At 40.7% G+C, this 129,108-nt stretch overlaps 1 protein-coding gene across 1 annotated transcript; it reads right to left on the bottom strand.

Moving 5' to 3' along the window:
• Nucleotides 1-29,913: 29,913 nt before the first annotated feature.
• LOC147627834 (uncharacterized) lies at nucleotides 29,914-82,269 on the bottom strand. Its single transcript, XM_086814808.1, has 21 exons — nucleotides 81,404-82,269; nucleotides 80,849-81,315; nucleotides 71,521-72,169; nucleotides 71,018-71,104; nucleotides 70,378-70,424; nucleotides 70,143-70,252; nucleotides 69,849-69,949; nucleotides 67,926-68,018; nucleotides 66,698-66,799; nucleotides 66,448-66,531; nucleotides 59,256-59,324; nucleotides 59,112-59,171; nucleotides 58,958-59,029; nucleotides 57,291-57,398; nucleotides 57,111-57,187; nucleotides 56,895-56,978; nucleotides 53,592-53,718; nucleotides 31,991-32,074; nucleotides 31,811-31,876; nucleotides 31,588-31,683; nucleotides 29,914-31,492 (listed from the first exon to the last, which is right to left on the bottom strand). Exons 1-21 carry the CDS (start codon nucleotides 81,788-81,790, stop codon nucleotides 30,818-30,820), a joined length of 3,645 nt encoding a protein of 1,214 aa, XP_086670934.1. The 5' UTR covers nucleotides 81,791-82,269; the 3' UTR covers nucleotides 29,914-30,817.
• Between the last annotated feature and the right edge of the window lie 46,839 nt (nucleotides 82,270-129,108).

The raw sequence follows: 129,108 nt of genomic DNA, 5'->3' as shown, positions 1-129,108 counted from the left end.
ATATCCGTGGGGGCGAGACCCTGAGTGTGGGACCCTGCCTCACGCAAGAAGTGCTACTTTCCCTGCTAGCACCCTTGAATTCGTTGCTGTGCGGTGGGGACAGGGATCTCATAGCTAGTATCATAGCAAATTTTGGCTAATGTGGATCAACCAAGAAGCCAAAAATGTCATAATTTTATGAAGAAACAACAAAAGGTTGTAATTGTGTGATAAAATTCATACAATTTGTTATTCATACTAAAATTCATAAATTGTTAATTGGGTCTTTAGATGGAAGTACTGCAATTATATGGAATCCCTGACTTGCTTGAGGCCTAGACATGATGGTATTTACCTTATAGTTCCAAGTACCATGACTACCCGTATATACCGAGGGTATAATTGCAGCTCTTTAATGGCAGTATGTACGAGTAAATCTAAGATCTTGAAATTATAAGCTAAAATGCTATCCAAATGATGAATTCAAATGTGGTTGATATGATTTTAAAATTTTGATTAAGAACTGATGAGTTGATTTGGATTCTGATTGAAAAATGATGATTCTTGAATTTTTGGTTGAAAAGCGATAAACTGAGCGAAACCACAATGAGGATGAATGGGACGGGTCCCTCTGTAACTAGAATGATGATAATGACTTCAACAAATCACTATGAGATTAGTGGATTGTTCTGACAGATTGTTACTGTTAACTCTTGACCTAGTGGATCAAGTTAAGGGATGACAAATTAAAAATCTATAAAATTGAAATCCCCCATGGAGTACTGTTCAGATGGAAATTTCGGTCTAATAGACCATTATTTTGTTAAAGATATGAATGATATGTTCTGAATGAATTGTTATTTGATAATGCCAATATCTTTATCCCATGATTCTGTGGGGAGCCGACCTATCTAAAGAACCCCAGAATCAAATAAATCAAAATTCAGATTTGAATCATAAATAAAGGGACTTAACAAGATTTTTCGTATTGATAGGAATATGGATCGAGGTCGTCTCGGGTAGAAATGATAACCCCCAACTCGATGAGGAAGAGCTCGACTTGGATATTCATAAAACTCTTCATAGTTCACAGCCTGGGCCTTTCAAGGGTGAAGGGAAAAACTTGGGCGAGGCTGTGGAGAAATGGATCGTAGCAAATGGAAGAGTACTTTGATGTCACCGGGTACAATGAGAAGAGCAAAATGGCTCTTACAAGGATGAAGATAGTAGAAACAGCCAGAGTGGCATAGAGAAACCACTACGAGACAAACCGTCTGGTTCGGAATACCTAGACATGGAATGATCTCAAAATTTACCTAAGGACGAGGTTCTATCCTCTCGGCTTTTTGGAAACAAAGATGAACGAATTCTTAGAGCTAACCCAGGGGAGCAGAACTATTGAAGTATATCACCAAGCGTTTGCTCTCCTCCTCAAATACTCGCCACCACTCAATGAAGAACAGCTGATGGCCAGGTTCATTCGGGGACTGAACGAACCTTTGAATATTTTGGTGAAGAACGCCAAGCAAGTTTCCATGGCTGAAGCACTGCGGATGGTGAAGGATTTCTCCAAGGCCTTTGATGTCAAGGTCCCACCAAAGCCAGCACCATCACCTTTCAAAAGGTTTTTAGTTCCAGAAGGTGATTCCAACAACCTTCCACCACCTACGAGATATCAGGGTCAAGCCCAGGATATGGGATGTTTCAGAAGAATTGAAGAAATGTCCTTTTCCCGAAACTCAATTCCCTTGATATCAACTTTATAAGTTTCACCCTTGAACAAGAGAGTGAAGTGCTATAACTATCAAGGATTTGGACATCGCAGTATGGATTGTCCAACTCCTGTTGGATCGAGGTTTTCAGGGCAGGAAAATCAGGGATCAAGATTCTAGATTCCAGCTCCTTCCTTCCAGAGTAATCAGGTTTCTATCCGCCAAAATGAGGGAAATCCTAGAGGTAGACCCTCTAACCAACCCGCAGTTTCAAACCAAAGTAATGCAAGACCTCTGTCTCAGAATAGGGGAAGTCAAAGAGAGTTGTTCCCAAATCGACCGTCCACTTCCAAGGCTGTAACGTTGGAAGTGATTGAAGAAAAAGAAGAAGATGAGAGAGATCATACTCCACCTGCGAGATGACGACATCTCGTGTTTTTTTAAGTGGGGTAGGATGTAAGATTCCTCCCCCAGCCCCTCAAGATGTCCAGTTTAATCCCCTTTTCAGAATATAACAGATCTTGTTTCTCTCTATTTTGGCCTAGAGAGAGAAAATATTCTAGAGAGAGATAATTCAATTTCTAGATATCTTTGGATGAAAAAATATCCCTTCTTATTAAAATGATTTTCCCTGAAATAGAAATTCAAAAAGAACTTTCCAGTGTACAATTGGAATAAATTGAAAATAGGTAAAAAGGACCTTAGCCGCCTGAGGGTCTTGATTTTTTAAAAATTTTGGATTAAGGTTCCTAAGGACCAATAAGCTTAATCCAAATGTAGGGAGGAGATATATTGAAGAATAAAAGAAAAATCCCCCAAAAATGAGTAAATACTCACATAAGATGAAGAGTTGACTAAGGACAAGGTTTATTAGTTAAAAAAGAAGAGATATTTAGAGGAAATTCAGATGCATTTTTGACACCTCAGTGTGGGAAATTTCCCTCATAGAGGAGGCACCTATTTCACATGTGTGGATGAGTTTTAAACTCACAAATAATGAGATATTTTCATCTCTCCTCTCTCCTATTTCAACTAGATCCAAAAAGTAAGCTAAACTGACCTAAAAAAGGTCAAAAACTGACCAAACTGATCTAGAAAATTCTAAAATCAATTTGCTCAGTTAGAGGCTCACTTTTTCCTATAAATAGAAGCCTTCCTGTTTGTAAAAGATCAATAGTGTTTGCACTGTTACTCTACTCCTCCCAGAGTCAAATACATTGAATTCACTTGATAATTCAATTATTTTTGACTAAATCGTCTCCAAAAAAACTGGTGGCCACTCTTGTTGCAAACAAGAGTAGAACCCTCAAACCCTCAATCCCTCAAGCCAAAGGAAAGCTTACAAACTCCATGTAAGCTTAATTCTTACTTATTGTCAATTTTAAATCTATGGTTTTCTTAAATTTTATGCTTTGAAAATGTTTGAATTAAAATCTGATGCTATGCCTTGATGGAAAGGCCACCCCCTTCTCTTCTTTACAATTCAGTCCTTCTTAATCCTAGAAAGTTTAATTAAATGATTGATTAAATAATTTTCATTGTTTACTCTCTTAATTTTTAGAAAATGGAGTAAATTAGAGATATTAGAATTCAAACTGGATTAATTCAAGTCATAAATTGAATGTTAAAATTGAGAAATAGTCAGCCATACAAAGGAGGTTATGGTAAAATTTTCTTAAATTTTGTGGAACTAAAGTTTATCATTAGGTTATTCTAAAAGAGTAATTCCTTCCGTTTGTGCATTCTAAAAGATTTATTTTTATTTCAAAAGTGTCATTCCCATTAAAATTGAATTTATGCATAGAAAGATGGATGAAAGAATTATTTTTATTTCAAAAGAGTTATTCTCATTTATTTTGATTTTATCCATACAAAGATGCATAAAGGAATTTATTTTTATATCAAAAGATTTATTCTCATTAAAATTAAATTTATGCATAAAAAGATGCATAAAGATTTACTTTTTTTTTTCAAAAGAGTTATTCTCATTAATTTTGATTTTATGCATATAAAAAGATGCATAAAGAAAATTATTTTTATTTCAAAAGAGTTATTCTCATTAATTTTGATTTTATGCATAGAAAGATGCATAAAGGAATTTATTTTTATTTTAAAAGAGTTATTCTCAATAATTTTGATTTTATGCATAGAAAGATGCATAAAGGAATTTATTTTTATATCAAAAGTTTTATTCTCATTAAAATTGAATTTATGCATAGAAACATGCATAAAAGATTTATTTTTATTCCAAAAGTGTTATTCTCATCAAATTTGATTTTATGCATAGAAAGATGCATAAAAGATTTACTTTTATTCCAAAAGTGTTATTTTCATTAAAATTGAATTTATGCATAGAAAGATGCATAAAAGAATTATTTTTATTTCAAAAGTGTTATTCCCATTAAAATTGAATTTATAAATAGAAAGATGCATAAAGGATTTTTTTAATTCCAAAAGTGTTAATTTCATTGAAATTGATTTTATGCATAGAAAGATGCATAAAGGATTTATTTTTATTTTAAAAGTGTTATTTTCCTTAAAATTGAATTTATGCATAAATAGATGCATAAAAGGATTTTGTTAAAAGTGTTATTCCCACTGAAATTGATTTTATGCATAAATAGATGCGTAAAGAATCTTTATATCAAAAATTAAAATTCTCTTAAATTCTATTTTTAAACGAATGTGATGAGAATAGATGTGATGAGATGTGATGAGAATCAAATAGATGTGAATGGATGGATGGATGGATGTGATATGAATAGAAGTGATGAGAATGTGATGTGGATAGATGTGATGTGAATCAAATAGATGGGAATGGATGGATGGATGGATGTGATGTGAATAGAGGTGATGAGAATGTGAGGTGGATAGATGTGATGAGATGCGATGTGAATCAAATAAATGTGAATGAATGGATGAGATGTGATGTCATGTGAATCAGAATATAAATGAATGATATGGGATGTGAGTGAATGTATGTGATGATAATGAATGTGAATGTGTATGTGAGGAATGGATGCGAATGAGTATGTGAAAGAATGGATAAGGATGTGTATGAGAAGAATAGATGTGGATGTATGTGAAAGAACGGATATAGATGTGTATGTGAAAGAATGTGATGTGATGTGACATGAATATATATGGATGTGAAGTGATAGATATAAATGTATGGATAGATATGAGTAATCGTACATGTGAACAATTGGATGGATGTGGATGAATGAGATGAGATGTGTATGAATGAGATATGATGTGTATGAATGAGATATGAATGTATGGATAGATATGAGTAGTCGTACATGTGAACAATTGGATGGATGTGGATGAATGAGATGAGATGTGTATGAATGAGATATGATGTGGATAGAAGTGATGTGATATAATGGTGATGAGAATGAATGTGATGGATATGAATGAATGTGAATGTGATGGATATGAATGAATGTGATGGATATGAATGAATGTGAATGTGATGGATATGAATGAATGTGATGTGATGGGATGTGAATCGGGATAGATGTGAATGAATGAATGTGATGGGATGTGAATCGGGATAGATGTGAATGAATGAGATGTGAGGTAATATGAATGGATGAGTTGTGAGTGAATATGATGTGGTATGAATGGATGAGATGTGAATGAATGTGACGTGATGAGATGTGGATATGGGTAGATGCGAGTGGATGAGATCTGATGAGGATAAATTGAGAAAAGATGCGATGAGATGAAAATGATGTGATTGGATGAGAATAGGAATACCTGTGAAATGGTTGTCGAATTAAATAATGTGGTTGATGTGGAACATTGTGGAAAGACGAGAGTTCATTATAGAAACTGTATTTATTATGACGACCTGTTTTTAAATGAATGTTTTATGTCAAGAATGCTAGGGAAGCATTTTGACCGTCTTGTGAATGAGGTCATGGAGACCTAATCAATTAAGTTGCAACAGCTGAGAGTCAATGGAGGACGTCTCGCTTCAATGGCTATGCCTCTTAATGAGGAAAAAAGTGTTGATCTCTATGATCCAAGTGCAATCTTTTCCCTGATCTGACTATGGGACTTACAGGTTCGGTCAAATCAGTTCTCTTAGTTAAGGCTTTTGACTATGTTAGAGAAAAGTTATCCTGGAGAAATCGCCCATGCTTTCCGAGCAAGGGAAGTTTTTTCGGGTTCGGTTTTGGAAGAACCGATGGATTACTCTCTGTCCGGATATCCATGGGCAAGCCCTCGAGTGTGGGACCCTGCTCCACGCAAGAAGTGCTACTTGCACTGCCAGAACCCCTGAATTCGTTGCGCATTGGGGATAGGGATTTCATAGCTGGTATTATCGGATAAAATTTTGGCTAATGTGGATCAACCAAGAAACCAAAAATGTCAAAAATTTATGAAGAATCAGTAAAAGGTTGTAATTGTGTGATAAAAAATTCACAAATTGTTAATTGGGTCTTCAGATGGAAGCGCTGCAATTATATGGAATCCCTGACTTGCTTGAGGCCTATACATGATGGTATTTACCTGTTCCAAGGACCGTGACTACCCGTATATACCGAGGGTATAAGTGCAGCTCTTTACTGGTAGTATATATATGAGTAAATCTAAGATCTTGAAATTATAAGCTAAAATGCTATCTAGATGATGAATTCGAATGTGGTTGATATGATTTTAAAATTCCGATTGAGAATTGATGAGTTGAATTGGATTCTGATTGAAAAATGATGATTCTTGAATTTTTGGTTGTTGAAAAGCGATAAACTGAGCAAAACCACAATGAGGATGAATGGAACGAGTCTCTGTGTTGATGTTCGTAACTATAATGACGATAATGACTTCAGCAAATCACTATGAGATTAGTGGATTGTGCTCACAGATTGCTACTGTGTTAACTCGACCTAGTGGATCAAGTTAAGGGATGACAAATTAAAAATCTATAAAATTGAAATCCCCCATGGAGTACTGTTCAGATGGAAATTTCGGTCTAATAGACCATTATTGTGTCAAAGATATGAATGATATGTTCTGAATGAATTGTTATCTGATAATGCAAGTATCTTTATCCCACGATTCTATGGGGAGCCGACCTATCTAAAGAACCCCAGAATCAGATGAATCAAAAATCGGATTTGAATCATAAATAAAGGGACTTAACAAGATTTTTCGTATTGATACGAATATGGATCGAGGTCGTCGTGGTAGAAATGATAACCCCCAACTTGATGAGGAAGAGCTCGACTTGGATGTTCGTAAAACTCTTCATAATTCACAGCCTGGGCCTTTCAAGGGTGAAGGGAAAAACTTGGGCGAGGCTGTGGAGAAATGGATCGAAGCAATGGAAGAGTACTTTGATGTCACCGGATACAATGGAAGAGTACTTTGATATCATCGGGTACAATGAGGAGCAAAATGGCTCTTGCAAGCTGAAGATAGTAGAAACAGCCAGAGTGGCATGGAGAAACCATTGCAAGACAAACCGTCTGGATTGGAATACCCAGACATGGAATGATCTTAAAATTTACCTAAGGACGAGGTTCTATCCTCCCGGATTTTTGGAAACAAAGATGAACGATTTCTTAGAGCTAACCCAGGGGAGCAAAACTATTGAAGTATATCACCGAGCGTTCGCTCTGCTCCTCAAATACTCGCCACCCCTGAATGAAGAATAGCTGATGGCCAGGTTCATTCGGGGACTGAACGAACCTTTGAATATTTTGGTGAAGAATGCCAAGCCAGTTTCCATGGCCGAAGGCAGTGGGGATGTCGAAGGATTTCTCCAAGGCCTTTGATGTCAAGGTCCCACCAAAGACAGAGCACCATCACCTTTCAAAAGGTTTTTAGTTCCAGAAGGTGATTCCAACCTTTCACTGCCAAAGAGATATCAGGGTCAAGCCCAGGATATGGGAAGTTTCAGAATGGAAGAAATGTCCTTTTTTTGAAACTCAATTCCCTGGAATTCAACTTCATAAGTTCCACCCTTGAACAAGAGAGTGAAGTGCTATAACTATCAAGGATTTGGACATCGCAGTATGGATTATCCAACTCCTATTGGATCAAGGTTTTTAGGGCAGGAAAATCAGGGATCAAGATTCCAGAGTCCAGCTCCTTCCTTCCAGAGTAATCAAGTTTCTATTCACCAAAATCAAGGAAATCCCAGAGGTAGACCCTCTAACCAACCCACAGTTTCAAACCAAAGTAATACAAGACCTCTGCCTCAGAATAGGGGAAGTCAAAGAGAGTTGTTCCCAAATCGACCGTCCACTTCCAAAGCAGTAACGTTGGAAGTGATTGAAGAAGAAAAGAAGAAGATGAGAGAAATCATACTCCACCTGCGAGATGGGGACATCTATAATCAAGATAATTAATAATTATGCTTATATTTATGATTATAATTATGTTATGTATGCATAATTTATGTTTAGACTAAAAGAAGAGTTCCTATCATATTTCCATGGCAAAATTTTCCAGAAAAAAGATAAATCTTATTTTTATGCATAATTTAAATAAAGCAAAAAGAAGAATTCCTATCATATTCTAGGTATAGATATTTTATGCTAAAAGAATAATTTTTATCATATTTATGGAAAATACTTTTATAGTATTTATGCATATTTATTTAATTAGAGAAAAGAGAAATTTTTGATATATTTATTTTCATGCATAAAAATTTAGATGCAAAAAGAGAAATTTCCATGATATTCGAGATTCAAACATTTAATTGTTAAAAGAGGAATTTTTTGTATATTCCAAGATATGGATATTTTTATTTATTTAAAAGAAGATTTTTCATTGTATTTTAAGTAGAAAAATGCATAAATTAATTTTGATGTTAAAAGAGAAGTTTTCTCCATAATTTCATGTAGGAAATTTTGGTATATTAAGGTTGAGGATCAAATTGATGAAAAGAATATTTTAGATATTTCTATGCAGATAAATGAATAAAATGATATATACTCACAATTGGATTATTGGAAGAAGAGTTATTTTTATAAAATTCTGGTATTCTTGAATAGAACTATTTTTTTAATTCTATTATGGCCAGGAAGGAATGAATTTTCATAAACTTGGAATTTTTCCTTACGGTTAGAAGTCACCCCGTTAATTTTTGTAAAACAATGGACTGGATATTTTGGAGAGTCCGGATGATATTTTTGTAAAATAGTGGACTAGATATTTTGGAGGATTATGATCATTAATACTATGGTTTCATTAAAAGATTTCTTTAAAGAGACAGCCGAATCTATGAAAAAAGGCAATTTCATATTGGGTGTGTAAGTGGTGTGACTACCTTGAATTTTGCCTTAAGTGCCGGCTAGGGGCTGGGAACTCTTTTCCTTCGTACTCGGGACAAAAAATAACCAAATTTTATATAAAGTGATCCCAAAAATACAGTGATTGGGCGGTTGGCTAACCCATGGGCCGCCGATTGGGGTTAGGCTGGATTGGTGGATTCCTACGATACAATTTAGATACATTCAAGTTTCGTTGGTTAGAATAAGTCCCAGAAAGATTCTTGTTCTATGGGGAAAGAATCAGTGGTGGCTGTGCCTCACTTAAGGGGGAAAAAATGATGATTTCTATGAACCAAGTGCAAGTCTCTTCCTTGATCTGGCCATGTGACCTACGGGTTTGGTCGGGTTAGAAAGGATAGTTAAGGACTTGACCCATTAGATAAATCTTCCCTTAGATAATTTTCCTGGTGGAATCACTCGTGCCTTTCGGGCGAGGAAAGTTTTTTCAATCTCAATTTCAGAGGAACCGTCAGATTAGTCTCTTGTCCGGACATTCATGGGTGAGGCCTCGAGTGGGAATCCCTGCCCTGCACGAGAGGCTGCTATTTCCGCTACCAGTGTCCCGGAGGAGGCATCACGGAGAGAGCGGGGGTCCCACAAATCATAGTATAGCAGCAAAATTTTGCTGTTAGGAGTGCTGCTCAGTAGCGAAATTTCGCTATTGGGCAGTGAAATTTCATTGCAGAGCAGCAAATGGAATCCCCGGCATCCCGATTAAAAAAAGCACTACTAAAATGCTGCTAGAAAAAGCTGTTGTGCCCCCGACGTGTTGTAGTGAATTTGGGATAAAGTGTCAGACATGATTACTGATGTAGTAACTTACCAAATGGTGCTTTCAAAAAAACTTCTACACTTGTAGTAAACATGTTATCTCAAACAATAATATTGTACACCTATTATATTGTAAATATATGTCAACCAATCACATAAACATACATTTACCAAAAATTGCAACGCTTAGATATTTTACATAGACTATCCTAAAACCAAATTTGTGCTATAACTTTACACCAAACCAAAAATTGAAAATACATAATCAAAATTGACACTTCATAAAGTGCCCAATGAAAAACTTATTGAGACATAATCAAAATCGACACTTCATAAAGTGCCCAATGAAAAACTTATTGAGATATAATCGACACTTCATAAAGTGCCCAATGAAAAACTTATTGAGCCAAAACGGGCTTGAAATGTACCTGAATCATACCGAAATGCATTAAACTTATATTATAAAGTTAACTACACACAAGGGGTCTTCTTACTTCACACCCAAGAGGATGTTTAATTTGAGACAATGACTTCCTTGTGCCTACCCATAGCTCACAGCTGTCAAAGAGGGAAAGAGATAGAAATACCCTTCCTTGTGTCTGCCTATAGCTCACATCTATCAAAGGTGTAGCTCTAAAATAAAATAGGGAAAGAGATGGAAATACCCTTACTTGTTTACCGCTTCCTTGCTTTCCTTGTCCTTGCCTCTTGTTTGACCTTTTCTTCAGTGCTTCTCTCAACCCATTCCAGCTTTCTGTCTCAGCATCTATGGCTTCATACTCAAACCACTCCATAGTTGTATCCTCTAGCAACAAACTCACCATCTTCATCTTGTAGGCATCATCATCCCTGTTATTCTTCAAAGTTACCAATTCAATGCTCCTCATAAACTCAGTGCCATCTTCTCCCTTCTCACCTCTGAACACCTCATATCCAAAACCAGACAATTGACCCTGAGTTGATCAACAAATGGATTCCAAACTGCTGAGATGAAAGCCCTTAGCAAAAACCTTCTGATCCTTAGTGAGGGCACCAAAGCATGTGTGATGACTAGGTGATGACCAACAAACACACAAGAAGAAAAGTATAAGGGATCAGAACTAGGGGGCACTAAAATCCCATCCCCAAGGGCACTAATCAAACCTGCAAGTTGTCCTCAGTCCTCAAGCTGACACCTTTGAACACCAAAACTCTCCTCAATCTCTCCAATATGATCTAGCTATCCTCCCAGTTCAGCACTGACCTCCAAAACCTTTGTTCTTCCACCAATATGACTCAATTGACTTTAGCTAACATCTAGCTACCAAAATAGCTCCTAGCTAACATAGAACTGACTGTAAAGTACCTCTAAATGGCTGATGCATACTCTGGTACAAAACAAGTCCTCCATACTCGTCTATTATGCTCCAACATTAGCTCACCTTAAAGCCACATCCACAAGACCTTCCTAGACACCTTGGTGACCTTCTTCTGGTTGACCCAGCTGGCTAACACAAAACCGGCTTATTCAATTACCTCAACTGAATCAGAATCTTCCTCCCATGAGTCCTCTTACTCTCTTAGGCCACAGGCAGTTCTACCCTTAAAGAGATATCACACTCTTAGCTCTTTGATGTGACTGCAAGTAGCTGACACGCAGCTGACTCCCATCTGACTGTCCTCTCCAAGAGATATCACACTCTTAGCTCTTTGATGTGACTGCAAGTAACTGACACACAGCTGGCTCCCATCTGACTGTCCTCTCCAAGCTTGCTAAACTGACTCAGTTGATAGAGGCTTCCTCTCCTTTTTGTCAGCTACCCCCACAAGGCACTCAAACCAAACATGGATCCAACCCTTTGGACAACTGCCACCAGAAACCATTCAAACCTCAAACCAATCTAACTGCTGATAGTAGCTAATAGTCTTATGACTATTAGACCTAAGTCAAAAAGTCTTCCTTTCAACTCAGAAAATACCAAACAAGGCCTCTACACCTACAGCTGATCATATTTGTAACCAACTAACACACAGCTGACTCTGTATCATCTCATCTGACACTGACTAAGTCAGCACTGACTCAGAAACACTCCACCAGGCATCCGACTGACACACACAGATATGATCTATCATTATGAACTCAATCAAACAGGGTTAATCATCACAACTATAACATCAAACTCCAAGATAAAACCCAAACTCTATGTCTAATTCAAATAGACAAACCACAACAAAGTCACAATAGCCCTAGGACCTGGGCACAAAGAAAAAAGATGAAACTCTACGTAGCTCAAAGATCCCCCTCAGGTAGACCTCAATGAAACAACTTCAAACTCTAAATCCACTGCCCACAAACGGCAAGTCTTTCGCATACAAATCCAGCCAGCACTCAACTGACAGAAAACAGCTACAATCGAGGAAGAATTGAACTGAATCAAGTCTCTAACAAAGGTACTGCACAGAGAACCTAAGGGAAACACCTCCTTGGAAAATTCTCCAATCTCTAGCTCTCTCTTTGCTCTGATCCAATCAAGTCTTCTCACACTGCACTATCCTCTTCTCATCTACAAACTTGAAAAGACTGTAAGAGTTGTAGCTTGGAAACTTCATCAAAGGAATGCCGACATGCATGAACTCTCTCTATTGTAGTCACCCTCACTGTATCTTCTCTCTAGTGGTCTTGGAGAGACTCTCTTGGCGAGAGACACACCCACCACCTCTCTCCGAGTGTCGAAGAACCACGCCCAATCAACCATAATTCTCCTTCTTCTACCTCATCTCTGCCTTACTTCCTTCCAGAACCTTACACCGCTCGTCTTCTTTGTTCCACCACGCCCTTTCTGTTTTCATTGCGTGCACTTTCTCTTATCCACTTGGCCATGCATTGATGCTTTTTTCGCCTTGGATCCTCCACACGCTTTCATATGTACATTATGTCTACCTACATATCATGCTTAGGATGGGCTCATGATGCCCCTCACAACGTCATCAAGCACCATGCTTTTATGTGGATGATGAGTGTGAGGAGGGTTAGATAGTGTGCTAAACATCCACCCTCTTGAATGAATACTCTTGCTCTCTCTGATGACATGTACACTTTGAATTCCATTTGGTTTTTATTTGGTTCATGGCTCTTGTATGTATTGATAAATTGTCAAGATGAATCAATGCTTCAAAACCACATGGTTTTAGGGTGAGGAAGCGTTGATTTTTTTGTCTATTTTTGTAATCATTTCAGTGCGATGAGTATGTTGCATGATTTGCCTTTTATGACTGCACGTTAATTTGAGAACTCTACAATGACAATATGTGTTAATATATTCAAAAGCTATTACAAAACCTAGTGGTTTGGATGAACGGATGGATCCATCACCTAGAGCACTATAGGGTTTTTGTAGTTGCTCAAGTTTGGGGCCTGCTTGGTTATGTTTTCTCGATGTCTTGTAACACTTGCTTTATAACTACTAGTGTGACTCATTTTAACTGCAATGTGACTACTTTGTGAGTTGAAAAGCAATCATAAAACGTAGTTAAAGTGGAGCCATAAGCACTAGTTAACTTTGTGACTACTTTGTGATTTCTTTTTTACTTCTTTAAAGTCACAAAGTAGGCAAGAAACCACCCAACCCAATGGTTACAAAGCCAACTAGTTCTTATGGCTACTTTGTGACAACTTTTCCAAACACAAAGTAGTCATAAAGCATTGACATACACTTCTTGGCTTTGTAACTAACTACTGGTGTGACTCCTTGTTTATTGCTTTTCTACATGAAAAGCATCACAAAGAAATCATATCAGTAGTTACAAAGCCAACTAGTTCTTGTGGATTGCTTTTCAACTCATAAATTAGTCACAAAAAGAACTCAAAAATCATTCACACGTAATTCCAAAAAATGATTATCAGTCCTTTTAGGACTTCTTTGTGTCTTAAAAAGACGTCATAAAGCATCCCACAAGCTCATTTGGGTTTTAAAGTATTGGTGTGAGTGCTTACAGTTCAAAGTATTCACACTAAAGTATTGGTGTGAATGCTTATAATTGGGCTTCAAAGTATTGGTGTGAGTGCTTACAGTTCAAAGTATTCACACTAAAGTATTGGTGTGAATGCTTATAGTTGGGCTTCAAAGTATTGGTGTGAGTGCTTATAGTTCAAAGTAGTCACACCAATAGTTTCAAAGCCACCTAGTTCTTTTAGCTACTTTGTGGCTTCATTATGACTACTTTTCAAGTCACAAAGCAGTAAAAAAGAAGTTTCAAAGAACTTTTTAGCTTTGTAACTACTAATGTGATCATTTGGCTTTATAACTAGTGGTACGAGCACTTTATGACTCTAAAAGAGTCACATTAGGAGTTATAAAGGCAACTAGTGCTTGTGATTTACGGTTGCCTTTGTTAGTCCTTTGTGGTTGGTTTTCAACTCATAAAGTAGTTAAAAAACACTCACACGAGTACGTATGGATGTTTTGAATCTGGTTTTCATTACCATTTGCTAGTTTGATTATGTAGATTAGTCATTGTGCTTATGTAGTGTTTATGGCTAATCCTTGTGTGGGTGTCTTTTACAATAGATGAACTAACTAAAATAAAAACTGGCTTCTCCATACGTGGGGACACCAATTACTTTAATGATGTATTGTTGGGTAATGTGTCATAGTCAAGGTGTACAAATACAAAACCTAATCTTGGTTTCATAAATTATCCAAGAAGACTTAATTTCTCAAGTTAGTCTCTCTCATAAGGCCACCTCACACTGCTAAAACTTAAGTCCTCGACTGAGTCTTGAGAGGATCCCTTTGAAGATTAAAGGAGATAAGAATGCCAGTGGATTGACCAGCAATGATCCTACCATAGATGGTAGTCATGTAGTGAGCATGCATCCCCCCAATGCCTCTAATTTGACAGCAAGTGCAACGATAGACATTGACATAGTGTTGTAGATGATAGTCGTGAGGACTACTCCTTCAATGCGATTTGCAAGATAGCAAACAAGAAGTGTAAGTTTAACAAGGATCTTAGTCATGAAAAGACTAGTATATAGTAGTAGAATCTCATGTTATGATGATATCGTATGCATACTTATGTATGAAGCTCTATGTTTGTTCCTTGGATGTGTAGGCATGCCACACACACTAGAAGCAAGGGGCCAATGCTTGAGGCTTTCTCCCCGAGTGTTGTGCAAAAACCTCTAATGAGGGTGCTACTGAGAATGTTAAGTAGGGTGGAATCCCTATAGCTTCAAGTTTGACAACAAAAGAAACATATCTGGATGAAAAAGAAGTCAGTAATCTTGATTGCATGCTAGATGTGTAGAGCAAAATGACACATAAGAAGTGTAAAAATAGAAGCCAAGAGGTCTCTGCTAATAACAAGGATATTGCTACGTAGATACTAGTATGCAACATTAAAATGATGATTATGTGTGTAATATTTTTCACATGTATCATTAGGTAACCAGTTATTGAATGCTAATTGTAGAAATGCATCCAAGAATAAAAAAGGGCCACTATTAACAAGGGTGCATACCTCATCTATGTTGCAGAGAAAGCTACAACTCCAAACCAAAATCATGGAAAATGACATCATGCATCGATCTAAATTCTCTTGTTCCTAATTCTAAGACTATGGCATGTAAAGTGTTGTGAACCCTATGTGCATTGGCATTGACAGTCAATCAAGTCTACTAATCCCATGAATACATGGATGATAATGATATATTATCATGTTGTGAGCACGAGGTCGATGCCCCTCATAGACCCTTGTAATTTTCACTAAATGGAATCAACTTTTATATTAAAATCCATTATTATTTGAGTCTTATACATGGTTGTGTTTTTAATTTAATAACTAACGTTTGTTGTGTCATGTTTACTTTTCATGTTTACATTTTGACCCTATCTCAATCAACTTTGACTTTTGACTTGTAATTAATTTCATGTGACAATCTCATTTCCATTAGGATAATGGTTGGTGTAGGTGTGGAAGAAGACAAGCAATGTGGTCATGATATGTCAAAGATCCATTCCAACTATGGCCAAAGAAATTATTCCCATACCACCCCTATTGTGAACATCTTCATTGTCGAAGGGAGTTGTCTAGATATGCCAATGCCAAGCACACAATGATTTGGCCTAGCAATGAGATTCCAATGTTGATGTTGAACAACAACAATCCCTCACACATGTTATCATGGCTTGAAGAGGACTACACCCTAGTTCCAAAGAGCCTTGTGTACTTATACTAGACATGAATGGCTCACTCATGCATACCTTGCTACACAAAGACATGTGCTTCTTCCCTCGGTGGTATGGTCCAATCCACCAAATTAAAGGGGCTATGTTACACTTCTTGTGTAGCCCAACATAGGGAGATTCTTAGTCTGGGCAAGCTACCATTTTAATGTCTACATTTAGAGTTCTACCCACATCGACAACTTGGAACATTACTTTGTCATTTGCTTTCTGGGGTTGCAGATTATAGGTTTCTTCGGGTAGGATCTATGAAACATGGTTAATTTCAAATTTCTTAGTGGGAAGCCAGTCTTCTTTAAATTTTCATTATGGATATAGGTTCTATATAAATTTTAATTACTTTCACAAGATGGGAGTATAAGAAAACTGAAGGGTCAATATCAAGTAAGATGTAATTTTCCTACTCTATCGTGGCATAGAAAAACCCTCCACAATATATGAGCCTATAGCAACAATGTTCCCCCACCCATCCTTGTGTGCTTTTGTGATAAGCTCCTTTGCCACATTTCACTTAACAATATAGAATTATGCACCCTCGTCATTGTCAACCTCAACATTCTCACTACAAAGTTATCCCCTACACAAAGAGCATTGCTCAATGCTTTGTCATGGCTTGCATAAGCAGGCTCATCAATGTTATCTTTGTCATTATCAATATCCACCAATGGGTGGAGAATATGGTCTGTCCACATGTCAACGTGTTCCTTACTTTTGCATCTTCTACATTTTTCCTACATACACCAAGAACAAAAGCATGATAACCTCCTAGAGATCTAAGTGGTTGATTATCTCACAAGGTGAATATCCATTCATGCAATGTATGAAACATGACTGGGGGGATAGCTTCACATTCCCATTTGTTAGTCATTCATCCCCTACTTGATCTCCTAAATGACTCTACTCACTTCCCTACTTGATCTCCTAAATGACTCTACTCACTTCCCTTTCCTTGAAAGGGTAACTAGAATTAGCACCATGGGAAAGCGTGGCCCTTAGAAATGTCACCCACATCTGTTGCACATTTTAGAGTTCCACCATTTGCCTTCATCTTGCATGTGCAGGTGCTCACTTAATAATAGCCCCTGTCAAGCCCCTGCCCCATCATGCTCTCCCTTTCGATGGTCCCAACCAAGGCCTGAACTAAAGAAGCTCTATGTCATCTATAAATATGTGCATGTTGTAAACCTTTCAATGTAGTAAAATGTTCTCTTGGATTTAAATTGTGATCTTGACCATACCCAATATTTCTCGAATGCAAACCCTTGATCTTTTAGCTACATCATCTTCCAAGAAATAAGAAAAAATGTTGAATAATAGTGTGAACAAATAGTGTATCACACACCTTATCAGTAGAAATATAAAATTGCATGGTCTTCTATACTCCACTAGGAACTTGGTAGCACATTGTGTGTACAAGAATCTTCATTAGGGGACATTTAGACATATTATGGGCCTTTTACTAATGAAAGTAATTAGCAACGGACCAATAGGAATAGAGGATTATGCACATTTGGTCTCCTTTGAATAGGGAGAGGGAGACAAGGCTATAAAGAGGGGGACTAGGCTTTCAATACTAATAATTACACTTGTCCCTTTAAAAAAGTAGGGGGTTTAGAGTAGGTATGGTCCCACCACTTTCATTACTCAAAAAATCCTTAAAATTTTGAAATTTTTGAGATCCCCCCAAAACTCACATTTCCCCCCAAAAAACCCATGTCAAATTTCATTGTAATCAAAAATTTCATTATTCAAAAAATATACTTGTCCCTTTAAAAAAGTATGGGGTTTAGGGTAGGTATGGTCCCACCATTTTCATTACTCAAAAAATCCTTAAAATTTTAAAATTTTTGAGATCCCCCAAAACTCACATTTCCCCCCAAAAACCCATCTCAAATTTCATTGTAATCAAAAATTTCATTTTCAAGTCCGCTTTCCCTCTTGAACGTCCAAATTACACTCTTCCTCCCTTTCTCTTCCATCTCTATCTCATTTGCCCAACCCTAATGAAACCATCAAAGCCCGAAACCCTAAACTTTCTCCTCCATCTTAATCTCCCTCCCTTCTCGAAGCTCCATCTCTTTCATCTTCAAGGCTCCCGTAAAACCCTAGTCTACACGTCTCTTTCCTTTTTACTCTAACCCTAGCCTTTCTACTCTAGCTTCCAAGAAGAGAAGAGAAGAGAACATGATCCAAGTTTGGCTATGGCTGAGGAAAAGCCTGGCATTTTAGATGCCGCCATGGAAGTTGTAGTAGTAGTGTTCATAGAAGGTAAAACAAGCACACAAAGAAGAAGCTGTGAAGAAGATGGCCACGTATATGTGGGTCCACGAGTACAACACAATCAGAGCCGAGTGCTGCCATATGGCGTGCAGGGCCTAAATTTGACGGTTGTTTTTCTTGTCAAGGGCCATTTTGCCTGTCAAAAAAGGTAGTTGAAAAAAATTCCTGCCAAACGACAAGCCCGAGAAAAGAATTTGCGTGTCACCTCGATAAGCTATTCCAAATACTGCCAGTCAATTGAAATTTGACATGCTTAGTAATTATTACTAAATTTCCAATGGCCATGTGTGGGCAGCTGAATGATGCATTTATGGCAATTAAGTTTGGTTGTTCCAGCAAGTACTGCCGCATGTGAGCGCGGATTTTCTCGCCAAAATTTCATCAAAAGTACCTCAAGATCTGGCTTACGACTAGACACTTTGGATGCTTTGATGTTTCTATCTATTGATGCACGTGGGAGTTCTTTGATTGACTGGGATGATGTGTTTGATATTTGGGGTAAAGCAAAAAAGAGGAGAGCTATGCCATTAGAGTGATTTTTGGATTGCACAACTTTGATGATTGTTCAAATTTTCAGTCTTTTGTCCGAGGTTTATTGTGATCTAGTGGTTTTTTATTTGATATCTTTTGATGATTAGGGATTTTGCACTAGCAAGATATGCATGAATGTGATTTTAAAGAGAGCCGGTCCGTAGGTTATTCTCTATTTTATGTGTCTTCTTTTTATGGTATCTGTGTTGATATAAATTTACCTGTCATTTGACAAGAACTTTTTTGTTGAAACCTGTCAAGCGAAAGGCGAGAAAAAAAATTGCCTGTCATAAAAAATTTCATAGGCACCCGTCAAATTTGGGCCCTGATGGCGTGTAACAGAGGACGCGGCACAGTTAAGGCTGGCAGATGTACGCAATTCAGAAACTATGAAAACATGCTCACATAAAAAGGTTTTTTTTTTTAAATTGAAAAAGAAGAAGCAAAGACCTTTAAGTTTTTTATTTATTATCCTACATCAATCCAAAAATGACTTAAAGGATCTTTTCTTTAAATTACATGCTTAGATAAGGAGGTTTCACACACATCCTATATGTTAAGCATCAAAGGCCTTGTTCATATGCTGTTAAGCTTGAATTGTCCAAAGAGTTTACACACACATGGGTCCCCTTCCCGACTACAGTCAAAATGGCTTTATAAAATTTCACCCATGGTATGAGGGTAACCGTACCCGAGCTCACCAAGAAGCTCAAAATGATTTTGTAGTAGTGTGCATGGGCGATGCACGTGCAAGGTGTATGCACATGGGTTGGTTCCCACCCGAACATTTATGTTCAAATTGGACTCAGTGGTTTTGTTGTGAGCAAGTGGGCTCAAAATGGACTTCGTGTCTAGGATGGTAGACATTTGCATATACATTCTTTGGTTAAACACTCCAATTTTGCATTGAGGGGGAGTGTTGAGAGATGTGTTGCATGAGGGCAATGCTAAATTGTATGGGTGATGGGTGAGTGAGATACATCTCGCGTAAGAGGGGGTGTTGAAATATGTAAGCTCGGTTTATGCATGTATGGGAAAGCACTCTAGAGGTAAAAGATATTATGGTAAGATAAGAATACCACATAAGATATTGTGTGAATGGTGAGAGCCACATAAAAGAATGTGAAAAATGAGTTACCACATGGCATGATGACATGTAAAGGAGATTGGGTCAATGGTTATCTATATGAGGAGCCATAGTGTATGGTTCATTAAGCAAATGCAATAGAATTGAGTGTTGAGTGTGCTTCTCTCTCTCTCTCTCTCTCTCTCTCTCTCTCATGGAGTTTTTAGGGTGGTTTAATCCACCTTAGTTATTCTTAATCTCTATGCTCGTCACCATGATCAATCCCATATTAAGATTCTCAACACATATGAAAACATGGGATCCTCTTGATTAATGGGCAAAGGGTAGAGCCAATGGCTTTCAATGGTCAAGAGGCCAATACAAGCATTTATTGTTGATGAGCATTCATGTTGGAAAGGTCATAATCTCATAGGCACAACTCTAATAGTATCTTATGCCGATATTTATGCTTTGTATGGTGGTGCATAGTATAAGCCTTGACCTATGTGCCTTTTCTGACTGAGAGAGCTAGTGTTTGGGAGGTGCTTCGGTGAGTTGGTGTGCTAGCATAGGAACAAGGAATAACATTTATAAGAGGTAAAGATTATTTATAAGGTATTGACCTTAGCCAACCCAAGAACTTGAAGAGAACTACATTTGTCTTTGACTGTGCACGTAGTGATGTCAAGCTGGCCTTCAAGGCATATCTAACTAGGGGAAGGGGGTCCAATTGTGCATGAGAGGGGTCAAGTGGCTACACTTGCCCTTGGTCTAAATTTGGCAAGCATGTGTATGAGTAGAAGTTGCACGTGGCAACAAACGGCTATAAAATGGCAAGGAGGGTTTGTGATGGAAGGCCAGTGATAAGTTTAAGGTGCTGCCATTTTGATTTGAGAGAGAAGCTAGAGACGTCGAGCTGTTGTTTCTGACTATGGGAGAAAGAGAAGAAGATTGTAGTTGGTTCACAAGTAGAGGAGACGCTTTGTCGTGCATGAGAAAGAGAGGCTGGCGCAAGGGATATTCTATCATGCTGTGGTTTTGATTCTAATGTGCTCATCAAAATCATGTCCTCTAATCCAAAATATGTGGAGAACCATTCTTGCTATTAGCTAACCAGTTCATTCTTTTGAAAGGTATGCCATAGAAGCTTCAAGGGAGAAGTCGCCCTTGGCCGTGTAAGAGAAGGAGCTGTTGCTACAGATTTTCTGAGTAGAAGGCTGAGTATACTTCAGTGCTTGGCCTCATGTGTTTCATATCAAAAGGTCATGCTTAATCTCTTTGAAGATAGTGATGTACTTAACAAGGAGATGTTGCTGACATAAGCTCATTGAAGCAAGTAAAGAGTAGATAAAGGAGGTGGACGGGTAGTTGTTTTGCTGACTAAGAAAGAGAAAGAGTGTGTAAGCCAAGGGCGGAAGTCTTGTCATTGGGGAATCTTGGTGGTCTTTGGTGGGTTCATACAAGACAAGTGGAGTGGAGGACTGTGACAAGGACCATATATTATACTACAACATAGTCACGTTGGGACTTTATGTAGCTCCCACACAACATCTGAGATTGTCTTAACCTTTAAATGGGCCACACGTAAAATGAGAACAATGTGCCCTCGGTTTGATGTGTGTACCACACTGACACTCACTAATGTAGACACTTAGCCTACACAAGTAAACATCCTACTTGGTAGAGTGTCAATTCTATATAAGATGTCTCCTAGCCATTTGGCCATACTGGGAACTGTCAAGTGCGTGAGTGCTCACCATAATAGCCACTCCTCACATAAGGGGGTCTTACATAATAGAGCACATCCACTACCTTACAAACACGTGGGTGGAACATTAAGAAAATGTTTTTCCAACATGGAACATCAGCATTGGGAGTTTTGTAAAACCTAGGGATGAAAGTAATTTAGTTCCATTACAATCATACATTCATAGTAATAAACTTATACAACCCAGTGAGGTTCACATAATGCCATTTTTTATAGACCTTTCATGATAATGGCCAAGTTGGTGCATGATTGGGAATTGAACCACACTTATTTGAGAAAAATTACTGAAGTTCTAGAAGAAAACCTGCAAACATAGAAAAAACATCCAATGGATGGCAACTTATTTGGTGGAAAATTTGTCACAATAAATCAAACTACCCATCAGCGCAAATGTGTGCACCAATAGTGGAATTAGGGATATTGATCCAAAAGAGGATAGGATGTACATATCCCTCCCCATTCTTGACTTTATTGAGAACTTCATGCATGTGTTGGCCACTATTGATGTGCTACTAATAAGAGGAAAAAAGTACATAGAAAGGGATGCAACACCCTCAACTTTGGTATTCATGCTAGGTGTCGAAACTTTGAGTAAGGATTCTAAAAGTGTTTCATATGGCAAAAAGAGCTTAGAAAATGAGAATAAATTGAAAGATTTGCATCTCAAGAAAAGATTGAAAAAAGAGCACTACAGAGCTAGGTGCAATGACACTCTACAGAGAAAATTGACTGATGTTGAGTGGCTGAGATACATCAAAGCCACAAAAGTACATGAGGAATTCTCAAGAAAAGATTGAAAAAAGAGCAGTACAGAGCTAGGTGCAATGACACTCTACAGAGAAAATTAACTGATGCTTAGTGGCTGAGATACATCAAAGCCACAAAAGTACATATGAGGAATTCTCAAAGAATTGAGGTGAATAATTGAACAAAGTATAATAGTAAGATAGAGCCTCAAGTCATCCCTAAATCTAAAAGGAGAAAAAGAAATAAGAGAATGTTGACTCAAAAGGAGGAAATAAATGATGAGTGAGATCTAAGACCTTTTCCTAACATTTCAAGTCATACATGGTTGATACAATAGCTTTAGTCCAACGCTCCAAAGAGGGAACAAGAAGGTGTATCTTATGATGGTCCTACTAAAGTTAAAGAGATTAACATAGCAAAATCTGGTGAGGATCCCAAACTAGTTTTCATTGCTAAAGAATTGACCCATAATAAGTAAAAATAAATGGTTGATCTCTTGTAGGATTTCAAGGATATCTTTTCTTAGAAGTGCACATTTATGAAGAGATTGACATAGCAAAAAATATTAAGGATTCCAAACCAATTTTCAATGTTAAAGTCTTGAGCAATGATGAATAAAAGGAATTGGTTGATCTCTTGTAGGATTTCAAGGATGCTTTGCTTGGGAGTACATGGATATGAAGGGAATTCTAGTATTCCACCAAAAGTGGTTTAATGTATACCATTCCTAGCATAGAAGGCTCTCAAGCCACCATGCAAAGGAATGAACCCACAGTCCAATAATTGTAAATGAAATCGATATTCATTGCCCGCGGGATTCATTTATGAGATCAAGTATACTAACTGGGCTTCTCTTATTATCATTGTGCTTTTAAAAAAATGGAAAACTTATAGTATATGTGGACCTAAAGAATGTCAATGCTACGTGTCAGTGGAAAACTTAGAGTATATGTGGACCTAAAGAATGTCAATGTTTTGTATACAAAGACTTCCACTACCCTACACAGAGAGTATGTTTTATAACATGTGGCCAAGAAGAAGCCTACAAATCCTTGGATGGTTTCTTGGGATATAACCAAGTGCCTGCTATTTCCCTAAAATAACGATTAAAACATTTAATCCTTATAGGGTCATCATGCTCTTTGAATTAACTACACCTGCCATGTTTTAATAGGTAATGTGCACTGCATTTCAAGAGAGGACTACTCGCAAAAGAGGTCAGAAGTCTTCATAGATAACTTATATGGTCACTCAAGATGGAAATACTATATGGCTTGCCTAAGAAAGGTGTTTCTAAGGTGTCACTTATTTCCCTTTGCATCTGCACGTACCATGTTAGGTATTATCAAAGGTTCATTATATTCTATGCTGAAATTGCAAGTCCATTATATCGACCATATCAATAGTCTTTGATTCTTTGATTAAATGGGAGAATGTTAAAAATCTTGTGATAAATATAGAATGCACTCACTATAGTGCATCCATCTCTTAACACCATGCAACTAGGACCTAATCTTTCATGTACACAACATTGATGCCTCCAATTTTACAATTGGATGTGTGTTAGCATAACCATAACCACATTAGTACAAATTTGACTACCCTATTTTGTGATTAGATGTGTGTTGGCATAACCACATGAATAGCAAGGGGACTATCCTATTTGTTTTACTAGTAAGCAGTTTAATGATGCTAAAATAAATAATACAACCACAGAGAAAAGGGAAGGATTTGGCTGTGGTATACATTATGAAGAAGGATTTTACTAGTAAATAGTTCAATGATGCTAAAATAAATAATACCACCCCAAAAAGGGAAGATTGGCCATGGTATACACTATGAAGAAATATCATCATTATCTTTTGGCCGATAAAATTGACTTTCCTTGTGGGCTTTATTATATCTTGTAAACAAGTTATGCATGGTAGGATGCATCATATGTGTTGGTTGCTTTTTCTTTTGAAAAGAAGCGAGGAAAGCACCCACAATCAACCACAATTTTCCTCCCTATTATGTACTGACAATTACGAAGGGGGCCTATAATTCCTACTTAAAGATCAAAGAGAAGGATATACAAACTAGTCAAAAGGACTTTTATTTTTCCTTGTCCATGGGGGGGAGGGGGTTATTCCTCCTTAAGGACTTTTATTTTCTCTTGTCCATGTAAGTGTCATTACACCATACAGATCTAACATGTTGTTGAACTTTATGTTACCCTTAGAACAAGGAGGTTGGCTTTAACACCTTCTTCTAAGATGAATACTTTATTTTGGTATGCTAAACATGAGGAAAAACCAACATGATTATGTCCACCAACTTTGTATATGTCCTTCATCAGAGGCTTGTATGCAGTTAATGACTTTTCATTACTGTTTTTTACTTCTCGAGTGTCATGATCACTCAGAAGCTTTACCTGGTTACCATCAACCTTTTTCTAGTGCACACTCGTATACACTAATTAGAACCAATCTTACGAATAACCTCCTTTCCGTGAGACATAACTCCCAAATAAGATTGTTCTATTACCTTTTGGTACCTTACGTACTAGTTGACTGACCTTGCATACCATAAGCAATGAAGAGTAAAGTAACCATTTACTCCCTTGGCCAATTCCTTTTACTTCTCGACCGTCGACTCAATCAAGAAATTCTTTTGGATGAGACAACCTCAACCTTGCTCGGTCAACTCCTTTCAATTACTCTTACATTAGCATAGCATACATCACTAGGCATCCCATTCCACCTAGTTGCTTGAGTAACACTAGACCTTGTCTTTTAAAATTTTAGACGTCCTTGAATTTGGATCTAGGAAATAACTTATTTTTTTGTTACACTTCAATAAGTGAAACAATGTCCACATAGACATTTCTTTTTATTGGTAGACCTTTTTCGAGCAACTTTTATGCATATAAAGAAAGAATTATAAGGTTCTTTAACAAATTTTATGCATATAAAGAAAGAATTATAAGGTTCTTTTAACCATGTCTACCATTTTAGAATCCACGAGCATAACTACTCGTAATTGTGCCTTTTTAATGGTCAATTTTTCTTTTCACAAATAAGTACATCTTATTACTTTCTTTTGCAAACATATACTCATATCTTTATTACGAGACGTCACTTTCTTATGTCACCACCATGAGAATTGGTAGTATTTCCTCTTTTCCAAGGAATTAGACTCTTATTTATAGATATACAAGCCATTTTTACCAAGCATTAACTATCTTTATTGTCCCAAATCAACATTGGTAACATGTTTTTGTTCATGACCCAAGGTGGTCCTTTTGGAGATGAGTTTAAACGAATCTAAAAAGATAACGTTTGAGGCACCGTGACCATTCATTAAGATTAAACTTCGTAAATGAAGCTACTTAATAATAGATGTGAATTGTACTCCATTATGAGCCAACAAAAATTGGCTAACACAAATACATGCATGCACACATATTGTGTCATGTTTTATAAAGTGAATTCCTTTGGATTTAAAATTATAAGAAGCCTTGATCTCCTTTGAAGAGGGACGCGTGGATACGTGAGTGGCAAAGTGAAAATCTAGGGCACTAGTTTTTACTATAGAAAGACTTTGCTCCATTCCACAATAAATGCACTAATATTCATAGAAAAGGAGGATCCAATGATGTGGAATGGAGTAAGAGAGCCCCTTTTGGTCCCTAGCTTTTGTGAGTGAGTATATTTCACAACACATTTTGGCTCCTTCAAACTTTTCGACAATCACGCAAGCTCGACACCGTCACTCGAGCTCCGACTGAAGACTAGCCTTCAAATCACCAAATTGGGAATCCCCATGAGAGAACTGCATGGTTGCAACTACACCCCATTGAGCAGCAGCATGAGGGTCTTTTCTGTCGCAAAAGTTGACAGCATGGCCTTCATCATCTCATCGTTTTCGGCTTTTCCTCCTTTCTTGAACGATGTCTTGTAAAAATAGAGGCGATTACTTGAGCCTGAGAATGATCAGTTTGATGCGTTCCAGGAGTTCTGAATCTTCTTTGGCTCTTCTCTCTTAATAATTTTTGCCTTTGAATGTCTTCCTCTCCTTGGCCCTTGTGTGACACTATATTCTCAATTTCAAACGACTTAAAAGAGGCTCTCTTTTTTTTCTTTTTCTTTTTTAATCCTTGCTCTTGAAAAGAAAAATTTCTTCCATCTTTTTCCCAAGAGACTACACACTGCGAATTGCAAAGTTTGATAACCAAAACTTAGAACTTTCCTTTCTTTTTCCAAAGAGAAACCATACCATAATTGCCAAAAATATGGTATGGCTAATCAAGCTTTCAATCGAAATAATATAGCAAAAGATGAAGAAGAGCACCTTATCCTCTAACTAAAAAGAGCAAAAGATAACGTATCCATTCATTGTGTTCATAGTGAGGAGCATAAAGAGTCCCTCGAGATTGAATGCTACCTCTGATACCAATGTAATACTCCTTGCATTATAAGCTTGAGGACTTGTAAGACTAGAACCTTGATTCTCTACCCAACCATATCCCAAATACTCCCTTACCTCATGGTTATATAGGCTTAAGTGGTGCATGACCTTCCAACTTCAGTCCCTCGACCTTTCATTGGCTAGACATTGCCTTTTCCTTGTCCAATGCCTCTTCAACTACACCTGTGTCCCTTTCCATTGTGCGCCATCTACTTTCTTTTTTACTTTAACTTTAATGCCTATTAACTATTGCTTAGATATTTCTTATTTGAAATCCCCTGGACCTTATTTATATGCAACCTTTTACATATAATTAATCTAGTGTTACCTGTCAGTCTCATAACAATACCAAACCATTCAAACTATCAAACTAAGGCCAACTTCCCATAACCAAGTTTAACATGGTCAAATGCCTTTATTGCCTCTTTAATATAACTGGAATCTCTCATTCTCATGATTGTTATGAGTGTGGTGGCCTAATTCTAGAAGCAACAATCTAGCTATGTCACTTTTGACATAGTTAGAAAGTTGATGGCCAAGTTAACTTAGCTCGCGAGAAAAGCTAGGCATCATCCATTGTGACTTGTAGGTTCACGTTAATACCAATGGTTTTTTCATATGGGATAATGAGGATATATAGTCGTGGCCTCACCATGATAAACTACCCAAAAAAAAAAACTCAAATTGACATGGAAGATTAGAACTATGTCATGACCAATTTAGGCACATGAGCATGAGAAGCCTTGCAAACTTTTATAGATGCTGAATACTTTTGAAACTTACATGACGGGCAAGCAGCCCTCTCCACAAAAGGTTAAATTTACGTGAAGGTTTCTCTACAACTCATGTGCATTTATTTGTGTGCAGAGATGAGAAAATTTGCTATGGGATTGGTTTATCTTTGATTGGTGAAAGCTTTTGCCATGGTTAAAAATAAAACAAACACTAAAACAAAGAATTTTAGAATATACAAAACCGTTCTTTTAAACACTAACCAAGGTCAACTTAGACAGTAAGACATTGTAGAGACCTAGGGGCACCTCACCAAAGTGTGGTTTGAAAGACATCCACCGTAGGGTGTCCTCGCTTTGGCCTCTAAAGAGTTAGCTATCTCACTATCCTTGAGACAGAGTTCACTTACTAAATTCCATGAGACCTCATTCACCGAAAGGAAATTTCCTAGATCCAAACTAGCGAGAGGTTGAATGCACGAAAGGATCCACCCATCTACTCAAAACACCAAATTCTCATGTGTCTTTGTAACACCATTACCTTGACAAAAGCATCCTAGAAACCCTTATAGAGATGCATGTAAGAGGCTTTATCAAGGTGTAGCATTCTCAATGTGAAATTTATAGGCTCCCACTAGCTTATCTTGTCATGATAGCCCTAGGAAATGTTACAAGCATCCTAGCTCTATCCAAGTTTTGTTCTTTTGTGCAACTTAGATTTCAGGAGCCACTTCGGCCTTTCACAAACATTTGTAAAGAGCTCTCTTTCTCTCTCTTTAAATGAATGAAACTAGGGAGTTCGCGGTTTCATGCAATTATTGTTGCAATTCCCACACCTATATTCAATCATTTAGAGCCTTCATTGTGCTGAGAAACACATGAATTTCCACTCTTTCCTCCTCTCGTCTTACGAAGTGCATATGGATTGGGTTTGACATCTTAGCTATTTGAACATTTGAATATTTTGGGTCGAGTTCAATTTTGATTACAGCTTGAGCGCCTCAAATATTGTCATTGGTATGACTTTCAAATCGGATAGTTCATGTCCTTGAGCACTTCAATGCCAAAGCATTTTTACACAAACCAATACCATGCGCAGAAACATGCTTAAAAACTTACAATAGATAACAAACACCTTTCTCTGATTGTGAGTTCATTAAACATGGCTTCTCAAGGCCTTGGACCAGGCAAGGATGACGACTATGATTTACTTAATACTTATCCGTCAATGAGACCTTGTACTTATGTATGGAGTCCGCAAGTATACCGGAACAATGACCATTTTAAGTCTACAAAATAACACCTCAAGGTACCATGCGTGTTAAAACCTTTAATGGGGTTGAAATCGTCGGCTTCCTTAATGGTAGTAAATTTAAGAAGTATTATGGTCCTCTTATTGGCACTTCAATGCCAAAGCATTTTTACACAAATCATGAGCTCTAATACCATGCAAGAAAACATGGTGAACCAAACAATACTCATTTTAAACTAAATAACTTACAATAGATAGCACCTTTCACTAATTGTGTGATCATTGAACATGGCTTCTCAAGGACTTGCGACCACACTTTCAACTTAAAAACTTACAATAATATCACCTTTCTCCAATCGTGGGTTCTATGCTTAACCATCTCAAAAGGACTTATAAAAAAAGATCAAGTTCAAACTTGTTTGCATATACCTTTGCAATTCTTCTCAAGATAGTCAAATGATGTGTTATCAAACCTGCGTGCATACCTTACACACGCGACCAATTGATAAATTCACTCACTACCATCCGCAACGAACTCACACCACTTTGCTTTTGTTCTTCTATTGGTTTTAGAAACAACTCGCTTGAGATGCTAAAGCTCCTAGCAGTTAAATTTCTTACTCTATGCAAATGTGTAGCAAAAGATTTCTAAGTCATACCTTGCAGACACAGGCATGGCACAAGTCATCCTAAGGGTATTTGCATGAACTAATGGAATGGCTTGACAACATGTGGTGGTGCAGTCACCATGTCAAGCCCCTACTACAATTGCTGATAATGTAATTTTGAAGACTGGGTGAAGGTTGCAGGTTTATGTAAAAGAAAAGGGGTATCCTTACTTCATCCAATGTTGTCTCTCTGTTGGCTCGACGTTTAACATGGAAATTCTCTGTAAAATCTCTTGTTGACATATGAAATGAGGGGGAAATTTTGGTAGTAGCACATACATGAAGAGTAACAGTCGTGCACAACTATTTATCCAGATGTTACAATTTTTGAAAACCTGTAACAAAGTCAATATAGTAAAAGCATTGGTTACAAATACAAAAACAAAACAAAAACGAAGGTAGTAATGCACTCACAATCATGACACAGTTGGTACACCCCAATATTTTCCACTGTAGCAACATCACTATTTCCAAGGACCACCAAAAAAATGTACAACGCAGCAAAGTACTACACAGGTGTGGAGCGTTGTTCCTTGATCCTGCTCTACTAATTTGCCAACCCTTGCAAAGGTCCTTGAATTCAATGTAAAATTTTTATACAGTACTTCAAAATTTTACGCTGCTGCGTGCCCACAAATTTCAAAATAATTCATGTAGATGTCGCCCTATTACGTGGGCTATTTACAAACCATTCTCTCATTCTCTAAACCAAATGATGGGATAGCAAATGTGCATCAGACTTGCTTTTAGCACACTCTCCTTAACACCTGCAGCCCTGTGAGTATTCTTACGATCGTTGCCTGTTGCAAAGAGAGTGCTAATCAATAAGGAAAGAGTTTCCAAACGTAGTCACCATCAAGAAAGAGACCACGAATGTAAAACATCTGCATTAAACAAGGGGAAGGGAACCCCTTTCCTACAGGCTCTGCACTACAGTCGTCCCAATGAGGGATTCCATTGACAAAGAAGTTTCCCACTAACAGTAAAACCTCTGCCATTATGATTTCCTCCTTGTCAAAGCCATGATCGTGCAACTATCGACCATGGAAATGGTCACTGCATGACACTAAATGCTGAGAAAACCAATACGGTCCAATTGAGTGAAGGAAGGCCAGCCGCTTGATTAGGATGTAACCACAGAAATTTTTCGCAAGGTTTGCACATATCTTTACAAAGCATATTAATTCTCTTACCCCCAAGCTGTCTTGCCACACAGAATGCCCCATACTCTTCAAGCAGAGCAGGCATAACAAAAACCATCGCTAGAAAGGTTCCTTTGCCAAGATCCTCTGACACAAAACATGAACTCAAACCCTCTGATAGGTCTCCTCACCAGGTACAACTTTGTCAACTTTCTTTCTTGCTCCTCGTTTTGGTTTTACCATCTTCAAAAGAAGCTGTTGCAGGCTTAATAATCACTTGTGCAGACACAGAAGACCCATTTTTAGTCCTTGCCTTACCGTTAATCTTAGCTTCCAATATCTCATTTTTTTTCCGTCCCTTACTTTTTGTCCCTTCCTCTTCAGGAGATATAGCTTCAGCCTTTTTTTGATCCCCATCTTGTTTTCTTTTTCCATCCATTTCCACCACCACAGCTTTCTCTTGCCCAGTAGCATTTTCTGCCTCTGCTACACCCTCTGCCTTCTTTTGCCCTGTAGAATTGTCTGCTTCTTTCTCACCTGCTACCGTCTTACCCTTCTTTTGCCTTTTTGATTTTTTGGCTTTTCCTTCGGCTGCCACCACCTTGGCCTTTATTCGCCCTGGTAACTTTTTTGCTTCTGACTCAGCTGTCTCCACATTAGCCTCACTAAGCCCCATAGAAATTTCGGCTTTTGGCTCAACTGCCACCACTGCTATTTTTTTCTGCCGTAAGAACTTCGCCGTTCTTTTTTGCTGTGCAAGTTTTCTTTCCTTTTCCTCCGCTGCAAGCACTGCACGGCTTTTACGCCCTGTTCGTGTGACATTCTTACCTTTAAAAAGCTCAAGAGATCGCTCTAAAGTCAATTCTTCAATTATTTCATCCTGCAATTGCAAATAAAAATAAAAAATTGCAAATTATTTCAAAATTTCAATACAGAAAATACAGAGATGGCAGGCAAGCAAACACTAGTAGTTACCTTGGGCACAAGGGCCTTAGTATTGCGATGTCTAACAAAAAAAGATTTTTTACCCAGGCCGAGAGTAACTCTCTCTCCATCCTCCGGATGCTTACCCTGCATGAAACAAGATAAAAAACTTAATCCTGCTAACGAAAGTGGGTCTATTTCAAACTTGACAGCTTAATAAGACTACTAACCAACGTCAAAGGATATTTCATCAGTTTGAAGACATTATACTAACCAACGTCAAAGGATATTTCATCAGTTCGACAGCTCTCTCAATAGTGACGTCAGCCGGGTCAACTCCCTGGCAGGCGGTTAGAAAACAAGTTTAGCATACCATAAAAGGAGCCTCCCAACAATCACGCATAATAAGCAATGCCCGTGCCTTCTGAAAGAAGAGCTTGAAATTACAACATACCTCTGGAAGTCTAAAGCATTGCCTTCCCTTGCCTTCTTGTCCCAACTGGATGTAGAGCCCAAATGGTCCTTTTTTAAGGCGAACCTGTCCAGCCAGAGAGTCAGGTGTATCAGCACCTTGTCCCCCATGTCAGCCGTAGAATGTGCTCTTAACACATCAAGAATAGGGAAATGGCATATCGTCTTCAAGGCATTAAGAGCTGATTCTAAGCCAAGCATTTGTATCAACATCAACACAAACATGAAACTGGCACGACCAGAGTTTACAGAGTTAAGCCAAAAGCTTGGCTATGATTTTCAGGCTGGTTTCAGAACAATCCCCGCCAGCCAGCGGGATGATGTTAGCAGTCACCTCTTGTCTGTACATATTACTCAGTGAGGGCCTTTGCTGTGGGTGTGCCCGCCCAGGGGTTTCCCCATTTTTCCGTGTTTTTTCTCCCTGTTTTTGGGTCATGGGGGCTGTCTTGTGCTGGCCGACCACTCCTGTTCTGGCCGACTGTTCATATGCTGGCCGACTGGCTATTTCCAGTCGTGGGCATGATGTGCAGGCTGTCGGCTGTTTTTTACCTGGCCGACCAGCACTGTAGGGTGGTATAAAAACCACCCTTGCCCCCCCTACCCCCTCTTTTTGTATTGGATCTTCGTGTATATAGCAGAGTTTATACAGCTTCTCTCTCTCTCTCCACTTCTGAGTTTTGTTTCTCACAGCACTTGTCTCATTTTCCGCTGTGCATTCCGACATGGAGACAGTGGAAGCTTGAGGGTTTGCTGTTTTCTGGTGCTGATTGGAGATTTCTTGGGCTGTTCAGGACTTGGAGAACGGGCAGAAGGCGCGGCCATCACCGTTGGACAGCCACCTTGCATAGTGTTTGCAGCCTCTTCATTTTTTTCCCCACCCACCCTCCCTTCACAAGACCTTGTGAACCCTTGAGATGGCAGATTTGCTTGAGATGGCTGAGAAACACGTGAAGATCCTCACTCTCCCCACATTCCCGATGGATCGACACTTGGACGGAACCAACTATGGCATCTGGAAGGTAATGATGGAGTCTGTATTGGAGTCTTATGACTTGGCTGATTTCATTGTGGTTGGTGTTCCACGGCCAGAGTTGGAGGACAGGGAGCTTTTACCCTCTACTAGGAAAGAAAGGAAGGCTCAGGCACAATTATGGAATCGTGTCAATGCCCGTGTGCGTTCTTTCATCTTCCTTAATTGCACACCCCAGGTGATTAATTATATCAAACACATGATGCTGGCCAGAGGGATTTGGCAGCATCATGTGTATAACAGGGCATCACCCATGAAGTGGATTTCCTTGGACGTGCAGATGCGAGTGATGGATCCTGCAAAGTCTTCGACGATGCGGGAGCACATCAACAAGCTCCAGGAGGTTCTTCAGGCTCGGAAGGAGATATCTTCAGAGGACATGGCCATCACTTTGCTGTCTCATCTGACCTCTCAGTACTCAGTACTGAGCTTTCTATTCTTCTTTGATCACCAGTGGGAGGCTCAACACCATCACATGGAAGGAGCTTGTGCCTATGGTCTTGGACCAAGAAGAGCGTTTCACGAACCTCCACAAGGCGGACCTTGATTGGCCAGCGGTTGAAAGGCCACAGTAAGGGCAAAGGGAAGTCTTCATAGGCGAAGTCTTCTGAGTAGGAGCCCGAGTCGGATAGTGACGCCTTGAAGCCAGAGTGAACCTGTAACCATTGTGGCAAGAAAGACCACTATTGGAGGAAATATCCTCAACGGAGCACCGAGAAAGGTGCACCTCAGTAATAATCGTGAAGACTCTAGCTTTTGTGGACTTGGGAGATTATGGACACGAGCGTTTCATCTTCTTCAAGAAGGGAGGCCGTTGGACTCACCGCTAGGGATAATCGGGATTGGATTCTAGACAGTGGTGCTTCCAGGCACATGACTCCTTCCCAAGACTTATTATAGGATCTTCGGAGGCACGCAGGTCACATCCTTATTGGTGACAAGTCCACTATCCCTATTCACAGTGAGGGCAGGTAGAGATCGTTCCCGATGGTAGAGAGGGGAAGCATTCCTCCCAGGTTCTTTTTGTCCTATCCCTTGGCTTTCATTTGTTGTCAGTGCATGAGGTTTGAAAGACTAGCGTACGGGTGGAGTTTGATGAGCATTTTGTTGCTCTCTGGGACAAAGCAACAGGCCAGGTTTTATGGGAAGACAGAGTGGAGAATGGGATTTACAAACTCTCAGTACTCTCTCTTACAGGGTCTCAGTTAGGTGATTTGTGGAAGTTACATTGTCATGTGCACAGTGTGTATCTATCGTGTGCTATACGCACACAAGACTAGCTACGAGGTTTGGGGAGGCAGGCTGATTGGCGAGCTGAGTTAGGGAAAGACTAACACCAAGTGTGGACGGGCGGGCGCCCAAGTGTGGACGCCCGATGACCGACCAAGAGCCTATAAAAGGGTGGCCAAGGTTAGTCATTAGTCATATAGAGTATTTATGAGAGCTCTATGGTCTAGAGCCTGGATCTAGTGCAGACGTGCACTTGCTTTATGCAGCCGAGGCCGACAGCAATCTCGAGGCCCGCGAGGGTAGCTTCGTGGCGGTATGGGACGTCGCGAGGTAGAGATTGGTCGGTACGTCAACCTAGTTAGCTCAGCTCGTGGCTCGGTGGGGACAGCCAAGACTGTGGGATTACCCACGGCTGTCGTGGTTGGGAGGTGAGTCATGCCTACACCCCCCTTGTTGTTTGTTTGTTTGTTTGCAGGTTTCGAGTCTCGTACCAAGAGCGTTCCACGAGGAGATCCGATGGGGATTTGACAGTGGTATCATAGCGTACCTCGTGAACGAGCAAGTCGGTAGGTAGAGAAGATGAGGTTGAAGAAAGGTATGTGTTCAAGAAGCTTGCTGTTTTGTTTATGCATGCTGCTGTTTTTTCAGATAGTATGTGCTTTTTCATCAAAGAACCCGTGATGGAGAAGGTGGTATAGTAGGGTTGATTTGTTTTGCAAGAAGAAGGCTAGATTCGTGTTTGTGCAATCGCATGAATTGTTGAGAGAAAACAGAAAAAAAAAAGCATGTTCGTTTTTTTTTTTTGTTGAACGTGAGAGAGAGCGTGCGAGAGGTGTGAAAGCTGGCGGGCGTTGGCGTACGGGGCGTGGGCCACCGGAAGTCACAGGCGGTTAGAAAGCCAGGCGCCTAGGCCTACGCAGCCAGGCGGCCAAGCTGGCGGGTGCCTGGGCCTATACAGCCAAGCAGCCAGGCTTGTGCAGGCGGCCAAGCCTAGGCGCAAGCCGGCGCAGGCCACCTGAGCATAGGCGTTGGCTAGAACGTGTGGATGGCAGCGAGGTGGCCGACGACAGCAAAGCACGCACCTGTAGCTTGGTCGGTGACGGCAGTAGCGCAGGTGACGAAAGCAGCAGGCCAGCGGTGCTAATTCCAAGGGGGGGGGGAAACCAGAGAAAGCATTCGACAATTTGGGTGCTTTTGTTTTTTTTTAGATTAAACTTTTTTTTTAAGAGTTTAAAGGTCCCCTCTAAGGTTTAAAAGTGTTTTTTTAAGAAAATAGAATATATATATATATATATAAACACAAAAGCAAAAGCTCAAGTTGCTTTTGGGAAAGGTTATATAAACCCCTTAACTGGGCTTCTTGTCACACATCTCTGGAGTTTTCAAGCTCTCAAGCTCTCAAGTTCCCTCGCACTTTTATTGTGCAAAGATCGAATTTTCCCTCCACTTGCCCTCTTCACGATGTCGACCCAAGAATCGGAGTTGGAGCCCCTTGTCAAATGCGAAGGCTTGCTAGCTACGAAAGATACCGATGCTAATCTTTTTGACGATTATGTGTCAAAATCAGATTTCCAAGAGTTCAAAGTTACTCTCGAAGCTTCTTCTTCGGAACGTCAGGCACAAATCGCCGCCCAGATGCAAGCTTTGCGGAACTCCATCTCTCTCTTGACCACTACCCTCTCTACTCTTTCGGGTATGGATACCTTGGCTTCTGCTTTAGGCCCCAATATTACTCCGAAACCGTTCGGGGGCGAGCAAAAGCAGCGTACCAAGGAGATCATGGACACATGGCTAAATAAGTGGCAGGTCCATTTTCACTTTCATCCATATAATGATGGAAAAAAGATCAAGTTAGCAACAGATTTCCTCTCAGGCAAAGCTTTGCTTTGGTGGAAGGAACTCAACCCTAAGCCAACAACTTGGGCACAATTCGAAGACGTCTTCAAGAAGGAATTCCTCAAGAAAGAGGATGATTATGATGTTGTTGCCCGGTTTACAGCTTTGACCATGACCTCGCAGCACCTCACTTATGAGGTCTACCTCCAGAAGTTTAGGGACTTGCAGATGAAAGTTACAAAGATGGATCCCACTACTCTTTTGGAGTTCTTCATAGCTGGTTTACCAAACTCATACCGTTTACACGTTAAAAATAACAAATGCAAAACATTGGACGAGGCCATTCATTCAGCTCATATCTATGATGATACAATGGTCTCTTTCAAGTCTAAACCCGTTACCGAGCAGGGCAACAAGCATAAAAGAAAGTTCTCCGCACCTATGGCTAACACGACTGAAGGAAAGTCTTCGGACCAACCTTCGAAGAATCCAAGTTCGACACCAGCGAAGAAGAAACGACTCCTTAAGGCTTTAAAGCTCAAGAAGGAGGGACGTTGTTTCATCTGCGAAGAAAAAGGACACATGCGTAACGAGTGCTGTTGGAATTAGGGTTGCAGGAATGCACACACAACTTCAAGAAGATGAGGAAGCTTGAGCACAACACAGTAGTGTATTATGAGTGCCAAAAATGAAAGATAACAAGCCCTAGAAGATAATGGGCGTATATACAATGCACGGGGGAAAAAACCTCCTAGTGAGGGAAAAAGTGCCCCGGCGGTCCTAAGTGTGTTCACACACATCACTACTATAATATGGTAACAAATCCCCCCTGGAGTGATGCGGTGAACAAGAGCTAGCACTCATGTATAGGGAAGTGTCTAGCTATGTGGACGAATCCACAAAAGGGAGTAAGCCCAAAGCTTTGCGAAAAGCTTCGAACTTCTCACGAGGCAGAGCCTTTGTGAAAAGGTCTGCAAGGTTATCCTGTGTTGGCACATAAGCCAAACTGATCTCTCCTGCAGAGAGTCTCTCCCTGACATAATGGTAGTGCACCTCAATGTGCTTCGTACGAGCATGGAACACTGGGTTCCGCGCAACTGCCAATGCGCTCTGACTGTCAGTGAAGATGGTGGTGACAGATGGCTGCCCAACACCCAAATCAGCCATAAGGCGTCTGAGCCACACACACTCAACCGTAGCTGTGAAAGCTGCCCTGTACTCAGCTTCACAACTAGAAGTGGCCACAGTAGGCTGCTTCTTGCTCAACCATGATATGCATGAGCTTCCAAGCATGAAGCAAAAACCACTCGTGGACACGCGTGTGTCATAACAACCAGCCCAGTCAGAATCTGAAAAAGCATGTAAATCTGGCGGCAATGATCCCCCCTTGGGATAAAACAACCCAAGATGCCGAGTACCACTCAAATAGCGAAAGATACGCTTCACTGCCTGCCAATGCTTAATGCCTGGGCTATGCATAAATCTGCTCACCTGTGAGACTGCAAACTGAATGTCTGGCCTCGTAATGCATACATAAATGAGGCAACCAACAGCTGTCTGATAGAGTGTGACATCAAAGTGATCTCCAGCATCATGAAGACTCAACTTCAAACCTGTCTCCATTGGAGTAGCAATAGGCTTGCAGTCTTCAAGGCCAAATCTCCGCAACAATGTTTCAATATACTTTGTCTGACACAAAGCAATACCTCCATCACACTGCTTAAATTGTATCCCCAAATAATGATGCAAATGCCCCAAATCTGACATCTCAAAAGAGGCATTCAAATCAGCCTTAAAATCAGCAATATGACTCTCATTTGGTCCTGTGAGCAGCATGTCATCGACATAGAGAGCAATGATTAGATGTACACCATCCACACGTTTAACATACAAAGTGCTTTCTGTTGGACTATTCTGAAACCCATGTGCAGTCAAATATGCATGTATTTTTTCATACCAAGCTCGTGGAGCTTGCTTTAAACCATATAAAGCCTTTTTTAACCTGCACACTTTGTTTTCCTGCCCTCTTTGAACAAAACCACGAGGCTGCGATACATACACCTCCTCATGCAAATCTCCATTTAAGAACGCAGTCTTTATGTCCAGCTGATGTACATTCCAACCATTATGAGCTGCTAATGCACAGATGCTACGAACAGTGGTCATACGACATGTGGGAGCAAAAGTCTCATCAAAATCAATGCCCTTCTCTTGAGCATAACCTTTTGCAACAAGCCTAGCCTTATGGCGATCCACTGTGCCATCAGGCTTACACTTCAATTTGTATACCCACTTAGTGCCAATGGCCTTCTTGCCAGGGGGCAAGTCACATAAAGACCATGTACCATTCTTCATAATAGCATCGTATTCTGCTTGCATAGCAGCCATCCAATTTTCTGAACTTTGTGCCTCATCAAATGAAACAGGCTCACTTTCATCGCACATACTAGAAACAGCCAATGCATAACAATCTGACGCATAAGAGGCACCATGAGAGCCAGAACGAGTGCGACTAGACAAAGGGGCATCCAACTTGCTGTCACGCAAAGTTTGCACCAGCCATCTAGGCATATTCCTAGAGCCCTCAATCTCTTGTCTCTCATCCTCAAGTGCATCATGCACATCTGCATCAGATATAGGCTGATCTGTGCCATCATTTAAAACCTGCATAGGCTGAAAAACTGCCTCATGAGGTATTGCACTTGACTGTGCACCACTGAAAAGAGGCAACAATGTATCATAGACATCACGTGAACTGATATCTGTCTCCTTAGTACATGAAACCAAGGGCTGAACTGCATCTTCCACAAATACAACATCACGGCTAACCAAAATGCACTTTGTCTGTGGATGATACAAACGATAGCCTTTGCTCTCAGCACTATATCCAACAAAAATACATTTGACAGCTTTGTCATCCAATTTTCTGCGATGTTGCACAGGCACTAATGCATATGCCAGGCAACCAAAAACACGTAAATGGCCAACAGATGGCTTGCGGCTATGCCAAGCCTCATATGGAGTGACAACCTGTAATGCTTTGGTGGGACACCTGTTTAGTACATAAGTGGCACACATGACAGCCTCAAGCCAAAAACCATGTGGTAGACTTTGACTCTTAACCATACATCTTGCCATTTCCATGAGAGACCTGTTTTTTCTCTCAGCCACACCATTTTGCTGTGGTGTATACGGCACTGTACATTGGTGTTTTATCCCACGCTCAGCCAGAAATGCATTAAATTCTGAAGACATATACTCCCCCCCTCGATCTGAACGGAGGGTGCCCATCTTACTTTCTGACACATTTTCAGCCATAACCAAAAACTGTTTGAAGCACAAAAACACTTCGGACTTTGCCTTCAAAGGATATACCCATGCATGCCTGGTAAAATCATCAATGAAAGTCACGAAGTAAAGGTAGTTTCCAAATGATGGAGTTTGCATGGGACCACAAACATCACTGTGAACAAGCTGCAATCTGCGTTCAGCTCTCACTGATCCATCTTTGGGAAAGGAAGCACGCTGCATTTTACCCAATATGCAGCCCTCACAAACATGCTTGACAGGTGCCTCAAGCTTAGGCAAAGAAGACACCATTTCAGATTTCTGCAGGCGCAGCAAACTTGCAAAATTCAGATGACCAAAACGTGCATGCCACAGTTTTGCATCTGAAATAGCCTGCGTATCCATAATAGCACATGCTGAATCCTCTACACATTTGCCATCCATATTGAGCTTATACAGCCCTCGACATAGTGAACCAGATGCTACAATGATGTCACCACAAGAGAGATCATGAACAGTACATCTGTCATCCACAAATTTTACAACCAAACCTGTTTTGGCAAATGCGGAGACTGACAGCAGATTCTTTTTGATCCCTGGCACATACAATGCATCAAAAAGTGTAAAGGTGTTGCCATTTGCAACATTCAGCACAATCTGTCCAACTCCTTCAACGGGATAAGAGGAGTTATTGGCACAAGTGACAGTATTCCCTGTGGGAGCAGACTCAAGGAAAGTGAATAAACTGCGCTGCGAGGTGATATGCTTAGTGGCACCACTGTCAAAGTACCATACATCTGAATCTACTGCAGACATACATGTGTCATGCAAAGATGGGTCATAACTGCATTGCGCATTGAATGCCCATTCTGTATCTTGAACAACATTAGCAGATTCATTGTTAGAAGGAGAGGCATCTGCAACAGCCATACCAGCCTCTTTCTTCTTAGCCTCTTTCGCAGCCAGCTTAGGACACGCTTTGATGACATGATCATTTCCCTTACAGTACTTGCAAAATGTCTTCTGTTTGTCACCCTTCTTCTCATCTTTGTCTTCCTTCTTTGGTTGCGCAGCATTTGCAGATTTCTGCTTACTAGAAGAAAAGCCAGCTTTACCTTTCCCGCTTCTCTGACTAGCAACGAAAGCTTGATCTGCGACACGCATAATATTCCTGTTTTGCCTTGACTGGTCTTCTTGCAGCAAAACAGAAACTAACTCCTCAAATGATAAGGCATTGGGATTGCCTTTCATCATCAAGCGAAGAGTGGAAGCAAAACCCTGATAAGAATCTGGTAGACCATTCAAAACAGTCTGCACAAGTGAACTGTCTGACAGGATTTCATCTGCAGAAATGAGCTGCTCTTTGAAATCCTTGATCTTTGTCAAAAAGCTATCCATAGAATCACCTTCGTTCATATGCTCACTCTCCAACTGTTTTCGGAGGTAAGCAACACGAGCCTCATTTCTTGCCTGATACAATGTGGCAAGTACATCCCAAGCATCCTTAGAAGTCCTGCAGGAGCGAATATGTGGGATAATGGTACGTTTGACAGACAGCGCAATCAAGGCATGAGCCTGCGCATCTCTACCATCCCAACGAATCTGCTCTGCTGAAAGTGGTGGTTCTCGAACAGCTGCTACAGCACTTGTGCCTGCACCATCATCAACAGTACCTGTTTCTGATGTGTTTGCAGCATTCCCAGCCACAATAGGACGTGCATCAATACCCTGCACAATGTTCCATAACCCCTTTGCTACCAATACATGTCGCATCATATATGCCCACAATGGATAGTTGGTGCCATCCAACTTATCCTCAGCAGCCAACATGCGGAATACATCATTGTTGTCAGCCATGGCCAATGACTGTACTACTAGATGTAAATGCTGTCTGTAAGAGGTAAACCTGTATAAAATCGACCTGTGCTATGTAGCACAGCCCAAAACAGACGAATGGGCACCTGTCCTGCAGATTTTAATCTTGACAGAAAATCTGCACAGTAGGACGATTTTGCCTGCGCAGTACTTGGAATGCAAAAACGGAGGGCGAAATGACTTCAGATCAAAATTCTGAAACGAACAAGCCCTACGGGCTCTCTCACGGCATATACTAACCTGCAGACGCTCGTGAAACCTCGTCGCAATCGGAGGAGATGAAGCGGCAGGTGCCGGTGATGCTGCCCGGGAGGAGGAAGCCTGCTCTGATACCAATTGTTGGAATTAGGGTTGCAGGAATGCACACACAACTTCAAGAAGATGAGGAAGCTTGAGCACAACACAGTAGTGTATTATGAGTGCCAAAAATGAAAGATAACAAGCCCTAGAAGATAATGGGCGTATATACAATGCACGGGGGAAAAAACCTCCTAGTGAGGGAAAAAGTGCCCCGGCGGTCCTAAGTGTGTTCACACACATCACTACTATAATATGGTAACAAGTGCCCGAAGCAAAAGGGTGCAAAGACCAACACAAGACCCAAGCCAAAGGCAGCTAATCAGTTGTCTTTGACACGTACGTCAGTTACTGTACTTTCTCGCCCTAGTACATGTTCTGATTGTCTGTTCACCTCTGAAGTATTTGGCTTGCATGATCTTCTCCGAGTTTATGAAGAAGTGAATGGCCATAGAATTCACATTCTTCTAGACCCTGGCAACTCACACAACTTTGTTAACTATAAACTTGTGCAAAAATTGAGTCTTGATACGACACCCAGCGATCATACCTATGAGGTACGCCTACCTGCGGGAAGGCAAGTATGGGATCGAAAGGTGGAGATGCTTCCAATCCAGATTCGGGACTACAAAGATACTCTGGAATGTTGTATTATGCACCTAGAAAATGTAGACTTGTTATTAGGGATTGCGTGGTTTAAGACTCTTCAAGTCCAGATAGATTGGTCTAGTCATATTTTTTCTTTTCAGCATAGGAACACCCAGTATAGTATTTTAGGTGATTGTATACATCCCTCTCAGGGACCTCTTGTAAATACAGTTGATTTTGAAAATATACTGGATTCTTCTTTGTATACCGCTTTCCATTGTGTATTGATTCCACTTTCTTCATTTCTCATCCCTTCCATGGAAGTCAATGAATTAAGTGTGTTTGAAAGCAAAGAATTACAGAAGATCCTTGATTCGTTTCAAGATGTATTTCCTAAGGAACTGCCATCGAGTTTACCACCTGAAAGGGCAGTAGATCATCGTATTGATTTGATCCCTAGTGCCCATCCAGTCAATATTCCACCTTACACGATGAGCCAAGCTGAGGAAGATGAGTTGGCTAAACAACTCGAAGATTATTTGAGGATGGACCAGATCCGTCCAAGTAAATCCCTTGGGGTGCACTTGTGTTGCTTAGGAGAAAGAAAGACAACACCTAGAGAATGTGTATAGATTACAAGAGATTGAACAAGCTAACAATTAAGAACCGTTATCCTCTCCCTAGATCAGATGACCTGATTGACCGGTTAGCAAGAGCGAAATATTTCACGAAGATAGATTTACGTACTAGCTATCACCACATACGTATTCATGAAAGGCATGTCGAAAGAACCGCCTTTTGGACTAGGTATGGCCATTACGAGTTTCTCCTATTACCTTTTGGATTAACCAATGCTCCAGTGACTTTCTAGCAAATGATGAACGATCTTTTTCATGAACATTTGGGAAAATTTGTGGTGGTGTTCCTGGATGATATTTTGATATATAGTCGTACTCTTGAGGATCATGTTAGACACCTCACGATTGTCTTATCTATTTTAAGATAAAATCGACTATATGCTAGGTTAAGTAAATGTGAGTTTTTTATGGCAGACATCATTTACTTGGGACACAAGATCACTAGAGATGGATTGAGCATTGACTATGACCGAGTTCAGAAGGTTCTGGACTGGCCTATACCGCGAACAATGAAACAACTTCGTTCTTTTCTCGGTTTTGTTGTTTTTCTTCGGAAATTTGTGCGAGAGTACTCTCAGCTCACACTACTGTTGGGGTAAAGGCATTATGCCCACCCTTATAGTGTGTACAAGCCCATAAGTTATAGTACATAGTACACTTAGTACTTTTAATGTACTAAGTGCACTATGTGTACTAGTGCAATATACATGTGTGATAGGGGAGTCACACACTCATCTCCATGAGTTGACTTATCCCCACAACTCTCTCTCTCTCCCCCTTCTTTCTCTGTGTGTATGTCCCCCACATGAAACCCTAATTAACTCTCCCATTCAACTGGTATCAGAGCCACGGTTGTGTCTGTGTGTGTGCGGGTGTGCGGAGTCATCTTCATCGCGAAGAAGAAGCTCGGCTATGGAGCCTTGAGCTTGGCACGAGCAGAGGAACTTTCTAGCCAGCGTGAGCAAGGCACAGGTGCTGCAAAGCAGCGCACAGCAGGTAGCGAACCATCTACAGCATCACAGCAGTCGCAGGCAGGTGGGCGGAAAGAGAAGGTGGCGAGCAGCCATTTCTGCGTTGAATCAGTCTCGCAGGCAAACGTGGGCGACGTGCAGAAGAGACTTACGTGGATTTTTCACGCGCAGCAGGAGTCGGGCGTCGAGCGGGAGAAATAAGTTTCCGCCGTGCGTTGCCGACTCGATAGCACACTCAACCCCAACAAGTAACCCATCGCCACGCGTCAGCGCCTTTCCACAAGAGGACATTGCAGGCAGCAACCTGTTAGACGTTAGACGGCTTGCTGCTGGGCGTAGAGGCCTGCGCGAAGTGGTGAAGGAGGTGGAGCCCGTCGCCTGTCAGTTTGACTCCACGCTACAGAATTCGCCTACACGTTGCCGCTGCCTGGTGGGGTGAGAGAGGCCGCCTACACGCTGCCCTGCAATACTGGATGCAGCCGTGGGGCAGCGTCAACAGCATACGTGAGTAGGCGAGGTGGAGAAAGACAACCACCTCCTGGCACGCCCGTCGGTGGGACACGAACCCACAATCCCTTGAACTGTCATTCGCCTGTCATCCAATGCCCGACTACAAAGGTCTGCACGAACAGCAGCATCAGATTTCTGCAGCAGCACCTCATCAGAGCAAATTCGACGCCTCCCCTTTTCCTGCAATCAGAAATTATGAGGTATTTGCTTCAATTTCTTTTGGGATTTGCAATTGGGCAGGTACAACCATCAATTGAGCAGGTAAAGGTGCCAAATTGCTCAATTTTTGAGCAAAATTGGCAAAATTGGCAAAATTGGGTGACATTGGTCACAATCAAGATCAATTTGCAGGAAATTGGATGTCAAAATTTGGGGCTTTTGATGTAATTGTGCAATTAAGCATTCATACATGCTGTATGATGTGAGAAATTTCACATTCGGGCAAAATTGCAGCAAATTGCAGTGCAGATCAAAGGGCTTTTGTGCCGATTGGATTGATTTGCATGCAGGCACTCGCATTTGATGCTTTGGGCAACGTGTTGATGCCTGTCAAGCACTCAATGTGCCTGTAAATCAAGGGGCTTTTATGTATTGGATGTATATGTGGCCAGGGGAAAGCATTGCGAAGACTCTGGATGCCTTCATGTGCGTTAATGTACCATGTATGATCATAAATTGATCTTAAATCAAGGGGCTTTTCAAGATTTTATGCTTGTTGAGCTTGGCAACGCAGCAGGCAAGACTTTTATGCCTTGAATCCTCAGAAATCAGCTTGCAGTCAAGGGGCTTTTGCCCAATTTCTGTTCGGGACTGTTGTATGCAGTGTTCGGGACTGTAAAAGTCTGATTTTCACTCATTTGGACAGCCAAGAGAGCATTTATTGCTTCTGTACTTGCTGGTACAAATTTGGTACAGCTTTGTACAAGTTTTGGCATGGCTGCACATTGATTTGAGTGAGGAAAAGGCTCATTTTCAGCTGCTGTACTTGCCGGTACAAGTTTGGTACATCATTGGTGAGCACTTAGTACCATAGTTGCAAGCATTCTTTGCATTCGTGCATTCGCATTCGAGAATGCCGAGTTTGCAAAAGAATGCATTGAGGGTGGATGCATTCGCATTCGTGGCAGGTTAAAAAAATAATTTTTTTGGGCATAAATAGAATGTTCAAAGTCAATGCTTGAAAACACAATGAAAAACTTGAAAGCTTGAAACTTGAAATTGCAGGTCAAGTTTGCAAAGGGATGCAAACTGCAAACGTTTGCAAACGTTTGCAAACGTTTGCAACACCATGCATTCGCGAATGTTTGCAACTATGCTTAGTACTGCTGTACAGTACTTTGGAAGGGCAACAGAGCACATTTAAGGAGCTGTCCTAAATCTGCAGCAACCAGATTTTGGTGATTTCATCACATAAAGTGGGAGTAAAGTTGCATTTGTGCTTGTGCAGTGGGAGATAAACTTTGGGAGAACAACTGTGAGCACTTTGTGTGCTTTTGGTGCAGTGTTTGCACATTTTGCAGGGAGTCAGGCATTGACAGGTTGCATATTGCTATGGCAACCACAGGTGAGAGCTCTTCATTGCTTCACATCAAGAAGCTTGAAGGCTCACATAACTATGATATTTGGCAAACCCAGTGCTATAATGTGTTGCTCCAGAAGAAGCAGCACAAGCCTATCAAAGAAAGGGGTGTAATGCCTGCTTCTCTTACTGCTGAAGAGTGGGAAGATAGCATGAGCTGGCAAGATCTACTATCATGTTGTCTGTGTCAGACTCTTTACTTTTCAGCATTCGTGAAGAGAAGACAGCTTGGGGAATGTGGCAGAGATTGCAGGACTTGTATGCCCAACAAAGTGCCTCAAGCAAAGTGTATTGGTTGAAGAAACTCATAGGTCTTCAGATGAAGGAAGGGGCGTCTATGACAGCCCATCTAAATGAGTTTAATGGTATTGTCAGCCAGGTTATCAATCAAAAGTTGGCAATGGACGATGAGTTCAAAGCCACCTTTCTCTTATGCACTTTGCCAGAGAGTTGGGACACATTCAGGACAGCCACTAGCAATTCGAATGCTATGCTGTCATATGCAGATGTGGAGGGTGCTCTTCTTCAAGAAGAGATGAACAGGAAGAACAATTCTGTTGGAAAGTCCAATGCAATGAATGCACGTGGGAGATCCCAGCAAAGGGGTAAAAGCCAAGAACGGGGAAGGAGCAAGTCTCGCTCCAAAAAGGACTTGGAATGCCATTATTGTAGCAAGAAGGGACACATCAAAAAGCAATGCTACAAATGGAAGAATGATCAAAAGGAAAAGGGCAAAGGAAAGGACAAAGACAAAGATGAAGCCAAAGGGCAAAAGTGGAGTCAAGATTGAAGAAGTCAATGTGTCACATGCAGGTGACAGTGAGGATGAGGTCCTATTCACGTCTTCACTTGATGCCCATTCACTACTTGCAGGAGATGGACATGGTATGCACTCGTGGATCATTGATTCAGGTGCCTCCTTTCATGTCACAGGTTGCAGAGACTTGTTTGTCAGGTATACTACTGGCAATGAAGGAGTAGTTTATTTGGGAGATAACCATGCATGCAAGATTCTTGGCAGAGGTGATGTGAGGCTTGTGTTTTCAGATGGCTCACAGCTTATGCTCCATGATGTCAGGCATGTGCCTGAGATCAAGAAGAACCTGCTTTCTACTGGACAGCTTGATGATGCTGATTATGTTACCACATTTGGTCGTGGAAAGTGGAAGATTAGTAAGGGCTCACTGGTTGTTGCCAGAGGCTCTAAGGTGGACACTCTTTACTTCATGCATGCAGGTGTTTGTCACCATGCTAATGTAAATGCAACCTAGCTGCCGGAAATCTCTATGTGGCATAGCCGGTTGGGACACATGAGTGTCAAAGGAATGGAGCAATTGTCTCGTTTGGGTTACTTGCCTTCTCTAAAGTTTTCAAGTTTTCAGTTTTGTGAGCATTGTATATATGGCAGGCAACTCCAGTGCCCCCACAAGAAAGCTCTTGGACAGAAAGATGCTTAGTTAGAGCTTGTGCATACAGATGTATGTGAGATGCCTCAGCTTTCTTTGGAAGGGGCAAAATATTTTGTGTCATTTATTGATGATGCCACACGCAAGGTGTGGGTTTATCCTCTTCGTTTGAAGAGTGATACATTCTCAGTGTTTCAGAAGTTTGTTGCTCATGTTGAGAATCAAACTGGCAAAACACTGAAGGCTTTGCGTTCCGACAATGGTGGAGAGTATATGTCCAAACAGTTTCAGGACTTTTGTGATGCTAAAGGCATCAAGAGGGAGCTCTCTACTCCTTATGATCCTCCACAAAACGGGACAGCAGAGAGGATGAACAGGACCATTCAAAAGAAGGTCCGTTCTATGTTGTCACATGCTGCGTTACCTCATGGTTTTTGGGCTGAAGCTGTTATGACAGCCGTTCATCTTATAAACAGGTCACCTAACACAAGGCTTGGTGGGAAAGTGCCAGAGGAAGTATGGACAGGGAAGCCTCCGTCATACAAGCACTTGAGAGTGTTTGGTTGCGTTGCGTACGTGCACATACGCAGGGAAATGCGCACCAAACTTGATCCTAAGTCTCACAAATGCATATTCCTAAGATATGGTGACAAAGGTGAAATGGGGTATCGACTTTGGGATCCCGTGAATAGAAAGATTATACGCAGCAATGATGTCATTTTTGATGAAACATGCATGTATAAGGAGCCTGCAAGGCAACAGAAGCCTGGCAGAGTCATCTTTGATGATGATGGACATCATGGACAACAACCAAGGGCTGTAAATCAGCCATTACAGCAGCAAAACCAGCCCTTAAATGGTGCTAAAAATGGTCCAAATGGACAGCCAGAGATGGCAGAAGATATCCCTTTGGATATACCACAGTTAGAGGAAATACCGGGCATGATTTTTCAACCATATGGCATGGAACAGGAGCCACCAATGGGTGATATGCAGGCTGGACAGCAACCTGCAAATGATGGTCATTGGGTACGGAGGTCCACAAGACCCTCCAGAGCCCCTGACAGGTTTGTTCCAGGGGTTGACTACTTGATGCTTACTGACTATGGGGAGCCCTCATGTTATAAGGAGGCTTTACAGAGGGCAGACAAAGCTCTTTGGGAGCCTGCCATGAAGTCAGAGATGGATTCTCTGCACAAAAATGGAACATGGAAGTTGGTGCATTTGCCTGCAGGCAAGAAGGTTTTACCATGTAAGTGGGTTTACAGGCTCAAAGTTGCACCTGATGCAAAGCCAAGATACAAAGCCAGGTTAGTGGCTAAGGGCTTCAAGCAGGAATATGGTGTGGACTTTGATGAGATCTTCTCTCCAGTGGTCAAAATGACCACACTTAGAGCTGTGTTAGCTTTGGTTGCTCATGATGATCTGGATTTGATTCAAATGGATGTGAAGACTGCTTTTCTTCACGGTGATCTCCATGAGGAGATATATATGCAACAGCCAGAGGGTTATGCAGTGAATGGAAAGGAGAAGCTTGTATGCAAGCTGAAAAAGAGTCTTTATGGGCTCAAACAGGCACCAAGGGAATGGTATCATAAATTTGATACATTCATGAAATCACAAGATTTCAGGAGAAGTGACATAGATCGTTGCTTATACACCAAGAAAGCTTTGGATGGCAGTCTATTGATCCTCATCTTGTATGTTGTTGATATGTTGATTGCCGGGAAATCTCGTAAGGAGATGGATGCCTTGAAGAAGAGGCTGCATCAGACCTTTGATATGAAGGATTTGGGTGATGCAAATCACATTTTGGGTATGCGGATACTTCGGGACAGAAATCAGCATGTGTTGTATTTGTCTCAGAAGGAATACATTGGCAAAGTTTTGCAGAGGTTCAATATGGACGGGGGGAAGAAGACTAGTACTCCTTTGCCTCCATATGTGAAACTCAGTGCTAAGGACAGCCCACAGTCGGGACAGTGACAGGGCTGATATGGCCAAGATTCCGTATGCTTCAGCTTGTGGCAGTCTCATGTATGCCATGGTTGCTACTAGGCCGGACATTGCATTTGCAGTGGGAGTGGTTTCTAGATACATGGCCAACCCTGGCAAGAAGCATTGGGACGCAGTGAAAGGTGTCATGAGATACCTGAAGGGCACACAGGATATGTGCATTTGTTTTGGCAAACAGGATGCATTAGTGCATGGTTACACGGACTCGGATTATGCCGGTCATCCAGATAACCGGAAGTCTACTACCGGTTATGTGTTTACATTCACAGGAGGTGCTGTGTCATGGATATCCAGGATGCAGAAGTGCACAGCCTTATCTACTACAGAGGCCGAGTATATTGCAGCCACAGAGGCTTGCAAGGAGGCATTATGGCTATCTCGGTTAGTGGTTGATTTGGGTTATACAGGGGATATTCCATTGTTGCATTGTGACAGTCAGAGTGCCATCCAGTTGGCAAAGAACCCTGTCTTTCATGCAAAGACGAAGCATGTGGATGTGAAGTCTCACTTCATCAGAGAGGTGATAGAGAACAAGCAAATTCAGCTTGTTAAGATTCATACGGATGACAACCCGGCTGATCTGTTGACAAAGAGTTTGCCTCCAGAGCAATTTGCTCATTGCAGACACTTGATGGGCATTGGATGAGGCCAGTTTCAGCCTTGATATGGCCTTGTATATTATCATGTACATGCTGATTTTTCTTTTCCTTTACTTAAGGGCACTTTGCCTTTAAGTGGGAGGTTGTTGGGATAAAGGCATTATGCCCACCCTTATAGTGTGTACAAGCCCATAAGTTATAGTACATAGTACACTTAGTACTTTTAATGTACTAAGTGTCACGACGCCCTTCTGCGGGACACCCTCGGGTACACAAGACGCTATCGTTAGTGAAACACACTTTTTATTGGCCAAAGATGAAAGAGTATGTAGAAGATTATGTTCTCAAGTGTCAAATTTGTCAGGCAAATAAAGTTGAACGCTTTAGACAGGCTGGGTTGTTGCATCCTTTGCAAATCCTTGGTAATAAATGGAAAAGTATTTCCATGGATTTTATTACCGGATTGCCAAGAACACATCAAGGCCACGATTCTATTTGGGTTGTGGTAGGTCACTTGACAAAAATGGCTAGATTTTTACCGACCCGGAAGACTATTACAGCTACGCAATTAGCACGGCAGTTTATCGAGCAATTGTTTAGACTGTACGGGTTACCGCAGGACACAGTCAGTGATAGGGACTCTAAGTTTACGAGTGATTTTTGAAAACTTGTTTTTGAGAAGTTGGAAACAACTTTGAATTTGAGTTCCTCAGATCATCCTCAATCTGATGGCCAGACTGAAAGAGTGAATCAAATTTTGGAGGATATGCTTCGAGCATATGTATCCAAAAGACAGAGTTCATGGGAGGATTATCTTCCTATGTTAGAATTTGCATATAACAGTACTAAGCATACGAGTACAAGTTTTAGTCCTTTCATGCTTATGTATGGTTTTCAACCTAGATCACCTATTACAGTAGGATTCTCAGGACTTCAGCATGATGCAGCACGTAATTTTTTGCACGATATGCAAGAAAATGTTACAAGTTGCGAAGGAATCTATTAGAAGTGCTCAAGACCGAGACAGATTTTATTCTAATAGACATCATTCACCCAGAGAATTCTCTGAAGGAACGATGGTGTATTTGCGAGTTCCGAAAGATTCCGAGACTTTACGGACAGGTCAATCTCCGAAATTATCCCCTAGATACTGTGGACCATTTCGTATTACACGAAGGATTGGTTCAGTTGCATATGAATTGGATTTGCCTTCTCATGTGAAAGTTCATCCTGTATTTCATGTCAGTAGGCTTAAGGAAGTACTGGGTGGAACAGACCAGTTAGTTACTCCTCAAGAAATTATAGATGTCGAGGACATGACATTTGTTCCGCACAAACTTGAAAAGATTGTTGGATTTCGTGAAAGAAGATTGCCTAATATGCTTATCACGGAATACAAGATCAAGTGGAAGGATTGTGTTGAGGAGGACGCTACATGGGAGACATTGACTACTCTTCAGAGAGATTATCCTAGCTTTTTAGTGACTCAGGAGTGAGCTCTTAGAGGAAGAGGAGTATGTCATGTGCACAGTGTGTATCTATCGTGTGCTATACGCACACAAGACTAGCTTCGAGGTTTGGAAAATCTTGGAGCTAGGCAGGCTGATTGGCGAGCTGAGTTAGGGAAAGACTAACGGGCGGGCACCCAAGTATGGACGGGCGGGCGTCCAAGTGTGGACGCCCGATGACCGGCCAAGTGCCTATAAAAGGGTGGCCAAGGTTAGTCATTAGTCATATAGAGTCTCGCGAGATTTGTGAGAGCTCTATGGTCTGCAGCCTGGATCTAGTGCAGACGTGCACCTGCTTTATGCAACCGAGGTCGGCAGGCCCGCGAGGGTAGCTTCGTGGCGGTATGGGACGTCGCGAGGTGGAGATTGGTCGCTACGTCAACCTAGTTAGCTCAGCTCGTGGCTCGGTGGGGACAGCCAAGACTGTGGGATTACCCACGACTATCGTGGTTGGGAGGTGAGTCAGGCCTGCACCCCCCTTGTTGTTTGTTTGTTTGTTTGCAGGTTTCGAGTCTCGTACCAGGAGCGTTCCACGAGAAGATCCGGTGGAGATTTGACATACATCATGACCACTTGAATGTGGACACGCTGCGACAGGCTTTCTGGGACCAAATGGTGGATGGCTTGCCAGATGTTGGCAGCGACATTCCAGTTCTTGCGTTCGTCAGTAAGAGGAGCCTTTACAGGTGAACTATGCTTTGATGTCTCGTATCATTCGGGACAAAGAGCTTACTGCAATTGAGGAAGCTCTTTCCCAAGAGAGTTAGAGGAAAGACATGCAAGTGGCAAATGGTGACTTGTAGGAGGAGGTATATGTTGAGCAGTCTCCAGGCTTTGAGGTTCCAGGATCAAAGGGATTGGTTTACAGGTTACCAAAGGCCTTGTATGGTCTTCCTCGCAGGCTCCAGGGACTTGGCATACCAAAGTTCCAGTTGATGATCCTTGTGAGCAGGTTGATGCCTCCTTGTATCAGAAGCGTGTTGGTTCATTGATTTTGTTGCTAAACACCAGATTGGACTTGAGCTTCCCAGTCGGGCTGTTGAGCTCATCTATGCAAACCCCTTTGAAGATTCATTGGGACGCAAGATCGCAGGTCTTGTGGTATCTGCAAGGTACGAAGGATCTTAGACTCCTCTATGACACTAGAGGGGGAACGACAGATGGAGTCGGACTCCAAGGTTGGAGTGACTCAAATTGGGGAGGAGATCCAAACACGAGGAGATCTACATCAGGCTACGGTTTTACCCTTGGCTCAGGAGCTATTTCATGGAGCAGCAAGAGGGAGCCAACTATTGCCTTGTTTTCTACACAGGCAGAGTACCGGCGGGCTGCTTGTGGTGCTGCTTGCGAGGTGGTGAGGTTGTAGAGGATACTTGGCGAGATTGGGTTTCCACAGGAGGAACCCACGGTCATCCAAAGTCACTTTGTTTGTGAGAAGTTTTTTGCTGATGACATCCTGCTAGAGTTTTGTTTGACAGAGGACAATGCGACAGACCTCTTCACGAAGTCACTACCTCAGGCGATGCTCCAGCAGCACTCCAGCTCACTGGGGTTGGTTCCACATCCAGGAGCTGAGAGAGGGTGTTAGCAATCATCTCCTATCTGTACATATTACTCAGTGAGGGCCTTTGCTGTGGGTGTGCCCGCCCAGGAGTTTATCCCATTTTTCCGTGTTTTTTCTCCCTGTTTTTGGGTCGTGGGGGGTGTCTTGTGCTGACCAACTCCTCCTGTTTTGGCCAACTCCATGTCTTCTGCTGGCCAACTGGCTATTTCCAGTCGTGGACATGATGTGCAGGCTGTCGGCAGTTTTTGACCTGGCCGACCAGCACTGTAGGGTGGTACAAATACCACCCTTGCCCCCCACACTCTTTTTGTATCAGATCTTCATGTATATAGCAGAGTTTATACAGCTTCTCTCTCTCTACACTTCTGTGTTTTGTTTCTCACAGCACTTGTCTCATTTTCCGCTGTGCATTCCAACAGCCGACCCATCTTGGTTGCCTGTAAGGCAACCTTGCCCACAAAAGGGATTGTTCTAAAGCCGCCTCATCCTCGAATCTTGCATCAATGAGCTTCACTTTTTTTTAATATAAAAAAGTGAAGGTGACGAAAATTACAAATAAATACAAGTGAAGTTTCATTTTTGAATTACACAAGTTGCCCATTTCAACAAGCAATCCACGCCAAAAGATGTTTAAACCCATAAGACTTACCTCTAAGCTTGTGGCAGGATCCAAGCCAATCAAAACATCATTTTGTTCTATATTCTTGAAGACTACATTACTCTCGTCCTCTGCAGATGAATCTGCATCTTCATTGCCAAGAACCTCTGCTTTGAAGCTACAAGATACCCAAAACAAAACAAAAAATCACAAGGAGAAAAACAATTCAAAAATCAGACAAGTTCAGGACACAACTCAAAAATATCAAGGCAGTGGGCTTTAAGAAAAGGAGAATCGTTTCTGGCCAAAAAAACTTCTAAGTTTGCAAACCAATCTTTCTGGTTTGATCGCTTCATGGAAAGAATATGCCACACCTTGAGCGTTTCATGTGCAGAAAAATTTATGGGAGGTTTGATGCCCCCGGTGCATCGATGATAAACACAATATACTTCTTTGACATTCTTTTGAATGTCTACGAGGCTCGCAAACACACCCACATTTCCTGTCTTTGATTCTAACTCCACTCATTCCACCACACCATTCAATCGGAAAGAACAGTACCCAACCAAACCATTTAAATGAAACAAACAAGAATATCCCTGTTCATTCTTTCCAACCTACATGGTCTTTTTGTGAAGGTATTTTCACTTCGTGAAGTCCTTCAAGATTCTCAACCAAGTTATAAGATTTACACTCACTCAACGCCTATGTGATGTTAAACCTACTTATATGATTGATGTTAAACATACTTGCCATCATACGGAGGAGCCTTCATCTTCAAAGCTAAGGGTTCTTTGTTTTCAGAAAAGTATAATAGGCCATACAAGAGTCAAAAGACAACCAAAAAAAAAAGGTTGCTGATGGAGCCATCAAAAAAGTGATAGTACCAGATAATCCCAATATTGAACACATTGGAAAGAAAGAAAACATTGACCTATGAGACAAAGAAGGTAAAATGTGTACACAATCTATGCCCTGAAAGCTGTAACAAAAAAGAAATAGAAGTTGAACCGAGGGCAGGTCATTGCCACAAAGCGTTCTAAGAAGCGCTCTGCCCACATGTAGCTCTGCTAGGGCTGCAAGATTACTCTTTGTCAAAGCAATGGGGTTACAAAGTCTCTGGAGAACCTCATTATCAATGAGGTGATAGAAGTGGTGAAGGTGTTTGCCTAAGACCAGGAGATCCTGGGTTCAAAACCCCACAAGGTGTTCCTCGGCAGCATCGCCTACGGGTAGTTAAAAATCGCCTATGGGTGGGCCCCTACCGGTGGTGAACAACAGTAACTACGGGAGGATCTTGGGCCTAACTTCTAAGGCTAGTTGTGAAAAAAAAAAAAAAGGGTAGCACAGAAGCTCACCTTTGAGTCCTCCATGCGTATGTCCACATACCCACTGTGGTCTCCTGTTGGGTAGTGAATGTGGTTCCTCAAATCCTCAGTCTCTCCAAGATGTCCTTAGAACAATCCATGGCATCTAGATGCACCACCTGTATGGAGACCGTGATGAGGACTCCCTACGCTCCAGGCCTACTCAGATAAGTGCGCTACCCAACATTCTGGCAAAATGCTGTCAGGAGTGTTTGGCCATGGTGCTCCAGCCTTCTTTGCCCCCTCTGAGTTTTCCCCTGCAAGAACTTTAAAAAGTGCCATGTATCTCTGGACCAAATCCTCCACGAATCAGCTAAGAGGACTAAACCCCTTCTCTGTATAATTAGTGGAAGCGACCTCTAATCTCCTCCTATGCTGGCCATCAAAGAATAGCCTGTTTTGCAGTCTCAATTCTTACCTGTGACATTACCCTGCATACTCGTTGCTCTCGATGCTATCACATGGGTGCCACCTCTTTCCCAGGAGTCTGTGTGACAACACCCTGATGAAGCTCATGGAAATCTTGAGTGCATATGGCATCCTCCTCTCTTTGAAACTTTCCTCCCATTTCCAAGTACACTCCATGTAATGCTTTAAAGTTTCGTTTTAATTTCCAAAACTTGACGTATTGTGTTCCTCTTTCTCAGCAAGCTACATGTAACCTTTTAACTGTAGTAACATTATAACTTCTCACGGTTTCCCTTATACAAGAAGCATTTCCCCAAAAAACCTGGACAATCTTTTGTGACAATGCTCCAAAGAAATTTCCACAAAGCCCAACACAGCCAAGATATATTATTTTCACATGCACCAAGAGTAGATGCATCCTCACCCCCCTCCCCCCTCTCTCTTCCCAAGATTTCTACTACCACCATGTCACGTGCATGCCCTAAGCGGGATGCTCATGGAAATGATTCTCTTCTGCAACCGTCTAAAGGGGAAGATATGAGGGTGAGTGAAAACTGATTGGGGCAGTTTTGACAACCCAGTAGGCACCCAAGACCTGCACAAATGGATGGGACACAAGTTGGGCACAATATGAACATGATTAATGACCTTTTGATTGAAATATTTCTGGCATACAACTTTCCATCAGATTCCTATATTAAGACTAGTCAAGGATCATTTGTAAGCATCCATCAGCTAAGCTCACGCTCTCGATCAGGGACGATGGTTGCCATGGACATCAAAGATCGTGACTCAAAATGCAACTCCGAGTTCTACCAACGTTGTGTAGGGTGTTCACTCCAATCGGCCGAGCGACTAACTTGTGGGGTTCGTCCCGCAGCTTGTCCACTGCCTATAAAGTGGCCAATATTTGGAAGGGTGCTACCCTCTTGTGGTACTCAGGTGTGTGTGTGGTTAGTATGGTATGTGTGTAGCCAGGTGAAATTCCCGTGTGCGACTAGGCATGGAATAAGACCTCATTAATTTTATTTTATTTTTTTAAAGTTTGTGACACGGCGGTAAGGGCACTTAGTGGATCACTAGAGAAGTTGTGAATCAGCAGGACAAAGCAATTCTCATGTGGGTTAGAGCATGCACGATTGGAGGACAGCCAGAACCTTTTGTATGTAATGTATCTAGTTTGACCAGCATACCAGATCAGATCTTAAGTGTTAATCTGGGAACTCGTTATTCATGTTTTGGCAACATACATAGTTTAGGGCCTCTATTGCCTTTTTTTTTATTGTGTGTTTGCTAAGTAGTATTAGCATTAATCTCTCTTTGCTTAGCGTTGCAGATCCTCTATTAAATAAGGGTGAGAGAGAAAATTACAAGGACACTTCAAAAACACATGGAGAGTACCTCCCCTAACAGATGATACGAGCTACTCAATTGAAATATAGCATAACTGTCCAACTTACCCACCATCATTGCTATATAGTAAACAATATTGGATGATGTTGATATGTTAAAGAGGCAACAAACATGAACAAAGAGATGACAAGAGTCCAGAAATTAAGCGCAATTGACAGAGCAATACCTACACGCCGGATAACTGTCGCAGCCAAAAAAGTAACCTGACCCATAGCGGCTCAATTTAAGAGTAAGCTTTCCCAATCCACAACTAGGAAAAAATAAGAAGATTGTATTAGAAAAAAAAAACAAGAACTCTGTTAACTCTGCCAACTTGACCTTGTCTTAGAACAAATCCAAAAGAGAGGCTGAAGGATGTATGTGGCATGCAATGGAGTGGTACCTTGGACACGAGTGTCCATTTACCCCAAGCCCTTTAAAACATTGAGTAGCAAAGGTCACCTGCAACATCTCAACAACCTGCCCAAAATCCCAGTAAGGTTTGCAACATGAACTTTTCTCACATGCAAAGCCCGATACAGAGAAAAAATAGGACCAAAAAAGGAATATCAGTAAAACTTGCCTTTTGAATTGGGACTTTCATGACTGAAGACACGTCTCCATGAAAATCAGGCCAAAACCCTCTTAACACTTCTCTCCATTCCAACCGTCCTCCCGAAACTTCATCCAGCTAAAAAAACGACCTTGTGATAGGTTAGCTTCTGCAAGCTACTCTCATTCTTCACAGCATGCAGTCAACTCACGATTCAAGACTGTACAAAATCAAATGAAGCTCTTGAACATCTAACAGCCAAGCTGTTGAAACAAGACATGGATGGCAGATGATGGTTACTCCTGCCATGAGAGCATTGATTATAATGTAAGATTCTTCTATTACATAAACTCTCTTTAAAAAGATGCCCATTCTTTTTAGTGAATTAAAAACCCCCTACTTTTTCTCGTCCCCCCGTTCCCATTCCCCCATATTTGGGCCATTTCCATTTCTTGGACTTCAACCATTCTGGTTGCCCTGTCCCATTTTTGGCACGCATCAACCACACCCACATCTGATAGATGGAGCAAATCCAATTATAAGATGGAAGTCCCAAAAGAAGAAAGAGTAGAACTGAACGGTGAGGATACTACTCCACCCATATGGCACACCCAAAAAGGACATGTTACATAGATAGAACAGACTTGAAAAGCAAGGCTTTAATATACAAATAGGTGAAATCTAGCCAGTGAGGTGATAGCTCATGTAGGTGCTTCCTCAGCAGCATCGCCTACGGGCAGATAAAAAAGCACAACTACGGGAGGATCTTGGGCCTAAGGCCAGTCAGAAAAAAAAATAGGTGAAATCTCTGGACCCAAATGCTCATGAAGGCGATGGTCACAGCCCACCAACCCAGAAGGACCCTGAATCCTGCTCTAGAAAGCAGAAAAAGTTTGACATAGTCCAACTGCCTATGAAATGTCTAGAGTACCAACAAATAACATCTGTGCATCCAGACCTCCAACATCCCAGTAACACCTCACGGTGAGTCCCGTCTGGTCTTATGGTACAAGTGAATGGAAACGTGGTTTCCCTTACTAGCTTTAATTCTTTAGAAGCAAAAGCGTCCATCAAGTAGCATGACCTAAAGCTCCTTATAGCTAAATTCAACTCATTGAGCTGCTGTTTTTTGACAGACTTATATATGCACGTGTTTTATTGCTGGATCTTGATGGTCGAAATTTCTCAAGAAGACTTATCAAAACTGGCCCAAACAGAAAACTGCCAAATACGATAACACCTAAATCTGGTGAGAACCTTGAGCAGTTTTTTTTTTCCCCTTGAGTAGATCCACCTGTAGTCACAATATTGGGTACCTGCCCAGACGCAGTTTTCTTGTCTGCCCGAAGGCGATTTGAACTTGTGGCCATGGCCACAACACCAACAGGTGGCAAGTGGCAGGTGGCACAACAGGACAGGTAGTAGATACTTGGGAGAATTATACATAAAAGAGAGCAAGGTTTATTTCTTTTTCTTTCTTTCTTTCCTTTTTCTCTTTGTGTGTGTGCGCGCTAAGAGGAGGGGGTGGGGGCAGGATGCTCTTCTTCCCCATTACAACCCTGAATAAACAAGATCGGGGGCATACTTACAGCATGAAAAAACAAGGTCGATGCAGAATGGATTAATCTAGCAAAAAAGGCATCATAAACAAATTGATTTGCTTACTAAAAAAAGCTAAAAGTTATCTAATGTGTTACCTGCTCTTCAAGAACGGCTGTGAAGTTGTAATCTGTAAATTTAGGAAAATAGTTGGAAAGAAAGGTTGTAACCTGCATCCAGCATACAACTGTGTGTGTTTAGTTTCTGTCATTCACAAAAGGTTGAACTAATCATACAATTATGTACCCATACCATGCGGCCACGAACTTCCGGAACAATCCGATGATGCTCAATCTTAACATATTTTCTTGACTGCAAGAGAATCACTAAGTTAAGAACTCAGTTGAACAATCAATCTCTAAGCACATTACAGTACAAAGATAGCAACAAGGGCACCTGCAGTGTTCTTAGTGTGGCTGCATACGTGGAAGGTCTCCCAATTCCTAGTTCTTCCATTGCCTTTACCTTTAAATTTAAACAGGGGCAGATATTAATATCCATGAACCTCAGAAGAAAACTTCCCAGCATATTCTTTGGTTTTTTTTTTCCGAGAAAAAGATCCTTCAATTAGTTAAAGAGAAAACAGCCATAAAGGGCTAAGTACAAACTCGCCTCATATAAAACAAGTGATCATAAGAAAAATATCTCAACTTTGAATTACCTCTCTCTAGACATTTTCTCTCTCCAAGCCAAAACAGGGTAAAACGGGATCTTTCTTTTATTTCAAAGAGGGGAATAATTATAAGATTAGAAGGGAAGGTTCTTACACTTGCACACCTCAAAAGTTGGAGGGAGGAATCTTACATCCTACCCCACTTAAAAAACGCGAGATGTCCTCATCTCGCAAACTAGAGGACAACTTTTTCCCTTAAGATCCAATTGATTCTAGGGTTCCTTAGAGTCTGGTCAACCCAACAGAATCCTGCGATAAAGATTTCTTATATAGAACTCATCGTCAGATAACAATTCATTCAGATCATATCATTCATATCTTTAACACAATAATGGTCCATTAGATCAAAAGTTCCATCTGAACAATTCTCCAGGCTGCTATGCTACTGCAAATCTCCCAGTGCTGGCATGAGCCTGGACGCCAAACACTTGCAGGTGGGGCTGTGACTGGTACTACTGCAATACATTAGACCTGAAGGGCATGGCCTCCCCCATCCTCCTCGTAAGTCCTGACCACTCTAGCCTTGGTGGCCCAAGCGACAGTACCCCAAGTTATAATCCGGGTCGATGCCCTGTCCATAGCAAAGATGCGAAAAATCTGCTGAGCCTTTGGGCAATCCAAAAGGCAATGTCGCTGAGACTCCTAGGGGTGGCCGCACCTCGGGCAAGCTGTTGCATCCTCTGCCTGCCAGCCAAGTACCCACTACCAGACTCCTGTGTGCCGTCAACCAGAGGAAGAGAGTGATCTTCCTTGGCCGAAAGCTGTCCCAAAGCCTCTTCAAGAAATCTGAAAGAAAACGCTGTGATAGGCCCTGAGATTGACAGTGTGCTGCTGTTGCCGGTGTTCCATCTATCTCCAACATCTCGATCCTGCGGCTGAGCCTCGCTGTATATGCAAAGAAAGGGGCATCCAGAGTCTCCACCCGATCTGTGGGATCATGCACTCTCCAGGGTCCCACTGCAACCACGTGAGAGGTCGGCACTCCCAAATCCATAACTGCCAAAATCTCTCCCTGGCCACCTTGGTCGGTGCTGGATCTATGTGCCATGCACGTGCCCAAAAACCAATCACCCTCACCCTCTGCAAGGTGCAACCTCTGAAATCCTCCAAGGGGTGCTCTGATCTCTCTAATCTGCCATGTAATCCAATAGAAAAAGTGAGCAGACAACTGCCCTCATTTGCTCGATAGACCGCCACGAGAATATTGTGTCTGGTGAACACGCCTAGCCATATTGGGGGGGGTCAGGTCTGTAATAGGAGTCAGCCAAGGAATAGCTGAGTCAATGTTTGATGATGTGTCTGTCTCTACCCCGGATCCCTGTCAGGCCTCTCTCTTGCTCCTCTTGAGGTAATTGCCTGTGTGCAACCCAATCTCCAAGAGACATGGCTGGTCCCATGCTCAAGGAAACGGATCAAGGGGGTTCCAAATCAAAGACTGCCATAGCTGCTACTCTGAGGCCACTAGAACAATCTGTCTAAGAGCTGGCCTGAGATGATCTCAAGCACGAAGTAGATCGGCTGCGAATCTCTCCTCAAAGGCAGGACTAAAACCACGGGCTCGCATCTCTGTGAAGATCCATCTAGTACTCTGCGGCCACATGCCTCCAAGGCTCGAAGTGCGGGCTGAAATCCGGGCTAAGAGGAAATCCTTCCAAGGCTCACCACCAGGCTGGAGTCCTCAGACAATCAACTTGTCCAACAGGGCACGGCTCTGTATAGCTATATCAATGAGACCTAGCCCCTCTCTACTACGTGACTGAATGATCACTCTCCATGCCAACTTGGCCCTGGCTGGCCTCCCATCACTTCCGGCCCACAAGAAGTTCCAGATCAAACATTGTACCTGGCAAATACAAGCCCGAGAAAAGGCCCAACACGAGGTGATGTACCACATGGTGGCAAGCAGTACCTGGTTTGCCCACCACCACTCTACTTGCAAGGTATAGCCTCGCCAAGCTCCAATATAGAAGCTTTTTCCAAATACTCAGAAGAAGTGGAGCGAGCTGCTCCTCGGGAGAGAGGTCAATGCCAACCTGGCAACCGAGGTATCGGTTTGGAGTGCCCCTCAAGATCCACTGGAAAGCCTCAACTGGTCGCCAAGTCGGGGTGGGTGTTGAGCCTACCCAAAAACCACACGACTTGTGCCAGTTGAACTGTGCTCCTTATGCATGGCAGAAAATCTCTATCACCTCCACGAGTCTCTGGAGATTCCCAACATCTCCAGTAAGGTAGGCTGCTTTGTCGTCTGCAAACTCTGATTCCAACAGCTCCTCCTGTGTGTAGAGGGGAAGGCGCAATCCCTAAAGTCCGGTCTCCTGATCCTCATCAGGGAGCCGAGGGAGGAGCACGTTCCCAGGCCGTGGAGCACCAGGTTCCGACCATGGATGATCCATCAGCCTGAAAGTGGCAGACGGTTGGCCCCGCTTTGGTCGTCAGCCGAGCACCAGCCGAGCATCAGAGCTGAGCGTCGCCGCCGTGCGCGCCAGGGTAGCAATATGCAGGAGGATTCGGTTCTGTCAGAGAACCGTTTCGAGCACTTATCACAGCACCCGCCCGCAGACAACGGGTCCCCTCTAGTCACGGAGAGGGTCCCCCCGCCCCCCGCCCCCGAGGTGGCAACCGATTCCTCGTCGCGACTTCTCCTGTGGCCTTCAGTGCCCAGTGGGGCAGGTTGACCCCACCCTTGCTTCGTCGAGCCTTTCCCAACAACCTTCCTCTCCGATGGATACCTCTCAGCAGCATCCCTCTCCATCCTCTCCGCCTTCCCATCCCCCTTGCCTCCCCCCTCCCCCACCCTCGCCTGCGACTCTTTCCGCAGTCGCTCCATTTGCCCCTTCCTCTTTTCTCATTGCCTATGATCCCCCCTGCCTCTCCAGAGCATCCCCGTCGCCCCCTGCAGCCCCTGACCCAGACAGGAGACAACCGGCAAGTACCATTCGCCACGTGATTCATCGTTTCTCAGAGCCGGTGGAGATGACTATTGCAGCCTCACCAATGAGGGCTCTCCCACCTGAGTCTCCAGGCGGGCCCCCCAAGATCTTGGGACAGCCTGTGGATTATAGTTTCTTCCGGTATCTTCCAACGGAAGGGGCAGACAGGTTCGAGGAGACCGTAGCCCCTATTTGGGTATGTGTGGTCTTCCACCACTCCAGACCCTCTATGCCAGAGAATGGCGCGATGATCTTCTCTTTTCCCTTGAGCGCAGCTTCCGAGACAGAGTGGGATCAAGAGTTGGTGGCCACTACCATACAAGATCAGGCAGTTGAGCTGTCGCATCATCTGCAAGATCTTTGGATCACTGATGTTCTTACTCATCTATGGCCTTTGGCCAAGATGGAGCTTGGTGGATCAGCCCACAGAGACTAGGGAGGGGAGATGGTGACCTCTAGCCTGGAGATGCTGCTCTTTGTGTTCATGCATACCTCTCTCGTAGTACCTCTCCCCCCTTCTTACAGATACCTCCATTGTGATTGATGGAGCACGGAGTATGCACTCTCTCGCGCTTGGGCAGAGTGGCAGTACATGGAGGGCAGGATCCACGCCCACTTGGCGCGACTCCGCACCAGGGCAGATTGTGACTATTCCCCGTCTCAGCCCGCGCCCAAGACTCTTCGAGTGGAGGGCATTTCCGGTAGTTCCGCCTCACACAGAGATTGATATGAGGATTGTCTCATGGAACATTCAAGGCTTAGGGGGGCCTAAATGCTTTCAGAGACGAGGCGTCCTTAGAGGAGAGCTGCATCGAGCTATGGTGGGGGGATCTATCAACATTCTTTTCCTTCAGGAGCACCATCTTACTGAGGGGCGTACCCGCCGTGGGAAGATTCTACCAGGCAGGAGTCGTACTTTTTGGTCTCCATCCTTCGGTCCTTTAGGGATGCAAGGAGGAGTGTCTCTCTCTATCAGTGCCGTTTGTGACAGGATTAGGAGTCATAGTTTCAGGACGTGCTCAGTGGGTTACCATTCTGATTTGAGAGGATAGCGTTGGCTTCCTCAACATTTATGCCCCGAATGCGGCTTCAGGTAGAGCTATCTTTTGGAGCACTGTCCGAGAGGCCCTTCCCTAGGTTGATTTTTGGTGCATTGGCGGTGACTTCAACATGATAGAGGCAACAAAGGATAGGCTTGGAGGTGGCACGGCCACTAGCTCAGGGGTGGAGTACTCTGCATGGGAGGAGATGTTACTGGTTCTTAGGGGACAGGACCCTTGGCATCTTCTAGAGTTTGGGCGCAGCCCCGGGAGTCTTAGCTTTTCTCGATCTGATAGGCGGAGCACTGGCCCCAACCTCTCTCGGTTGGACAGGTTTTATGTTGATGAGCGGGCTTGCAACCGTGGAGGCATGGTTGGTGTTCTGGCAGGCACTACATTTTCAGATCATGACCCAGTTATTATGTCCCTAGAGGACCCATGGAGGCATGACAGACATGCGAGCTCCAAGATTCCAGACAGCCTCATTCAGGACCCCGAGATTTGTAGCCGGATTGTTCAAATATGGGCGGGTCTAGATTTTTCCTCAAGATCTGTAGCGTGCACTTTGGATGAGGGCCTTCGGGAAGTCAATATTTTCTTATAGGAGGCAACCCAGAGGAGATTGGAGGGATTTCGGGAGAAGAGTCTAAGGAGGGGCCTAGCCTCTTTACAAAGTCTTCAGGAGAGTTCCTCGGACAGCCCATGGATTGAGAGTCAGATCGTTGCTACCCGCACGGAGATTCGGTCCATTGAGGAGAGGAGTGTGGAGTATAGATACCATGCCAGGGCCTCATTCTGGAGTTAGGCCGGTGTCAGAGTTATTTGAGACTTCTTTGAGATAGTCGGCCCTCACAGGAGGAGAGACGGTTTTCGCAGGCTACGTGGCCAGGATGGAGTTATTGTTTCCGATCCCCCGCAAGTGAGAGCCATTGCCACGGATTTCTTCTGGTCTCTTCTCACTGGTGCGCCATTATCCCCCCAGGTGATGGATGCGCGCGAGAGAGTTTGGAGACACACGAGAGAGGTGGTTCCCCCCTCCCTTCGGTCTTTCTTATTGACCCCTTTCACTGCAGAGGAGCTGGCGGAGGCGGTGAAGGCATTACCTAGGGGCAAATGCCCGGGGGCGGATGGGCTTCCTGTTTCTTTTTTTCTTCGCCATTGGGACCTCAGGGAAGGACCTCATGGAAGGTGGCCTCTGCGCTGCCTTCAATGAGATTATGCTCACAGGTGCCATGCCAGAGAGGCTCACAGAGGGCGTGATACATTTGATTCCCAAGGAGGGTGGTGATAGATTGGAGATCCAACAATGGAGACCTATCACCCTTCTAGGAATGGCCTACAAGATTTTGGCCAAGGCCATCAGCAGGCGACTTGAGTCTTCCCTCCTAGACTTGATCCATGACACTCATACTGGTTTTGTTCAGGATTGGAGTATTCTGGACAACATCTTTACCTTTTGGGAGGCAACAACTTCGGCTAGGATGCGACAACAGGACCTCATTGTGCTACTCCTTGACTTTGAGAAAGCTTATGATAGGGTGGATTGGAGCTTTCTAGAGGGCACTATGAGCCGGATGGGATTCCCCATGGAGTGGATTCGTGGAGTCTCAGCACTTTATTCAGCATCTCACAGCCAAGTTCTCATTCAGGGAGCCCGAGGCGAGGGATTCCCCCTTTCGACAAGGTTGTCCTCTAGCACCGTATCTCTTTCTATTTGTCGCCGAGGCCATGAGTAGTTTTCTCTTTGCCCAGCCTGAAACTCTAGCTAATGGCTCAGATGCCGGGTCGAAGCCGTGCTGCCACCGTGCAAAGAAGGCCTGGGCCGTACGCAATGCAATGGGGCTCAGCTGCATGACAAGATCAGACCCCGCTGGTGAGTTGTACTCAACCTCATAGTAGCCGCGCCCCAAAGGATGAATATCTGCGATCTTTGCCGGCGCACCTAGGAGGCTAGCCTGAAGATGATCTCTGAGTTGGCCACACGCGGGGCTGCTACCGACAATCTTGCATACCAGAGTGGAGGCCTCTAGGGATGCGACAGTCATAGCGAGAAGCTGCAGGTCCCCTTCAGAAAACGAAAGGCAAGTAACGGCGGCCTCAGTCGGGGGAGACGGAGCGGCTGCCATGGAGTCCTCCTGGGGGCGAAGACCAGAAGAGGCCGAAACTTGCCGAAACAATGAAGAAATACCCACAAATCACAGAAGTCAGTGCTAAATGGAGTAAAGCATCCCAACTCAGAAGTAATGGTCAAAGTTAAAAACAAACACCTTCACACGGCCTAGGCACCGGTCGACCTCGTACCCACATCCATCCAGATCTGCAGATTGCCACACTGTTCAAAAGCATAGCTAAATAGGTTCCTTTAAATGTGACTGGGGCAGCTGGATGCATTGAGTGGCTGTAGGCAGTCGCAGATCTTCAAGAAAAATATTCAAGTGACGAAGGGGATATCTGGTAGCAGGCAAGTGGTAGCCCATTAATGGCAGCCCCCCAGGAAAGGGACTTTTAGACACTTCATGAGAGTTCAAAAATTTTGAAGGGGCAAGCAGGGTCAGGGGGATATTTCTATCCTCAAGGAGTGATTTCAAGTGGAGGTTTCTATCCCCAAGTATTGTCAACAACACATCATCACTCAGGCAACATTTGACATCCATAAAATCTCACAGAAATATTCCTCTGGAGGAGGTTTTATACACTTTGCTCATACATGATCCCACAAAAAAATGCTACTGTTTAGAAACTAGAAGCTTTCAAACTTTCAAATTCAAGAAAGCTAACAATTTTTTACAGTAATTTCTTGAATGGTGAACCAATTATACAAACCATTTAGCTGTATCAATGGCAATCAATGTAGAATTTAGACATGTAGAAAAGCTATGTGAACTGCAGTTCATGCAGAATTCTGAACACTTGTGAACTGCAACGTGATGTCAACGCCCACTTACTAAAAGTCCTTCAGAATATCGAGCTGGTGGGCGAGTAAAATGCTGCTGTGCTTCAGCCTTTTTCACCAGTACCACGTCCCCTTTCTGCCAGTAACACAAGTCAGCATTGAGAACTAGTTCTCTGTGTGCCCTGATCAAGGGGTAGAACACACACACTGTTCAATCATATCTTTTGTGTCAACAGAAAACCAAGCTTTTCTGGTGAATAATCTCACAATACAATCATGCTTCTTCTCACAGCACTAGATACCTCCAACGAGGGAACAATTCCACACTTTGCGATTGCAATGTCCTCGTGCCCTACATGATCTATTACCATCTCATCTTCGGCATCTATAGTAGCTTGTTTATCCTGCAGTTGTGGAAATCATGTAATCATCATCAAAGAGAGACCCAAGTAAAATCATCTAAAACTTCTTAAATTCGTTTTAATGATGAGGCCAGGCATAAGGCAGAAGAAAAAAAAAGTTAAGCTACAAGTGATTTGCATGCTGTATACAATGCACAACCATAAACTTTTGATTTATGATCACGTGAAATTAAGTCATCTTCATCACTTGGCCGATGCTTATCACATCAGCTATGCAATCCCAAATATAGAGCAAGTTAGGGTCTTTTAACTAGAGAAGTGAACCTTAAAGTTGGCTTCATAGGGTAAAACTGGAAGCATTGACTCCATACCATCTCACTCAAGTAATCAATAGCACCATCTTAAAAATCCTTGTGTAGATTACACTAAACTGCTAGTTCTGTCACTCAGACCACAATATTCTGGGTGCTCTTCTTTCAATTCTAGCCACATCTGTTACACATCAATCCGGATCCTATCTTGCACTATAAAACTTGAGCATTCTCATGGCCATAGTACAGCTAGCCTGACAAACAAAAAACTGTTCAAAGATCCACCATTCTCACGGTGTCCTAGCATAACTGCTAAGAAAGACTGCTGCAGCCTCAAAATCCATACTTGTGGTGTTTCTAGGTGTTGTTATGATGTCTCCCAAACCATTTTCTTCACTTGCATGACTGCCCATGAAAGGCACCATACACATTAAGCTTTAGACAATTGTAAAGTCCGTGCCCTTGAGGCATGGCACCTGCAATGATCTTTTCTGCATGGATTCGAATTGTAGAATATTTCCCATACATAAGAATTTGACATGTTCCAAACCAAGCAGAGACCATTTGACAGAACCAAGAGCTCATAGCCTTAATAAAAAGGCCGACATGTTTGCTCTAACTCTCTTCTGTAATTTGCAAACATCATATGTTCCCTCTACAACATAAGCTAAACAACCACCAAAAGCGCTCCAAAAGAAAGTAATCTCCACAGGTTCTCAGAATATTAGCTTATACAAAAAAGAGTTCTTAATAATGTTTCTTCCACATATCAACATCAGATTGCACGCATGTAACTCAGGGATGCATTGAGCAAAGCTTTACTTTTTTTTAAAGATCTAACATATATTCTAAAATACCTCCATTGCTGCCAAAAAGCCGGGAAATGAAAGACAACTGCTAGTTGATCGCAAGCACACAGCTTCATCTTCCGTCATAAAGTCGACTGTAACCTGCCTTGAGAAGAGTTCAAAATCAAAATTCATAGCCAAAATCAAAATCCTAACCCAAAATCGGTGTGGTCTTCAGCCTATATTAATGACACAATTTGATTTCAAATATAGCATTGCCCACATTGCTCTTCTCAATTAGTGTGCAGTCTTAAAACTAGCCTGGTAACTTTTTTTAAAAAAGCACTTTTGTGACTTTTAGAGACTTCTATTAAAAAATATATTTTTTTCCAAAAAAAAAAAACTACTAGGGAAATACTCTCAACACATGATATTAGTTGAGAAAAAATATCAAGTGCCAAGAATTTTTTAAACACATAGTCATCCATGGTTATTATTTAAGAAATTCAGTAAAAAAGTTCTATTTTTTGAATTTCACATTGAAACTACTTTAAACAAATTTTTAAATGCAATACAAAAATATTTATATATGTATTTAGGCCATTGACATGTATCTTCTATCAACTAAAGAAATGCATTTTCTCTAATGTCTCCTTGAAGATAAGCCTATTACAACATTTTTATGCTTATTTTAATAATTCTGAAAATCCCGAATTTACTAGATACATGATTTTTTCCCCAAACTTTTGCCATAGGCAGATACATGCTAACCAAGCATTCTCAAGTAGTTTCAAGTTGAATTTCCTTTCCATTTCTTCAAAATTCATAGAGCAGCCTTGAGCCACTTTTGTGGCTCAATTACAAGACCATCGTTAATCTCTTTCTATTTTTCGAGTGATAGATCATTATATTAGCAAAAAGAAATGTACAACAAAAAAACCTATTTTACCACACCAGAGGCATCCATTGAGGGAAGGAGGGAGTGCACTTCCTTCCATGGCTGGCCACTGAAGGGGGAGTGACCGAGTGACTAAAGCAAATAGCCATGCTAGGAACCTATGGCACCATCTAAGAGATATAAGGCTGTTCGTCATTTCCTTCTTGGAGTCCTGCAACCTAGAGGCAACCCTGTATGTCTGCCACAAGCTGGAGAAAAGGAAAGGAGGTTTGGTTATGCAAGACCTAATTAGCGATCCAATGAAGTTCCATTGACCCTTCCTGAAGCATTGAGCAGGGCCTGCTCTATGCCCCAACTTCTATGGGCCACAAAAAATCTTCTTTGTAGAAAAACAAACAGGCCTTCCACTTTGGAGCAAGTCATCTTGGAAGCCGATAACTTACAGAGGAATCTCCCCCCAGAAAAGATCCTCACCAATAGAGGCGGTGATGGGAAAGGCAGGGATTCTAACTATCCCTTGGAGTTTGCAACCACAATGGTGAGGAGGTAATCGTAACCTCCTCGCAAAATTGCAATGCACTGACGCTGCTGAGAGAAAAAAGCCAATAGCTGTATGCCTATGCAGTGCCAGCATCCCATACCCCCCACAAAATTTGAGTTGCTGACCTGATGACTAACTGACCAGGCAGTTCCAAATCCAAGAATAGCTGAGCTTGCTTGACTCTAGAAAAAAAAGAGGCTGAAGCTTTTGCCAAGTCCAAGAATAGCTGATGGCAAAGGGAGAGTAAAAAATCCCGCTAACCCAGCTTAGCAACCATAACCAGAGACCATTAAGTTTTAACAGTACATCCTGCAATACTGGAAAGTGAAAAGGTTTCATATGGCTCTCTCGCATTTTTAGTTAACCAACAGAATAGCTTCAGCTTCCGTATTGTAAATGGGCATTGATAATGAAACATGCTGCCTTTAATAGCCACAGAAAGACATGTGGTGTGGTGTAAGTGTTTGGAGCAACATTAACAATTTCAGAGAAATTGTAACAAGATTATAAAATTACATTTTCATTGGCATGTTGCAAAGAGACAGATTGGAACCTCATTATACACAGCCGGCTCCATTTGGCATGCCATTGTACGTCTCCAAATTAATGTATACAAGGACAAAGCATCTTTCTCCAATATGTGACGTAATTCCGCTATTAACAGACACTACCAAAAAATCATTAGTACTCGTTCTGCAAATCCTAACCCTAGCCCAAAAAGTTTCTCTCTCCCCATTATCAGCTCTTAAAGACCCTAGTACAGAAAAAAATAGATCATGTAGCTGCCACTGTGATATTTCCATGAGGTCGCAAAGATTACTTTCAAGTTTCAAAGTTAGAAACCTACAAGGGAGCCGCCGAACATCCGTTGGCCTGATAGCTTCATGAGCCTCTTGGGCATTCTTCACCTTTGAATTAAACTTCCTAAATTCGGCAGGAATGTACTCATCTCCATACCTGACAGATAAAGTTATAATTCACAAATCTACCTGTGAAACAATTGCAAAATTTGGTCTCTACTTTACATAATCAAAGGAGCCTACAAGAAACTGATATAAAAGAGGGAAGAAACTATTTCATACCTTTGGGTAGCAAGGGCACGGATGTTTTGGACTGCCTCCCTCGAAAGCTGCAAACATTTAGGCAAATGGTTTAAATCCACATTTTTCATATAGCGGGAAATAAATAAAATAAATATGTAGAAAAAAATATAAAAAAGAAGGACTATAAGCTATGAGCATGTTAATCCAAAAAGGGGAAGTCTATGGCAACTTTTGTTATCATCCAATGATATATTCACCCCAATCTATTTAGAATGCTAGTACACCAAATGAAAGTAAGTGTGCTTTTTGAACAATAATGAGTGAGCCTGATGGGAATTCTTGGACAAAATGGAAATTACTATGGTTGACATCACAGCACTGACGACGTGCTAACATGCCAAAAGTGTTGGGTGATTTGCCCAAACTTGATGAAACAAAAGTGGGGCCTAACTTCATCAGCACTTGTGGTGAATGCTCAGCCTGACCCTCTGCTTTATGGATCGAAATGAGAACAAGATGTTACCATTCAAGAAAAAGATTGATGTACTAAGAAGATTAACCTTGGGTTTAGGCCACAGAAAATAACCAGTTCTTGCATGGAGTGGATCAGTGACAAGCTCTATCAACCCTAAAACCATTATCAGTTAAACATTATTAGCCAATTCTTTAAAGAAGATACCTGAAGTCCATCAGTTCGCATGTAGGTTATTAATCCAGTCAACTCTTCATTGCCCAGTTTCACACCTTCATACAGCTTTTGAGCAAACTGTTCACCTAACCACCATACCAAAGTTACTACCATATGCCCATGACCATTGATGAGCACACTGCAGTGCAGATCTTCCAGACAAATAGTTTTGATCTATACTCAACACAAAATACTCAAAATGCATCCCAAACTCCATTCGCAAACCTCTTGAAGATCTTCTATAAAGCACTAGGCATGCGTTCGATGAGAAGTTTGAATCAATGTCAAAAACTACATCTAAAAACATCTGACAGCGAATAGATCTCAGCTCAGTTGGGTGACATTCCTACTTTGATACAACCAAAGACCACAACCCTAAACAAGAATATCAGAGCAATAGGAGCGCAATCCAGTTGGTTAACATCCCTGATTTCATAAAACCAAAGACCACAACCCAAGACAAGGATATCAAAGCAGTCGAATGAAAAACGTACAGTCATTGTCCTCACAGCCCCAAATCCCAGCTTGGCTTGAGCATCCTGTTGAAGTGTTGAGGTAATATAAGGTTGAGGTGGATTTCTTCGCCTTGAGCCCTTTTTAACTGCTGAGACCTTCACTGTCGAAGCATTAAGCTTCTCTGATAATAGCTTGGCAGTATCAGAAGAAAGAGAAAACTGATCAATCTTCTTCCCATCAAAATAAGTAGGCCATATTGCAAACAAACTGGAACCTTCTGTTGATTGCTCACAGCAAGCAACAGCTTCCACAGTCCAATATTCCTGTGGCACAAAATCCTCAACCTCATTTTCTCTTTCACAAACCAGCTTCAGTGCAGCTGACTGCACACGCCCAGCAGACTGACTCCCAGGAAGCTTCCTCCATAAAAGAGGAGAAAGCGCAAATCCAATCAGATAATCGAGAGCACGTCGTGCAAGGTACGCAGTCACTAGTGTCAAAGATATATCTCTTGGAACTTGCATAGCTTGTAAAACAGAGTTTTTCGTAATCTCATGAAATGCCACCCTTACAACCTTGACTTTCCTGTTTCTCAAAAGACCCTCTGCCTTCATCAACTCAGAAACATGCCATGCAATTGCTTCACCTTCTCGGTCAGGATCTGTAGCAAGTACCAAACACTTAGCACTGCACAAGACAAGTATATGCCAGCCATTAGACTCTCTCTCTCTCTCTCTCTCTCTCTCTCTCTCTCTCTCAAAAATGGAATGGACACCCTGGAAACTGATGGACACCCTGAGCAACCTTGATACCCACATTGCAAATACAGAGAAACCCAGAATGGTCTTCAGATTGATTGCCTCTCCCCCTTCCAAGTATAGCCTGGATTTTCCCTTCCTTGCTCTCTCGCGAGTCGCAACCGGAAATCAATTGCATCATTTGCCCTGATTTGACCCAGATTCATACAGACAAGACATGGGTATCCTTGACCGAGCTTTCCCTAAAGCTCCAATTCTACAGAGCATTTTCTGAGCAAGGTTACATTCCGTACACATACGAAATCATAATTGTATGATCTGTACGTTACATTCCATACAGTACCATATGGGTACGGAGAATTTTCATTTTTTTCCCCACTTGTTTGGGTTGAAAAAAACTTCCAACAGCCTAAACATAGTGTCATGCTGCCAATTTTCCCCAATCCTCCCAAATTTTATCCATTTCACCCAATTTCTCCAATGTTGCCCAGTTTCCCCAAATTCCAATTTCCCACAAGTCTCCAAATTTTTCCCAATTCCTCCATTTTCAATTTTTAATATTTTTTTATTTATATGTTGTGTGGGGGATTTTTACTATGAAGTGCTCATCTTGAAGTTCATGCAAGGCCCAATTCCTCCATTTTCAATTTTTAATGTTTTTTTTATTTATATGTTGTGTGGGGGATTTTTACTATGACGTGCTCATCTTGAAGTTCATGCAAAGGCCAGGCCCTTCAGCATCAAGTTGAGTGGTGAGTTGTCATTAACATAGATATCACCTTCCCAAACCACAATGTTTTACACAGACACTTCAAGATCTTGTACAACCACACTCAATTCTACATAGTTTCACTCAACCCCTATAAAAGCAACCATGTAACTCCTCATAACATCAAGGATTACATTCGCAAAGGAACACAATCCATCTACTATACCGACCATTCCCAATGATCTACCTCCCGCCGCAGGCGATCCATACTCACTCCTTAGCTCTCGGTGAAGACGTAACCCACTCTTGTCTTTGTGCACCTTTGTGCACTCAGCTCGCTATGTAGATATCACAAGATAACTTGCTGATTGACAGCTTCTGTGATGATGATGATCTTTAGATGCTTGCGGTGATGGTTGAGGACTGCTTCCAACACTTGTATTCACCATGTATGTGTGCAAGAATGAGATGTGAGATGCCTAAAATGAATCCCATTTTATAGGGTGTCATGATGCTAGTCGGGCCAGCCCTTTAATGACCCCAAAAAGTTGTCCAAAAGGTCATTTCTTATGTTTGTATTGTGTCCAACTTCTGTCCCAACTATTGGTGCATGTCCTAGGCACCTCCGGGCACCAATTGGGTTGCCAAAACAGTCCCAAAACAGGCCATAATCTGCCACACATTTGCCTAGAAGGCAGCTACAAGTAGGAACCATGTCCACGTGGCACTCATACTAACGTTTCTATCAACCTTGTTTCTGAGGGTCACTAGGGAAGGATTCGTTGAGAGGCCCAGCTACCACCACAAAAACACGTCACGTGCCATGAGGATGTTGTCACATCACCTTCCGATTGAGAAGGAGAGAAAAGGCATCCCACAGGACAAACGAATATGCAGCACTAGGGAGAAAGAGTTAGACAAGCAATATACGCTTCGAATGCCCACTTTACTACAAGATACGGGGACACTTCCACTGCCTCTTTGAGGGATTTGGGCCTTTGTCACAAGTGATGCATTACAAAGATCAGAGATGCCTGGGACTATACTTACTAGCGCTGCATCACCACACACACACACTATCAAGGCAACACGCTAAGAGGTGGGATACATTACAAACATCAATCACCGACCTCTTTAGCCCTCACCAAAGAGCCCCAGCCAACACTCGGCCCATATAAGATCCATCGAGACGAATGGATTAGGGGAGCCAAGCAATGTAACTTGATTAGCATTGTGTTCAACCAAGTTACATATTGGTTGAACACAATGCTAATCAATACACTTAATACACCAAGATTTAATGGACAACATGCTCAATACAAGAAGTAATTTGCTAAATTAACAAGAGATGCACAATGAGCTGGAACTGCCGGCCCCTCCCACAAATAAAGTATATTGATCTTGGGAGAATCAAGTACATAGTGTCATGGGCATTTCTGACCAGATTTCCATACCAATGCATATGAATACACTATTGCAAACAAAGTGGTTGCCAGTGTAGACTTGCAACTCTCACTACCCTCTCAAGTGCCCATGTTCCCTACCATCTGCTCTCTATTGTTCCACCAACACATGGTAGCAACAATCTGCAAGAGAGCACGTAGGACAAGAGAACACAATTGCAAGTAGAATCGATGACAGCGAAAGTCTTCGTGATGGAAGTGCTTGGAGTGTTGAAATCTTTGATTTGTCGCAATTCATCGGGCGACAAAAGTCTTCAAGAGGATGAAGGGAACCCTCAAAAAGCTTCCCCTATGGTTCAACTTGAGAAAGGAAGGCTGAAATTAGGGTTTTCAGCAAAAAGACCAGAAATTACAGCAAGAAAGAGAGCTATTTTGCTGAATTTCAGTCATTGGGAGTGTGTAGAAGAGTGAATAGCACCCGAAAAACACTCTTGGAAGCTTCGGAAACACCCTAGCAAGCTTGGATATGGAGTTGGAAAGAAGAAAGTGCAGAAAATACAGCCCAAGAGGCCTCATGAAGGAGGCGCCTACTTCTAGAGAGAGAGGAAAGAGTGAGGTGGTAAGTTGTCCACTCTAGGTGTCATGTCGATGCTATGTGGTGCAAGCTAGAACAGACACATGGCTGGTTACTCCCTTTATATAAAGGGGATAAAATCTGGGCGATGGACATTGGGTTTTGTCAACCTGTGACCTCGGGACATCAGTGTGTGTGAACTCCAGGCTAGTCATAATTTATAAGTGAGTTCTGGTCGCCCAAAACTTAATGAAGTGTGGACACACTCACTTATAAATTAGTGCTAATTCCCAAGGCTAAGTTTATGACCAATACTTACTACCTGTCACATGTCACATAACCATGTCAGCAAACAGTTTCACACACAGGGTTCATTGGCGGGCGTCCCCTTACCCAGAACTACACATTGGTCAAGCAAGCATGAAAATAGCATGCAATTTCAATTGCAAGCAAGCACATAAAGATGCTATGCAATGCAACATTGCTATGAACAATCCCCCTTCATGAGACTATACCAAATAAGACGTGCTCCAAGCAAGTACACAAGGTACCAGACCCAATGGAACACCAATCCACCAGGCATTTCGAGGCATGTACACAGAGGCACAAGTCCCAACGCAAAGCCAATTCCACAATATCACGTGAGTGGCATCAATCCCTGGCATATACAACTGCCATGGACACCAGTTCAATGTACATACATGATGAGAAAGCACAGGTGGACCAGTTAGGTGGCCAAATGGTGACATCCCCCCCGGCTTCTAAACAGCTGTCCGCAACTAAAAAGCATCCAAATATGTCTGAAGCACATGCGGGCAATCTCTGAAGAACTCTTCATCTACCCATTTAGCATAGATAATTCTTAAACTTCACAAGGTAATGCCTAACAACTTTGCCTACAGCAAGCTTGCGTTCCTTGTGATACACAATCCGCTAGATCTCCTCAAGCTCATCCACTTCTGGTGGTTTCACTGAGCTCCGGCCCTATATACTTGCGAAGGAGACTCACATGAAAAGCATTGTGTATGTGCCAATGACTAGGCAATGCCAATCTGAAAGCCACTTCATTGATCTTCTCGATCACTCGAAAAGGCCCATAGGACCTGGTTGCAAGCTTAGGATATGGACCCTCTTTGCAAGTCTTGCTTTCTCAAACTTCAGCAATACCCAATCATTCACTTTGACATCCAATTGCCTTCTATGCTTGTCGGCAGCCTTTTTATGCTTGTCTTGTGACCTTGCAATGGCTATCCGCACCTGAGTAAAAACAATATCCAAGTCTCTTACATACTCATCAGCTGCAAATATCTCATCCTTTGTGCAAAGGATGGGTAGCAAAACAACCTTACCATAAACAATTTCAAACGGGGTCTTTCCCATAATTGCATGCACCGTGTTGTTGTATGCAAATTCCACATACAGTAAGTACTTCTCCCAAGAAGACTTCTGATCCACCACATAACATTTCAAGAGATCCAACACGGATGAATTTGCAGCCTCACTTTGCGCATCAGTTTGAGGGTGATAAGCTGATGAGAAGTCCAATTTGGTATCCATGTTATCAAAAAAGGCCCGCCAAAAGAGACTTGTAGTCCTGGGATCTCTACCCCCCACATTGAACTTCGGCATTTCATGATGCTTGAACACTTTAACCATATGCTCAGCTTTAATGGTCTTTTTGACCGGCAAGAAGTGAGCATGCTTGCTAAACCCGTCCACAATTGTCTAAATAGCATCATTACCCAGTCGAGTCCGTGACAAGTCCATAATGAAATCCATTGTAATACTTTCCCATGGCTGCGTGGGAATAGACAATGGCTGAAGTAAACCTGGTGCCTTTTGCCCATCAAATTTCACCTTTTGACATGTGATACATGCACGTACATGTACCTCTGTGTCCTTCCACATACCTGGCCAAAAGAAATACCGCTCAATCACGTGCGTAGTAGACATTATGCCTCTATGACCAGCATATGGAGAAGCAAGCACTCATCCAAACGTTTTGCCTCATGTCAGACACCACACATAGGCAATTATCTTTCATAAGATAACCCTCTTTGATCACATATGAGGCATGTGCATGATCAGCCATCAAATCAGCCCAAATAGTGGCAAAATCAACATCCGTATGATACAAATCACGTATGGCAAACAAGTCTCCACGAGAGGCAACCGAAATAGCTCCTACATACGCTTTCGTGACAATGCATCTGCCACTGCATTCTTCTTTCCTGCGATGTGTAAGATCTGAAAATGAAACATAGAGAGGAAATTGGCCATCCTCATATGCTTCTCTGACAATTTAGTCCAGGTAAGAAAATATCTCCAACTCTGGTGATCTGTTTTCACAATGAAATCAACCCCAAGAAGGTAATGTTTCCATATAGAAAGTGCATGAATTACGGCCAAGAGCTCTTTCTCATAAATGCCAAGAGAGAGCTTTGCATCATGCAATCTATAGCTCTCAGATGCCACGGCATGTCCCTTTTGATTTAGGACAGCTCCTATGCAATTTCCAGATGCATTACATTCCACACTAAAAGGCTTTTGCAAATCCGGAATGATCAACACTGGACTATGAGTAGTTGCATCTTTCAATTTGAGGAATGCATCCCTCTCTACATTAGTGCATTTGAATGTGGCCTTCTTCTTTGTCAAATCATGCAAAGGAGAAGCAATCCATGCAAAGTGCCAAATGAACCTATGGTAATAAGAGCATAATCCAAGAAAACTACGGATCTTGTGCACCAAACTCAATTCGGGCCAATTCTGAATTGCATCAATCTTTGCAAGATCCATCCGCACTCCATCTTTGGACACGATATGTCCAAGATAATGTATCTCTGACAACAAGAACTCACTCTTCTTTGCATTTATGAAGAGTTTATACTTACGGAGTTCTTCAAAAACAATAGCCAGATGAGCTCTATGCTCTTCTTCGGTCTTTGAGAAGACTAGGATGTCATCAAAGAAGAAAACCTGTAAATTTCCTATAGCCACGGAATATGTGATCAATCATTCTATTGAATGTAGCCGGGGCATTCGTAAGACCAAAAGGCTTAACAAGATATATCCTGAAAGCAGTTTTAAGTACATCCTCAAGCACCACACGTACTTGATGATACCTACTCTTGAGATCAATTTGACTCAAGCATGCCGATCCATCCAACTTGTCAAGGATGTCGTCTATGCGTGGAATCGAAAACCAATTCTTGATAGTGGATGAAGAGTTGCAACCTTAGAGCGAAGGGGTGTGACCAGTCGTCGAAGGAGTGTGGCTCTTGATGAAGAGGCATGTCTCTAGAGCGAATAGTCGTGACCATCCGAGTGTAGGGATCCTCTGTAATCATGTCACTTCAGTATCTGTAACCATGAGGAGACTGTGTATAATGAACTAAGTCACAATCGTGACAATCACAGCCATTCAAAGGCGCCACAAGAAAGTCCTCATGATCCACATAGCCTTGAATGTGTATGCGCAACTTGCCAATAATAGGCATTACCTGTACTTCTCTACCAACAAAGGCAACCCCTGCTTCAATTTGAGGACCCATGTCCTCCACTTCAATACCCAATGCAGCTGCCATTTGTGTAGATATGAGCAACATTCAAACATGAACAAAGCGGGCTGATCTTTAAGCTGTCCCCAAGCTTTACATACAACCCTGTCTTTGCTATCATGTGAAGTGTTGCCTTGCACATCCGGAACCATATGCACATTAGGCTTTGATGCATTTGCATTATCACGCTTCTTGTTTGGACATGCATTTGCAATATGCTCAGTGCTACCACAAGTAAAACATTTTCCCTCACTCATATACTGCTTTTTTTGTTCCAAAGTGAGACCATAGTCTCTCACTTTGACGAGACACTTCTTGGTAGAGTTATTTTCAGCTTCCTTATTAGGTGGCTGTCCATTATTTTGCAAGTTTTGGACAGCCCTCTCTTTGCCTTGAAATGAGGGTTTAGCCTTGTTGGATCAACTCAATTTGAGTTCCAATTACTCAGTAGCAGTGGCGGCTGCGATTAGTTGGTATAAGGTGTGACCAAGATACATTTGTAGTCTTATTGTACACGGGTTGCAATGCCCATTGAAACCTTCTCTTCCTTCCCGCCTCAGTGACATGCATAAATGGAGACACCTCCAAAAGCACTTTCCAAAACTTTTACACTTATGCATGCATTGTTTCCCCCTCATTTTGCTTCACCCAATCCCACTTCATTGTTATCTCATTCAATGCATTGGGAGGCAAGAATTGGGCATAGAACCTATCCTTGAACTCTTCCCATGATCTAACAGGATTTGGTGAGAGCTTCTCCGTGAGCCACCAATGGACAGCAATGCCTCTCATGAACATGCTTACATGCCGGATCATGGATTTCTGAGTGAAATCCTCATCACTGAAAGCAATATCAAATTGGGCAATAAAAGCAAGTGCCTTTGATGCATCATATTCCCTATGATATGCGTCATATTCCCTATGATATGCGTCAAACTTCACAGATTTGTCTCCGGCTTTGAAGTCACAAGACTTTGATGCATGTGTCTGCATCTAACATGTTTTCCCGCATGTTTGTCCATTGGGACAGCCCTTGTGACTAGCATCATTTTAGGAGCAAAAGGAGATGCATAAGGCATAGATACATGTGCCCTGTAAGCATGAGGCATGGCTGGCCCCTCAACATGCATTGGTGCATTTTCAGCCATAGCTTCTCCCTCACGAGTACACTCCAAGGCATGAGTGGCATGAGAGAGACGTGGAATACTTGCACCAATACAAAACTGCAGCCCATGTTGCATGTGTTGTGCGTGCACATTTTCAACCAGCAATGGCATTTGACATACATTTTGACCACTGCCATAAACATTGCATCCTTCAGAGGCTACATAAGGTACTCCTGCATGGCGTAAAGTCGTCGATGGTTCCTCTCCCATAGCATGGAGGTTCATCATCTTAGACATAAGTTCTTGTTCGGACACCTGTGGGGATTCCAAGACATGTGGAATGGTTTCCTTTTCTGCATAGGCATCATTGATACAAGCCAAGTATGCACGTGTTGCATCCCTCGGTTGCATGTGCAACTCTTGAGTAATCATTGCATGATCCATATAAGATTCAGCTTTCTTAGCATTCAAACGGTCATGTACCAATGGATCCTCGCGGTGGTAGAGCTTCAATTCTTCTTGTTGTACATGGAGAAGAGCCTACATACGAGTAAGTTCAACCCTTAAGACTATGGACTCTTCTTCTTGCATTTTCTCTTTGCCATGGGACGGCTGTCCCACATATTCATGTTCCCTAGTGTGCACCACATGAGTCTGCTCATCCTGTAAAGCATTGAAAGCATGCATTTCATTGTCCCCGTCTCTTGTGTTAGCATCTCCAACATTCACTGTATGGTTGTCCATAGTGTTCTAAGTGTAGAGATAGCTAGGTTCACGGTGATCATCTTTCACGATAGAAGTGAAAGAGAACCGTATGCTCTGATACCAATGTAACTTGGTTGGCATTGTGTTCAACCATTTTTTATATTGGTTGAACACAATGCTAATCAATACACTTAAATACACCAAGATTTAATGGACAACATGCTCAATGACAAGAGACACACAATGAGCCGGAACGGCCGGCCCCTCCCACAAATAAAGTATATTGATCTTGGGAGAACCAAGTACAGAGTGTCATGGGAATTTCTCACCTTGCTTGAGGCACAACTGTACCACACATATGTACCTAACTCTAACCCCCTCTATGTATGAAGAACTTCAAGGCTACTCCAACATTAAAAAATTACCTCAACCAATTATACTGTATCATTTAACAAAAGGAAAACTCCTAAGTCCTGTTTTCTGTTCCACTTTACAAATAAAACTGGTTGAGCAAAAAAAAAAAAGCAGACAGCTTGACAGACCAGGCCTACCTTTTGAGAGCATTCTTAATTTTGGTGACATGAGTCTGAGCTGCTTCAGGAACCTCCCATACCATTGTGTAGTCATCATCAGCTCGAACTGACCCTGCCCTGGCAGCTAAATCCCGGACATGGCCATAAGTAGGTAAAACAGTAAAATCAGCTCCCAAATATTTCTCAATGATCTTAGCTTTGGCCGGAGACTCAACCACAACAACAAACTTCTTCGTTTTGGCCGACCCATTAGAAATCGAAGCTAAATCCCCTGATATACCTAGGGCTTCGGACATGCTATTTGAAGTACCCTTTACAGCTGGCAATGCTGCAAGTTGATTGATTAACTGCTGCTTATTCTCTGCAGGCATCCGCCTATCACTAATGCCTGCTTGTTCACAGAAATCTTTAGCTGAGCTAAATGACCTCCAACTTGTGGTATAAGTAGTAGGCGGTACTCCCAGAGAGTGCATTAAAGCCATAACCTGGAACCATTTCCAGCCAATAAAGCAAAGATTGAAGAGTAAACTATTCTAAACAAATACAAAACTTTTGCCTTTTCAAACAACACACCTTTTTTGAGGACATCAGGCAACTGTGACTGTTGCGTCGGTTGACTGGAAGCCAACTTGACATCGCACCTTCATAAAAAGCCTGCTTTTGCCATATCAAGCCATTGGCGATTGGACTGTTCTTCATGGAAACAACTTCTATGCACTTGTTGGGCCTCGGCTTGTGCAGAGGACCCGGGGAGTTTCGACCTTGTGCAAATTGCTGGGATGTCAAATGTGAGCATAGATAAGATGATGATGGTGTAGATACTGATGATACCGATGATGGTGGTGGTGAAGATACTGGTGTTGGAGTAATAGCCACGGCCGTATGACGCATGGTGAACTTCTGTATGCGCTGAGGCCTTGGCAAAGCTCCCCTTAACAGGTTTCCACATTTGTGCGACATGAAAGCTCCTCCTTAATGGACGCACAGGTTCCCTGTGCGCGAAGCTACGCAGGTAACATGAAAAGGATCATGCTTCGGTTCGCCCTAGCCCTGGCCAAAAAGACATCAAAATGCTTTACACCGGGTCATAAGTAGGCTGCATTCTCTGCTCTCACTGCCTTCTTCTTTTTCGACCTAAATTTCGCAGACTGCATTCAGGAAAGCGTGCCCAGCCTCTATGAACTGTAAAAAGCTTGTTGAAGAATTCACAGAAGCTGTCTTCAAGAGACACTTGCTGGACCACGTGCCGAACGGCAGGCGCCATGAAAGCTGGGCTTTCTCAAATTCATGATAAAAAAGGAAACTCTTCCGTAATATTGTAGTCGTTTATTTGTGTGGTAAACCCTAAACCCTGTCCCATTATCACCACGAATTTGGTCTGCTGAGGTGGTTTATGGCTGCTGCTTTTTTGGGGTTGCAAAGTTTGTGCGCGCAAGCATGTGTGAGGGTGTGTGCATGTGTATTTTTATGGGTGGTATGTGTTGTGTGCAAGTCTATGTAGAAGTGTGTGTAAGTGTGCATGTGTATGTGTGTATATGGTGGGCATGTGTACGCGTGTGTACATTTGTCTGTGTGACTCTCTCACATAGATGCATATCTATGTGTCTTTCTCTCACATGCATTTTCTTTATGTCTCTTATCACGTGTGCAAAGACATAACCCTCTCTCACACACATGCACATGCACTCTCTCTCTTCTTGTACACATCTCACATACACACTCTCACACAAACATAGAAACCCTCTCTCTCTCTCTCTCTCTCTCTCACACACACGCACACACATATACACACTCTTTACACATACATGTGTGGTTGTGTGTATGCATACATATGTATGTGAATGTTTATATATAATTGTATAATATATATATATATACACACATACACATACATGTGTGGCTGTGTGTATGCGTACATGTGTGTGAATATATTTATATATAATATTATTAATTTAATATTATATATATGTCTGATTTTTTTATTTACACTTATGTATTATATATATAACATTATATTATAATATATTAGATAGATTTAATATATTTATTTATTTAATATCCTTACTTATTATATATTTACATATCGTTATTGTATATATTTGTACTCTATGTATTTTATACTTATGTGTTATATATCTTTATATTTTTGTATTACATTATTTATTTAAATTTTCTTCTCTCAACATACCCCTACACTCCTCTCTCTCTCTCTCTCTCTCTCTGCCCCTAACAAGTGGCTCCTCCCCTCTCCCATCACACATGTATACACACCCATACAAACACACCCCAACACATGGCTCCTCCCCTCTCCCATCACACCCCCTTCCCTCCAAAAAACTACACACACACATGTGGCATTTGGAAGAGGAGAGAAGGGGGTGTGATGGGAGAGGGGAGGAGCCATGTGTTGGGGTGTGTGTGTATGGGTGTGTATACATGTGTGTGTGTAATAGATCTATCTAGTTTTTGGGAGGGAAGGGAACATGTGGCATTTGGAAGACGAGAGAAGGGGGTGTGATGGGAGAGAAGGGGGTGTATACATGTCTGTGTGTGTGTGTGTGTGTATTTATAAATGTAAATAAAAACACACACACACATGTATACACACCCATACATATATATTTTTTTTATTTAATTTAATTTATATTTATTTTTTATTGATATCTGCTTTTGTTCTCTCTCTCTCTCTCTCTCTCTCTCTCTCTCTCTCTCTCTCTCACACACACACACACACACGCAATATAAATTTACACACATATAATTTTGATTAATTAAAATTTAGATTAAATTTTAATGATGGGGATGCGAGGTGAGGTGTGCTCACTCTCGAATAAATGCATCTTATATGTAATCTCTCTCTCTCTCTCTCTCTCTCTCTCTCTCTCACACACACACACACACACACGTGCACATGCACACTCTCTCTCACACAAACAGAACCTCTCTCTCTCTTTCTCTCTCTCTCTCTCTCTCTCACACACACACACGTGCACATGCACACTCTGTCTCACATAAACAGAACCTCTCTCTCTCTCTCTCTCTCTCTCTCTCTCTCACACACACACACACACACACGTGTGTACACACCTACACATGCACTAATGCAAATGCACACTCTCCTCCCCCCACACACACTCTCTTACACATAGACTTATATATATATATATATATATATATATATATATATATATATATATATATATATATATATATCTTACATACATGCACGCACACACACAGGTTCTCTCTCTCTCTCTCTCTCTCTCTCTCTCTCTCTCTCTCTCTCTCTCTATATATATATATATATATATATATATATATATATATATATATATATATCTTACATACATGCACGCACACACACAGGTACTCTCTCTCTCTCTCTCTCTCTCTCTCTCTCTCACACACACACAAAACCTCTCTCTCTCTCTCTCTCTCTCTCTCTCTCTCTCTCTCACATTTAAAAAGGTTTCATCCTCAAGCTCAAGTGGTGCATGGCCCCATGCTTAGGTCTCCCAAAAACATACACACACAAACAAACTCTCTCTCTCTCTCACACACACACACACACGTGTACACACCTACACATGCACTAATGCAAACACACACTCTTTCCCCACACACTCTCTTACACATAGACTTCTATGTCTATGTCTATCTCTCTCTCTCTCTCTCTCTCTCTCTCTCTCTCTCTCTCACACACACACGCACACACACACATATAAAAGTAGATGTGTCTAAATATATTAAAACATAATATTATATATACTATATATTTACATGCATGTGTGTGTGTGTGTGTGTGTGTGTATTTATAAAATAAATAAACACATACATACACATAATTTCAATTAATTAAATTTTAATAGTTGGGGATACATGGTGAGGTGTGGTTACTCTTAAATAAGTGCATCTTACATACAATATCTTTTGTCTTTTCTTTACAATGAGAGAGAGAGAGAGAGAGAGACGTTGAAGTTTTCATCACCACCACGAAAGTGAGACAAACCGTCTGGATCGGAATACCCAGACATGGAATGATCTCAAAATTTACCTAACGCGACGAGGTTCAACCTCCTGGCTTTTTGGAAACAAAGATGAACGAATTCTTAAAGTTAACCCAAGGGAGCATAACTATTGAAATATATCACCAAGCGTTCGCTCTCCTCCTCAAATACTCGCCACCGCTAGATGAAGAACAGCTGATAGCCAGGTTCATTCGGGGACTGAACGAACCTTTGAATATCCTGGTGAAGAATGCCAAGCCAGTTTCCATGGCTAAAGCAGTGCGGATGGCAAAGGATTTCGCCAAGGCCTTTGATGTCAAAGTCCCGCAGAAGGTGATTCCAACCTTCCGCCACCTAAAAGATATCAGGGTCAAGCCCAGGATATGAGAAGTTCCAGAATGGAAGAAGTGTCCTTTTCTCGAAACTCAATCCCCTGGAATTCAACTTCAGAAGTTCCACCCTTGTGAACAAGGAAGTGAAATGCTATAACTGTCGAGGATTTGGACATCACAGTATGGATTGCCTAACTCCTTTTTTGGATCAAGGTTTTCGGGGCAAGGAAATCAGGGATCAAGATTCCAGACTCCAGCTCCTTCCTTCCAGAGTAATCAGGTTTCTTTCCGCCAAAATCAAGGAAATCCCAGAGGTAGACCCTCTAACCAAACCGCAGTCTCAATCCAAAGTAATGCAAGACCTCCACCTCAGAATAGGGGAAGTCAAAGAGATGTTCCTAAATCGACCGTTCAGTTCCAAGGCAGTAACGCTGGAAGTGATTGAAAAAGAAGAAGAAGAAGATGAAAGAGATCATACTTCACCTGCGAGATGAGGACAGCTCACGTTTTTTAAGTGGGGTAGGATGTAAGATTCCTCCCTAGCCCCTCAAGATGTCCAATTTCTTCCCCTGTAATCCATTCCCTTTTCAGAATAATAACAGATCTTATTTGTATCTATTTTGGGTTGGAGAGAGAAAAATTCTAGAGGGAGGTAATTCAAAATTGAGATATTTTTGGATATAAAAATCCTCCTAGTGTCTAAAATGATTTCCCTTGAAACAGAAATTCAAAAAGAACTTTCCAACGTGCAATTAGAATTAATTAAAAATAGTTATAAAGGACCTTAGCTCCAAATTTTCAAAAATTTTTGAATTATGCTCCAATTAAGGTTCCTATGGACCAATAAGATTAATCCAAATGTAGGGAGGAGATAAATTGAAGAATAAAAGAAAATCCCCCAAAAATGAGTAAATGCTCACATAAGATGAAGAGTTGACTAAGGACAAGGTTTATTAGTTAAAAAAAGAAGAGATATTTAGAGGAAATGATGCATTTTTGACACCTCAATGTGGGGATCTCCCCTCATGAAGGAGGCGCCTATTTCACATGTGTGGAGTAGTTTTAAACTCAAAAATAATAAGATATTTTCATCTCTCCTCTCTCCTGTTTCAACTAGATCCAAAAAGTAAGCTAAACTAACCCAAAAAATGGTCAAAAATTGACCAAACTGATCTGAAAAATTCTAGAATCAGTTTGCTTGGTTAGAGGCTCACTTTTTCCTATAAATAGAAGCCTCCCCCTTTGTAAAAGGTTAATAGTGTTTATGCACTGTTACTCTACACCTACCGAGAGCTAATTACATTGAATTTTCTTGATAATTCAATTGTTTTTGGCTTAATCCTCTCCAAAGTAATTGGTGGCCACCCTTGCTTCAAACAAGAGTAGAACCCTCAATCCCTCAAGCCAAAGGAAAGCTTACAACTCAATGTAAGCTAAAAATTTCTACTTTTTAAATTCAAATTTATGGTTTTTCGATTTTCTTGTTTTATAGTTGATTAGAGTAAATTTTGATGCTATGCCTTGATGAAAAGGCCATTCCCTTCTCTTCTTTACAATTCAACCTTTCTTTATCCTAGAATGATTAACAAATAGATTGATTAAACTTTTCTTATTGTTTACTCTGTTGAAAATTGAAAATTGTGTAGATTAGAATCCTTTATATCTAATTGGGGTTAATTTAAATTGAAAATAGAATGTTAAAAATTGAGAAAAATGGTCAGCCATACAAAGGAGGTTATGGTAAAATTTTCTTGAATTTGGTGGAAAAGAAAGTTTATTTTTATGGTATTCTAAACGTGTAATTCCCATCTTTTGTGCATTCTAAAAGAAATATTCTAATTTACTCCATGTACATATTCACCTATGAATATGCATGGATATCACTAATATTAAATTATTAAAATTAATTTCTATGTATAGAAAGATGCATGATAAAAATATTTTTATTATAAAAGTGTTGTTTTCATTGAATTCAATTTCTATGCATAGAAAGATGCATAATGGAAATATTTTTATTATAAAAGTATTATTTTTATTGAATTAAATTTCTATGCATAGAAAGATGCATAATGGAAATTTTTTTATTAAAAGTGTTATTTTCATTGAATTTGATTTTATGCATAAAAAGATGCATAAAGGATTTATGCATAAAGGATTTATTTTTATTTCGAAAGTGTTACTCATTAAAATTGATTTTATGCATAGAAAGATGCCTAAAGGATTTATTTTTATTTCGAAAGTGTTATTCTCATTAAAATTGATTTTATGCATAGAAAGATGCATAAAGGATTTATTTTTATTTTGAAAGTGTTATTCTCATTAAAATTGATTTTATGCATAGAAAGATGCCTAAAGGATTTATTTTTATTTCGAAAGTGTTATTCTCATTAAAATTGATTTTATGCATAAAGGATTTATTTTTATTTCAAAAGTGTTATTCTCATTAAAGTTGATTTTTATGTATAAATAGATGCATAAAGAATTTTTATATCAAAATTAGAATTCTCTTAAATTCTATGTTTGAATTCTATGAAATGATGTGAATCAGATAGATGTGAATGAAGGGATGGATAGATGTGATGTGAATAGAGGTGATGAGATGTCAGGTAAATAGATGTGATGAGATGTGTGATGTGAATCAAATAGATGTGAATGAAGGGATGGATAGATGTGATGTGAATAGAGGTGATGAGATGTGAGGTGAATAGATGTGATGAGATGTGTGATGTGAATCAAATAGATGTGCATGAATGGATGGATGGATGTGATGTGAATAGGAGTGAAGAGATGTGAGGTGAATAGATGTGATGGGATGTGATGTGAATCAGATAAATGTGAATGAATAGATGAGATGTGATATCATGTGAATCAGGATGTAAATGAATGATATGGGATGTGAGTGGATGTATGTGAAAGAATGGATGTGAATGTATGTGAAAGAATGCTATGTGGATGTATGTGAATGGATGTGAATGTATGTGAAAGAATGCGATGTGGATGTGTATGCGAAAGAATGCGATGTGGATGTGTATGCGAAAGAATGTGATGTGATGAAAAGAGATGTGATGTGACATGAATATATGTGGATGTGAAGTGATAGATATGAATGTATGAATAGATGTGGGTAGTCGTACAGGTGAACGATTGGATGGATGTGTATAAATGAGATATGATGTGGATAGAAGTGATGTGATATAATGTGGATAGAATGTATGTGATGGGATGGTTATGAGAATGTATGTGGTGGGTATGAATGAACGAATGTGATGGATATGAATAAATGTGATGTGATGGGTGTAAATGAATGTGATGGACGTGAATTGATGTGATGTCATGTGAACCGGGATGTGAATGAATGAGATGTGATGTAAATTGGGATAGATGTGATATGTGATCTGAATGATTATGATGTGATAAAAATGGGAATACAGATGAAATAAATGAGGATTGATGTAGAACAATGTGGAAAGACGAGAGTTCACTATAGAACCTGTATGTATGACCTGTTTTTAAAATGACTGTTTTATGTCAAGAGTGCTAGGGAAGCATTTTGACCGTCTTGTGAATGAGGTAAAGTTGCAACAGCTGACAGAGAGACGTCTCACGTAGCAAGGTCAACCGAGGTCTTGACCAACCTCGGTTCGATTAAAATGGTGAGCTTCCGGTACGGTGGATGAGGGACCCCAATTGTATATTTACTTAGGCATTCAGTCCTTACAGCGTGACGATGGCATAGTCATGATGCAGTCAAAGTACATACATAGACTACTTAAAAGATTTAATCTTGAGGATTGTAAGCCTCTGTCTACACCAGTTGAGATAGGTGCTAGGCTTAGCATTCATAATTTTAGAGAGACCCCTGACCAGACATTATTTAACAAGCTGTTGGTTGCTTAATGTATTTATGCAATACGAGGCTAGACATTTAGTTTGGGATCTCTTCGTTAAGTAGGTTTATGCATAGCCTAGGCTCCAAGCATTGGCAGGCTATTAAGTGGGCTTTTTTTTGCTACTTATAGCGCGCTTAGCACCCCTAATTGTTATATCCCAAGGGGGTTGATTCACAACTGTATGCCTTTATAGATTTCGATTAGGTTGGATGCTACGACACATGAGTGTTCCATTAGTGGCTTTTGCTTTCATCTTGGTGATTCATGTATATCATGGTTGAGCAAGAAGCAACCAATAGTGGCCACTTCTAGCTGTGAAGCTTATGATAGCTTTTATAGCTACAATTGAGTGTGTCTGGCTTGATGCATTATGGCTGATTTGGGTGTTGGGACAATAATCCTCTACTACCATTTTCATTGACAAATAGACAGAGCGCATTGGCAGTTGCAATGCTGTGAGGGACCCAATGTTTCATGCTCACACTAAGCACATTAAGGTGCATTATCATTATGTTAAGGAGAGAATCTATGCATGGGAGATGAGCTTGGTTTATGTGCCTACACATGACAACATGGTAGATTTGTTCATAAAGGCTCTTCCTCTTGAAAAGTTTGAAAAGCTTTGGGCTTGTTGCCTTTCACCCATCCCTGTACATGTTCACATCATCGCTCTAGGGATGTTTGTTGACATCTATGTCACATGGGAACACTAGGACCTGTTAGGCACTTTTTACTCTCTTTAGGAGAGGTTTTTCAACCCGAGCTCTTATACATGTGAACTGGACCTTATTTCACTTATGGGGTTCACATATTATTGTACTTTTGTACATAACCCATAACATTTCTTTGTGTGCCACTCCTATTACTCTCACGACTGTGCTTCTTTGTGTGTGTGTGTGTGTGTGTGTGTGTGTGTGTGTGTGTGTGTGTGAGTGGATTTTTGTGCTTTCTACAACATCTCTCTAACAATGGGCAGTGGATGAGGTAGGGGCAGCCATACAGTCATCCAAGCATATGCCGAAATGGCTGGTGTGCAAACATTACGGGATAGCAAATTAGCTACTCCTTTGCCTATCAGCACATGTGCAAGTTCTCATTATGCATCTTATTCTTTTGTGGATTATGCTCTCATTGCTAGTATGTTTAATGAAGAGAAACCTATTTCCTTTGAGGAAGCACTGGAAAATAATCATTAGATGTAGGACATGCAGGATGAGTATGACTCAATCCTGGATGTAGGCCATGCAGGATGAGTATGACTCGATCCTTAAAACTCTCACTTGGTATTTGGTAGATTTACCTTATGGTAAAAAGGCCACTAGTACAAAGTGGGTTTATAAGCTTAAGCATAAAGCTGATGGTAGCTTTGACCATTCTACAAGGCAAAGCTTGTTAAAAAAGGAATATGCACAAGAGAAGGGCATAGATTATGATGAGACCTTTGCATCCACATCTCATATGACTACTATTTGCTGTATTATTGCATTGGTAACATGTCATGGATGGAATGTATATCAGTTGGATATCAAGACTGTCTTCTTGAATGGTGACTTGCAAGAGTAGGTTTATGTATCGTAGCATCGTGGTTTTGTTCAAAAGGGATAGTATTTTAAAGTATACACATTAAGAAAAGCTTTGTATGGCCTTAAGCAGGCTCCAAGAGCATGGTACTAGAAGATAAATGTATACTTAGTTGTAAATTATTTTTGCAATAGTCCAATTGAGAGTACCCTCTATGTAAAGAGGAGTTAAGATTGTTTTTTGGTCATTGTTTTATTCATTAATGACATGCTGCTTACAAGCCCTAATGAGAGTATTTCAACCTTCAAGCTTGAATTAAATGTTTTATTTGAGATGTCATATTTGGGCTTATTGCATTATTATTTGGAGATATTGTGATGTCATAGTCAAAGTATATATAAAGATTGCTTACATGGTTTGGTCTTGAAGACTATAAACATGTTGCTACACCAGCAGAGCAGAGGCAGGTGCTCAGTCTTTGGGATGCAAATAAAGCATCTGATGCATCACTTTATCAGTAGGCTATTAGGTGCCTCATTTATCTATACAATAATATGAGGTCAAACACGGTTTGGGAGTCTCCTACTTGAGCAAGTTTATGTATAGTCCCAGAAGCAAGCATTGACACGCTACTAATATGAGTATTCCCATACTTACATGGTACTGAGTCCCTTGAGTCTGATTGGGTTAGATGTTATGACACTCAACTATCCACTAGTGGCTTTTGCTTTTATCTTGGTGATTTATGTTTATCATGGCTCGATAAGAAGTAGGCCACTTCGAGCTCAATAAGAAGTAGGCCGCTTCGAGCTGTGAAGCTGAGTAGCAGCTTTTAATGCTAGTATCCACTAGTGGCTTTTGCTTTTATCTTGGTGATTTATGTTTATCATGGCTTAATAAGAAGTAGGCCACTTCGAGCTGTGAAGCTGAGTAGCAGCTTTTAATGCTAGTATCCACTAGTGGCTTTTCATCTTCGTGATTCATGTATATCATGGCTCAACAAGAAGCAAAAGATAGTGGCCACTTGGAGCTATGAAGTTGAGCAGAGGACAACTTTTACATCGACTGTGGAGGAGTGTGTATGGCTTTGACACACCATTTGGCAGATGCTGGTGTTGGCCCCCACCTCCACCTTCATTGATAGCTAGAGTGCATTGGCTTGCGCGAGGAACCTAGTGTTTTGCACAAAGCACATTAAGATACATTATCATTATATCAAGGAGAGTCTCATTTGCAGGAGAGATCAACCTAGCTTATGTCTCTACACAAAACATCATAAAATCTCTCTCACGAGAGAAGTTATAAGCTTTTCACAAAGCTTTGAGCTTATTGCCATTTGGGGATCGATCAACCACATGATCCCTGTACATGTTTACATCATCATTGCAGGGAGGGATTTGTAGCCATTCATATAGTAGTGATGTGTGAATGTAAGCTAATAATGGGGCAAGGCACTTTTTCCTCCTTAGGATGTTTTTTCCCTTGAGCGTATGTACACACTATTATGAGTGAGCGTGTAAATGTAGGGATAATAATGGGCTGGGACACCTTTCCTCCTGAGCATGCAAATGGGACACCTTTCCCCTCGAGCATGTGTACACATTCTTATGGGTGAGTGTGTAAGTGACCTTACCATGTCACTTTACTTGTGCTTCACTCATTCTCATAAATCTTCAAGGCTAATAATGGGCTGGGACACCTTCCCCCCGAGTGTGTGTACACATTCTTATGGATGAGTGTGTAAATGACCTTATCATGTCACTTTACTTGTGCTTCACTCATTCTCATCAATGTACTTTGAGTGTTGTGCTTCTTTGTATCTCCACTTACTTGTTGCATCTGAGTGTGTGCTGCTACCTTTGTCTCCACTCCAACAGCAACTTTCATTGTTGTGCTTCTTTATATCTCCACTTACTTGCCGTAGTTTAAAGCAAGTCCACATGCATACCTTTAAAGTTATGCTTGGATATTACATGATATAAACCTCACTTTTGTTTCTTTACCCAAAACGTGAGCATAGAGTAGCTTACAAGAGGTAGGCAACTCTATATGTGACTGTAGAGAAACTAACAAGAGGTAGGCAACTCTACACTCATAATATGAGCGCTTAGGAACCAATAATATGAGCGCATAAGAACCAATAATATGAGCACATAAGAACCAATAAGAGGTAGGCAACTCTACACTCTCTATAGACAAGGAGATCTTAAAAACAAGATTTGCTTAGCTTTGAAGAACTTGTGGGAAAGAGCCTATAAATATCTTAATAAACTTCTTACATTGCTTCTTGGATTGCTTCGTAGATTGCTTGTTAGCTTCTTAGATTGCTTCTACTAGCATGTATATGGCAAGAGGAAGATCTGTATGGAACATGACAAATCTCCCACGTGATAGCCACATCCAAGATGTAAACAAAATTTGCTATATTGTCATGGTAATTTCACAATTACCATGACAAAGCTGATCATGTTATCTATGATGTTGTTAATGACAATGAAGATTATAATGATAAAGGCCTTCTTGTGGTATATGAAGATGAAGGCCCTTCTCGTGGTAGATCTTAGATGATGATGATAACGAAGCATCTAAAGACTATTGCTCACACTCTTTTGTCTCAGTTTGTGATCATGCATATCAGAAATGATGTTTGCCATACTTAAAGGAGATTCATTTATTCCATTGTCTCCTAGAAGGGATACTTAAGGAGACTCATTTATTTCCTTGTCTCCTAAAAGGATTACTGTAGATATGCAATACTTTGATAGTATGTAGTGTTTAAGTATTTTGAATGTTGTTATAAATATGCATAGAGAAAACCATGATTATGGATGTTGCCTAGTTTTCTTTACAAAGTGTCTTTTTCTCTTCTAACATCATTACGAGCTTTTGTAAAGCTCGTAAATTACATGATATAAAGTCTTTGCTTATTATGGTTGCTGCATAAATGTTTTTCAGAATGTCATGCATTTTTTGTAGCACAACATATCTTGTAAACATTACTTTTATATGTAAAATAATAAAGAGAAAGGTTTTTGTCCCACCAGCTCTATCAAATACTTTGTTTCTATTGTTTCTTTCTCTACAAATTTTTATTCTCTTAAAACAAAAGGTTTTGGAAATTTTATTTTCTTTGTCCGTCCTAACTTGTTTAGTTCTTTTTACCTTAGACCTTAATTTTTTCTCCTCAATTTCTTAGAAACTTAGTTTTTATAAGGTTCTACTATTTTTTTAAAAGATAATTAATGCCACCTCAATAAAGAGCCATTTACCAAGGGGTGTTGTATAGTTGATTGTTTAAAGGATGTGCCTTGGATTGGATGAAAGAGGTCCTAGGTTTGATCCCCACGAGCTACACTCGCTTGGTGACCTCGCCCAAGAGCAAAATCTATGTATTCTATTAAGCATAAGTTTCTCCCTTTACCATGAGTCACTCTCTAACCATCTCCCCTTCCGCATGGCCAAAGGAGAGGAGGGAGAGAGCCAACGTGGAGTCCCTTTCTCAAATTTGATTTTTCTCATCTCATGTTATTTCAACTTTCGAAAGGAGAGCTGAGGGATGAACAAAAATAATTCGAATTGACACTTCCCCCTAGATACATGCGAAAAACTTACAGCATGCGAATGAGCCCCGCTGCATATCCTATATCCAATAATCATTTTTCAGTGCTTCTTTAAAGACAATAGGTTCCTTTTCATTGCATATACTAGTAAAATAAAAAGGAGCAAGATCCACAAAAGTATAAAATGCATGATGAGAATCTGCACGTGTCTTGCTATAGGAAAAGGGTAGCAGATTTGCTATCCAAAAATGTCTGCACTAGCCATTTGGCCATATGCTTAGATGATTCTATGGCTACCCTTTCCTCGTTCGTTGTATCATACACAATTGCCTCATTCAATAGGTTGACTTATGGGCTAAAAATTGAGCCAATTTTTCAGTCCATATATGGCCTTATTTGTAGCTCCTTGTTGAGCATTCAGTTACTCCACATATGGTTGCTCGGCATTGTATAAAGGTAGGAGTGTATCAAAGATGTCTCGTGAGCATACATTTTGCTATTTTCTACATAAAAGCATGGGCTAAATTGAGTTCTCAATAATGACATCTCTACTTACCAAAATAATCCTTGTGGATTTTCAAGCAATAAGTAATGAAGCACGTCTCAAGTTTCTTTGTGAGTATAAGTCTCAATCTCATAACCTAATTAACTTGAGTTCATTTCAAATTAGCATAGACACACACTTATGGATGAGTTTCTTTCATTTCTACCCACCTTAGATTAGTCACATTTATCATGTTAAATTAGTGTTATCATTAGAGTAGGATTAGTGTTTGATTAGGTGGTCATCTTGTTTTTAGTAGGAGAGCTCGATCCATGTTTATAACTGTGCTCAGTCTCTAGGATGTAGGTGAAGCCCTCTATGTCTTTTGCATGTTTTTTGGTTGTCTTGCTAATACTCTTATTCTTAAAAAAAAATGTAATAAGGTGGATGATAAAGTGGTAAAATGAATTTTTGTGATATACAGCTTAGAAAGCAAAAGGTATTGACTCTACCATCCAGCCAAGGTGAGTAGAGATGTTGTCTTTATTGAGAACCTAGTTCAGCCCATGCTTTCATGCAAAAAATAGCAAAATGTATGCTCATTGGACATCTTTGATACTTTCCTACCTTTATACAGTGGCCATATGTGGAGAAAATGAATGCTCAATAAGGTGCTACAAATCAGTCCACACTTGCTAAAAATCAGCTCAAATTTGAGCCCACAAATCAATCTATTGATGAGGAGGGTGGTTGCAAGATCAGGGTGCCCAGTTTTGTCCACTCAGGCACCCTGTAAACAGTAAAAAAACAGGCATTTGTTTACCTTGAGTGGCTAATCTCTCCTAGTAAATGAAGGAATTTTGTTTCAAGTTCTTTTGTTGGAACATCATATTCAAAGTTGGAAATATAGTTGCATAATTTGATTAAGCATTAGATAGTCAAAAGTTCTCATTTTCTTAGGTACAAAGTCAATGTATGCACCCTGTCCCAAATTTGAACTGATTCCATAAAATGCTAATATCTTTTACATATAAACTCATATGAGATTCCCACTTTGTACCTTAGATCTTCAAATAATATGGAGCTTAACTTGATTTTTTGAGAAAATTTTAAGATATTTGTCTATTTTCTTTAAATATTTCAAGGTCTTTAAAGTGTTATAATATACGCTACTTTTTGTACCCACAATAGCTACCACTTAAAGTCCTCAATCTTGTAGATCAAAAGAGTGGGTAGATACTGAGACATTAGTAGAATGTGGTGGTTAGTAAAAATTGCAAATCCAATGGTTGGATTTTTAATGATCTCTTTTTTAAAATTCTTCCAGACTATCAGAAGGCCTATAAATATTAATAATCTAATTAGTAAAATTAAATTTTTGATGTGAATAATCTAAAACCTATAGGGACTAGTGTACTTGTAATGGTGCACCTATGGAAAAATAAATTGGATCCCTCTAAGTATGGAAAGATCATTTGTTTATCATTTCATCATATTTTTGATTAATTTTAATAATTAGACTAATTTATATTAATTTAAGTTATATTAGGTTAATTTAAGGGCAAGTGTATTTTCTATTATTTGCTTGATCTCATTTTAAGTATCTTGCCCCCCAAAATTTGCTCTCCAAGCATTGTCCCAGTCCAGCATAAACTGGATAAAACTGGACACCCTGATCTTGCAACAACCCAGGAAAGGGCAGCCATATAAGTGCCCGAGAGTATGATGGTGCAAACATTGTGGAATAGGAAACTAGCTCCTCCTTTACCTAGTTGGGATACGTGCATGTTCTCATCATATACATCTTATTATTTTGTGGAATAGGAAACTAGCTTCTCCTTTACACCTAACTGGACACATGCATGTTCTCATCATATACATCTTATTCTTTTGTGTAATAGGAAACTAGATCCTCCTTTACATAGACATGTGCATGCTTTCATTATATAAATCTTATTATTTTGTTAATTATGCTCCCATTACGAGTATACACAATGAAAAGGAACCTGTTTGCTTTGAGGAAGCACACGAAAATGATCATTGGATGCAATGCAGGATAAGTATGACACTCAATCCTAAAAAATGACACTTGGTATTTAGAAGATTTGCCTTATGGTAAAAAAGATTTACCTTATGGTAAAAAAGACCATCTGAGTATGAAGTGGGTTTATAAGCTTAAGCATAAATCTGATGGGTAATTTGACCACTACAAGGTAAGGCTTGTTGTTGCAAGGCTCAAGAGGAGGGCATAGATTATGATGAAATCTTTATGCCCATGTCTCATTGTCTATAATCAAGTGTATTATTAGATTGGAAATGCATCATTGTTAGAATGTACCTAAGCTTGATATATTAAGACTACCTTCTTGAACGGTGATTTTTATGAGGAGGTTATGTATCTCAGCCTCATGGTTTTATTCAAAAGGAATATGAGTCTAAAGTATATGCATGTTAAGGGAAGAGTTTATATGACGTTAAGCAAGCTCCCATTGTAGGCATGTTGATGGTATTATGATGTTATTACAGTTAAAGTACATACATAGTTTAGTCTTGAAGACTGTAAGCAAGTTGTTACACTAGTAACAAGTGCTAGGCTCAGTCATTGTTGGGATGTAGGTGAACCATTTGATGCATCAATTTATCAGTAGGCTATTGGGTGCCTCATTTATCTATGCAATATGAGGCTAGACATTCACTTTGGGGTCTCCCAGTTGAGCAGGTTTATGCACAATCTTGGAAGTAAGCATTGGTAGGCTGCAAGTATTTTAATACTTATAGGTCACTTAGTCCCTTGGGCTATTCTATGTTGAGGGGGGTGATATTCAATTGCATGCTTTTAGTGATTCCAATTGGGTTAGATGTTTGACATGCGAAGTGGTTTTTGATTTCATCTTTGTGATTCATGTATATCATGGCTTAGAAAAAAACAACTGATAAAATGACCACTTGGAATAGAGTAGTACAAGGCCGCTTTTATAGACGTCTTTTGGTAGAACTTGGAGTGTGTATGGCTCAGATGCCAGAGTGCATTAGCCATTGCTAGAGTGTATGGCTCATATGCCAGAGTGCATTGGCCATTTGCGAGAGGAACCCAATTAGAGATTAGCCTAGCTTATGTTTGTACACATGACAATGTGGTAGATATGTTCATGAAGGCTTTCTTACGAGAGAAGTTTGAAGCTTTTTGTAAAGCTTTGAGGTTACTTCCATTTGGGGATTGATCGGCCACATGATCCCTTTACATGCTCACATCATCACTATATGGGAGGTTTGTATCCATTTATATGGTAGTGATATGTGTGAACATAGGCTAATAATAGGCTAGGACACTTTTCCCTTCTTAGGAGTTTTTTTTCTCTAAGCATGTGTACACACTCTTACGAGTATGTGTAAGTGACCTTATCATGTCACTTCACTTATACTTTACTCAATTCTCATCAATCTAGTGTGACACAAAGTAAGGGTTTTGACTTCGGTCACTTCTTAGAATCAAAACACACTTGTATGAAACCTCACAGCCTCCTCACCTCCCTTTCTCTCCCTAGGTTAAGATAAAGATAAACACATCAAAGGTGAGATCATAATTCATGGAAGGAAAGATGAAAGGCTCAGGAGAAGCAAGAATTTCTGCCAGTCTTGCAGCTCCAAACAAGAGGATAATTCTTTGTTGGAAGAAAATCTTCCGACTCAGGATTATGTGAACGGAAACATATGGGGAATGTTGGTAAGGTTCATCCGTTCGAATTGGGAGATTTGGACGGAACATATTAAACTAAAGAATATAGCAATCACTTACAAGAGGATAAGATACATGGGATTTGCTTTTTAATAAGAGATTAAGAAGAATTAATCATTATTAAGAAGAAATAATGGCTAAAAGTCCATAAAAATATAGATACACAAAGAATTGCAATTTTAAATCCATATAGACTATACAAAAGAGGATTACATAGCTATGTAGAGCTTGAAGAGAGCTTTGTGCCTATATAAAAACTTTCAAAAATGGGCAACGGAGCGAAAAGTTATGAGCATTTTACTACAAGACTCTATGAAACCGCTAAAAGTTAGCAACTTTGGGAGAAATTTTGATCATCAATGAAGTAAAGGATTAAGAAATTAGTTACATGAGTGGAAAGAGCATATAAAGAGCTTCCTAGCCATATGATCAATTTTAGAAACCAATACCTGAGTGATGAGTAATTACCGGTTGAAATTTGAATACCCGAGTGATGAGTAATTTTGATCATCAATGAAGTAAAGGATTAAGAAATTAGTTACATGAGTGGAAAGAGTATATAAAGAGCTTCCTAGCCATATGATCAATTTTAGAAACCAATACCCGAGTGATCGGTTGAAATTTGGGTATTAGACCACATAAACTACACTTCCCTCTCTTTGCCTGAAACCTCAATTTTCACATAGCCTCTTGCCTTTCATCTCCTTCATGATTCAAGCTAGAGGGTAAGGGTTAACATTGCTCAACGGACAATCGTAAAGATTTACCTATGGTCCCCAAAGTCTTTCCACATGCTCATTACCGCTAAAACCATTGGTACCTCCAAAGGAGGGCGGTAATAAGGCAAGGGCTACCTTGAGAAGTCACAGGCCCACCAAGATAATAACTCCTTATCCCACTTATCATGAATCATCAAAGAGGTCCAAAATTGGGTTAAGCATGAGGAGATAATGCTAAATGAGACATTCACATGTAAAGAGAGTGTTTGAATAAGGGTTTGAAGAGAATGGCAACAATGACACAAAATGCTCAATTGAGGAGGCTTCATTCATTGATTTGAAAGGGAGAGGAGGGCTCCTTTTATAGGTGGAGAATCACCCTCTTTTCCATTGTTACAAATTACAATATAAAAATTTTCAACCCTTCAGTGACATAAGGGTAGATGTCACCTTCTATTGATTATTAAATTGAAGACTTTTTGACTTTGAAAGTGTGATGAGATAATAGCCAAGTCTAAGTGGCATGTAGGTGGAGATCCCACTTACACATGGCGGAATTCTCCTCTTCCATGTAGGCATTCTAGAAGAATATTTCCCAATTATGCACCTACACACACTCCTCCACATGCCTTCCACACTCCCTAACTTGTAGCCTTATGGTGAATACTATATTAATAATATAATTAAAATCCATGTGAGCATGAAGGCCCACTTTTATTTTCCACATCACTAGCCTATCTACCATACCAAAGTATTTATCAAGCATACTTGTGGCATTTACAGTGTGTGCACCCTAAATCAAGTAAAACCATTATATTTGAAGATAGAATGCTGTTATCAGGGTAGCCACCAAGCCGCCGCATCACCACGCCGTTATTCCATTGTGGGCACCGCAATCTTCTTAGACAAGCTTCCACCTTATTACCATTGAGAAACCATCAAAATATGTACAAAATTGAGAATGAAAGATATCAATTTTTCATGTCACATCTTTCCCCCCCAGAAGATCCTCCATGCTTATCTTGGGGGTCTGCTGGCCATGGTGCTCGAGGGTAAAACATCTTTAGCCGGTACTCATTGGCACGTCTGGGAACCTCTTGGGCCACTTGCATTCTCTAGAAGATAGGTGTTATTTTTGAACTTTTGCTTTATCCTTAAGGGGCCTTCCCAGCGTCGAAGAAGTTCCTATCTAGCCGTTTCTCCACACGGCCATCATACCTCATGACTAAGCTTCCTTGCTTGAGTTCTGGCTTCTTCTTCTTCTTCTTCGTGAGAGTGTCATGCCTTGCCTTGCACCGTTGTTATGCAGCCTCAAAATTTTGAAGTACCTGAAGTCGCCTCTCATCCAAGGTCTCTAGTTGTACTAGGATTTAGGCATGTGTTTCTTCTTCATTATTCAAGCGTGCAAAAGATGTGCAAAGGCTTGTGATTTCCAATTCTATTGGCAAAATAGCCTCCATTCCATAAACTAACTGAAAAGGTGTGAAACCAAGAGAGAGTTTGTGAGTTGTCCTATAGGCCCATAGGACCTCTGGCACATCCCACTTTCTCTTCGTAGTATCCACTAGCTTAGACAAAGACCCACAAAGCAATCCATTAGTTTTTTCTACTAAACCATTACATTGGGGATAATAGAGAGTTGACATAGCATGCTTTATTTTTAATTTCTGCACCAAAGCTTCAATCAAGTCATTCCTGAAAGACCTCCCCCCATCCGTAAGGATTTCTAATGGACACCCAAATCGGGCACATATGTATTCCTTGAGAAAGGATGCCATAGCCATTGCTTTATTATTGACCATGGCCTTTACTTCTGCCCACCTGTTGCATAATGAGTGGCCACACCAATATGTAATACTTCCCATGTGAGGAATGAGGAAGTGGGCCCACAAAATCTAATCCCCACCTTTCAAATGCTCGGATAGGGTTTAAGGGTCCGGGAACCAATTGCTTATGCCCATATGCTTGGCATACTTCACAGCTTCTGTACCACTCATAGACATCTTTGATGAGTCGAGGCCAATAATAACACGTGTTAAGGATTCTCCGAGTTGTGCTGGCTCAGGCAAAGTGACCTGAACATTCATGACATAATTCCATAATCCTTTTAGATTCTTCCAGGCTCACTACCCTCCTAAGAATCTTATCCTTACCTTGCTTGTAAAGAACATCCCCTAGAATTGTGTAAGGATGAGCTTTCCTTGTAAGCCTTTGCTTCTGTTGAGGATTCAATCCAGGAGTATCCTGTATCTAAATAGTGTTGAATATCTTTGAGCTCAGGCCAACCTGTATCCATTAATGCAAGAATAGCTACTTTGAAAGAAGCCAAAGTTTTAGTAGCCAATTCATCAGTCTTTTGATTATCCTTCCTGTTAACATACACAAATTTACAAAACTCAAAAGCTTCTTTTAACTCCATTGCCTTTTTATACAATTCTTGGAGATTAGAACTCCTTGTCTTATATTCTCCTTTCATTTGTGGGATGACCAATTGCGAATCCCCTTTAACCTCTACCTCTTTGATTCCATCTTTTATGCAATCCCCAAATTAATGCATTGTACTCAGCCACATTATTTGATATAGCCTTTGGAAATTCCCTACCCTTGGCCCATACCTCTTTTTCTTTTGAATCAAATAAAACTATCCTCCCAGTCCCACATTACCTGGAAGGGCTAAAGGCTCCATCAAAATGCATAGTGAAAGCAATTGGTGGTGTCTCCAAATCTTCATATACTTCTTCCTTTGTTCCTGTTCCTTCTTCCTCTTCCTTCCTTGTAAGCAAATCTGCAAGAGAGGCCCTACTGGTGTTTTTTGTAATACAAGTGAAAGAGAATTCTTGAAGCTCACAAATCCACTTTGCAATCTTTCCTCCTGTAGGATTGGGTTTGCGGACCAAGAATTGTAAAGAAGGTTGAGATGTGAGGAAGAAAAAGGGGCGAGGTAACAAGTATGACCTGAACTTCTTTACTGCAAAAACAAGAGACAACAAACCACCTTTCTCCATTTCACCATACCTCTCCTCGGCATCAGTGAGTTGTCGGCTTGCATAATACACTGGTTGCATACACCCTTTCTCTCCTTTTTGCAAGAGTATAGCACCCATTGAATGTGATGAGACACTTGGGTTCACATAAAAATTCTCCCCCCATCTAGGAGGCTGCACAATTGAACTTTGACTCATGCATTCCTTGAGCAAACAAAAAGATTGAATTTGATTGGGCTCTCATTGGAAAGAAACATTCTTCTTTGTCAACAGATTTATAGGATACATCTTCTCAGAGAACATGTCAACAAAGCGTTGGTAATACTTTGTTTTACCCAAAATCCTCCTTACCTCCCTTACATTGGTAGGTGGTGGGAGGGCCACAATTGCCTGCACCTTCTCAAGATCCATCTCTATGCCTTCTTCTGAGATAACATGTCCCAAGAGAACCACCTTCCTTCGTGCCAAGTAGCATTTTCCAGGATTAAGACACCCTTTTGAATCATAAATACTTTACAAGGCTAACCTTAACTTTTCCAAGTGATCCATGCGGCTTGCATAAATGCAAAAATCATCCAAAAAGACCCTTATAAACTTTTCCAAGTAAGGTGCAAATACCTAACTTATGAAGCGTTGAAAAGTTGCTGGTGCATTGGTCAAGCCAAATGGCATCACCCTATAGGCATACACTCCCCAAGGGGTGATAAATGAGGTTTTCCTTTGATCTTCTTCACAAATCCGAATTTGAAAATATTCAGAGTATCCATCACACACTAAATACAACTCATGACTTGTAACTTGATCAAAAATCTCATCCTAAAAGGGTAGAGGATAATAATCCCTCTTTGTGCATGCATTTAGAGGGCGAAAGTCCACACACACACACACACACGCCATTTTCCACCCTTTTTGGGAGTGACTACAACTGGGTAAATCCACTCTGAATTCTCTACTAGAAAAATAAATCCAGCTTCAAGCAAATTAGTTACCTCATTCTTAAGCACCTCCGCTTGCACTACTCCTCCCAAATGTCTTAGCTGCTGTATCACACTAACTTACTTTAGGGCTTGAGATCAATCTTGTGCTCTTCTAGGGTAACTTGGTGTACTTATGAGTAGCTGTTTGCAAAAAGGTTAGGAAATCCATCCAACATTTTTAAGTAATTCTCACTTTCAGTACTACCTGCTATGGACTCATTTAAGAAGAAGTTCATTCTGTACTACCTTCTATGGACTCATCAAGAAGAAGTTCATTCTGTCGATGTGAAGACTAGTGAGGTCCACATCTCCTTTCTTGAACATGGTTGAAGAAGCTTCCCCTTCCAAGGCTCCATTATCTTCAGCATCCCCTCGATCCCTTCCCAGGGAAAGACCCAATGCAACTCCCTCCACCTCCCCTTCTAGATGGAATCCTCGGAGCTACCACTTGTCTCCTCTTCATCGGATGACTCTGACTCTGAACTTTCAGAAGTTGAAGGTTCACCTCTTATCACTTTCTTGCGCGACGACTCTTGGACCTTCTTATTCTCACCTTGTAGAATAAGATCACCTATCTCCCACTTTTGAATTTCCTTCACTTGGCAAAGCCATGGCCTACCCAATATCAATGGGTAAGCCCTAGCATCAAGCTTTGTAGGAATGACCTAGAAAGTTTTAGGCACAGAAATACCACATACATCGACTCCCAAATTCCTGATAATCCCTAAGGTTTTCACCCTAGTATTATCAACAAGTTTGATGCGATAGGGAGAGTTAGTAGAGAAGACAACTTTAAATCGACATCTTTCATTATTTTTTCACTCATCATGACATTGATTGACGCACCTCCATCAATGTATGCATTAGAAATTGTTTGCCGCTCAATGATGACATCAATCTCACAGGCACATCATCTCCTACATCAATATCCACCTTTTGAGCCATAGGAGTCCCATTATCCCTCTTCTTCTTTTTCTTAGATTCCCTTGTGTTAGCCAGCTTACCCCATTCCTTTCTGAGCTTTGGAGAGAGTGCCAAAACCTGCCCAAATGTGATTTGTGCCGTTTTCTCCCTAAGATCTGTTAAGAGGTCATAACTAAGAGTTCCTTGTCCAAGAGGAAAGTCAGATTGTCCAATTTTTCTCCCAGACGGCTTCTTCTTCTTCTTGGCTCCTAGTTTTACGACCCCTTTTTGCTATTAATGACATCAATGTTTCCTCTTCTTCTTCTGAGCATGTTTCCTCTAAAAGTGCTAAACTTTTATCCTCTCTTTTCCTCAATTTTGGATACTCAGTGCGATAGTGCCCCTTCTCTTGACATTCATAGCATGTGACATTACTTCTATCCCTAGGTTTATCCTCAACTCGTGGAACCCTAGGTGGCCTTGCATTGACTAAGTGTAACTTCAAATCAGCAAATTCTGCCATAAGTTGTGCAATGTTATGATCCAAGGATGGAGCTTGTACCTGAGATGTTGAGGCTATCTCTACTCGTGGTGGGGTCGGCACACTCTGAGAAGATTGGAATGTGGACTCAATATGAAGAGTGGCCTTCTTCTTCAAAGCAATACAAAGAGCCTCTTTAAAATTAGTGGGATATTTGCTAAGAACTTTTCCATACAAGCAGGGATCCAAAGCCATGATAAACTTGCTCATCTTAAGGTGCTCCATTGCTAAAGAACTCTTTGAATCTCCCATAGAAGGAGGTGAAAAAGAAGAAGCAACAACATGTAAAGCAGCTTGTTGATATTTGATGAACAAGGCTTCATACCTCACTGAAAAGGCAGAAACTGACTCTCCTTTCTTTTGGAAAATCTGATCCAATTGCAATAGTAAAGCATTTGGTGACTCCACTGTCCCAAATCTCTCCTTCATTGCTTTGGTCAACCTTTCCCAATAATTCTTGGACTCCTCTGGCAAAGCCTCATGCCAAGTTAAGGCCACACCCTCCAAGAAATCTGGAAGTATTTCTATCCTCTCCTTCATAGACCAACCCGTCAAGCGGCATGCTCGGTTAAACTCTCAGAGATAACTCCCCGGGTCTTCTCTTTCCGATCCTTGGAACACTGGAATGTTGAACATCTTGCACCAAAAGATGAGTAGCAACAAGGGAAATTTACTTATTTCAAAATAACTTTTCTTTAATCATGCGGGACCTTGAGGTTAAAATAGAATAATTCTAAGTAAAACCTGTGTGCCATCAATTCCACCAAAAGATGTGACACAAAGTTGGGGTTTTGACTTTGGTCACTTCTTAGAATCAAAACACACTTGTATGAAACCTCACAGCCTCCTCACCTCCCTTTCTCTCCCTAGCTTAAGATAAAGATAAACACATCAAAGGTGAGATCATAATTCATGGAAGGAAAGATGAAAGGCTCAGGAGAAGCAAGAATTTATGCCAGTCTTGCAGCTCTAAACAAGAGGGTAATTCTTTGTTGGAAGAAAATCTTCCGACTCAGGATTATGTGAAGAACGAAAATATACGGGGAATGTTGGTAAGGTTCATTCGTTAGAATTGGAAAATTTGGACAGAATATATTAAAGTAAAAGAATATAGCAATCACTTACAAGAGGATAAGATACATGGGATTTGCTTTTTGATAAGAGATTAAGAAGAAATAATCATTATTAAGAAGAAATAATGGTAAAAGTCTATAAAAACAGAGATACACAGAGAATTGCAATTTTAAATCTATATAGACTGTATAAAAGAGGATTATATAAGTACGTAGAGCTTGAAGAGAGCTTCACGTTTATATAAAAACTTTCAAAAACGGGCAATCGAGCGAAAAGTTATGAGCATTTTACTACAAGACTATGAAACTGCCAAAATTCACCTAAAAGTTAGCAACTTTGGGAGAAATTCTAATCATCAATGCAGTAAAGGATTAAAAAATTAGTTACATGAGTGGAAAGAGCATATAAAGAGCTTCCTAGACATATGATCAATTTTAGAAACCAATACCTGAGTGATGAGTAATTACCAGTTGAAATTTGGGTATTAGACCACAAAAACTACACTTCCCTCTCTTTGCATGAAACCTCAATTTTCACATAGCCTCTTGCGTTTCATCTCCTTCATGATTCAAGCTAGAGGGTAAGGGTTAACATTGCTCAGTGGACAATCGTAAAGATTTACCTATGGTCCCCAAAGTCTTTCCACATGCTCATTATCGCTAAAACCATTGGTACCTGCAAAGGAGGGCGGCAATAAGGCAAGGGCTACTTTGAGAAGTCACAGGCCCACCAAGATAATAACTCCTTATCCCACTTATCATGAATCATCAAAGAGGTCCAAAATTGGGTTACACATGAGGATCTAATGCTAAATGAGACTTCAGATGTAAAGAGAGTGTTTGAATAAGGGTTTGAAGAGAATGGCAATGACACAAAATGCTCAATTGAGGAGGCTTCATTCATTGATTTGAAAGGGAGAGAAGGGCTCCTTTTATCGGTGGAGAATCACCCTCTCTTCCATTGTTACAAATTACAACATAAAAATCTTCAACCCTTCAGTGACATAAGGGTAGATGTCACCATCAATTGTCCTCTTAGGCTAACTCTTCTATTGATTATTAAATTGAAGACTTTTTGACTTTGAAAGTGTGATGAGATAATAGCCAAGTCTAAGTGGCATGTAGGTGGAGATCCCACTTACACATGGCGGAATTCTCCTCTTCCATGTAGGCATTCTAGAAGAATCTTTCCCAATTATGCACCTACACACACTCCTCCACATGCCTTCCACACTCCCCAACTTGTAGCCTTATGGTGAATACTATATTAATAATACAATTAAAATCCATGTGAGCATGAAGGCCCACTTTTATTTTCCACATCACTAGCCTTTCTACCATACCAAATTATTTATCAAGCATACTTGTGGCATTTACAATGTGTGCACCCTAAATCAAGTAAAACCATTATATTTGAAGATAGAATGCTGTTATCAGGGTAGCTGCCGCCAAGCCGCCGTATCACCACACCGTTATTTCATTGTTGTGGGCGCCGCAATCTTGGACAAGCTTCCACCTTATTTACATTGAGAAACCATCAAAATATGTACAAAATTGAAAATGAAAGATATCAATTTTTCATGTCACACTAGTTTGAGTGTCTACTTTGAGTGTTGTGCTTCTCTCCATATCTACTTGCTTACTTTATTTATGTGTGTGTTTTGCTACCTTTGTCTCCACTCCTATAATTGGTACAAGAGTAGGTTCTCTTGGCTCTCATCCCCTCATTATCACCTCCCTAAGTTACTCTTTGGATAGTCTTAGATTGAGCTATTCTCTTAGGTGGACAAGGTATACTTTAAAAGATTTCTTCTAACTTTGCATGGTGGGATTTTCGCACATTTTGAGGCATTTTGGGCACTTTTCAAGTGTCGTTTGCATGATGCTTTAAGGTGTCAATTTGAACTATCTTTGTTAACTTTTAGGTTTTTTGTACTAAAGCAGCATTTGGTATATAGCAAGTATTTCCGTTTGCTGTTTCATCAACTTTTTATAAGTAGTTGGGATATTTGAATTTTGTGTTAGAGATTCATTAGTTTGTAGGTTCAAAATGGTATGCACTAATGTATTTGGAATGCTTTTTAATGAGGATAAGGTTGATAGACCAATTACCCATTGTGGTCGTATATGATGCATCATGTATTGGTTGCCAAAGGGGTTGGGATTGTTGTTACTGGCATTGAGGCATGTCCTATCTTACCAGTACATGTAGGGAATTGGTTTTACAAATCTTGAAGAGGGACAATGGTATACTAGATCAACAATGGCATATTAGGTCAACCCTTGAACCTCTTCCTTTAGTGGACATCTTAAAAAGGAAGCACTTGTCGGAGGCTTTTCCTTGACCTAGGCTATATGAGTTAGCATTATAATTGTGCCATAACTCTAGTACTCTAAAAGTGGTTGTCACACAGCCTATTGTCTGAGACTACCATGGAAAAAAGGACGCATACATCTTTTCTTGAGTTGCAAAATGTTGTCAAAACCATCCCCAACAACCAAAGTGTTCTTCTTCTTCCCATAGGCAACAATGCTCCTAAACCTGCATAGAAAATTAGAGTGTTAAATTTTATTATAGATTATATAATTTACTCTTCTAGACAATGGACTGTAAAGATTTTGAACAAGAGGTATCAACTCTTCTAAAAAGTTTTTAAGCTTTGATTCCCCCACTGTTTCATTATAATCAAATGTTAAAGAGTCCATAAGCAGTTGTCGAGCCACAAGCATCTGTATTTTTCTAGGCTCACTACCTTCATTATAATTAAAAAATGTACCCACGAGCCTCCTTAGTCTCTCAATAGCAACCCTTGAGGTTCCTGGCTCAACTGGATGACTGTGCTCACCTTGGTGTATCATTAGTTGTGTAATACATTTATCTTCAGGAATGATGTAATAGACTGAACAGAGACATGTATGCACACAATGAGCAATGTTTTTGCAATATTGACATGTGATTTGTGCCCTTTCTTCTTCAACTAATAGTCCTTTGGATACTCTGTTCTCCAAAAAACCATGGAAGAACCTATCATTAAATTGCTGATTATTCTTATAATAGATGCAAGAGTATCTTTGACATTGGAGAGAACCAAGACAATAACTAAGCTTAACATTGCATGGGATTGACATATTAGATTTCCTTGGCCTTGACCACATATGACCATCATATTTCTGTTGCATCCCATCCATACTGGATCCCTTTCCAAATGTTGGTGGAAGCTCAAAAACAACATTACCGTCATATGCTCTTGGTATCTCCATTACAGCCATTGGTCCTTATGATTTTGCTAAGAGTTTTTTAATTCGATTACCCCTGGCATTCTGAGGCAGCCAAGGAACTATATGATTAACAGAGCCAGTAGCATTGTTCTCCTCACTATCAACATCAATATGAATGATGTCCATGCCTATTGATTTATTTTCTGAGATTTCAATCTCATGCAAATTTTTGCCCAAAGGTTCTTCATCTTTTGCACCTAATGGAGTACTCTCCAAGTCTATAAACTCAATAGAATCCCTACCCTTACCTTTAGAGAAATGTCTATTGCTATTTTGAACACTTTCATCATCACTATTTGCTACATAATAAGCTTCTTGACAATGTACAATACGATACTGCATTGACAAAGATGAATCAACCAAGAAGTGCAGATGACCATCAACATCTCTGTGTGATGGTATTTCTACCTCAGATTTCACTTCACCATACTATAGTATAGCATATGCAAAGTAATAAGCTTACAGTTCTGTGGTAAAAGGCTCTACAAAAAATATACACTCAACAACAAATTTCCATCCTGTAGATGCACAGAATGAGATATGGTGTCAACTCCCATGAGATAGAAGGTTCATGTGCCATTCTACAAACAATGCTCCCTTCTACTCTACGAGCAAGAAGCAACATGCACTAGCTTCCAGTTTTTGAGCAAAAAAAACACGTTTTTTCACTTCATTGGTGATATAGCAATTGTAGTATTATTACCTTTTTAGCTTCCACATAAATTTATAAAAGCCTAAATTTAATGTACCTAAATTTAATTTAACTTAATGAGTTTAAATGAGAACTACATTTATATATGTTGTTATTTAGATTATAATTTGATGAAAGCATACAAACAAAAAATAATATTTTTATTAAGAACTGATTTGATTCTCATCATTAAAGATGAGGAGAACACTTGTTTCAAAAGTTATTCTCTAGCCATCATCATTTAAAGTTCGCAGCCATCACTCACTTACACTTTCACTCCCACTCTCCCACGAAATCAATATCATTTAAAGCTTGAGGACTTTTTTGGCTTCTAATTTTTAAAATTTTCAGCTTCTAATTTAAAGTTATATTCATTTTATTGAGCTCCTAATTTTTTGGTTCTATATATACTTTATTATATATAAGATCCTATAAGTAAATATATGTGTTATATATATATACACTTAGATCTATAGTATATATACATAACACTTAGATATAATATAACTATATATTTAATATTTATCATATACTTTTATTAGATATATAGTAGATTAAGTATATTATATTTAATATATATTTAATGTATATATATATTAACTATATATTTAATATATATTATATACACTCATATATATATTATATCTAAGTGTGTAAATAAATTATATATATATATATACACACTTAGATCTATAGTATGTGTTATATATACATATATTTTAAGTGTTATTTATATTCAATGTTCTATATATTATATATATACTCATATATATATATATATATATATACTATATCTAAGTGTGTAACACTATATACTATAATATATAGAATATTGAATATAAATAACACTTAGATCTATAGTATATGTAGATATATAGTAGATTAAGTATATTATATATATATATAAACTATATATTTAATATATATTATATACACTCATATATATACTATATCTAAGTGTGTAAATAAATAAAAATATATATATACACTTAGATCTATAGTATATGAAGATATATAGTAGATTTAGTATATACTTTATATATACTTTCACTTTAACTACTTTAGATACCATAGATATATAGGAGATATACAAGTGAAAATGAAAGTGAGAGTGAAAGTGAAAGTGTTAGTGTGTGAGACTTCTTATGTTAGTGTGTGTGTGTGAGAGAGAGAGCCATGGTACGGGCCTCTCATCCTCCCTCCTACACCTCCCTCCTACCAGGTATGCTCCCCTCCTCCTCTCCTCCCCTGCCCCTCCTCCTCCCCTCCTCCTCTCACTCGCTACCCCCTCTCGCGTTGCTTTGTTCTGGTGGCCGGCCGACAAAGGAGGGCAAGGCGGCATGAGAGGGGAGAAACTTTTCCTCTCTCATGCCCCCTTTCCCTCCTTTGTCGGTCGGTAGTAGAGAAGCGCATACGCTACTTTGTGGCTCAGCCCACAAGGGAGGGCAAGGGGGGCATGAGATGGGCAAAACTTCCCCCACTCATGCCCCCCTTATCCTCCCTTGCTAGCTAGCTAGAGTAGCGCTCACGCTGCTCTGCTCACAAGGGAGGGCAAGGGGGGAAAATTAAGTTTCCCCCCTCTCATGCCCCCCTTGCCCTCCTTTGCTGGCTGGCCGCAGAGTAGTGCCGCGCGCGCGCCGCTCTGCAACTAGGCCAGCAAGGGAGGGCAAGGGGGGCATGAGAGGGGGGACACTTTGCCTTACTCATGCCCCCCTTGCCCTCCCTTTCTGGTCGGCCGTAGAGCAGTGGGCATGTTGCTTTGTGGCTTGGCCCCCGCAAGGGAGGGTAAGGGGGGCATGAGAGGGGCAAAACTTGCCCCACTCATGGCCCACTTGCCCTCCCTTGTCGGCGGCCAGTCATAGAGTAGTGTGCACGCTGCTCTGTGGCTTGGCCCACAAGGGAGAGCAAGGGGGGAAACTTTGCCCCTCTCATGCCCCCCTTTTTCGGTTGGCAAGGGACGGCAAGGGGGGCATGAGAGGGGGGAAACTTTGCCCCACTCATGCCCCCCTTGTCCTTCCTTGCTAGCCGGCCCGTAAAGCGGTGCACACGCTGCTCTCTGTGGCTCAGCCCGCAAGGGAGGGCAAGGGGGCATGAGAGGGGGGAAACTTTGCCTCACTCATGCCCTCCCTTATAGGTCACAAACGCACACATATATGCGATGCACACGCTGCTCTCTGTGGCTCAGCCTGCAAGGGAGGGCAAGGGGGCATGAGAGGGGGGGAACTTTGCCTCACTCATGCCCTCCCTTACAGGTCACAAACGCACACACACATATGAGCATACACACATATATGCATGCAAACACATACATGCATATACATGTAAATGCTTTGCAAGGTATCATACATGCATACATAGTAAATGTACACAAACGTATACATATATGCACACATAGTAAATGTACTCAAACGTATACATATATGCACACATGTGTGTCTTCAAACATGTGCATGCACACATGCATATGCACATACATGTATATGCACATTTAGGGATTTGTAGGTTTTGTTTTGTTTTGTTTGTGTGTGCATGATTTAATATAAATAAGAGTTCCTTCTTAAATCATGAGTGATTATGTGTGTAGATAGCTTTCAGCAGAGATTCAAATTTTCTTCTTTGCTTCGAGCCAACAAGCTTAGCTTCGAGCCTCTCTAGGTATGCTCCCATAAAAATACCTTCACATTCACATTTAATTCCATACACAAATAATTTCATATTTCAATGTTTTTTTAATTTCGAGAATAAGATGAAAAGGCAGCGTGCACGCTGCATTTTAAAAGTGTTTTATATATTAATATTTTTTAATTTTGAAAACAAGATGAGAATTAAGCGTGCACGTTTGATTTTGAAAGTGTTAAATATTTTATTGATTTTTGATTTTGAGAACAACATGAAAAGGTAGCGTGCATGCTGCCTTTTTATAGTGTTTTATAGATTTCTATTTTGTCTATTGTTGCAAAGCAAAATATTACGGCATTGAGCTCACATGTCTTCTACTTTGAAAGTTGACTTCTTTGTAGCGTCTTGTTGTTTGCGATGTATTCTAAATTAAGTATGAAAACTCTATGTTAAATGTTAATTTTCTATGTACATTGGCTATGAAAGGTGTGCTACTAGTAGTGAAGATTTTATTGTTTTGTATATTTGAGGACAACATGAAAAGGTAGCGTGCACCCTTGCTTTTTGTAGTGCAATTTTTTTAATTGTTTTAAACTTTTTGGTTTAGTTTAAAAACCATGCGTGCACGCTACCATTAAAAAGCATTGTACTGATTGAGGGTTTGTATATATGAAAGCACACTAAGATTCTAACATGTGAGTCTTGCCTTTGATACTTACATTTTAACTTGAACAGTGTATAAGAAATTGTCAAGATTTTGTTATTCATAGCATACATTTGAATGAAAAGCCTCTTTTAGATGAATTTTGAGATGTGAAGAATGTTTTGTTTTGATTTAATTTGAGTCCCATTTTAAGCGTATCTTTTAGATGCTTACTCATAATTTGAACTTATGATACAAGAATTAAGTAAGAATGGTGCACACTCCACAAAGGCACCTTCTTCTTTTAAAAGTAGGTCTGCTTTCCAATTATGATTTATTATTATGCAAGCTTGGTATTTGTGCTATGAATACCTTGTAAGCTTGTTACTTGTTTTTAGGAATTGAAATTACGGTCTGGGAAGACTGGTTTTATAGAACTTGTGCACGGAATTCTATGGCTTCTTCCAATGTTGCTCAAAGGAAGAAACCAGTGAAGGAACCTCTTCCCTCCAATTTTCAAAGCTCACAACATGAGGAGCTTGATGGCATGAGCGAAGATGAAGTAGAGATAGACCAAGAAGAGCATGATGAAGTTCTTCCATCTCACAATGCTACCTCTCATCAGGAAGAGCATGAAGACAATACAACCACTACCTCAAAAGCAGCCAATAGTGGTTACAAAACCAATTGATCATCCACCTACCTTTGGTAATGACGTGCTAGGGTAGCTTTTATAGGAGGTGGTTGAAAGCTTCATTGTCAATAGAGGTCGGGATCTTCCACGAATACCTCTCTATAGACTTATGAAGAATGAGGCCATTTGAGATGTTGGTCAGGGACAGATGGCCTTGTCAAAAGATTCAAGAAATCTAGTTATAGTGTGTTGGTAGCTGAATTAATTGTGTCTTTCAAAAAGGCTGGCCATGATTGACAATTTGTGTCAGAAAATGATATGCTTGAATGGGAACCAATGTGGAGAGGAGTTAATGTAGAGTTTGAGAAAAATCTACCAGCAGAGTGGGAGGATCTTCGAGGAAAGAAATTGTTTGTTTGGGATGGAAATCATAGACTGAAGACGTGGCTCCATATAATCAAAACACGTAAGTTATTTTTAGTATTAATTAAATTCTTAATTAAATTGAATATGTGTTCATATCCTGAACACATATTCTCTGTTTTTTTGCAACCATTATAGAGTACTCTGTGAAATGCCATTTTGTCAATATTGATCGCAGTACTAAAGGAGAGTTGATGTTGGCTTTGATAACTCAAAATGAGTAAGTAATTACACTCATTCATGTTCTCCTTGATGGGTCAAAATGAAGTGGCTGGTTTGTCAATTTGTTTCGTTTTTGTTTCATTTTAATATTTATGTAGAATTGGGAGAACTACCATATGCACAAATTTTGGTCAAGAAAATTTTCTTTTCCAAAAGTTGGCTCTAGTAAAGAGTCTTTGCTCAAGGATTTTCCAAAAGAGTGGCTTCATTGGATTGAAGTGGAGTTGGCCTTGCGAGACGAGGAAAGTAGCCAAGGGCATATGGAATAATGCTCTAGCAGTTTTACTTGCTATGCTTGTTTGGAAGGTAAGAATATAAGGACTTTTGTTACTAATTTTTTTACTCTTTGGCACTATGAGACCGTAAAATTACTAAGTGAGACTTTCTTGTACTGCATAGGAGAAGTTTGATGCCTCTCTAACCAAATTGATAGTAGACATTAATGATCCCTCTCTATCAATGCGGGAAAATGAGAGCATAGCTCGAGGTAGAAATAAGAGGATCTACAAGGAGAGAGCTTATAAGGTATGTAATTTTAATACGGCATGAGTGGAAGCCTAGAAATTAACAATTAATCGTGGTTGTAACCTTTTATATGAATATGCTATCTATTGCAAATCTTACGAATGGTCAAGGGTTTTTTTCTCTTCTTTACAATTACAATTGGGTGAATGACATGGTTGGGTTGACAAAGGATAAAGTTCACTCATTGCAAAAATATTTACTAAGTGACAGGTATATTATTTACAAGTATTCGTATGTATGTGTGTCCATACGTATGCTTCTTTGTAGTCATTTCAAATGTTGTCATTTCTATTGGAATTGTAGGAAGAGAGATATACTCCTCTTTATGCTCACATGCCAGTTGGATGACCCTTCATGTGAGCGATATTTGAGTGCGCAAAAGCTTAGAATGTACTTGAGGAAAGAATGGTATTGGGGAAATTTTTTAAAACAATGCCTCAAAATGAAAGGAAAATTGGTGGAAGAGCTGCTAGAGGGTTTTGAAACATGGTTCTCTAACCAAAGAAGAGACCATCTTGACAATGCTTTTTCTGAGTTATGGGGCCGCATGAATGCCAAAGAATCAGATGAGAAGATTCTCGAGCTTTTAGAGTCTTCCACCATCACAAGAGTATTTTATAGGCATTCATATTACATTGTCTCATTCTTTATCATTATGTGCCTTGAATTAGAGAACCTAAGTTGCATGTGACATACTAATAATAAGTTGAAAGTTAATGATTATTCCACTTTAATAGATGGATTGTTAAGCTTCATGATGAGCATGCAATTGAGGAGACGCCATCATTTGTGGACGAGTGGATAGATCTCTCTGGGCATGGCTCCATGTTTCCTCTTTGGATGAAGGAGCATGGCCTTAGTGAATGGGAGGTGCAACATTGTCCATGGTGGCTTGACTATCCCATTGGGGAGTATCCACCAAGGCATGAGGGATATCATTACAAGGGTATTCTTTTGCTACCTTTCTTTGGTCAAACTATTTCTATTATTTTTCTATGTTATCTTTTACATGAAAACAAACATTCATTTATTATAGAGCATGCACATGAGAGGCCAATTGATGACATGGAGGAGGTTGGTTCTGTTGAGATATCGAGCTCGTCCCCCCAGGCCGTGGACACTGATGACCCGCCTGGGGGATAGGCCCCGCACTTACACCACTAGCATGGTTGGTGAGATCATGGGTGATATGCGGCCAGTGGGATGACAGGCTGTGTGTGACAGCCATTCTAGAGACTGGCATAGTTATAGCGCCAGCTCATTTAGTTGGGTTCACACTATAGAGAACCCTAGTATGTATTTGGTTGAGTACCTTTCATATTGTGTGTACTCTTATCTTTGTATATGGTGTGTTGAGTGTTGTGTGAAGAAGAAGAAGATTTTCAGTCTCTCACCTTGTGTGTTCTCTTTTAGGGTTTTGTGAGTGTGTGTGTGTGCTTGCAATGTTGAAATTTGAGCAAAATGATGAGCTATGGTGGATCAAACACTAGAATCAACATAATTAACAAAGTGATTAGCAAGTGATTAAGATGTAATTAGTGAATAATTAGCACATAGATTAATGTAGGCATGGATACTCAAAAACCAGCAAATTCTCATTAGGGCTATGCCTCAATTTATAGAGTTTACATCAAGCATCAAATCTCATTGATTTCTCCATGATTCACTCCCAGAATATCTCCACCTTTTGCCTGATTCTCTCCACCTCTTCTCTTTTCCCTGAATATCTCCCAGAATATCTCCACACTTCTAAATTCCCTCATGCTACCCATTATTCTCTCCCAGTAGATTCTTCTAACCTTTTCACAGATTCTTTCACAATTACATCTTCTCTTTTACAGCCTCTATCCAAGAGCTTGTTCCCACACACACCCTATTCACTTGTATATTTCAACACCTCCCCTCAAGTGAATAATCCTAGCACACCTGGACCCTGTATCAAGTTTCCCTCTTACTTGATAGCCCGCGACCAGTGCCTCAAGTCCCTAAACTCCATAGTCCTTGACACTCTCTCTCTCTATGTGTCCAAGGCTACTATAAGTGCCCGCGACCTTGACTAAAGTGCTCACACATACATCTACCACTTGGCCTACATCATCGGTGGCTCAGAGGTGGTTTTACTTTATTGGGGCAGGTTACATTGGGTTGTGGGTTCTCTCTCTCTCTCTCTCTCTCTCTCTCTCTCTCTCTCTCTCAGAAAAGATGATCCGACTCCACTTTCCTTGGAGCCTCCATGAAGTTTGCCGATGTCGTTCCTTCTTCACTGGGTTTGCTGTAGCAGTCTCTCGCCATGTGTCCTGGCTTTCCACATTTGTGGAAGTGAAGGTCCTCCCTCCTACTCTGCCTCTTCCTCGTCCTCGTCCTCGAGAGAATCCTCCTCGGGTGAAGAATGCTTTTTCCTCTCCTGCTGTTGAGTCGAGTCCTTTCTTCTCTTTGCCTCTGCTCTCTTGCTCTAGTAGAGCTGCTTCTATGTCGTGTATCTTCAGTTCAGGTACATTCTTTAGTGTTGCTACAATGTTTTCATAATCTCCTTTGTCCACACTCTTCAAAAGTACAGCTAATGCTTCATCATCTTCTACCTTTTTGCCTAGCTGCCAGCTTAATGCTTTTATATTTGTTCAAGTGTGTGATTAAAGGTTCACTTTCCTTCATGTCCAGTTTGTAGAATTGCATTAATAGATTTATCTTGGAATTTTTTGCATGTGTACCAAATAATTTATTGAGTTCATCCCATGCATCTTTTGCCCACTGTATCCCTGTGATATGATGAATGATCTTATCATTTAAACTGAGTGCAATAAGTCCCAATGCTTTTTCATTCCTACTCTTCCACTCATTTTCTCCTCTCTCTGGGCATTCATCTCTCCCTTCAACTAATCCCCACAGATTTTTCCTCATCAGCAAATACATGGTTTTTGTTTGCCATGTATAAAACTGTTCCCCATTAAATTTGGCTATTTCCTGTGCTGAATTCATGGTGATGTGAAGGGGGTCTTACCTCTTGATCCAAATTCAAGATTCAAGGGCAGTGTCTACCCTTTTACAACTCAATCTGGTGTTTAATAGATGATTACAACAATTTTATCAGCATAAAATCACCAGAAATTACATTAAATTAAGGGTAACCAATTTGTACGGGATGGTTGGAGTACCAAACCAACTCCGATTTGCAATCTGAAGCTTTAGGGATCTGTATCAGTGGTTAATTTGAACCCTCAATTGCACCAAAGTACAGTGATTAGCACTGATTAATCACTGATTAGCAAATTAATGCTCTGGTTTGTGTGCAGAAAACAGAGTATGCGGGGAGTCCAGATCTGGTGCCTTCCACTTCAAATGAGCTCAAATGCTTTCAAAGGCATCAATAGCAATGAGTCTAGTAGAGGATTAAGCCAAGAAACACAAGATTTGACCAAATAATGAAAGCTTAATCTCTGTTTTACCAAAGTCACCTGCAGATTTGATGAAGAGCTTTGATCTCAATGTAGACTTAATGAAATTGATTTCTGTCTTCACCAGCTTGTAGAGCATGCTTGAAAACCCCCGGGGCTAAGAGGAATTAGCTCAATTTGATTTGATGAGCTCAAGATCTGCAGATTACTCCCAGAAACAGGCGCCTGCGAAAATGACGATTTCTCCCTGAATTCTATGCGGTTTGATGCGCCGTCTTGCTGAGCATGAAGCTAAGTGTGTAGGCTAGCTTGTGTTAAAAGGGCAAGACCTAATGTTGACTGTGCATGGAGAATGGAGTCCTCCACTGGCTGGGGGTGAAGAGCTAATTACCTACTAATCCTGATTAATCAACTAATGGGGTCATAAACCTGGTTGATTCTAGGCATGGCTCTGATACCATGTTGAAATTTGAGCAAAATGATGAGCTATGGTGGATCAAACACTAGAATCAACATAATTAACAAAGTGATTAGTAAGTGATTAAGATGTAATTAGTGAATAATTAGCACATAGATTAATGTAGGCATGGATACTCAAAAACCAGCAAATTCTCATTAGGGCTATGCCTCAATTTATAGAGTTTACATCAAGCATCAAATCCCATTGATTTCTCCATGATTCACTCCCAGAATATCTCCACCTTTTGCCTGATTCTCTCCACCTCTTCTCTTTTCCCTGAATATCTCCCAGAATATCTCCACACTCCTAAATTCCCTCATGCTACCCATTATTCTCTCCCAGTAGATTCTTCTAACCTTTTCACAGGTTCTTTCACAATTACATCTTCTCTTTTACAGCCTCTATCCAAGAGCTTGTTCCCACACACACCCTATTCACTTGTATATTTCAACATGCAAGAGCTCAAGCTCTCTTCTCCCCTGCATCTTTTCATGGTATTAGAGCCTGGTTCATGCTAAGGGCTGAGCTGCAAAAAGCAAGAGAAGCACAGGAAGCAGTACAAGGGTAAGAGCTTCAACTACTCTTTCCTATTTGTGTTGGCGACTACACCCTTGTCGAGAGCTCTACCGGAGGCACCGGCAAATGATCTCTGATTGAGGAGTTTTCTTCGAAGGAGTAAAGCTATAGGGAAACTATACTGTCCTATTGGACTAAGTTTGTCGGGCCAAAAACATGTTTCGGGCGCATTAGGACCTTCGTTTTTCGGAAAGCAGGCGATTTCAAGCACTGCGAGTAAGTCATTGATTCTCTACAGAACTCTGTTTTAAGAACTACAGGAAGATAGATTGGTTGTGCAGACATTGTGTGTGTGCTGCAAGGAGGTCAACAGTTGCCATTGGGTGTATGTATGCACATTGAGGTCACTGGTTGTGACATTTGAGTGTAGTACAGTACCACTGCAAAAAATATAGTAGTTTGTGTAGGACAAACCAGAGTGCTGTTTCTGGTAAATTTGTGTGTCTGGCAAGATGTCAAATGATGGCATAAACCAGATTGTTTGCTGAGAAGCTTGATAAGAACAACTTCCATGCTTGGAGATTCAGGTTGACAAATTTCCTGATGGGAAAGGGTTACTAGGACTATATAGAAGGTGAGCATGAAGAGGCACCGGAGATACCGGAGATCAATCCGACTACTATAGATGTGAAAGAGTTCAAGGATTAGAACCAAGGAGCCAGAAAAGTTATGTATTGGCTCTCTATCAGTATACAGGACACCATGATTGGGCACATACAGGATGCCAAGTTCCCCAAGGAGGCATGGGACACCTTGGTAAAACTCTATGAAACCAATACCAAGGCGCGAAAGATACAGTTGAAGAATGAACTTCATACTGTGGAGAAAAAGAGTATGTCTGCGAATGACTATGCATTGAAGATTAAGGGTATTGTGGAATCCCTTGCATCTATTGGCATTTCAGTAGATGATGATGATAAGGTGGAAGTCTGTCTATGTGGTCTCGGGCCACAATGCAAGGCGTTCAAGACGTCTATTCAGACTAGGGAAAACATTCCCAATTTCACAGATTTGGTATCTATGTTGATTATAGAAGAGAAGAGCTTGGGTGAAGATCAATAGTCTTCACAAAACAAAAACAGTTCAGAGGGAGCAACAGGCCTTCTACACAAGTTCAGGAAGAGGACGAGGTAGAGGAGGCCGTGGATGCGGCCAAGGAGGTGGCTAAACAGGTAATCAGAATTATGGCCAGCAGAAGCAACAACAACAGTCCCAGAGTTCACAACAACAACAACACGCAGGTGGAAGAGGCCAATTCAGAGGCAGGGGGAGTCAAAGACGTCGTGGAAATTGGCAAAGGCAGTATAATGATACACGTGGATGCTTTTATTGTGGTAAGCCTGGACATGATTGTTATAAGAAGCAGGCTAATATGCAAAATGGAAAATTGTAGCAAAACAACTATGCATCCTTGAGCAGAATCAATGAGGATAATAAAAGGTTGTTTGTTATGCAGCATGTCGTTAATGCCATGTCTGAAAAATGTTGAAGCAGCACATAAAGATGATGTATGGTATGTTGATTCAGGTGCTTTGAACCACATGACAAGTCATGGGGAGTGGTTCAAGGAGATAAAAAACCTTGAAAGACCAGGTTTTGTGGAAACAAGGGATGACACTGCTCATCCAATTGCCCATGTTGGAGATGTGCCATTGTCTATGCACGATGGCAAAGTGAAGTACCTTGTAGATGTACTTCATGTTCCGAATATAACAAAGAATCTGGTTTCAGTTGGCCAGATGATTGAGTAGGGTTTGCAGGTTTGGTTTAACCCCGATAGTTGTTATGTTGAAGACTTTAAAGACAAGTGCAGGTTGGTTACAAAAGGCAACATAGTGAGAAGAATGTTTACATTGAATGTAAACATGAATGTAAACATGCCTGAAGTGAGTGTTGTGATGTTTGAAAATGGTTCAGGAATTGTTGCAGGCACAGACATTTGGCATAAAAAAATTGGACATGTGAATGTGCAGAGAATGAAGTCTATGTAGACTAAAGGAATTGTGACACGGCTGCCAAAGTTTAAAGTTGAAGGTATGCAGAAAATATGTGAAGCATGCCAATTTGGAAAGCAAACAAAGCATGTATTTCCATGTGATAGAAATGTGAGCAGAAATGCACTAGATGTTGTGCATTCAGATGTATGGGGTCCTACGAAGACCATGTCTATGGGAGGCTGCAGGTATTATGTGACATTTATTAATGACCACACAAGGAAAGTGTGGGTATACTTCATGAAGGAGAAGAGTGAGGTGTTCACTCATTTTCAGAATTTCAGAGTTATGGTTGAAAAGCAAATAGGAAAACATGTAAAGTGCCTAAGGTGTCAGATGGAGGGGGAGAGTACTTCTCCAATGAGTTCTCTGAATTTTTGAAGAAGAATGGTATTCAGAGACAGTTTACATGCAGATACACTCCGCAGCAAAATGGAGTTGCTGAGCGAAAAAACAGGCACATTGCTGAGATTGCGTGAGCATTAATGGGAGAGAAGAATACGCCACATAGCTATTGGACGCTGAGGCTGTTTTTACAGTAGTTTACATCATGAACAGAACTCCAACTACAAGCCATACATGATGTAACTCTAGAGGAGAGGTTTACTGGTGGCAGAAAACCTGATTTGTCTCATTTGAAAGTCTTTTGGATGATGCATTGCATATGTGCATGTGAGATGAGCTGAGAACTAAGCTAGATCCAAAAGCTGAAAACTGTGTGTTTATTGGATACTCTCTTGAGCAAAAGGGATATAGGTGTTATAACCCTACTACACGTGAGTTAAGGGTAAGCAGGGATGTTGTTTTGATGAGATGAGCAGCTGGTATGCTGCTGAAAAAGAAGCTGTTGGGGTTGATGTGAGTGGAAATGTGGTTGCACAGAATGCAGTCAGCAATCATAGTCTTTGAGTGGACCAGGAGAGTCCTCATCTAGTGGACCAGGAGAGTCCTCATCTAGTGGTTCAGTTGATAGACCATGGAGTGGTAGGTTACGTCATAATACCAGTCCTGCAAATGTGATTAGTACATCACATAAAGGCAAAGAGAAAGTGGTTGAGCCCCTTAGTATGCCTGACATTTTTGCAGGGCATTCTCATGTTGATGGAGAGTCTAGTGGCTCAGAGATGAGCCTTGATGAGGATCTTGGGATACCAGCTATGAGAACACCTGGTGTAAAGAAGGCTATGGAAGCCATGAATGCAAAGCTGCGAAGATCTAGGAGAGTGAAGAATCCTGTGCAGAGGTTTACCTATGATGGTTATGTGGCACATCACTATACATACATGGCAAAAGTTGTACAGGTTGTAGAGCCCACATGCATTGATGAGGCTATTGGAAATGTGTGTTGGAAAAAGGTATGGATGAGGAGATGGATGCACTATATGGAAATGAGACTTAGGATTTAGTGCAATTGCCTGAAGGCAAGAAAGCCATTGGATGCAAGTGGGTGTACAAAGTAAAACATAACAATGATGGATGCATAAGCATGTACAAGGCTAGATTGGTAGCCAAAGGATATACGCAGACATATGGCATTGATTATGAAGAAACTTTCAGCCCAGTTGCCAAGATGGCAACAGTGAGAGATGTGATGATAGCAGTGGCTGGGTCAACGCAATGGTCTTTACATCAGATGGATGTAAAGAATGCATTCTTGCATGGGGATTTGCAGGAAGAGGTGTATATGTTGCAGCCACCTGGTTATGAGGATGTGAGTCACCCCGAGCATGTTTGCAGGTTGAAGAAAGCCTTATATGGCTTAAAACAAGCACCAAGAGCATGGTCTGACAAGATTTCTGAATATCTTGTCACTATTGGCTTTCATGTAGCCAATGCAGATTTCTCGCTGTATGTGAGACATAGTGATAGAGGAGTTGTGATTGTTGTCATCTATGTAGATGACTTGATCATTACGGGGGACCATGATGCAGAGATCTTTGATGTAAAGATCTTGCTTGGACAGAAGTTTGAGATGAAGGATCTGGGGGACCTCAGATATTTCTTGGGCATTGAGCACCACATGGTATTGGATTACTGCAGAGATAGTATGGCTTGGACATGTTGTCCAAGTATAGTATGACAGGCTGTAAGCCTATCTCAATGCCATTGGATCAGAATGGCAAGTTGAGTGCAGATTTCAGGAGAGATTTCGGAGGATCCTACTATGTATAGGCGCATAGTAGGAGGCTTGATCTACATGATGATCACCAGGCCAGATTTGAGCTATGTTGTTGGGTTGGTAAGTCAGTTTATGCAGGTTCCTTGGAAACCGCATTTGGATGCATTGAGACACATATTGAGGTATGTGAGGTCTACTTTGCATTGTGGACTATTTTATGAAACTAGGACAGAGATATGTATACATGGGTACACAAATGCTGATTGGGCTGGTAATATCTCAGATAGAAGATCTACTAGAGGCTTCATGTTTTCTTTGGGGAGTGCTGCTGTGACTTGGAGCTGCAAAAAGCAGCCTACGATTGCTCTATCCAGTATAGAGGCCGAGTATACAGAGGTGCTGCTATGGCAACATGTGAGGTATCTTGGTTGAGAAAGCTACTTGCAGATTTGGGTCTATCAGTGGATAGACAAGTTGTCATTTTCTGTGACAACATTAGCAGTATACAGTTGGCCAGGAGCCCAGTTTTTCATGCTCACACGAAGCATATAGAGGTCCACTATCATTTTGTCAGAGAGAAGGTTTTGGGTGGCAGGAGACGTTGGCCTTGTTTATGTCACCACATAGGATCAGGTCACTGACATCTTCACCAAAGCATTGGGTAGAGAGAAGCTCCGTAGATTCAGGGCTTTGCTTGGTGTACATGAGATGGAGTTGAGCTTGAGGGGGAGTGTTGAGATATCGAGCTCGTCCCTCCAGGCGGTGGACACTGATGACCCACCTGGGGGATAGGCCCCACACTTACACCACTGGCATGGTTGGTGAGATCATGGGTGATATGCGGCCAGTGGGATGACGGGATATGTGACAGCCATTCTAGAGACTGGTATAGTTATAGCGCCAGCTCATTTAGTTGGGTTCACACTATAGAGAACCCTAGTATGTATTTGGTTGAGTACCTTTCATATTGTGTGTACTCTTATCTTTGTATATGGTGTGTTGAGTGTTGTGTGAAGAAGAAGAAGATTTTCAGCCTCTCAGCTTGTGTGTTCTCTTTTAGGGTTTTGTGAGTGTGTGTGTGCTTGCAAGAGCTCAAGCTCTCTTCTCCCCTGCATCTTTTCAGGTTCAGCTTCCAAGAAAACCATCTCTTCCCAAAAGAAAGCCATATCTTCTCAAAAGAAAGTAGCTAATACCGTAGAGCCCTCCCACTCAACCACATCTTCGATAAAGAAACGGTTGGAGTACATGCGAAGCAATCCTCCAAAGAAAGCAAGCAATCAATCCTCCAAGAGGACTAAGAAAGACAAGGAACCCTCACAACCTACAGGTATAGGCTAAAATAAGATGTGTGTTTAAGTATATTTCTCAAAGTACTATTTTTCACATTAATATTTTATGAATAAATGGTAAGCTCACAAATTGTGACACATTTGTTGGGCCACCTTGCTTAGTTTCTTGGAGGTCTCTCCTAAGGAGGAGGCAAGGTAGGGGATGAACTTTCATGAAATCTTTATATACGGGACACATGTAGAAAATTTGTTCTTATGCATCATTATCAGCAGGATTGTGCACTTCTTGCTCAAGGTGGATCTTAAAGGAAAGTTTCTAGATGGTGAGGAGATCACAACAATCGTGTCTCTTTTCTTTGGCAGACTTCCTAATGGGTTGTTTGGTTGAAAAGATTTCTATGGATGTGGTATGTAATTAATTTCTTTTAGATCGATATAAGCTTGGAATTTGCATTTCTTTTGACAAACAAGATATGTAATAATGTTTAGGTGCCTACATGGAATGAGTTCTCTTAAAAAGTAAGCAAAAGAGTGGCTGCATTAGCCTATTTGTATGTGACCGATGATGGATGGTATATTACCTTTGTGCTCTAAAGATCATTTTGGCATTGTTTGTGGTCATGCCACTATGGTAGGATTTAAGTTAAAGCAAACAATTCTCATTTTGATTCCGTAAAGGTACGTGCGCAAAAGCACACATGAGCGGGTATGTTCAAATCTCTATGCATTCATTTTAATTGTTTGTGCACATTGGAACCACCTTTTGCAACTATAATATGCAAGAAAAGGTAATGCTAAAAAGGGGTTGTAGGTGGAAGTCCTTTTCTTGGGCATGTTTTATCGGAAGGGAAATCGGCCCATGTATGATAAGCAGGAGGGGGAGACCATAGACAAGAAGGCCTTCGGGGATTCTAGTGGATCGAGATGATGGCAAGCTAGTAAGTTAGGGTGCATTACGAGGTGCTGCGGAGAGGAGCCTTGACTTCTATAGGTGTGTTATAAGACATAAAAGTACATGTGGAGTATGATGGTGGAATGTCTCGGTGACTTTGTTGTCACATAATCATTTGCTGTGATAAATGAATGATGGTGGAATGTCTCGGTGTTTAGGTGGCTGGTGTTGACTTTCACACTGGAGAAGATTGCGGTGGTTGATATTTTTGCGAGCTGTGGTGGACCTAGAGTCATATGTGCCGAGCTACATCGGCACTGCTTGTGTATTGATAGTGATACACAAGTTTATGAGCACCAACTTAGGTGGTTTGAGGATATAGAGTTATATCCTTTAGCAGGACGACCTGACATAGCGGTAAGGGATGACACAAATTGGGACCAATATGGGCCAGGGTCCCAATGTGCTTGATTTTGTTAGTTTTTTTTTTTGGCATTGACTATGGGTGGATTTTTTTTGTACCCACATGCAGTATGTCACTATGTGATTGGTGGACTTTTTTTGTACTAACATGCACTATGTCACTATGTGATTGGTGGACTTTTTTTGTACTAACATGCACTATGTCACTATTGTTTTGAGTGTAATTTTTTCTAGGGATTTGATTGCTCCAACAAAGTTTGGATTGTTGAAGTCATGTTTGATTCTATGGTTGGTACATGATTGTTTTGTTTGACTTTATCCAACAAAGTGTTAGACTACTTTGACTTTGTCCAATTTTCTTTTGATATTATATGGTACAAAATTAGATGATTGAGCTTCTAAAGTATGGGTATCAACTTGCTTAACATATATATATTTTGCCTAGAAAGTACTTGGTTGGCTTGATTCTTGTATATTTTGTGTAAAGTGTAATTGCATATGTTATGATGTGTTGGCTTCTTTTTAATTCATAATGTTCATGGAAAAGTTTGGTTATGGTTAATTGAGAGTGCTCTACATTTAACCCATGATGCCTTTTTTTTTTTGATAGTCCATGGCATCCCCTTCTCCTCAAGAATTAACATTCTTAAAAACAATGGAGATGGCTCTAACAGAGCTTTTTAAAAAGTTAACTGTTGCTCAAGCTAGAAATGCAAGTCTACCTAGAAATGATGATGAAGAAAGAACAAAGAAATTAAATGAAGCAAAAAGGTGCATCTTTCATGGAATACAGCTCTTGTCCAACTTGGGGCAATCAAGGGGAGTTCTTGATCCAACAGACATTGACATGCTGGAGATGGTACTCCCTTATGCTATTTTGAGATCATATATGAAGAGGATGAGCAGATGTTTCGTAATTTGGCGGATGAGATTATGGCCTGCTATACAAGCCACATTAGTGATTTCAATGGTTTTTTTTTTGTCATGGACTATTTGAAAGGATCCATTATGCTATGCTACATTATGACAATGTTATCTTATTGATTGAATTGTGTTTATTTTGTTGTGTTCTTGACTCCTTCTATTGAAATCAAGGGCTTTTTTTGTTATTGACTCCATTATGGTGTAAATGCTTGTGTATGGTTATAAACCTTTGGTAGGACTCTATCTCTCTAGCTCCCTATCTAAATTTCTCTCTCTTCTCTCACTCACTCTCTCTCTCTCTCTCTCTCTCTCCAAGCATATCTCTCTCTCCCTATCTTGCTTCATGACTTGCTTTCTTGCTCTATGGCAAAGCTTGTTTTTCAATTAAACATATAAGCTCCATTGCTTGTTTACTTATAGAAAAATTACTTAGTGTGTATATGTGAAGCTTCCTAACTTGCTGGCCTTATGACTAAACATGCTCTAGGTCTAAAACGAGAAGCTTCATAGCTATTCTTACTTCATGGCATCTTACTTTATGTGTATTCCTTAGAAAAAGTTGCTTGTGCTTAAACTTTAGGGATTGACAAGGTTATGGACTAGGTGAGAGAATGCTTAACCTAAGAATAATGAGTGATAAAAGAAAGTTGAAACTAATTGAATGCTTTTTTTTGCTTTGCCTAAAAATTTGATTTCTTCTCCTCTCTTACTTTGTCTTTCTCTCTTAAATTGTTTTCCTCGTTCTCTAACTCTCTCCCTCCAAACATATCTCTCTCTTCCTCTCTCCTCTGAAAGGAGGGACAATTGATTGCATCATGGCCATGTGTTGAAAAAGCTTTATATTTTATTTATTTGTTGAAAAATATCTAAATTAAAATCTCCCTAAATAATTAGACTCCTATCTAGAAATTTCATTGGTGTCTATTCGATCAGTAAGGTTTATCTAGAAATTTCATTGGTGTCTATTCGATCAGTAAGGTTTATCTAGAAATTACAACTTATACATAGTGATGTATGTGGTTGTATATGAGGACACCATTGATTTGGGACATATCTCTACTTTGTGGATTTTATTGATGACTACTCTAGGCATGCTTGCTAGGCACACATATGTATCCTTTTTAAAGGAAAAGTCATAGGTTTTTTAACGCTTTAAAAACTTTGTTTCTATGGCTAAAAATGTGCATGCATGTAAAGTTGGCACCCTTCATATAGATTAAGGAGGAGAGTATATATCAAAGGAGTTTCATGTATATATAGCTAAAAGCGGCATAAAACATCAATACATAGTGCCTTACACCCTTTTTACATGCTTTAGGCGCTTTGTTTCTATGGTTGAAAATATTCATGCATGTAAAGTTAGCACCCTTCGTATAGATCAATGAGGAGAGTATATATCAAAGGAGTTTCATGTATATATGGCTAAAAGAGGCATAAAACGTCAATACATAGTGCCTTACACCCTTTTTACATGCTTTAGACATTTTGTTTCTATGGCTCAATATGTGCATGCATGTAAAGTTGGAGCTCTTCATACAATCAAGAGGTGGCAGTATATATCAAAGGAGTTTTATGCATATATGGCTAAAAGAGGCATAAAACATTAATACACAGTGTCTTACACACCTTAGAAAAATGGTGTGGCTAAGAGGAAAAACATATCTCTCGTGTGGGAGATGGCACATTGCATGGTTCAAGGCTAGTATTTACCTCATGTTTTTTTGGTTATGTGTGCCATTTATGTGCTAAACAAATGCCCCACCAAGGCCTTACTACAAACAATTCCTTATGAAGCTTGGAATAGCAAGAAGCCCTCTATGGCTCATTTTCATGTTTTTGGTTATCTTGCTTATACTCTTAGGCTTGAGCAACAATGAAATAAGCTAGAGGATAAGTTGGTAAAATGAATTTTTCTTAAAAAGCAAAGGGTATATACTCTACCATCTAGCCACAAGGTAGATTTTGGTGAGTTGAGATGTGCATGTAGGAGATTAGACTTGAGGGAGAAGAGATATGGAGCTCAAGCCATGGTTGTGTGAAGCATGTGTTAGAGAGAGAGAGAGAGAGAGAGAGAGATGCAACATTTTTTCTTTGAGCCTATTGGTCACCTCAATTACATGGCATTATTCTTCAAGAAGCTTTAAGCCTTTGTGAAGCTGTGCTTACTTGCATTTCCCCTTAGTCCTATACAGGTGTCTGCTCACGTTTGCTCACTACTTATCCACCACAACCACCCTATGCATCATCACTCTAGTCACCTTTGCATTTTTATAACTTTTTTTTATAAGTGCTACATTTTTTTATGATGATCTGCTTTTGCCTGCTCTGCTGCTGCCATCCACTCCAATCGATAAACAAGTTTTTGGCTAGTAGGTGCCACCAGCCTTTGCACTTCCACCTCTAAGATCAGCAACTCGATAGTGAAAAAATTATCAATTATATCACC

This window comes from Cibotium barometz, chromosome 20 (assembly GCF_041138505.1).
Source record: "Cibotium barometz isolate CiBa-2024 chromosome 20, ASM4113850v1, whole genome shotgun sequence".
In the NCBI taxonomy this organism is placed as follows: domain Eukaryota; kingdom Viridiplantae; phylum Streptophyta; class Polypodiopsida; order Cyatheales; family Cibotiaceae; genus Cibotium; species Cibotium barometz.
Note: the sequence above shows the minus strand (reverse complement) of the source record. Positions and strands in the feature narration are given on the sequence as shown.

What these genes read in the sequence shown, in the direction of transcription:
- LOC147627834 (XM_086814808.1), bottom strand. Translation starts at nt 81,790, where the DNA reads ATGTCGCACAAATGTGGAAACCTGTTAAGGGGAGCTTTGCCAAGGCCT. An exon ending in CGTGCCCTTGCTACCCAAAG is followed by an intron (nt 70,253 to 70,377) that starts GTATGAAATAGT and finishes TTTATCTGTCAG; the next exon opens with GTATGGAGATGAGTACATTC. An exon ending in TGAAAGTCCCAATTCAAAAG is followed by an intron (nt 57,188 to 57,290) that starts GCAAGTTTTACT and finishes GATTTTGGGCAG; the next exon opens with GTTGTTGAGATGTTGCAGGT.